This window comes from Nothobranchius furzeri, chromosome 12 (genome assembly GCF_043380555.1).
Source record: "Nothobranchius furzeri strain GRZ-AD chromosome 12, NfurGRZ-RIMD1, whole genome shotgun sequence".
In the NCBI taxonomy this organism is placed as follows: domain Eukaryota; kingdom Metazoa; phylum Chordata; class Actinopteri; order Cyprinodontiformes; family Nothobranchiidae; genus Nothobranchius; species Nothobranchius furzeri.
The window spans coordinates 58,828,607-58,972,785 of record NC_091752.1 but is presented as its reverse complement, the minus strand read 5'-3'; the positions used below and the strand labels follow the sequence as shown (position 1 = coordinate 58,972,785).

The window sequence follows — 144,179 nt, the reverse complement described above, 5'->3', positions numbered from 1 at the left end:
CACATGAGAGTGTACTCTGTTTTGGCTGCTCAAAATGTCACCAATAAAAATGATAATTGTATTTCAAGAAAAAAAAAGAAGAAATATTTTTTTAATCGTCCATCATGTTTGAGTCCAATTGCTTTCCAGATTCAGACGTGGATTCTACACAAAATAATGAATAAATCAGCATCCATCACAGGTAGGATTGTGTAAGTTTAAAGAAACACTTTGATGTTATTCTGAGTTAAAATGCAATATTACAGATGGGCTTGTTTAAATAAACAAAGTCAGTTTAAGTATTCAATAACAACCCTAAAATGTTTTCATTAAGGAACTCCGGGTATCTGCGGGTTTTTGGCAACTCGACCATGGTCATCCTGCTCTTCTCTTGTTCTCCATGTTTTCGTCAATACTGCTTCCTATCCCCTCCTGCTGTGAGCTGCCTCATTAGGGAAGTGATGATGTAACCCCTCTGTTTCATCAAGCACTGCCATTTGTCATTATGACTGACAAGTACCAAACTGGGCCAACTTACAGGAAGAATAAAAAAAACACTCCCATTGACCCAATCACTCAGCTGCTGTTATGAAAACCTTTTCATATTCATTTCTATGTGAGTTTTTATTTTTTTTTAGCAAAAAAAGACTAGCAATCTTACTTCTAGGCGGCCATTGTCAAAGTAGTCAGATGTATTGGTCCTCGAGCACTTTGTTTTGTTATTTTGATTGGGTTTTTGAGTGGGTCCTAAGGAAAAGAAAGAATTAGAAAAACAGGGGTCTGGTGTCTGAAATTTGAGACATTTCTTGACTTGAAGATTAGTCTGCAGAGAACTGGAAAGTCAATCTGAATCACAATCAATCACAGGGAGGGAGATTGGTTAGAAAAGTGTTTTTCACCAAGATTCTGCCATGAGAGCTTGACAAGATAATAAATTGCGAAGCTGTCACACCATTTCACTGAGGTGATGTATTGATTGTTTTTGAGCTTTCCAAACTATTGCCATTAAAGATTGTGTATTGGACTTTATTGTGCAAATATACTATTTTTCATCGAAAGATGGGAAAGTTTAGGCCTTGTTCAGATTTTTTATTTCATTTAAATGGTTGTCTTACTTTTGACATCCATCCATCCATGTTTGTCTGCTTATCTGGAGTTGGGTCTTGGGGCAGTAGTCTAAGCTAAGAGGCCCAGATTCCCTCTCCCCAACCACTTGGGCCAGCTCCTTTGGGGAATCCCAAGGCGTTCCCTGGCCAGCTGGGAAACATAGTCCCTCCAGCGTGTGCTGGGTCTTCCCTTAGGTCTCCTCCCAGTTGGATGTGCCCGGAAAACCTCACTAGGGAGGTTTCCAGGTGGCATCCTAATTAGAGGCCTGAGCCATCTCAACTGGCTCCGCTCGATATAAAGGAGCAGAGAGTCTACTCTGAGCACCTCCTGAATGACCGAGCTTCTCGCCACATCTCTAAGGGAGAGCCCAAACACCCTGCGGAGAAAACTCCGCAATCTCAATCCTTTGGTCACTACCCAAAGCACGTGACCATAGGCGAGGGTTTGAACATAGTCCGGTAAATTGAAAGCTTCACCTTCTTGCTCAGCTCTCCTTTCACTACGAGAGATCGGTACAACGCCCACATTACTGCAGATGCAGCATCAATCCATCTATCGATCTCAGTCCTCATCTTTCCTTCACTCGTGAACAAGACCCTGAGATACTTAAACTCCTCCACTTGAGGAAGGACCTCGTTCCTGACCTAGAGTAGGCATTCTACCTTTTTCCGAATCAAGACCATGGTTCCGGACGTAGAGGAGCTGATTCTCATTACAGCTGCTTCACATTACCCAGTAAAAATGAACCCAAAACTAAAGTTACTGGGTAAAAAAAGAAAAGCAAACAATTAAACCACTTCAAGCAATATAAATTTCAACAGGCACACAGCAAAGGCGAGCAAATGCTAAATGAATACTTCTGACACAACAAAACTATTAAACTAATCAAAAGAGTTTGTCTGTGGCCACAGAAAAAGTGTGTTGACAATGCCTTGACAGAACCCTTGACCTGTGGCTATTTGCTTAGATGGGAACCAGTCAATGGAGAAAGGACAAGGGTGATTGATTGGTGAGCTCAGCTGGACATGCCGAAGAGATCTCTCCATCCATCAGATCACCAAGAGCCAAAAGAAGCTGCTTCCAAATGGGCAGCTGTGTTAATGACCTACCCTGGCAGATTTTTGAAGGATCCTGCGAGGCCCAAACCACAACCCTGAGCATCTGTTTCAGTTTATTAGCATGCTTCAAAGTCACTGCTTGCACTGAACCTAATCACTATTATTGATGAGAATAGACATGCAAAAACAATAGATGTCATTACAATTAGGAGCAAGAATTTTGCAGCCATCTACTGTACAAAGCCAAGAAGTAGCATTGATGCTGAGCTGGCGGTGATCGCCGTGTCTGGTGTCTAGTGAGGCATGACATTGAGTCTTAATTGTGGTGGAAGGCCTAATTGCATGATCAGGATAGGAGGTAATGAGTTAATCCCAAGCCAGTCATCCATGATGAGGAGAAGCAGGTCCTAAGCACAGTAATTACACTGCTGCTCATTAACCTCTAAACTTTGGTGTTCCACTCTACAGTCCAGACTGAAGGAATGTAGATTGGCACACTTAGTTTATTGGTCCAGTTCAGTCAAAGTGCACTGCCACTTCAAGAAAACATCCTGAAGTGGAAAAGAGACATTGTGTGAGACCTGACGTTATACATTTGGTGCTCAATATTAATTTCAAAAGACCAGTCTTCCATTATCTGGCATTTTCCGAATATTCAAACACAGACTGTATTTGCCTGGATACAGTTATTCAAATCTCGGCTGCTGTCCTTTATGGTGTGAAGGACATACTTGTCATGACTCGAGCGAGGTGTATAACCCAAAACATGCAGAATCAACATGGCTTTAATGGGTGAGTAAAAGAAAAGTTCTTTTATTTTTAAAACAAAAGGCGCACTGGAAAGTCCAGTGAGGATGTACCGTTCAGCTTTAGTCCATGTAATAGTCCAATATGTGTGGGAAAGGTGGGTTGCCAAGGTGAGTGCTGGTGGAGCTTCAGCAGGCTGAGGCGGGTGAGGCAGCGGACATGAACAGGCAGGAGTTGTAGAGGAGGATGGGACGAGGTTCAGGAAATCCAGGGTTTGAGTGGCGAGAGAATTGTGCAGAGTGATGTTTCCTGAACAGAGTAACAAACAGGGTTCAGAGGAGAATCTTAATCCAGAAAAAACAGTCCAAGGTTCAGAGCCAAAAAATCCAATATCAAATTCAAACGAGCGAACCGAGCAAGCAAAGTCAAGAGGCTGGGGCTACCTAACAGGTGCAATCATCCGGCGTAGTGTGGTGTCTCCATCCTCCCTTTATACCCGACCTCCAGATTGGAGATTCGGTGCACCTGCAGCTCCCTCCGCTCTTCACCTGTGGAAGATTGCCTCAGAGATGGTTAGTGTGGAAAGAGTGCTCACCTCAGCTCAGGAACATGACAATACTGTGGTTACCATAGAGTTCAGTTCTGCAGTAGCTGCATTGCGGTTTGGGATCATTACTATACAGTTAGCATGTGCATTGCCTATAACTATTAACCTAAAGCTAGTAAAGAAGAAGCATGAAGTGTTTCTACTCAGGGGTTGGCCCACATATTAGTGGCTTAAACAGTTTACTCTGGTCAACATACCTAATAAAATATATTTGTATCTCAGTTCATTAGAGCTCATAAACTTTTATATGATATTATAATATATAATATCAGTGTTGGGGGGTGCTTCTAAACAGTGCCAAACCAAATTAATTACATATTTACATTTAATGTGGTAATCACATCCAGCTTATGTCATGAAATTCAGTTTGTGTAATAGAGCTTGTAGTTTCAAATGCATTTTAAATATACTGTGAAAAACTATGCGAAAAAAGAATAAACAAGATTTTATTGGATTATGTATTTAGCAACTTTCTGGTAGTTTCCAAAAAATATCCAAGAAGTATAAAATACTGAGTCAGTGATGTGGAGAAATACTTGCCTGGCTGCATTTTAAGTGCTTTACAGGTGAAGATGGATGTGTTGATATTTAGAGAAAAAGGTGGGGACTTACATTCAGAAGCTGCTGTATGACTGCCATCACACTACCCTCTGTAAGATGATTCATTCCATATGGATCCAGGAATGGTCATTTTGCATGAACTGATCCCCAAAATGCATTCCTAGATTTTCTTTCTCTGGCACCACAGCCATGAGGAAAGCAGACGATGGGTGCTCGGCCAATCAGGGCACCTCATTCTAAGGATCCATTAAGGCAGGCTGCACAGTGACACCAAGCAGAGCAGCAGCCTTCCAAAAACATGAGCTCAAACAACCACAGAGCTCTGCACCTATCATATTTTCATAATTGCTGAAAGCTCCTTAAGTCAAGGCCATGTCAACACAGTTTGCCTGGCAACTTCTGAAGTGGCTCATTTGTTTGAAATGTATATCAGAAGCCTTTCATTTGTATTTGCTGCAGATAATTGTAGAAAATATCAAGTGCTAGGTTATCAAATGGCATCCTTAGTGATTCTTTGTCAACCTTGAACAGAAGAAGGTGTCAAATAATGTTAATGAGGTGGAAGTGAAATGTCTACCAAGTTTTCTACCAAACTAAATCCTGACTGCTTTTTTAAAGGAGACCACTGATATCAGGCTCAGGGGAAGTGAGATCCAGAGTCTGGGGACCACAGCTATTGGTCTTCAACCAGGCTTTGGTCTCTGGCAGGGTTCCTATGGGTTTCATCAAGTGAAATTCAAGACTTTTTAAGAACTTTTCAGGACCACTTATATAAATGTAACGTGATAAAGGAGCTATTTCCACCAAGGTTATTTAACCTCTCTCCACAGATGCCTCTGACACAGTGCTCGAGCGCATGAGACAGCCTCAAGGTCATGCATTTGCTTCTAAACTGTTTACTTTCCAGCAAGAGAAGAAAGAAGATAAAAAATAACTCTATTTTTAATAAAGCTAATCAAAACAACTGTTAGTCAATAATGTGACCGATCTGTGAAATCACAATGTTATGATTAATATGTTTTAAAAAGTAAATGGCTTAATCTAGTTCCCTAGACACAGTGACACACGTAATGTAAACAATCGCATGACACATTGCTGTTACTGATCCAATCAGAACCTTCCTAGTCTGAAGCGTGGCATAGTCTCTGTGGTGTTTATAAATCTGCCAGCTTTGATTCGACCAGAATTCAAAACATCCAGATTGATAAAACTAGTTCCAACGCAATCTTAGTTCAGTTCTCAAGATCTCACTGGAGTTCACCGCATGCTAAGAGAAGTAACTGGACCCGTGACTCGTCATCGGATTCTACTCCTCCTGATTGGTGCTCCGGCTCGTGGGACCTAGACGTACGTTTATTCCGGCAGGACTGCTGGGATACTTCGCTCGCTGGGATGACCTACCTGCTGCTCTTTCCTGTGCTGGATTACGATAAGTGCTATTACAAAGATCACATATGCTGTTTTGGAGATATTCCAGACCCGTGGAGACATAAAGTTTTGCTCCTGCTTCAAATTATTGCTTCCATGGGGATATCTGATAATCTACTGACTTGTGTGCTTCCCGAGGAGTATGCAAGACTGTTCTTCGGCGTGGGGTTCATACCTCACCACTGTTGGCCTCTTCCTGGGGAATTGCACCCTGCTCTGTCGTCGGAGTCCTTTCTGACTCTGGTTTGTTCAATGTCAGGTGGTCTCTGGACGGACCACCGTGCCCTTGAAAAGGGGGGTATGTAACGTGATGAAGGAACTATTTCCACCAAGGTTATTTAACCTCTCTCCACAGATGCCTCTGACACAGTGCTCAAGTGCATGAGACAGCCTCAAGGTCATGCATTTGCTTCTAAACTGTTTACTTTCCAGCAAGAGAAGAAAGAAGATAAAAAGAACTCTATTTTTAATAAAGCTAATAAAAACAACTGTTAGTCAATAATACAATGTGACGATCTGTGAAATTACAATGTTATTATCAATATGTTTTAATAAGTAAATGGCTTAATCTAGTTCACTAGACACAGTGACACACGTAATGTAAACAATCGCATGACACATTGCTGTTACTGATCCAATCAGAACCTTCCTAGTCTGAAGCGTGGCATAGTCTCTGTGGTGTTTATAAATCTGCCAGCTTTGATTGGACCAGAATTCAAAACATCCAGATTGATAAAACCAGTTCCAATGCCATCTTAGTTCAGTTCTCAAGATCTCACAGGATTTCCCCGTGTGCTAAGCGAAGTAACTGGACCGGCCATCCGTATGTCCCTTTTTAAGCTGAGAACCAACAAGCTGGGAAAATCTGTTGCATTTTACCAACCAAGCAACGGTTCCTTTCAGAAAAAAAGCTGAACTCACTGACCCAAGGAGGGTCCCTTTTGACGCTGTGAACCACCTGTCGCTTTTTACCTGGAGACAATCCAAGGACTAGTTTGTCATGCTGTGACGCCGTACCACTGGCCCCAGTACCGAAAGGAGGGTCCTTGGACCTGACATTCTGGATCCGTGATGGAGGTCTCACTGAGGGTATGTGTGGATGCGACAAATATGGCGTCTCATGTGTTTATGCAACTACTCCGGTCAAACTCTGATCATAGTTAGGCGCAAAACATCATCTCCCACTCAGATTTGCCTCTCCGGATACGAGAGTTCTGATTAACACGACTCACACACACCATCCATCTCACACCTCATTCAAACAGATACATCCATCATTAGAGAAGTCTTGTTTAAATTGTTTAAATTATTTAGTAATAAATCATCTTAAACGTTTGAAGGACTCTCTCTCTTCTCTTGTCTCTCAGTTAATACAAAGTGTTACAAATCTCTACATTAGAAAGTTCCGATCTTCTAGTTAAACAACTCAGTGGTCCATAAGATTGACCCCATACTCAATATGGGATCTTAACGTCTCACGGTCCTTAAATTAGATGTAAATTAACTTTATTACATAAAAATATTTTAATAATTATTTCATGGCCCTACTGCCCCCCCCCCCACAAAACAAACAAACAAACAAAAAAAAAACATTGAACTTGTGTTAATTTATTAATATTTCTTTTTTTATTATATTTTGCCAAAACACCAGGTACAGAACAGTAGCAGAGCAGTTTGAGTGTTTCACAGAAAGGGTAGCTATGGTAACGTAAAACAAATGTTTAAAATCAGTATCAGTAAGGCTGGGTACCAGTAGACATTTCTTGATATTATTACTTTACCAATTCCTGGTTTTTGATGACAGCACCTTAACGAAACTTTTGTTGTAGTCAATCATTTTTATTTTAAGAGAGGATAACAAACTACTATAACTCCTATTTCTGCTTTTATCAGCCTCCATCCTCAGACTCCTCCAGTGTTTTGGAAGGTGATGGACTCGGGTTTACTTTTATGTTTCAACTCTCAGGATAAATGCTCTGCATGACAATGTGCTTTGTTAAATTGCTGCTTTCCTTATTTTTGTGGCACAAATCTTCTTACTGGTGTTGCATTTATCTGTAGCTTACTTTTGTAAAATGCACACAAACGTTTGAAATTTTTAAGCATTTTCATCCACGAACTGCAGAGAAGTATTGTTGAAAGGAGACGCGTCTCCTCCTCTCATAACATGACTCAGGATCAGTTATGTGTCCTGTGGTGGAACATTGGGACAATTTAATACATTTTTTCTGATATTGGCAGAGGTGTGGACTCGAGTCACATGACTTGAACTCAAGTCAGACTGGATTCACTACTTTAATGACTTCTGACTTGACTTCATAAAATCTATTAAGATTTACGACTCGACTCGGACTCAGTGCTCAATTGGAGTCGGATCTTGCCAGAACAAGATCCGGGAACTATCTTATTTTGAAAGGACTGTTCCGGCAACTGTCTGCTAGGATCCGGCAACTCATGTACAAACTTGTGCTATACGCAGGATTCATATTACGGGTGAGCTAGGGAGCACCTGGAAGCCCTCAACACACCCAGGGGGAGCCCGAAAACGATCCTGGTTCTACTTATATTACATTATCTATGAGGACTCTCCAGGGATTATTTAGAGCTGAGTGGCGCAGAGCTCTGATCGTTGATGCACTCCAGACAGATGCGTCCTGAGCATGGCCACAGTAACATTCTCAAAGTGTCGCCACCTCAAAAACAAATTTAACACGCAATCATATTAAATTGGCTCATATCCTTTTATGCTTTCTGTCTTTTATTTGTATCTGATGCGTTTTGCTGCTGCAGAGCGCATTACCTGTTTCGTTCTTCGGTGATTTCACCGCACCGGTGCCGTCAGCGCGCAGCGCACACTCCACTATATTTGCGGTCGGTAGATCTTTTTGAACTGCAGTTCAAAGGTAATTCATGCGGTGAAAATATATGATGCCAGGTAGCAGTTTTTCTTTAGGATTGAGAGGAGATGCAGGAAGATAACAGAGACAGGACAGAAAAAATAGTCAAATAAAAACAAGTTTGTTTTTGTACCTGGTGGTTGCAACAAACAGACACCATTGAAGGTAATCAGAAGTGAGGAACAGAAAATGAAATTATTCTTTCAATGTTTAGATCAGCAGCATCTCTGAGAGGCTGCAGACGCTCCGGTGAGTTTGCGGCCGCTGAGCGGGGGTGGGGGGCAGAAGCATGGGAACAGTAAAGATGCCAAAACTACCGTTGTTGAAAGAAATGTGTGTTAACTTAGAAAATGTGGGTGGCAATTTTAATTACTACTCCAGGGAACCACCCTACCTTCCAGCAGGTTATACAATCTATCTAAGCCTGAACGTGAGAGCATGGCCACCTACATCTCAGAATCATTAGCAGCAGGTATAATCCGTCCATCCACCTCTCCACTGGGTGCTGGACTTTTCTTTGTTTCCAAGAAAGACAGCTCCCTGCACCCCTGCAATGATTATAAAGGATTAAATAAAATAACGGTCAAAATTAAGTTCCCTCTGCCTCTGCTGTCATCTACTTTTGATCCAGTTCAAAACTCTACCATCTTCACCAAGTTGATCCTCCGAAACACCACCACTTTGTCAGGATCCGGGAAGGCGACTAGTGGAAGACGGCCTTCAAGACCCGCCTGGACCACTACGAATATCTCGTCATGCCCTTTGGCCTCACCAATGCCCCCGGCCTGTTCCAGTCATTGGTAAACTCCGTACTCAACGATTACATGAATAAGTTTGTTACCGTTTACCTCGATGACATCTTAATATTCTCCATTACCCTCTCTGAACACCGCCATCACATTCGTGCAATTCTACAGCATCTTCTGGAAAACCACCTCTTCGTAAAGGCAGAGAAATGCGAATTCCACACTTCATCTGTGAAGTTCCTTGGATTCGTCTTGGAGAGCGGTTGAAGACAGATCCCGATAAAGTAGACACAGTCCACAACTGGCCTACCCCAACTACTCACAAGCAGCTACAACGGTTCCTAGGTTTTGCCAACTTTTATAGACGTTTCATTCGTAAATACAGTCAGGTGGCTTCTCCTCTCACACAGTTAACCTCCACAAAGAGACCTTTTGTTTGGACCAACGCCGCCGACCAGACATTTTCGGAAATCCCATTTTTCCCAGGCCCCAGTCCTGCCTCGCCCCCATCACTCCCTTCAATTTACTGTCGAAGTAGACGCCTCGGATTCCGGGGTAGGTGCTGTGCTTTCCCAGATGTCCTCCTCTGATGGCCTGCTCCACCCCTGTGCCTTCTTCTCTAGGAAACTCTCGCCTGCCAAAAAGAACCACGACGTGGGAACCTGAGAGAGTTGCTGGCAGTTAAATTAGCCCTGGAGGAATGGCGCCATTGGCTGGAGGGAGCTGAGCACCTCATCATAATCTGGACCGATCATAAGAATCTCGCCTACCTAAAGGAGGCCAAGAGACTCAACCCCAGGCAGTCCCGCTGGTCTTTACTTTTCACTCATTTCATCTCTTTCAGACCCGGAACCAAAAACATCAAACCTGACACCCTATCTCATCAGTATGCATCCGACAAAGACCAGGAACCAGCCACTATCCTCCCTCCATCCTGTGTGTTGGGGTCCATTACCTGGGACATTCTCGCAAATGGTTCTAGATGCACAACAGACGGACCCCGACCCAGGTAACGGTCCTCCCCGTAAGCTATATGTTTCTCAACAGGTCCGAGGGGCAGTCATACACTGTCACTACTGGCGTCCCCCAAGGCTCTGTTCTCGGTCTACTCCTTTTCATCACTTACCTTCTTCCCCTGGGAAATATTTTCCGTAAATTTGACATCCATTTTCATTGTTACGCGGATGACACCCAGCTCTATGTATCCTCCAAACCCTCCTCTTCACTTCCTCCTTCCTCCCTCACCAATTGTTTATCTGAAATCAAAGACTGGTTCACATCAAACTTTCTCAAACTCAACAGTGATAAAACAGAAATGTTACTTGTCTGCACTAAATCTTTACTATCAAAAATCCACAGCTTTACACTTCCCGTCGACAACTCCTTAGTTTCCCCCTCCCCTCAGGTCAAGAGTCTGGGTGTCATCCTCGACTCCTCACTATCCTTCCAGTCCCACATAAACAATATTACCCGGTCTGCCTACTTCCATCTACGTAACATTAACCGCCTACACCCCTCCCTCACTACTCACTCGGTCGCCATCCTTGTCCACAGCCTCATCACTTCCCGTATTGACTACTGCAACTCTCTTCTCTTCGGTCTTCCTCACAAAACCCTTCGTAAACTCCAACTTCTCCAGAACTCGGCAGCCCGCATCATTTCCAGAACTCCCTCCTTCCACCACATCACCCCTGTTCTTCAGCAGCTCCACTGGCTCCCAGTCACTTCCAGAATCCAATTCAAAATTCTGCTATATACATTCAAAGCCATCCATAACCTAGCCCCACCGTACCTCTCAGACCTCTTTCATCCTTCAACCTCCACCCGTTCCCTCAGGTCCTCCTCCTCCATCCACCTCTCTGTCCCACTTTTCCGTCTGGTCACTCTGGGGAGCAGGGCCTTCACCCGCTCTGCTCTCCAGCTCAGGAACTCACTCCCTCCTGACCTCCGTAACATTGATTCCCTCACTCTCTTTAAAACCAGACTCAAAACTCACCTGTTCTGTCTAGCATTCCAATAGTTACTCTCTTTGCTCCATTCTGTCTGTTTGTTTTATGCTGTTTTATCTTTTATTGTTGTGTATTTTATCTCTGTAAAGTGTCCTTGAGTGTTCAGAAAGGCGCTGTTGAAATAAAATGTATTATTATTATTATACACTGGGCACATATGGCTAAGTTCTCCGTCCATCCAGGAGTTGGTTGCACCCTTGCTCTGGTCTGCAGGTCCTTCTGGTGGCCCTCCATGTTTAAGGACGTCAAGGAATACATCGGTGCCTGTCAGGCCTGTGCTCGCAACAAAACCACAAATCAACCTCCGGCTGGACTCCTTTCCATTCCCTCTCGCCTATGGTCCCCTTGATTTTGTCACTGGTCTGTCTCCCTCAAAAGGGTTCTCTGTTATCCTCACCATCATCGACAGGTTGTCCAAGGCCTGCCATTTCATTCCCCTGAAGTCCCTTCCGTCCTCCGCTGTCACGGCTGACCTACTGGTGAAACACATTTTCAGACTCCATGGCATCCCCACTGAGGTACTGTCCGATCGAGGTCCCCAGTTCCTGTCTAAGGTATGGAAGAAGTTTGCTACCTCATTGGGGGTCAACATCTCCCTAAGCTCTGGTTATCATCCTCAAACTAATGGCCAGTGTGAGCGGCTCAACCAGGACTTGGAGGCCATGCTTCACTGTGTGTGCTCCTCCAATCCAACCAGCTGGAGCACACAACTTTGGATTGAGTACGCTCACAATTCCCACGTCTCGTCTGCTACTGGTCAGTCCCCATTCGAGTCATCTCTGGGTTATCAACCTCCGCTGTTCCCGTCAGATCTCCCTGCCTCAGTTTCAGTCCCACAGTTCATCTGCAGGGCCAAGAGGACTTGGTTCCAGACCCGGGCAGCTCTACAACGCACTGCTGAGCGCAACCGACGGTTGGCTAACCACCACCGCCACCCAGCCCCACCTTATACCCGAGGGCAACAGGTTTGGCTTTCCACCAGAGGCATAAAACGAAAGGATACCAGCAAGAAACTCACCCCCCGGTTCACTGGACCATACACTATCAGTGACGTCATCAGCCCCTGGTCTGTCCGACTCTCATTGTCCGCATCCCTGAAGGTCCACCCTGTTTTTCATGTCTCCCTCTTCAAGCCCATTTCGTCCAGTCCGCTGTGTCCTGCCCCTTCTGCTGCTCCTCCATCTCCTGTTCATCTTGCCGACGGAAGCCTGGGCTACTGAGTGTGGTGTCTGCTGGATGCCAGGCCCCGCGGCCGGGGTCACCAGTTCCTGGTGGACTGGGTGGGTTACAGCCCGGAACATCGACAGTGGATCCCTGGGTCCTGGATTGATGGTCCATCCCTCATCAGGGATTTTGATGCTGCACGCGCTGTTTCTGCCCCTGCCTCCTCCTCCTCTGCCTTGCCGCCAAGGCAGCCTTTTATGGGGGGGGGGGGAGTACTGTCATGGTCTGTGCTGAGTTAACCTCTGTTTGGAGCTGAGTCTTTCTGTCTACAGGTGGGTGTGCCCCAGAGAGCAGCTGCTGCTAATCTCATCAGCATCAGGGGATTTAAGGAGCGGCGTGACAACTCACAAGTGCCGGATGATTACTCAGTATTGGGTAGAATCTAACCTGTGCTCTGCCTGTTTCAGTCTTGTTTGCCTCTGGAGTTTTCCTGCAACCCTGGTACTCACCTGCTTGACTCACCCTCCTCTCCAGCTCCAAGACCTTCTGGAAACCGTAAGCCTCCCCTCTCTGCGCATTATCCTAATTTATCTGCAAACTACTCATCCTTGTTTCTGCTGCAGAACTCTATTGGACCCTCCCGATCTCAGACCTTCAACTGCACCTCAACATATCAAAATAAATCATTTTTACCTTTTGCCTTGAGTGGTGATTCTTCATGTCGTGAGTCAAACAATTACAGCCCAACATGACAGGGTGACATGTGATCTTCTGTTTGCTCTAGTTAGGAGTCTCGCTGAAGTTTTTTTTGGTTAAAACATGTGAAAAGTGTCTTACAGTAATGTAGAGGAGATTAAGGCATGGAGAACCATTTCAAGTTCATGTTTTCACACCAACCAGACGAGCTACTCTTCACCAACAACATTCAGCCTTTGAGATTCTTAAAAAGTATCTTGTTATTAAAAAAGAAAAGAATCAATGACAAGTTTTAAAGTGTAGAAGTGGGAAATGTACTTGCACTGAATATATGCAGCAGTGGAGTATGGGACTGTGTTTTGTGATTGTTTTTCTTTATTAAAGCTTCATGTTTGGATGCAGCTTTCATTCATTGGAGGAAGCTTTTCACCCCTTATACCTGCCCCAATACCCCAGATTTTAAATTCTACTTCCTCCCCTCCTTTTCCAGCCCCATCTTTACCACACATCATTGCCCCACTGAACACTGACAATTACTGACAAATGGACTGCACAACTCACTGAGTGTCAGTTGCCCCAGGGGATAGTGGCAGACATACAGCAGTCTGGAGGAGAGCAAAAGGAGGAAGGGAGCTGGGAGTCCTTGCAGCAGCAAGGCGCCTGGCAAGGTGGCTGAAAGTCAATACTGATCTGGCTCTTGACTGGGCCTGACAGCACAACAGCAGCAGAGTGTGGGAATCCTTTCTATGCCACCCACTGCAATTTTGGATGGTAGAGGAAGAGCAAAAAAAATAAATAAAAGCAGAGGAGACAGCACTTTCATCCAGTTCACATGACATTTGGACAGAGGCGAGTAGACCATCATGTACAATAAACAGATGGCATGTAAACAATTACAGTCCAGATTTGGGATGCTGCAGTAACACATGTCAGTGCAGAGGCAGTTACATCATTCAGGCTTGACAAAGCGGTGATGAAAGTGACACACTGAACTGTAAACTGACCCATGTCTGTGCACACATTAAAGAGCGAGTAACGCCAAAATCTACTTTTTTTTGCTGATAACGTGAATAAATGAATGAATTCATGAATATTAAGTGACAGTGTGACGCAGATCTGTCAGGCTTTTCTAATCCTAGAGTTTCACCATGTATTTTCTATAAGAAGCTAATGAAGGAGGTAGGTGTAGGAGACTATTTTCATGTTCAGTTTGCATGAAACACTCAGAGTGACGATCATAATCAGAAATAATCATAAAAAATAGTTTTTCAGTGAACCACACCTTTAATTATATTTGCCTAACAGCCTCTTTTGAATTTCTGTAAAAAGACAAAAAAGTTTAACTGTTGGCATCTGGTCAGGGTTAGCACTGAAGGATGGAGACACCTTAATGAATTAAGATGCAAAATTCCTCCTAGTGCAGTTGCTATTATGAATATTACTTATTATTTAAATATAATTTATACTTGTTCATGTCTTTTGAAATTTTATCAGTAAGAACATTATTTGGACAGGGATAAATTATATTAATGCTATGACCATTAGAGGTGTTGTTGACTAAATATTAATATGGTTTGCCGTACTGGCAAGCAATCAATTTATTTATAAAGCACTTTAAAACAACACAAAGATTGACCAAAGTGTTAAACACTAAAAGTAAGCAGAACAGATGCCATAACAACAAAAAACAAATACAGGCAAAAAAAAAAAAAAAAAAAAGAACAAGGGGAACGTAGAACAAATTATAAATGACCCGCACTTGTATAGCGCCTCTCAGAGTATTTGGACTATTGGATTTGTGTTTTATTAGAATCAGGAGCAGAAAGATGTATTTAAGTCCTTTATTTAGAAAAAGGATTTATTTTCACCTCCTTCAACAGCAGACCGTCTCGTTTCCCAAAATCCGTTGTAGTGAGTACGTCACATTGTTCATTGCCCTCTAACATGCAGCGACCGAGGGCCAGCAATGGAGCGTTGCCAGACTAAATAATCTATTTATTTAGTCTAAATAGTCTAAATAAATAATATATCTATTCAGTCTGGCTTGCCAGGCTAGATCAGTCCTGGTGGTTGTTGACTAGGGGTGTAAGAAAATATCGATATGGCGATATATCGTGATATTTTTTCCAGCAATATTATATCGATATTCAAAAGCCATGTATTGGAAATATCGATATGGCAACATATCGTGATATTGTTTCCTGCGATTATTACATCGATTTTCAAAAGCCGTGTATCTAATTCTTGAAAAAATTTACATGCAAACATTTGTGTATTTTCTTTTCATTTTGTGCAATTCATTCGCCACCCGCTAGTTGGCAGCAGTGTGCAACGGGTTTTGTGTCCACCATTGAAATGTAAATTCCTCCATCATCGTTCAGATACCTCATGTTAAACATGTTACGTATCAGTTTGGACTGTTTATTGAACATTCTTACAATAAATTCTGTAAAAAAAAATTGCTTGTAACGTCTGACTGAATGTATCGCAATACATCGTGATATATCGTATCGTCTCCCCTGTATCGCCAGAATTTCAAAAATACACATCCCTGTTGTTGACAATGATTCTGCTGCGTGTGTTCGTTCAGTTTCACTTTCGCTTTCACTTTGGTCCTCTAATGTCTTTTTGTTATTTGCATTGTTGGAGAAGTCTTTACATTGGGTTAACCACAGCGTTTCACACCATGGTTAATTGTCAAACCGGTTAATCCATACAACCCTAGCCTGGTACCATACTACTTAGCAGTGCTGTGGCTGTAGGTTATAAAAGCATCGTGGTCTCGACCACGCCTTGTTGTTTGGACTTGGATTAGCCACAAGTGAGTGTTTAAGATGTAGTTTAGCTAGAAGAAGAAGAAGAAGAAGAAAATATCATTTCTATAGCGCCTCTGAAGATAAAAATCACGAGGCGCTTCACAAAAACAAAAAATGTAAAAATATAAAAAAGCATTTAGAAAATAGGCAACTGTGATTAAAAAATGTTAAGAAAGAAAGAAAGTGAACACAAAAAAGGGAAATCAGTGGATCCTGAGGAAAGTGGAATTGGTGGGGAGAGCAGAATAGAGAGAGAGAGGTGAAGAAGGTCATACAAAAGCCAGCTTGAACAAGTGAGTCTTCAGCTGCTTTTTAAAGGAGAACACTGAGTCCACTGATCTCAGGCTCAGGGGGAGAGAGTTCCAGAGTCTGGGGGCCACAGCAGCAAATGATCTGTCACCTTTGGTCTTTAGCCTGGTGCTGCACATCCAGTAGGCTTTGATCACTGGACCTCAGGGACCTGCTGGGGGTGTAGGGACTAAGAAGATCACCAATGTAAGATGGTGCTTGTCCATGTAAGGCCCTATAGACCAGAACCAGGATCTTGAAATGAATCCTGAAGTTGACTGGCAGCCAGTGAAGCTGGAGGAGAAGCGGGGTGACGTGGGTGTGTTTGGAGGACTTGGGCAGAAGCAGAGCACAGGCATTCTGAACCACCTGTAGACGGTTCAGGGAGGTTCTGCTCAGACACGTGAAAAGAGAGTTACAGTAGTCTAAGCGTGAGGAGATGAAGGTGTGGATAACTGTCTCAAGTTCAGAGCGAGACAGAATGGGACTCAGCTTAGCAATGTTCCTGAGATGGAAGAAGAAAAAGCGAACAAGAGAACTGACATGAGAATCCAGGGTGAGCTGGGTCAAAGGTCACGCCAAGATTCCTGCCAGAAGGTTTGGTGTGGGAAGCAAGCTGACCAAGAGAGTCTCTGACTTTGGGAACCAGCTTGTCTGGGGCACAGATGAGGATCTCAGTCTTATCTTCATTCAGCTGAAGAAAGCTCCCAGCCATCAAGGTTTTAATAGAGTCTAAGCAGGTGTGTAACAGCTGCAGCTTAGACATCTCATGGGGCTTAAAGGAGATGTACAGTTGGATGTCATCTGCATAACGATGGTAAGAGATTCCTTTGAAGGAGCTCAGGGTGTGCTGAAGAGGAAGCAGATAGAGGAGGAAGAGCAGAGGCTCCAGCACAGAACCTTGTGGGACACCATGGGTAAGGGAGGTGGTGGAGGACCTAAACTTGGAGATGGCCACAGAAAAGGAGTGCTCAGAGAGATAAGAGGAGAACCACTCCAGAGCAGATCCTGATAGGCCTACCCAGTCTCTGAACCTCTCCAGTAGCAGGTGATGGTCAACAGTGTCAAAGGCTGCAGTCAGGTCCAGCAGGACCAGAACAGAACAGTCCCCTGCATCACTGCGAGTCAGAAGGTCATTAGAGACCCTAAGAAGAGCTGTTTCAGTAGAATGAGCTCTACGAAAACCTGACTGGAAGCTATCATAGTTATGTTCATCAAGAGCAGCTGTGAGTTGTTTAGCCACAACCTCTTCCAAGATCTTGGAGATGAACGGAAGTTTAGAGATGAACCAAGCTATTGTTTAACATTAGCATTGAGTCCCAGCAAAGCTTCTATAATTATAAATATTTAGTTTTAGTAGCTTGGCTGTTATGGCTAGTATTTTAGTGTTTTTTTACATGTGACCCCTTCCCCAACTTGATGGAGTTATTTTTTTCAGGCTAAACCTACTCAAGAAATCTGCTGTCAGACTGATCCAGTCACCTAGATGTCTGCACCAGTACAACCTAATGGGAAGCCTTGCAGATGAGTTATTTTTACTAGTTTTAACATTATGCAATTGTTTTAGCTCATTGTGTGCTGCTGGTTTTAAAAACAACTAAAAATATATTTGCTGTTTATTTGTTTTTTACATAGTCACCCAGCTCAGAGCTCCCAGCAGCAGTGTGTCTGTAACACTGGGACCATGATGTCACAGAGGAGCCTGTCCACCCCATGAACAAATGTGTGACGCGTCATCTTCTGATCCCAGCTTCCCTCTGAATGACAGTGCAAGCTTTATGAAATGTTCTAGGTTAAAAAAAAATTATAAATAATAATTTCAAAAAATAATATCCTTGTACTTTGTCTGTATTCTTATACAGAGTATATTACTTATACTTAGTAAGTGCTGGCTGGCCACTTTCAGTTAGTTTTCTAGTTTTAGTGAGCATTAGTTTTAGCTTGCCACTTTACACCTGCAGCTTAATAATATTAATAATAATGTAATAGTTTGTCACCTTACACCTTAATAAATGTTTTCACTTACTTCTGGCTGGCTAGTTTACTGGCTTAGTTCACTACTCAATTTTAAAATTTCAGTTTAATTGATATTCTGTTAGTCTACCAGCTTTTACTGCAATAGTTCTAGTCACCTTCAGCCTAACCTATGTTTTCAATTGTTTAGTAATTCATGACAGACCACTTTATCTACTCACTGCCTCATTATACTGTTAGTTTTCTGCTCTAGTCTTAGCCACCTTACACTTAGTACGCCCTGATTAGCCTCATACCTGATCTCTGTTAGTTTTAATTATATATTAGTTTTAGTACCAGCTCCACAGCTTTAAATGGTAAATGTCCAGCAGTTGATATAGTTCTTTACTTCTGGTCTGCAGTTCTCCTCAGACCATGTTTCCACCTACTTAGAAATTCCTGGCTAACCACATTTAGTTCTCTTCACAATCTTTAATTGATGTTACTTTTCTAGTTTTAGGCTTCAATGTTTTGTAATCCCATTGTTCATTTTTTGTGTTTGTTTTGTTTGTCTTTATTGATGTAAAGCACATTGAGTTGGCTTGGTGTTGGTATATAAATAAAGCTGTCTTGTCTATTCTGTTTGTTTCTCACATCTCAGCCTGGCTGGTCACCACTGGAGAGCACCAAGGAGTAGCTTACCAGACTCATACTAATATCCCATTTTACAGAAAAACCTGTTGCTCCATTCTTGCTCTGCTCTCCACAGTGTTCCTCATCATCTCTAGAGGCTACCTCCCACAACACTTTGATGTTAGATATAATTTTATTTTCAGGCTAAATAACCCTAGAAATCTGCTATTGACTGATTTTGGCAGCTGTAAATGGTCCACACTGACTGCAGCCTACAGGTGTAGTAAAGGTGACTTATATTTAATTATCATGTAATCTTTACAACCTTCAACTTGTAATGTTTTTGTTTTATAGCTTATTGCTTAACGTGATGCTGCTGTGTGCTTTGAGCTAGATTACATCAAGACATCATGAAGGAGGCTACTGATTCTGACCCTGTGACACTTGGTAGTGAAGTGTGAGCCGATTCACCTGGTAAATAACTTTTAGATTAAATATTTTGTTCTTTGTTGTTAAAAGTAAATTAACTAATAACCTGCATATCTGTAGGACACTCAGCAAAATATGGAGGCCACACATCAAGATCCTATTAGAGCACATAAGGTGATTAATATTATTGTTGTACACTGTCCTGGATTTGTTTTCTTTCTGCATCTAATCATTAGCCTGGCTTATCACCACTCCGGGGTGCCACGGGGAACCTAACAACTCCTGTCATCTGGCCATGAGAGCAGGTGTGTTCTCACACAGGTGTGTGATGAGCTGATAGGTTACAGGTGTAACCTATCAGCTCATCTGGCAGAATAAATAATCTGATAGCCATGGCTCTCCTTTTTCTTTTCTTGAAATGCACATTCTTAATTTCCACAGATCAGATTTCTCTTTGAAGACATCACAAAACCATATCTCCTCTTCCTGGAAAGCCTTCGGCCATCCTTTGTTGACTTAGAACAGGAGTGGGGAACCCTGGTCCATCGAGGGCCGCTATCCATCATATCTTAGTCTCAACCCTGCTTCAACACACCTGATTTCAATCAGCAGGTGATTAACAGGCTTCTGCAGAGCCTGATGAGCTGCTGCACAGGTGAATCAACCACTGAATCAAAAGTGTTGGAGCAAAGACGTGCAGGATACCGGCCTTCGAGTACCAGGGTTCCCCACGCCTGACTTAGAACCACCATCCAGCTCTGTCTGGCCTGACCAGCCAGCCGCATGCTTCTCTTTGGTAAGCAAAGGGTCTCCTATTGAGATAACGCCACTATGAGAATTCTAACCGAGCCAGTCGGAGCTGAGCAGCGTACATCGCACACCACGACCCTCGTGATTTAGATCTTGAGAGGCGCTATAGAATGATATTTTCTTCTTCTTTCTTCTTCCCTTTAAATCAGCCTGCCTCCATCCAACCAGCTGGACCTCAGAGCCTGCAGCTCTAAACACAGATAACGAATTGTCAACAATAATGTTCTCTCCTCAAGGTCCAATCTTTCAGGATTCTTCATGCCTCCATATAAGGAACACTCGCAGCCCGGATTAGTTGCTAAATCAAAGAATGATTTCCTAAATCAGATATGAACATCTACAACTTGTAAGCTAGATAATCATTAAAGAAACGTTTGTTTATTGCTACTTATAATAATTATAATAAAATGAAATGTTTCATTAATCTGTGCTCAATGATTTAAGTTATAAATTAATGTTATGTTATGATTACAGTGATTGAAGTATGTTTCAGCATGTTAATATGACAAGGTCATCACCAGTTGCACTCACACAAGAACAAAGTAAGGTTAAGTTAAACTCATGACACATAAATAGCCCTTTACTCCAGATCAGAGCCTCCGGTATCAAAGAAGGTGTTTTTCTGAGATTCTTGGTAATATTCCTCAAACTTGTCAACCTCTGGTTGGCTACACAAATCATAACATGAGAACATTAAAACCAGATTACTCTGGTTATTCCTCAGTTCTAGAGAAAGCTTCAGACCGACCATCTGAAGCAAGACCCTCTTTAACCCATCAAAGCTTTTGACACGTCGTCAAAACCTTTTTGCACCTACAAAGCTGATGAAGCAAACAGTTCCTGCAGAATGAGCTATTGTTCCGACTCCTTAAAGAGTCCCAGACGCGTGGTTCCATCCATCTGTTGTGACCTGAGACATCTCTGGACTGAAGAGTCGGTGCCACGGTATTCTACAGCCCTTCGGTGCCGAGGTCATCCGACCTCTCTGACCTTCGGATCCACCAAGAGGGTCTCCGAAAACGGGTAATGTGGACACACAGATAGCGTCTGATGTGCTTTTGATAATAATCAACTTCATAGCTTAACGCAAACGAAATTCTTTTACATCCAGAAGTCAGCTCTCCTAGAAAGAGAAGGTCTGACTAACATTGCATTCACACATAGGTTTCATACATCATATCTAGTTCCATCCATCACAGTAAAATGTTAGTTAACTGGTCATGTTTTAATTGTTGGTAAAATAAATTCTTACTTTTATAAACCTGACTCCTTTCTGAATCAAAACAAAGTGTATACAATCCCTTAATAAACAAAGAATCCTAGAATATTATGATAAACACAGTAAAGACCAAGCAGGTTTGATATTCTATATTTAGATAGATTGTCACAGCTTGTTGGTCATAAGTAGAGGTAATATAAATATTGAGCTCTTAAAGCACTCAATTTACCAAACCCTACACTGTAAAAGAGGAGGAAAGAAAAAAAAAACAGCACTTCCGAAAGATTAAATGAGACTAACCCCCAAATTCCACTACCTCCGCTCCGCTCCGGTCCACCCCCGCCTTCCGCAGCCGCTCGCTTCCGAACTCAATTTTTACTGGTACCCGCTCTACAACGGCTCCGCTCCGGTGCGGAGACCTGAGGTGGGCAAACAAGCATGTGCGGGATTTTCGAGATCTTGCGATACAGTCCGAGCAATAAACGAGGAAGTTAGATCCAAACACCCGTTGTGTGGGAGAAGCATCGAAATGAACTGTTTAATCTGCCCATCATTTGTGTTGAGAGATCAGCAGTGTTTGGATCAACAAAGTGTGACTACTTTGAGAGTGGAAACTGTATTTATGGCTTATTTCTGTGCATTTAAACTTCAGCCACCATTGATAGTTGTTAAAAGTTGTTAAATCTGTGCATATGAAACAAAAAACGCCTTTTGTTTATCGATTTATTGTGAAAAACGGAAGATGTGCTTGCTCATTTTCCTGTTGTGCGGTTGTGATTTCTGTCCATTTACTGCGGAGGTGCTCCGGCGTCTGGCAAAAATAGAATCAATCCTATTTTTGCCGGACGCCGGAACAGAGGGTGGCGCACGGCGCCGCACTGCCGGAGCAACCCGCAGTAGTGGAATTGCTCTGATTGACTACAACGGGACCGATTTTGCTCCAGCGTTCGTGTCGGAGCGGAATTTGGGGGTCAGAGGATAGAAATGGATTGGATGGCAAGCCATTTTAACATTTAATTGACAACCGTACCTCTCTGAAATTTCTACTTTTTATAACAATAATTGAATTCATCATAGTACTAATTGTATTCATATTATTCAAAATCCAATTGAAGGTATCGTCAGCCATGTCAGTTACTAGTAGAAATTATAATTAATTATATCTATAATAATAGCTGCACTAATAGGAATTAGATTTATTAGGCAGAATTAAGAATGAACATTTATTAGACAGGATGGATACACATTCCAAATATCTACAATTCTATTGACCTTAGTAGAAATAAACCTTACAGCACTGCATTATAGAACATAAAAATTACATCCGTTACTTTGCTGTGTAACTAATTAGTTTTACAATGTGGTAACTGAGTTATTAACTCATTTACTTTTTGGAAAAAGTAATGTATGAATGCAACAAATTACTTTCGTATGTAGTATGCCCAACACTGCATCGGGAGTGTGTTCGTACATTCATATGGAGGGAAATGTGTTTTTTGTGATGGGTTTGGGGAGCTCAGTGGGAGGTTGTGATCAGCTGTGAGCAGGTTGCCATCTTTTAGCTGTGATCTGTTGGGGGGGATTGGCCCCTGTGTGTGGGAACCTTGTGCTCGTCACTTCTCATACATTGTTCTCTGGCTCCTACAAACCGTTAATGTCACAAAAGATGCTCAGCCTATTGTTGCTTGGGGACAGCTGGGGGGGGACGACTAGGAGAGCCAGGGAGGAGAGGACCAGTCTGACCTAGTCTTGGTCCGGATGCCTTGGTTACAGACCTTATTTTCCTCTCGTCTTCTCTTCTGTCATTTCTCCTCTTCTCTCCTCACTTGGCCCCTCTCAAGATGATTTGGCTGGGTTGGATTTAGGGGGCTGATGCTTATCAAACAAAAGAATGAAACCAACTTCATGTCAAAACTTTCTTTTCAAGACTGCTAAGGCTGAGCTGAGAATTTAAAGTAGAGCTTAGGAGAATCTTGATTTTTTTTTATTATTAAAGCATGAGTGGGAGGAGAGGGGAAAATATTACAGCTGGCACTGACAGAACTCCTTACCCCAGCTTAACTCAACTCAACTCAGCCTTTATTTATAAAGCACCTTACAGGCATGGAGCATGCCACCAAGGCAGGGGCGGCGTTAGGCCCGGCTACTTGGGCTCAAGCCCCGAATGTTTTATGAAAAGCCCCGGATCTAAATCGTGGAAGTAACATGCAGTACCAATGTCCAACAGAGAGGGAGCAGCTGGCAGTAGTTTGTATACAGCCTGCCTGAGCCTCCACCACTGAAGAAGAAGCCCTTCAGCAGCCGGCTTCTTCTACACTCTCTGCCTGAAACGCATCAGTGAAGATGGACGTAAGGACGTTTTTTAGACAAAAAGTAAAGAACCCCAGCTTTGATGAGACTGGTGCTGACTCAGGTTTGTGAGTCTTGTTTGAAAATATTTGTTGTGCTGCTGGTTTGCCTAAAGTTAGCTTACTATCAGGTAAAGTTGATGGGGAAAGAAAGGGAATATTTACTATCATCTCACACTAAACACTAACAGGAACAATACTCTGCCCTGAAAATGCTTATTATGTAGCTTCAGATTAAAAATTATGTGGTACAAGACAAATATATATGATGTTGACTAGTGCGTGTCACGTGTGTGTGTGCGCGCGCGCGTGTGTTAAGCCCCGGATCTTCTTCAGTCCTAAATCTGCCCCTGCACCAAGGTGCTGCATATCAAAAGGATAAAACAGACAAAACCAACAGACACAACTAAAACCAACGAGTTAAAATTACAAGGTAAGAGCATATAAAACATCAGCAATAGCTAACCAGAGTTAAAAGATCATGAAAGTAGGTCTTTAGCCTCATTTTAAAAGCCGCTGCTGATGGAGAGAACCTTAAAGTTAAGGGCAGTGCGTTCCACAGTTTCGGTCCAGCTACAGAGAACACCCTATCCCCTCCTGGCTTCAGCCGAGCCCTGGGCACCACAAGCAGCAGCTGGTTCTCGGAATATAGTGTCTGATCCCATGACTGCACATGACAACTCAATTCAGGTTTATTTACATAACACCAAATTACGACAAGAGTTGTCCCAAGGCACTTCACACATTAAACATTCCAATAAAGGTTAGGGGTCTCATTTATAAAACATTGCATTGTCGCCCTCTGCTGCCCGCTCTCCCCTCACCGATGACACAGTCCCATGCATGATCCAAGGTGTAAACCCCATCGTCTCTGTTTGTTGTCCCGTATCCACGTCTCCTTATCTCTATAGCTTCCTTTTAATCCATCTATTGTATTTCTGTTGTTCAGTGTTTATGGTCCTTGTGTTGTCCCAGTCCATTATATGGTTTTCTCTTGTGCAGTGATCTGTTACAGCTGATGTATTTATTGTGCTTTCTGCTTCTTGTTTTGCTGCTCGTGTGTCTTCAACTTGTTTCTCTCTCGCACTCCTTTCTATGTTCTATTGTTTGTGTGTTGAGTTGGCGTCCGGTTTCTCCTATATATGTTTTATTGCAGAGTTTAAATGGGATTTCGTAAACGAATCCACACTTATGTCTTGCTGATATTTTATCTTTTGTGTGTACTAGTCTGTTTCTAACTGTTGTGTATGGTTTTGATGGTGTGTTTATGTTGTGTTTTTTCATTGTTGCTCTTATTTTTTCTGTTATGCCTTTGATGTATGGTAGGGTTATCACTGGTTTTGGTTCTTGTCTTTCTGGGTTTCTGGTTCTTTGCTTTGGTTGTTCTTTTCTTTCTGCTGTTGTTTGTTGTTTTCCTTTGTTTATCGCCCATGTCTGGTTTCTGCAGGTCTTTAAAGCGTATTGTATGTGTTTGTCCTCTTGTTTATGGTCTCTTTCTTATGTTATCATGTTTGCTTTGTGATATAATGTTCTGATTACTGACATTTTGTGTATGGTGGGGTGTTCTGATGTCCATAATAAATATTGGTCTGTGTGAGTTGGTTTCCTATAGGTGTTTATTTTTAGGGTCATGTCGGTCTGCCTGCTTATTTTCATGTCCATAAATGCTATACTGCCTTCTGTTTCTGAATCATATATGAACTTTATTTAACCTGTGTTGTCAATGTTATTCAAGTGTTGTGTTAGTGTTTCTGTTTGTCCTTTTGGTATGATTTCTAGTATGTCATCTATGTAGCGTTTCCATAATTTTATTTTACAGTTTGGGGGTGCAGTGGCTATGAGAGGCAAAGAGTCTGATGTGCTTGTTATTTTACTGAAGTTTGCACTCCCTAGGGCTTTTCGACCGTAATGGGCATCCATTGGTAAGGTCTCACTCCAACACAAAAATACTGCTTGCTTGCAAAGATTTAGGTATCCACTGCCTCCATCGACAAGAAAAATACACACTGTCACTTTAAGTGATAAAATGAAGATGATACTACAGTATCATTTGCATGCCCATATTGACTGCAGAAGCACCCAGGTAGGAATTCAATTCACCACAGTCTACTCTGGAAAAATCCAAGTGTCCACTCAGTCTAAACAACACTGTCTCTGATGCCTTGACTTTTGCCAAACAATCCATGAAAATATTTATCATGTGGTCTCCAGCGCAGTCCAAAAGTAGATACAATTGGCAGTCGTCAGCATAAAGATAAAGCCAATTCCATACTTTCGTAGGATGTCACCCAGTGGCAGAATGTAAATGCTACATAACAATTCTCACAATCAATCCTAAACTGTAGATCTATGGCTCCAAACAGGATATTTTTATGAAGGTAGTAGGGTTAGGGATTGAGGTTGAGTATTGGATATTGACTTATATCATTTTTGCCAGGGGCATGTGATCTCTGTAAAGCAATCTGTTTGACCTTGTCTTGCTCATTAAAGTTCTGAACAATGTCAAACTGGTACATTATCCATTTAAGGACACCATTTTGTGACCTCACAAAGACAAAACTATTTCTTTTTCATATCAAATTTAATGTTGCAGTATTATGTAATCCCCATTTAGGAGGAAATAGTGGCTGACATACAAGCAGAACAACTGATTTGTGCCATGTTCAGTTTCTGCTGGTTTAACTCTCTCCAGATAAAGTACACCACAAGAGAGGAAGGATAAGAAATCACTGTTGAGTGGATTATAGATCAACCCCCAGGATGTGTACTGTTTGTCTCTGCCATGGCTCTGATATTTATGGGAAAAATCTCTGCCTGTAGACCAGATGTGATCCTGCTGAGAAAGACAGGAACCACTGTAGGCACTCGAGGCTGGAGAAAGAAATGTGTCCATGGCACTTCCAACAACACCTTAGAACTTTTTACTTTAGCTGGTTCAGGACCGTGTGTATGTTGACGTGTGCCATAGTTAGTGGTGGGTGAGGGTGGCTGCTCACGACTGCTAGAGGTGAAAGGATGTTGAGCCCAGGAGAGGAAGGAGTGTGCATGGAAATCATGAAAACTTATTTTCCTCCTTTGGCAAAGTTGTACCACTCTCCAGGACCATAGTGGCTCCCTCCTGTAGTTTAGGCCTCTGTCATGTTTTGTCTCCAGCACAACACTCTGTGGCATTCCATGGCAGCAAATCTGGCTGTGCTGTCACATGGGGGAGATTAGTCTAAGTAAGAACTAAATAGAATGCACACTTTACTCTCCCATTCCAGAAGCCCCCCCCCCCCCCCCCCCCCCCCAATTCTTCCCTAACAGCCCTGCACACCTATGTTGACAATTTTAAGTCCTTACAGAGTGAAAAGCAATAATTATTGGCATAATTAACACTTGTAAGAAACTCTAGGTATTCTCATGATCAAGTTTCCAGCTTTAAAGTGTAATGTTTTGTAAGTGGTTAGTTTTAATAAATTGTCAATAAAATATTAAGGTATTCTATTGTAGCAGAGGCCTGAACTTCATCAAATGGTCCAAAGTTAGCTTTCTACCATGACAGGTTGTGCCAACCTGACACCAGGAAGTGTCGATAATGGCTAACTCATAATGGGATTCTTTGTACCATTTACAGTCAAATATAACACCGCATACATTCGATATATTTCCAACCAAAATAACAATACTCCCAGCCCTCAGAACCAAAGTTGGGAGTATCACAGTACAAATGTAATTATTTACTTTAATGCATTGCTTTTTGCTGTAATGTGGTAATGTAAGGCATTACAGGGAAAGAAAATGGTAATATTTACTCGGTACAATTGTCAGTAATGCAGTAATTACAATGCGTTTTTAAACCCAGAATCAAGATGTGGGTTTCCTAAAAATTTAAATTGCGGGAAGCCTGAAAAAAGTTCCAGTATCCACATGTATTACGTCATTTATGGACTCAGCTTTGAAGGCATTCTATGAGCAGAGAGGACGCAGCGGTAATGGCTCAAATACTCCAGCTGCGTCCTGCGCGCGGCCGCTGTTATATTCACAAAACCATTCCACCTAAACAAAGTCATTTGTTTGCGATCGTTTATATCAGCCCATGTTCTCTGGTACTTCATGTACTTTTCAGCTGACTTCATAATCGGTGGTAATTAAGCTTTTTATTTATTTATTTATTTATTTTTGCATTCGGTAGATCCCTTCGGCTGATTACTTAGAAAGTCGGAAATCTAGGAAACAGTTTTTCTGGAAGACGGAGAAAACATGCAGCATGCAGGAAGGTTAGAGAGAGAAAGGGCAGGGAATTATTCAAATAAAATCGAGAAAACAAAACAGAGTGCTTAATAAGAAAAAAGTAGGTAGATTTATCCCCAATACACATTTTTACCAGTGAAAAGAAATAATATATAAGCATTTAATTTTCATACATGTGATAGTATCAGATCACCCCAGAAGTCAGTCCCACATCAAGGGCCGTATCAAGGCAATTGAGGACCAAGGCAAATATAGGATTGGAGCCCCCACCACCTCACTCCCTGCTCAGATGGCCCTATAGGATGGCAGTATGCTGAGAGTACAGATTGTTGTTGCTTTTATTTAATAAACTATCATTTTAAAGCACTGTTATTATATCTGACTGTTTCTAACAGCCATCCTAGCTCAGACACCACATCACTTTCCACATATTTGTCATGTGCTCACTGAGTGTCAGATTACCAGATTCACATTGAAGTTGTTTTGGTGAAAGTAACTTCAAGTACCGTATTTTCACGACCATAGGGTACACCGTGTTATAGGGCGCAGCATCAGTTACAGGTGTCTTTTTGGTATTCAACACACATGGACGTAATTGTCCAAAGTCAAGTTTTGACCCCTGCACTTTTTACCATCCAAAAACAATATTACTTTATATTAAATTGACACTGGTTGAGCTCTAGGACCAAGCGGAAAACAACCGTTTGTGTTGAAGGCCCCTCCCCGCGCGCATGTCTCATTGAAAATGAATGGAGGAGAGGCGAAGTTGCCTCCCGTGTGTCGAGCCCATTACAAGAGCACAAGCCGTCAGGGCACGCAATGAGGAAGTGCACGTGCGCTCTAAACCAGGTCTGAACCAGGACTAGACCAGTAAAGTGAAGCATGCTTTTGGGTGTTTATAATTTTCACAATGTCTTTTTGCACTGATATGTTCCGAATACCGAGCCTGCACAGATGTTTTACCGGTATGTTTTACCTTGCCCGCGCCCTATATCCTGGTGCACCTTTTGTATGTGTTAAGGATAAATGCCCACCAGGCAGTTCAGATAGTACCGCTGTTTTTTGAACTGGAAGCAGAGGCAGTGGACGGAGACTCACAGCCGGAGTCTGAGGCAAATAGCGAGCATGTTGATGATGATGTGGCAGATCCACAGGTCTGTCTTCGCTCACGTCCGCACGTTCACGCCACGCCCCTTGTCTTCTACTACGTTCCCGTCTCCTCACAACACAATAGGCGCACCGCACCATAGGGCGCGGCGTACATTTTGGAGAAAATTTAAGACTTTTAGGTGCACCTTATGGTTGTGAAAATACGGTAATGCAGTAGTGTAATGCCTTACATTTTAAAATAAGTAATATTGCAATGTAATGAATTACTTTAAAATGAGGGTAACAAGTAATAATTAATGCATTACAGTTTTGAAGTAACTTGCCCAACACTGCTCAGAACACATACTGTAATTAAACACATGAAGCAAGACAGAAATTGTCTTTACCAAACAAACCAGGTCTTCCATGAGTTCTTTTTTTCTCTCAGTGTGAGGGAAAATGCCACTATGTAGGGCACCTACTTGTTGTCAATCTATTAAAAAAAGAGAAACCTGAAAAAAGCAAACATGAGTCACCTGCATCAAACCCTTACCGCTCCTTTATCAAAGGTGATTGCCGTTTCGGGTTCCATCCTGGTCAAGAAGAAGGCCATCAAATCTTATACCATCCTGTATTGGTCAGAAGCCCCGCGCTCCTGCAACTCCGTGGGCCTAAAGTTCATACCTACAGAGAAACGGGGAGGTGGCAGAGGGTGTTCCTCCTTCATACCGGCATCCTCCGTGCCTGGTCGCTGGAATACCTTCAGCTTTTCCCGTGTGCTCCCTCATAGATCAGCTGAATTCCCGACGCGTCACGGCCCAACCACGTTCATCAGCAGCATGCTGTTGATCATCTCCGCCGTGATACCTTTGGACTTTCTTGTGGCCACCAGTCCCACCGTGTATCTGCATCTTTTTAGATCCACTGCAGCCTCCTCCATGCCGTTGTATAGGGCCATTCCTGAGTCAAAGTGAACCCGCATTTTGGTCAGTGGCAACTGTAATCAGATGGCGTTTTCTTTAAGTACATTTTTAACCAGGCCATACTCTTTTTTCTTCATTTGTATGTTTTCTGCATAGTCGTAATCAAAGAATATCCGCTTCTCCTTTATATATACTGGCTTCTTCCATGCAGCGTGTTGGATTTGTTCTTTAGTGCTGAACTTTAAGAAGAGCACCACCGTTGATAGGGTGGGGGAGGGTCCCTGGTGGTGGTTGTACTTCCAGTGCCTGGTGGGCTCTCTCTATCCCTAGGTTCTTCTCGCTACCCAAGTCCACACCATCCTCCAGCTCTGCTATCATCATGCTTTCCATATATCTTAGCATGGAGTTGCCTTCTATGTTCTCAGGGTTGCCATATGTATATTATTACAGCGTGAGCATCCCTCCAGATCTGTAACCTTCTTTTGAAGCCGTCTCTGGTTGTCCAGCAGCTGAAAATCACTCACTCAGGGCCGGCTCTACCCAATTTGGTGCCCCAGGCGAGATTACTCCTTGGAGCTGATCCAGTAAATGTTCCCTCCATAATGCACAGTAGACCACATTACTCTTTTAACTCGTTTGAAACGGATCGCCTCTCTGGTGCTGTTCACCGATGGTTCACTTCCTAACCCACAGACAGGACTTTTATGGTGAGTTTGGATCCCTGTTCCTCTAGGGTTCATGGGATTACATGTGTTGTGCCCAAGGGTTCAGTTTTAGGCCCAGTGCTTTTTAACCTTTATATGCTCCCTCTTGGCAATGTCATCAGGAGACATAGGGTAAATTTCCACAGTTACGCTGATGATACACAGTTGTACATCTCTGACTCCTGATGACACACGGCCATTGGACACACTTTTTAATTGCATTTTAGACATCGAATCCTGGATGGCAGAAAACTTTCTCCAGCTCAACCAGGACAAAACTGAAGTTTTAGTTATCGGCCCTGAGGCCCAGAGAGAGGAACTTTTACCACAATTACAATCACTGTCTCTTAATCCATCTTCACAAGTGAAGAACCTGGGTGTCATCTTTGACACTGAGCTGACTTTTATCCATCATATTAAAAATACCACCAAAATAGGTTTTTATCATCTAAAGAACATCGCCCGTATGTTTCAGAATCGATTTTAAAACACTTTTAATGGTTTTTAAGTGTATTAATGGTCTTGGGCCTTCTTATCTTTCAGAACTGCTTATACAGTATAAACCCAAGCGGTCTCTGCGCTCCTCTGGCAGCTGTCTGCTTGTCATCCCTAAAATCAGGACACATATTCACGGCGAGGCGTCCTTCCAGTTCTACGGTCCTCGTTTCTGGAATGAGCTGCCAGGGGACCACAGGGCCACAGAGAACGCTCATGTTTTTAGAAGCAGGCTCCCCAAATCCAGGTCTAAGAAACTTGCTGCATCTTTACCAAGAAGACTTATAGCTGTATTAGCTCAAAAGGGTGCTTCTAATAAATACTGAGCAAAGGGTTTGAATATTTTGGACAGGCTTGGGTCTTGGGTTGGGGTGACGAGGGGTGGCACATCATTAGTTCCGCTCCTACCTATCCAACTGATCAATCTCTGTCCAAATAGGTGACCGTGCATCCTTCTGTCTCCCACTGCCTTGGGGGGTGCCACAAGGCTCCATTCTTGAGCCACTGCTGTTTCCAATCTATCTTCTGCCTCTAGGCAAAATCCTGAATCAGCATGGCCTGAGCTACCACATCTAAACTGATGACTGCCAAATATATGTAGCAATGAATGAGGATAACACAGGCTCGCAATTTGCTGCATTCTTAGAAGATGTGAAAGGCTGGCTGGCATCCAATTTCTTAAAGTTGAATGAAATGAAGACTGAGTCTATAGTTTTTGACCCCCACAATCACCATGGCTCTCACTCTGTTTATGACCTTTTAACTCTCAACCCCAAACAGTGTGTCACAAGTCTTGGGGTAAACTCTCAATGGCTCCACAGATTAACTCAGTCGTGAGGTCTTGCTTTTACCAACTTCGCCACCTTACTTGCCTCAGACCAATCTCAAAGCGAAGGCACTTGGAGTCAGTCATCCATGCTTTTATTACCTCTCGCCTGGACTATGCAAATGCCCTTCTAGTAGGTGCTCCGGTCTATGCCCGGAATTGGCAGCAGGTCATCCAGAACGCTGCTGCCAGGTTCTTGACAAACACGCACCAACGTAGCCATATTACCCCTGTCCTGGAACATCTTCACTGGCTCCCTGGTATTTTATGAGCACAGTTTAAGCTATTGACTTTTGTCTATAAAGAGCAAGTCACAGCAAAATCAACCTTTTTTTGCTGATAACTTGTATAAATAAGTGTATTATAGTGTTGTAGACATGTGTAATTGGTATTTTGCATCTTGGTGCATTTTCTTTAGAAACTTAAAATTCAGCCTAAAACCTTCAGTCGAGTGCCCTCCTCAGCTCAAAATTATTCTACACAAATTTACAACAGCAGTTTGAAATCTGTCTCGACCAATTGGTTAAAGGTCCCAAGCATCGTAACCAGGTCCGATGTAACGAGTCAGACCTCTGTGGTTGTAGGTTATAAAAGCATCGCCGTCTCAGCCTGGCTCGTAGCAATGGACTTGGATTAGCTGCAAGTGAGTGTTTATGCTGTAGCTTAGCTGTAGTCAGCATTAGCATTGAGTGAGGATCCCAGCAAAGCATCTAGTATTATAATTATTTAGTTCAAGTAACTTGGCTGTTAATGTTGTAGTAACTTGCATTATTGCAGGACACAGCGAAATATGGACGCTACACCATGAGGCAGGCACATCTCAGGATTCTACATGTTTTTGACATGTAACACTTTCACCAACTTGGAGTTTGAACCGGGTTATGCTGGTTTGAAGAGCGTTTCACAAATTAGTCCAAGCCGTTTCAGTAATTAGCCGGATCCCATCGACTGCCGCTTCCCCAAAACGGAGATTTTGGGCCCAGTCTGAGGTGATTAAGCTAAATAATTACTTTTAACAGCGTCTAAAGATCGTTCTCTACCTGTAATTTTGCAACTATATTTGCTATATTTATAAATGCAAAGTAAGAACAACGTGGACGTGGTTCATGTAATTTAGCTACCACAGTCCACACTGCCACAGGCTTGAAGCGAGTAGTGATGTGTCGGTCAAGAACGAACCGGCTCTAAGAGCCGGCTCTTTGAAGTGAACGACGGGAGCCGGCTCGTCATTGGGAGCCGTCCCCTCCCGTCCCCCCTCCCCTCTTGCTTTGGTGAAAGCTACAGGTGATTGGTCAACATGTGTAACTGCGTGTCCAGACTGTCCACACACTGAGCAGTAGGGGCGATGAAGAGGGAGGATCAGACTCAGACACACAGCAGAGCACATGCGGGTGGAGAGAGACGAGAGGGAATGAGGAGGAGGAAAAAGGCGAGAGAGAGAGAGTGCGACAAAGACGGTGAGAAAATGAGCACCACCAGTCGGAAAGTGGAGATTTCTTAAAGTGTTCAGTTATTAAATCCAATGAAATGATAAATATTTGATATATTGCATTTTTTTACATTAGTAAATCATTTTACATATAGTTTTGCATTATTTTGGTTATAAATGAACTCTACGCAACTGAAAATCTGAGGAGCCACTTGGGAGCCGAAAGAGCCGGCTCTTTTTGGTGAGCTGAGCCAAAAGAACCGGCTCTCTAAAAAGAGCCGGAATTCCCATCACTAGAAGCGAGTGTTGTGTGTGAGATGATGTCACAGACGGTTCGGGTTGAGTTTTTGTGACAGTTAGTAATCTCAGCAATGATGCAGAGAAACAAAGGAGGTACACTGAGGAGTAGCTCCTCCTGCAGCAAACCTGACCCGGTTCTGAACTGGTGCTGAGTCCGGTTCTCATTAGAACATGTCTGATTCTGGACACTGAGTTAGCTCTGAGAGCAGTCAGATCACTCACCAACAATGTTATAAAGCACATATATTAGACAGTTGGTTTTGTACATATCTAAGTTACTAAACTTCATCCTCACTCCACCCTCCATATGTTTCTCATCATCTCTGGAAGCTACTGGGGTTGTATCAACTAGTCGACTTCACTGCTCTGTAGTGACTTTTTATGCCTTTCTTCGACTAGTCGCTGTCACGTGAAAATGACCGACGAGATGCAGGCCTCGGAAAAGACAGCAGGTGACGAGCCCCTGCGCATTTTATACTATTTATTCTGTTCTTTTACGTTTGTGAAGCACTTTGAGGGGCATTGATCACCGAGAGATGCAGATGTAATGTAAGCATGGAAAATATGATACAGCATAAATCAAGGACTGGGGATTATTTAGATTTACTTTACAAATTTCTACAGAAAAATACAACAACTGGCATGTGCAACATAAGGGCGTTCTGTTTAATAATTCAGAAAACATTCCTTTAGTCGAAGGGCCGAACTCTGATAAATTTAATGGAGACATGTTTCCTGACTTGTGAAACTTGACAGACAGCAGAGCAAGAGTTATACGTGCTGGCGGGGTGCTGTACCATACGGTCCAGAATGCAGCGTGTATAGAACTGCATCCTACAATGGCACAGCTTAATCAAATCATAAAACACATAACCCCCCAGTACAGTGTTATGTATTGTGCTTACCTGCAAGGGTTTCACGATGGTTTTCACTTGGATCATCCATCACTGGCTCCGGCGGATGTGGAACAACAGGCTGTTGTTTTGATATGGCTCTCCATCTAAACCGGTCAAATCTGGCGGTGGTCGTCGCTTTCACCTCGGTATGACCCATGTGGAGGGACAGAGCCCAGTCCGGATCGCATTCCAGCATGCTGTAGGCCCATTTGCCAGCAAACGACACAAATAGCAGCCCGCAAAGCTAATGTAAACAAAGCATTCCAGCGAAACAAATGGCCAGCGGAGGCCTTATTTGTGACCTGTATCTACAAATTCGCTATGATAAATCACTTCACTGCAATACATAAACTTACCTTTATGGAAATGTCTATAGCAGACCAACATGTGACCTGGGGTGTCCTCGAATGTTAATTTAGGTCTTCTGATAGCAGCAATCCACGCCATCCGTTGTGTCTTTGTAGCTTCAGACACATCGCTGGAACAACCTCTCTTCCACACAGGAATCCGAAAAAAACGCGTACCTTTGGCCATTAGCCTTCCCTGGTGGTCATGCGACCGAGTATGGCAATCAACAACACAACAAGCTCTGACCATGTTTGGGGACAACTGTCCGGAAAAAAAAAGAATGGAATGAGCACGCTCAGAGTGGTTTGGGGTGGAGGGCTGTCCCTCATACCTACAATCCTTTGCGGTTTGAAGCCGGAAATGATGACACGTTTTGGTCCCTTTTTTCTCGACTGTCTGGGTAAGGAGGGGGAGAAACGTCTTCCACTTCTAATGACAGCTCAGAGTGAAAAACAGCTAGCTTCGCCCCGTTACCCATCCGTCTTCGTCACTGCCGTGACTCCGCTCTCTCGGTCCGCCAGGCAACGCCAACTAAGGTTGCATTTTTAAAAATTGATTTGTGGGTGGAAAAGGACTCTGAGGGAGGGTTGACGACCCCTATAAAGCACTCAACAACCTGTCATCTCCCTATCTCTCTGACCTGCTCACGCTCTATCTACCCACATGCACATTGAGGTCGGCTGACCTCCTGCTGCTTTGCACTCCCTGGATGCGTTACAAATCACGTGGTGAACGAGCATTTGTACATGCTGCCCCAAATATGTGGAACTCTACCTATTATAGTTTGACAGGCTCCATCATTTAAATCTTGTTTAACCCTCTGGAGGCAGGCGTTGCAGATTTGCAACGTTAAAACCTACCTGGTTACTCCACATACAAATTTCATGAGCATTTTAAAACTCAGAAGTACCCCTGAAGGACTTAGTTGTTCGTCCTTCTGTCAAAACTTATTTTGAACCTGAGAGGGTTAAAGACTCACTTCTATGACTTGGCTTTTAGACAGTGACTCATTTCATAGTTGAATTGTATTATTGTTTGTATCTGTTCTTAGTATTCCTAATGTTTTGTTTGCTTTTATTGATCAGCATTTTTATCCTCTGTTTTGTAGTTGCTATGATTGTTGTGATGTGGTGCAGCCTGTGCAGCACTTTGGGCAGCTCCCATGTTGCATTTTAAATGTGCTATGTAAATTAATTATGGTATGGTATGGTACTTAGAACCATGTAATATTTCAGTTTTTCTTTTTAATAAATTGGCAAGAATTTCTAAAATTCTGTGTTTTTCTGTCAATATGGGGTGCTGTGTGTACATTAATGAGGAAAAATAATTTCATTGGTTTTAGAGTGAAAAACTGACATGGGTCTGAATACTTTCTGTACCCACCACCGTACGTTTATTTTCAAGTAATGGAATACTGCCCAGTACAGCACCATTGCTTATGCATATGGAAACAAAACAAAACAAAAAAACAAAAATAACCCAACTCTTGTATCACCACCACATTAAAAGATCTTTCTTACTGCCTCTCAAATTGATGTTATTAATAGAGAAGGCCTGGTTGCAAAGAGGTGAAGGTGGAAGAGGGCTTATAGAACTGGGAAGGTTAAATGGGCTTGAGCTGCTCATTCCAAGCCACTAAAGTTTTGCCTCAGTGCCACTTCTTCCCTCACCTGTTTTGCATCACAGGCTAGTGATGGGATTCATGGCTCTTTGACGGGATCTGGATCTTGGCGAACCGTTCCTTTCTTTTTAAATATTTAGTCAGTTTTAAGAAGCCAGCTTGGGGGAATCTCAGTTTATCCTGGAAATAACCACTGGGATGAATGATGAGGTTAGATTTGTAGTCAAATAATTAAAACTCAGACATCACACACAAATATCTGAGTTAGAATTATTCTGAAATATTGAGTATTACCTCATTTATCATGTGAGGACAATAGGGTTGCACTACATCCCTCTGCTTAGTCAGTGACATCACTATTTTGGATTTACCTTTAGTACAAAGTGTGTGTGTGTGTGTGTGTGTGTAAAGCTATGTTGACTTATGCTATTCATACAATACCTACTCACAAATAAACATCACAAGCAAAGCAGGCTGAAATGAATTTTTGTGCAAAACAGCTTTTACTACAAACAATTCCACACAGAACATTTTGATAGAAAACAAAAATATTTAAAGTATTATACATATACTGTAAATAAAATTAGAATAAATAAAATGTAAATGTCTACATACAGTCCACCATTACTACTATAAGTACTGTAAACTTTGCAAATACGAGATACAAGTTTAAAATGAACACAAATGCAATGTAAATAAATACAAAGCAGTTCCTTACATTATGGCTTTTTCTGCATCTCTTTCTTGTCCTTGGGAAAATTTGCATTAAGGAAGTCAGGAGCTCTGACCTTTTTGGGCTCATAGGCATGGGAGATGTGACAATGGGAGATTCCATTTTTATTTTATTAGATTAGATTAAATTCTATTCAACGTTTGTCATTACACAGTGTAAGAGAAAAGAGTAATGAAATGCAGTTTATCATTTAACTAGAAGTGACAATAGTAGATTTGCATATGTACAGTATGTGCTGATTAAATACAGTGATTTACAGCTGGTGGAAGTTTTAGACTGAGATATCAGATTGATTTCATTCTAGAGCTTTTTAGAGGAAAAAATGTGAATTATTGTTGCCACCCTTACTTCCTCATGGAAATAGCTCCAAACTATTGATCCAGCACCACCGCCTGCCCCTTCCAGTCCTTCCACTTCTGGTTGCTGCGGGGTGGGTGTGCCACTGCTAATTCTTGCTGCTGCAGTTGGCAGCCTTCAAAACGTCTCATCTGCTGTTCTGCCATCAAGGAAGGCCATACTCTTAAAATGTGAGTCAAGTGCTGCAGTATCTTCTTCTTTGTGGTTGGCATGAATGCTGTGGAATCATGATGACATACTCGCACACAGACTGTCGACCTTGCGCTGCCGCTGTTGTCATGTTTCGCCGGAAATCAGCGGTGGCTCTTTGAAGTCCACTGGCCAGCATTATGACCTTCGAGGCTGTCAAGTAGCTGGTGAGAAAAAAAAAACTTTAATGTTACAATTTTAAAGCTGAAACAATGATGAATATTACAATGTATTAAACAGATATAGATTGTTTAATCAAATATCCATAATTTTCCCATAATTTTCCATAATTAATTCTTCTTTTGTAGTTGAGTCTCCTTCAGTTTTTGTGCCCATATATACGATGCTGTTGTTCTTGAAGTCCAACAGTCTGTGGTTAAACAGGCAACTGTTACTTTTGACACCCTTCTCTTCAAAGATGCTGTCTCCCTGTCATACATATCTGTGACCTTCTGGGCTAGTGCCTTCCTACTTGGAGGAATGTGGGAGTGGTAGAGTGCACGTGAATATTTTTTGAATCCTGCGTCCTCCACTATTGAGAAAGGCTGGAAGCCAGTGGCTATCATCTTTGCCAGCTCTTCGTCTATCTTCCCTTGTCTTAATGTGGTCAAGACAGGAGGTAAATATTGACTGATGGATGTCTGCTTTCTTTTTGGTCGTGCTTAGCCAGGTGACGTGGTGGGCCCAGTGGGGTCAGAGGCTGCTGTGCCTGCAGTTGCACTTGATATGTAGGCAGTGGAGGCAATGGACACATCAGTGCCACTGTTGTCTGAGTCTGGCTCTGCTCTCAAACCTGAGACATGCAGTGTTGGGTGTCTTCAAATGCCTGTGTAAATTATTTGTAGACCCAGACTTAAATGAAATGACTTTTTGACAAATGTTGCATTTAGCCTTACCGTTTTCTTCACAAGAAAAAAAGCACCTAAATCCATGAATTCACATGGCAGGATTTTTAAAGAATTTATTTGTAAATCAGGGTGGAAAATAAGTATTTGGTCACTTCAAACAAGGAAACTCTCTGGCTCTCACAGACCTGTAATGTCTTCTTTAAGAAGCTTTTCTGTCCTCTACTCGTTACCTGTATTAATGGCACCTGTTTGAACTCAGTATCTGTATAAAAGACACCTGTCCACAGCCTCAAACAGCTAGACTCCAAACTCCACTATGGCCAAGACCAAAGAGCTTTCGAAGGGCACCAGGAAAAGAATTGTAGACCTGCACCAGACTGGGAAGAGTGAATCTACAATAGGCAAGCAGCTTGGTGTGAAAAAATCAACAGTGGGAGCAATTATCAGAAAATGGAAGACATACAAGACCACTGATAATCTCCCTCGATCTGGGGCTCCACGCAAGATCTCATCTCGTGGGGTCAAAATGATCATGAGAACGGTGAGCAAGAATCCCAGAACCACACAGGGGGACCTGGTGAATGACCTGCAGAGAGCTGGGACCACAGTAACAAAGGTCACCATCAGTAACACACTACAACGGCAGGGAATCAAATCCTGCAGTGCCAGACGTGTTCCGCTGCTGAAGCCAGTGCATGTCCAGGCCCGTCTGAAGTTTGCCAGAGAGCACATGGATGATACAGCAGAGGATTGGGAGAATGTCATGTGGTCAGATGAAACCAAAGTAGAACTTTTTGGTATAAATTCAACTCGTCGTGTTTGGAGGAAGAAGAATACTGAGTTGCATCCCAAGAACACCATACCTACTGTGAAGCATGGGGGTGGGTACATCATGCTTTGGGGCTGTTTTTCTGCTAAGGGGACAGGACGACTGATCCGTGTTAAGGAAAGAATGAATGGGACCATGTATCGTGAGATTCTGAGCCAAAACCTCCTTCCATCAGTGAGAGCTTTGAAGATGAAATGTGGCTGGGTCTTCCAACATGACAATGATCCCAAACACACCGCCCAGGCAACAAAGGAGTGGCTTCGTAAGAAGCATTTGAAAGTCCTGGAGTGGCCTAGCCAGTCTCCAGACCTCAACCCCATAGAAAATCTGTGGAGGGAGTTGAAAGTCCGTGTTGCTCGGCGACAGCCCCAAAACATCACTGCTCTCGAGAAGATTTGCATGGAGGAATGGGCCAAAATACCAGCTACTGTGTGTGCAAACCTGGTAAAGACCTATAGTAATCGTTTGACCTCTGTTATTGCCAACAAAGGTTATGTTACAAAGTATTGAGTTGGATTTTTGTTATTGACCAAATACTTATTTTCCACCCTGATTTACAAATAAATTCTTTAAAAATCCTGCCACGTGAATTCATGGATTTTTTTTTCAAATTCTGTCTCTCACAGTTGAAGTGTACCTCTGATGAAAATTACTGACCTCTGTCATCATTTTAAGTGGGAGAACTTGCACAATCGGTGGCTGACTAAATACTTTTTTGCCCCACTGTATGTACTGTGTTCAGCGCCTTGGGCTTCCTGGCAGAGAAGGCACTTTATAAATAAAGGATTGATTGATTGATTGATTGATCTTATGCATATCTGTCATCTTTTCAAACATGACACACTCACAAACAATAATGCAAAAAATTTTTAAATCTTTTTCATGATTTAGCTCATTTTTATGGGGTACAATGTTATTTGTTGTGAAAGATTGTTTTGGACTTTTAATTCTATTTTCTTTCTGTGTTTTTTAATTTTATTATTCTATTTGGTCGAAGCTTAAAGTGTTATTGCACCAAAATATATTACACCATGGTGATACTGAAAAATGGACTGAAAGGCTCAAAAATCATTTTGGACTGAAAATCATTATTTCAGTTTATCTATCTATCCATCTATCTATCTATCTATCTATCTATCTATCTATCTATCTATCTATCTATCTATCTATCTATCTATCTATCCATCTATCCATCCATCCATCCATCCATCCATCCATCCATCCATCCATCCATCCATCCATCCATCCATCCATCCATCCATCCATCCATCCATCCATCCATCCATCCATCCATCCATCCATCCATCCATCCATCCATCCATCCATCCATCCATCCATCCATCCATCCATCCATCTATCTATCTATCTATCTATCTATCTATCTATCTATCTATCTATCTATCTATATATCTATCTATATATATATATATATATATATATATATATATATATATATATATATATATATATAATTTCTTGCTAGTTTTTACAGTAACTTACATTTGTTTAGTCACTGAATGAAATACTGAGGAAGAAAAAACCCCAGTAACTCTGTATTTCATGAAATGAAAGATGTTTATGAGCCTAACAAACATTTTCACAGAAGTTTGCATATGAAGACTGACGGAGAAACAAAACTTTGTATCTCTAGAAGCACATTATTGTTCCAGTGTCTGCAGCCAGACACTTCGCAAGACAGCAAACAATAAGAGTGCTGTGAAAGAAAACGTGAGCATCAGACCAAACTCACCAACACAACTTCCATGGCTCAGTCATTTGTTAGAGAACAGTAGAGTCAGTGTGTCTTACCAAAGTAAGCACTTGACTTCATTGAACAAAGAAAAAACATTTTGAACAAAAAATAATTAAAATGAATGTTAAATGCAATGTCGTAAAACTACACAGTTCACTACCTGAAGGAAAGGTGCAGCTAAGATGGTGAACATAAAGGTGAAGAAGGTTTGATTTTGTCACTACAATAAACAGTGAGAACCTCTCCCTCTAGTCCTATTAAAACCTTCTCACACCTATGCACTCTTTACACATTAATGCTGTGCAACTATAAAAGATCTCTAAGTTCCTATGTAATAGGCATTTTGATGGTATTAGCCATCTCAGGTGCTTGCTGGGATGTTGCAGCCCCGCACTGCCATTTCCATCCAGGACTCCATGACTGACAGAGACAGAACAGGCCACAGAGCCAAGAAGAGCCACACCTACATGGCCAAGCATTCTGGGTAACAGAATCATTTTCATACGAAACAAAGGCATTGAACAACTGGAGATAAAGGCTATAGCAGTTTCACTTTTAATGAGCACCTTCTGTACTCTAACCTAAAAAGCAAACCCACAAGCTATCATCGGTGAGTGAATGCTTCAAGAAACATGAAAAAACATATCTTCTGATTGTGGCTTCTAGTCTTTTCCCAGCCTGCAAGAATTCTAGGGCAGATTTAAACTTTGATAGTGACAGTTCTGTTTAAAGTGATGTCAGTAAAGCATCTTATTCATCTCATCACAGCACAAATCATGACTGCATCAGAAGTGAGGAAACTTCTTCAAAATAAATTTTAAAATTAAAGTATGTTAGATGATTTTAGACCTGTGCCTTTCATCGCTGTAGACATCTGCATGCTACCCAGATTACAGCAATGGGATGTGACTAAACGTCTCTCCCTGCTTCGCATCTCACAGAGTAGCTTCAAAAACAGATCAGATGATTGAGATTGCATCAGATGCAGGTTTCCAAACATCCCTCCATGAAAAATATTGCTTAATTTGTTCCTCTCAGTCTCTACCTCCAAGTTCCACTGAGTGTACATTGTTTTTATCCTCAAGCAGATACGGCAAAAAGACCCATTAAAGTTTCCTTTAATGTTTAGGAGCGTGTGAGTGAGTGAGTGAGTGTGTGTGTGTGTGTGTGTGTGTGTGTGTGCTTGTATTTGAGTGGACAAATTAAAACATTTTTTTTGTAGTGTGTGGACATTTCCAAATTGTGGGGACATCTGGCTGGTCCACATTATGAAAAAAAGACCCTTAAACATGATTTAGGCTAGGGTTAGGAATAGAACAGCATTTGTTATGTTTGGATGACGGGTCTAAATGGATTCCCCCTGCCGCCCGATGGCTCAGCAGAGTTTGGTATGGAAACCAAAGGTGTGCACACTCTCTGAAGATCAGCTCCAATCTTGAGCATCTGGTTTCTAGTTTTAATGGGAAGTGTATCTGCAAGTGGTTGCTCCGAGGGGCTGTCGGCAGTCAACCTATTGAGATGAGATGTGCTGTGCACTAAGGCTTTAGTTACGTCTAATGAAGTCCAGATCTTACTGAAGTGTGTTGTTGTGTGCTGTACATAGTAGGAGGGGGAGAAGTGGGAGATCTTTGAGATGTGTGTGGGTGCAATGAGATATAAGGATATCCCTGTGGGTGCTGGTGCTCTGCTAGAATGCATTCCAGCAATGCTTGTTGTATGAGATGTTCTGTATTTGGTGTAATGAGACATAATTATGTCTCAGTGAGTGTAGTTGCCCAGTTTGGATGCATCCAAACAATGCTTGGGTATCTTGTGTAGTGTTTTTGATATGCAAGAAGGGGGGGGGGCTATGGGGGGTTAGGTTTGGGGCCTAAGGTCAGGTTTATGGGCCTTACGGTTAGGTTAATGGGATTGGGTCAGGTCTGAAGGTCTTAGGTTTAAATTAAGAGCATTGAGCCTTAAGAATCAAGATATACGGACAAGGTAACAAGATAACCATAATACCTAGAAAAAAAGACATAATAAAAACCATAATCAGTCAAAGCTTTAGTTATAAAGCGCCTTCCGCGACCCTGTCGGGAAGCCCAAGGCGCTGAACATGGTACATGAGATAAGTTAAATATGATGAATAAATCGAGAATAACAGCAATTCAAATATTACAAAAAATGTAAAACATTCTAGTAGAAGACAAATGGGTAAAACAAGGGATAGCGAGACCAATGAAAGCAGGGAAATAAAATCAACATAAAAGAGGGCCAAATTCAAACACGTTCAAGGAACGCCAAGCGGAGGAGGTAGGTTTTTAGGTGACTCTTAAAGACGGGCAGAGATGGGGACAGCCTAACTGAGGGTGGCAACTGGTTCCAGAGTGACGGTGCTAGGACTGAGAAAGCCCGGTCCCCACGAGTACGGCACTTAGAACGAGGGACAGCGAGCAGGCCTTGGTCAGAGGAGCGCAGAGCGCGTACCCTAGAAGAAAATAACCTAGGAACAAAGACATGGTAAAAGTAAAGTCAGTCATAGATGTGGAACGGATGTGCTTGGTAGGTGGGGGTTTGATTATCTATTTGAGTCTAAGTCCTAATTGCTTCCCTAGATTACTTGCACTATTAGTACCAGATCAGAGGATCTATTCTGGTACCATTGTGTATCTGAGGCTAATCAGAATTTCAGGACTTATCATCAGTGGTGTCCACTGGCTCAACAAGCATTTCTGCCAGTTAATCACCAGATGCTCTCGCCAGTGGGAGCCCCCCAGGGTGATCAAATCCCAGGGTCAGTCTTGTAACCAATATGGAGGTGATTTTGGTTATTTGTTTTTTTATTTAACCTAATAGGGCAGTCCTGAATGATCTAACTTGCTAAATGTTAAGGTGTTGTGTTAATTATTTAATTAATTTGTTAATGATTTAGTTTGGTTTTGGGCGTAGGAGTAAGTCCTATCTCTCTTTGACACTGAACCAAGTAGGAATAGTCTTGACTTGGTTCAATTGAGGTTAAATCACTTCTATTCTAGAGTTCCTAATGGTGACAGTGTTGATGTGTGTAGGTCAGTCTTTAAGAGTCATATTCACGAGCCAAGGTGAGTGCTCCTCTTCCACTAACCATCTCCGAGTCAATTTCCCACATGTGAGGAGCGGAGGGGGCAGCAGCTGCACAGAATCTCCAATCAGGAAGTCGGGTATAAAAGGAGGATGGAGACACCACTCTATGCCGGATGATTGCTCCAGTTTAGTTAGCCCCAACCACTCGTATTTGTTTGCTCGTTTGACTCGTGTTTGGATTATTGGATTTAGAACCTCGGACTGTCTTGGATTACGTTTTTGGATTACCCTTTTTGAAACTCCTGTTTGTTTGATCTGCTCAGGACAACTCCATTCATCATCCTCGCCGCTCGAACCCCGGATCACCTGAACCACGTCCCATCCTCCTCCGTTGTTCACGATCGCCCAAGACGTACCATCCTGTTTGTTTACCTGAGTGGCGCACTGGCCCGGAGCCAAACTACGGTCTCGAACTGCACAACTCCGGCTATGTTTGTCCGGTCCCGGGAAAACGTCGGAGGAAAACAGATAAACGAGCAGGACTCCAGGTGAGAATAAGACTTCTCTTAAAGCGTGGTTTATCTAGTAAGCATCAGCACGATCTTCTAGCTTCTTGCCCTTTGTTTGGTGACCTGAGCGCCACTTCCACATTCCCGTCAGGCCGCGTTGCGACGCGGTTCATCTGTCCAAGTTTTTAAGGTCGGTTTATCCTCATTCCTCAGTGGTCTCTCCTCCTGTTCCCTCCATAAGTGGTTTTTATAAACACCGTGGATCTAACCCTACTAATTTATGTCCACTAACTCCAGCTGTTTCTGTAGTTTCTGATTCCTCCTCCTCACTCAGCATGGCCCTATTAAAGACCCGCTCTGTTAACAATAAGTCTTTCCTGCTCAATGATTTAATTCTCTCTAAAAACCTGGATTTTCTGTTTCTGACTGAAGTTTGGCAGCAAACATCTGATTATTCTGGTTTGATTGAACTCTGCCCGAGTGGTTATTCTTTTCTTAGCCAGCCCCGGGGTTCTGGTCGTGGTGGAGGCCTAGCTGTTGTTTTCAGAGACCATCTTCCATGTAGCTCTACAACCTCTGGTTACTTTGCTTCCTTTGAACTGCAGCTGATTAAAGTCAGGCGTAAGGACCCGTTCTACTGTGCTGTGGTCTATCGTCCACCTGGTCCAAACAGTTCTTTCCTTCAGGAGTTTAGTGACTTTCTATCCTCCACTGTGAAGCTGTCTGACTGGTGATTGTTGGTGACTTTAACATCCACGTTGATGATCCCTCCGATCAATTTGCCACGAATTTCTCCAGCCTTATGGACTCCTTCGGCTTTACCCAGCATGAGTCTTGCTCCACACACACCAGGGGGCACACTCTAGACCTTGTTTTTACCCTGAGTCTAAATGCTGACAGTGTTTGTCCCTGAGGACGTTTATATTTCAGATCACCATTGCATTTCCTTTAACTTGTCAGTTTCTGCGTCCCAACCTCCTGCTCACCGTATGTTAGTTCTCGTTTTCTTAATGAGAGCACAGCTAGCAATTTTTCTGCTGCTTTTGATCCACCCTGTTCTTCGGATAACAACCCAGATTCCTTAACTTCTCAGTTTAACGAGCTCTGCCTCTCCATTCTGGACAATATCTGTCCTGTCAGAACCAGATCAGTTCCTGCAGTGAACCCTACTCCCTGGTTTATAGACAGCCTTCGCAGCCTGAAGCACCAATGAAGAAAAATTGAGCGTTTGTGGAAGAAAACCCATCTCCATGTCCATCTGCTGCACCTAAAGGATCTTCTGACATCCTTTAACTCTGCAGTCAGAGATGCAAGGATTTCCTATTTCTCCAACCTGGTGTCCCAAGGTGCTGTTTAACACCATCAGCAGCATCATATCTCCTGCCACTCCTACAACCTCCATCCACTCTGTTACAGATTGTGAGAACTTTCTGTCTTTCTTTGTGGACAAAGTCAATAAGGTTAGATCTAGCATCTTTCCTTCAGCCTTATCGCTGCCTCTCCTGACTCCAACCAGGCCCATCATCCTAGATAGCATTGCTCCTGTTTCTTTGCCTGAGTTAACTAAACTAGTTAACTCTATGAAGATCTCTGCATGCCCCCTCGACATCTTACCCTCATCTTTGTTTAAAAGTGCTTTTCAGTCCATCGGTCCCAGCGTGCTCTCTAGAATTAATGCTTCTCTGGTTTCTGGTCAGGTCCCTGCTTAATTTAAGAACGCTGTAATCCACCCGCTTCTTAAAAAAACGAGTCTCAACCCCTCTCTCCATAGCAGCTTCAGACCCATCTCTAAACTTCCGTTCATCTCCAAGATCTTGGAAAAGGTTGTGGCTAAACAACTCACAGCTGCTCTTGATAAACATAACATCTATGATAGCTTCCAGTCAGGTTTGCGTAGAGCTCATTCTACTGAAACAGCTCTTCTTAGGGTCTCTAATGACCTTCTGACTCACAGTGATGCAGGGGACTGTTCTGTTCTGGTCCTGTTAGACCTGACTGCAGCCTTTGACTCTGCTGACCATCACCTGCTGCTGGAGAGGCTGAGAGACTGGGTAGGCCTATCAGGATCTGCTCTGGAGTGGTTCTCCTCTTGTCTCTCTGAGCGCTCCTTTTCTGTGGCCGTCTCCAAGTTTAGGTCCTCCACCACCTCTCTTACCCATGGTGTCCCACAAGGTTCTGTGCTGGGGCCTCTGCTCTTCCTCCTCTATCTGCTTCCTCTTCAGCACACCCTGAGTTCCTTCAAAGGAATCTCCTACCATCTTTATGCAGATGACATCCAACTGTACATCTCCTTTAAGCCCCATGAGATGTCTAAGCTGCAGCTGTTACACACCTGCTTAGATTCTGTCAAAACCTGGATGGCTGGGAGCTTTCTTCAGCTGAATGAAGATAAGACTGAGATCCTCATCTGTGCCCCAGACAAGCTGGTTCCCAAAGTCAGAGACTCTCTTGGTCAGCTTGCTTCCCACACCAAACCTTCTGTCAGGAATCTTGGCGTGACCTTTGACCCAGCTCTCACCCTGGATTCTCATGTCAGTTCTCTTGTTCGCTCTTCCTTCTTCCATCTCAGGAACATTGCTAAGCTGAGTCCCATTCTGTCCTGCTCTGAACTTGAGACAGTTATCCACACCTTCATCTCCTCACGCTTAGACTACTGTAACTCTCTTTTCACGTGTCTGAGCAGAACCTCCCTGAACCGTCTACAGGTGGTTCAGAATGCCTGTGCTCTGCTTCTGCCCAAGCCCTCCAAACACACCGACATCACCCCGCTTCTCCTCCAGCTTCACTGGCTGCCAGTCAACTTCAGGGTTCATTTCAAGATCCTGGTTCTGGTCTATAGGGCCTTACATGGACAAGCACCATCTTACATTGGTGATCTTCTTAGTCCCTATACCCCCAGCAGGTCCCTGAGGTCCAGTGATCAAAGCCTACTGGTTGTGCAACGCACCAGGCTAAAGACCAAAGGTGACAGATCATTTGCTGCTGTGGCCCCCAGACTCTGGAACTCTCTCCCCCTGAGCCTGAGATCAGTGGTCTCCTTCAAAAAGCAGCTGAAGACTTACCTGTTCAAGCTGGCTTTTGTATGACCTTCTTCAACCCCTCTCTCTTTATTCTGCTCTCCCCACCTATGCCACATTCCTCAGGATCCACTGATTTCCCTCTTTCCTATTCACTCTCTCTCTTTCTTAACATTTTTCTTTTAAATCCCAATTGTCTATTTTTGCTCATTTAAAATATATATTTTAAACATTTTCTAAATGCTTTTTTATATTTTTACATTTTTTGTTTTTGTGAAGCGCCTTGTGATTTTTATCTTGAGAGGCACTATAGAAATGATATTTTCTTCTTCTTCTTCTGTCTGGATTCTCTCCGCTGCCTCACCCACCTCGGCTCGCCCATCCTTCCCCGGTGCTCACCTTGGCTCCCTTACCTTCCTCGCACATCACAGACTACTATATGGACAAAAGCCGTACGGCACATTCCCCGCTGGACTTCCCAGTGCGACTTTTGTTCTCGTTTCACAAATAAAGAACTTTTCTTTAACTTACCCAGAAGTGTCGAGTCGATTCTGCATGTCTTGGGTTAAACACCTTCCTCGAGTCATGACATTAAGTCCACTAAGGTCTGTGGTGTGGGGTCCAATAAGAGGGGTGTGATGGAGATCCAAGTGTGAGGTGCGATAAGGCTAATTCTCATAGAAGACTGGGCTGCTATTAAAAATCCTGAGGCCCAAGAGTCACCCTTCCCACGTGCTGTTCCTATAGGCGGAACCTGGGAGGGCAGATACGTACCCTGGCTCTGGTTTCAAAAACACCCTGTCTGTTAACACCGCAATGTGGAACCAGGATACAGCAGTCTCTTTTATAAGACAGACAATGCCGGCAAATCGGCGTAATATTACCGCAATGGAATGTCTATAAACGCGCCATGCCGGCATGGCGTTGTGCAAATTTTGCGGCATTCGTTCCGCCTCGCTTGGTAGTAATATTGCGGTAATGGTCTGTTGTATGCACCCTGGCGCAACTGATGCAGATGTCATGATGACGTGAGGAGTTATTGCTGAGCTCCGGCTGGCAAATTTATTGAAAATGAAAGTAAACACAGGCAATAAGGTTTGCTTTTTGAACAAAATCAGCTGAGATGGCAAACTGGAGTGCCACAGCGCTCCAGGAGCCTCTCTTTTAGAGCTGACACTCAGATCATCAGAGACTGCACAGGTACTGAAGGGGACAGACACCTTCAGGAGCTGCTTGTTAAAAAAACACATAACGATCACGGCTTCAATCGCAATAAAAAGCAAGTTATGTCCAAGATAAACGGAAGTCTGCAGCAGCGCAGAGGCCGCCCCCATATCCCCTTTATGCCACCATCACCTAATCTTTTATAAAATTGCCACGATTGCACCACATTATCGCCATGGTCTGATCTTATAAACGACCTTTATCCTCCTCAGGGAGCCGTGGCAAATCCTGTTTTGCAAATACTATGGTCCTGTAAAAACCGCTCCAGAAAGCTTGAAGGTATTCTCTGTTGGTCCTTCGCGTGGTCTGTGGTTGCTGCTCCCTTGCTCCTGTTAGTTCTTAAGAGCTTTTGTGTAGCATTCAGAATCATCTTGTCTGCTTGTCGAATCATCTGGTTCTACATGGTCCTCAGTTCTTGTGTCTTCTCATTGCAGTTCCATTGACGAACATAAGGGGGTCTTGTCTGGTGAAGATGTTTGTGTCTCTTTGAGGTTCAAGGGTCCTCCTTTAGCTTGGAATCCTTGGTAATGGTGCTGGAAAATTCCATGTTTTGAGGGTCTTTACTTCAAGGGGGGTGGTTAGGGTGTGGCTTACCAATGTAAGGGGTTCTGATTGGTGGAATCTTCATTCAGGTTAATGGGTAGTTTCTGTTTACTAGAAAATGTTAATGCTTTTATTATATAAAATATAAAGAGTAATAAGGTTTGCAAGTAGTAGACGTAGTAGTAGTAGTAGTAGTATGTATGTATGTATGTATGTATGTTTATCTATCGCCACACTAAAATTTGGGCTGATGCCTACAGTTGCTGGTATCGAGCGGCCAAGGCTTATAATTAGTTAGGGTTAGGCTATGGGTTAGGCATAGTGGAGTCATTAAAATAAATGGAAGTCAATGAAGGTCTACACAAGGATACAAAGACAAATGTGTGTGTGAGAGCATAACCTGTGTGTGTGTGAGTGTGTGTGTGTGCGTGTGCGTGTGTGTGTGTGTGTGTGTGTGTGTGTGTGTGTGTGTGTGTGTGTGTGTGTGTGTGTGTGTGTGTGTGTGTGTGTGTCGCTATACCAGACAGGAGTCTGTGTTTTCATTCAGCAGCTGATGAGCTCATCAGACTTAAGCAGAGGTGACCTGTTTGACAGGTGTTTTTGATGTTGGAGTGAGTGTGCATGAGAGGAATCACAGACTTACAATTGACTATTATTAAAGAAAATACACCTCTGTTACCATGGTGACAGAGGTACCATAGCATGGCTGTTGGGAGAGCTGATGCCTATGTCTGAACAGAAGTTTCACATCACACTGATGCTTTTGATGATTTATCAGAATGTCACGGTGCAAAGTATTTAGTCATTTTTTACCACATTGTGGCCTAAATGTTTTCTCAAGAACTAAAGAGGTCAGTTAACAAGAAGAAAGGAGATTCAGTGTCACACACTTCTTGCTTTAGGACAAGTTGCTGCAGCTACAGCCCAGTGTCTCAAGTGTCACAGTAAATAAAAGTGAATAAAGCTTGTGTAAGTCACAAGAGCAAACACCCACACTGCACAGTTTATTGGGCACAAGCTGTCACTGAACATCTTCTACCTGACTCAGATTTGTGTCTATTTTACAGAGAAAATATGTAAAAGCTGAAATATATTTGACTCCTAATTTCAAACCTGACTTTAATTTTTTTAATTTAATGAAATCCCTCCAACATTTATTAAACCAGAGAGTATTAAATCAGCAAGTTTCTTACAAAACCATAGAGAATTATTAAAATGTACAAAAAATGTAGACCAATCCATGAATTGTTAAACTTCAAGTGCAGAAAAATGTGATCTGTTACATTAATTACTCAGAACATAAACACGCCCCCTACGTAATTTTTACAATATATATTTTGCAAAGTCTTCAGAAAAATATATTTTTAAATGATCAGATTGCCACATATTGACCTAATATTTGAGAAAAACTGAATCTATTTTTTTAAAACACAAAATGAATTATTCAACATAAAATCAAGCCATTTTTTATTAATGCACCACATTTAAATACAAACTTTTTTTATGTGTGGTTAAAAGGTTCTAAACCTAAAGTACCATTCTCATACCCATAATTACTCTTTTGGTTATACTTTTTATGTATATTGTGACTTCTCAGGGGGTAGGGAGGAGGGGTAGTCATAGGTAGCTTCAGCTCATTGAGCAACTACAGACAGCTACAGTTTAAAAGCTTGACTCTCACATACTCCAGTCAGGATTGACAAAGCTCCTCAGATGAGAAGCGAAACATCTTCAAGAAACCAAAGAAGTCCAGTTGCCTACATTCGAACCCTCTTGGATTACCATGACCTGGATGACTGACAAACCTTCACCAGCACACATTCCTTTCTGTGGGCTTTTTAGGGTGAAACTGTACACATATTAATCATGCATGAGCACTGTAAAATTATTCCCTACGCAATTTCACAGGCAGGACAATTTTATCAAACTTTGGCACTCTTACACTGTAAACCCAAAAGTTCAAAATAATCAAATATATTGAGTAGATTAAACTCATAATTAAAAAAAAGGTTTTAGAACTCAAATGAGTTGAGCTTGTCCAACCTTTTCCTTGTTTTAAGTACATAGAACTCAAACGTTTTAATTAATCTGAACTATTTGTTTTTTAAGTAAACATAACTTAAATTAATCAATAAGGACAACTTAATTTTAATGAGTAATGTGTTAACCCAAAAAATGATTGATTTATTATTTTATGTTTCTATATTATTCCATTCATCTTTACGTCAACCCTTAAGTGTGTCTGATAAATAGATGTGTATATTATTTTAAATATTTGTGGATTTACAAGAAAAACAACCACAAACTAGCAATTTTGTTGGATTTCAAGAACAATAAACAGCTGGTGGGGGAGGTGCATTGTGGGTAGTCATGTTTTCAGTTATTTTGCTCTATTTGGGGGTGTTTATGAATGTTTATTGTGGGAGATTGTTGTTCTCAGTTATTATTTCATTCAGTGTTGCAGATGTGGTGTTACTTTTTGTATCATGTTGGCCCCATAAGTGAGGAGGTTGGTCAAAGTACTGCTGTACGGCTGTGCTGTCCCATTGTTATCAATACTGTGGTTGTTCACACCAGATGCTCTTGACTTGACTTTGAGTGTGCCACTTTCATTGGTTGTTAGCATTTATGGGTGTGTGAGTCATGATCTGGTGCTAGGTACTGCCTTCACCTGTCTGCCACATTGTCACTTTTGAGTAAATTCAACTTATTTGGGTTAGGGTTTAAAAGGTCCATTTAGAGTTCATATAAGTTATAATATTTAAGTTAGTAAAAACATGTAATAAAGTTCAAATAAAATAAAATATGTAAGTTTAGTTAAATTAAACTTTGTAAGTTGCTTAAGTACCAAGTTATAGGTTGGAGGTAGTTAAATGCTTTGATTTTATTCAGGTCATATTTTTTAAGTTATGGTAAACTTATAGTTTTTAGATAGTTAGCTTAAAAATGATTAGGTAATCAGTTTCCTCATAAATTTTGAGTTCAGTGAACTTATTCGGGGTTACAGTGTAACGGAGTCCTTTCACCTTCTTCTCTTTCCCTTTTAAATTTTGTCTCAATTTCTGAAGCAATGGACTTATAAAGCGGTTTGATTTGGAATTACAGCAATCGGATGACATGGTAACTTTAGAAAGGGGCTTTTTGAGTGACACACACAAAAAAAATGTTACATTTCAATACATGAAAGGCCTTTGAGAAGCTCACTAGATCCAATCTGCTCATCAGCCTCTGTTGTCAAAATACTCTCAGCTAAAAGGAGAATATTGTTATTGTGTTATGCCAACAACCAAAAGCAGAGCAATGCTTTCTCACTCTTTATTTGTTTTAATTGCTCTCCTTTGTTCACCGTTCTCATCCATAACTGACTGTTTGTGCAAGTGTACAAACACAAGCATAACTTCAACAGAGCTGTGGGATAGTGAGCTGTTGACAGTTTAGTACAATTTTATCCAGCTACAGTGACAGGCCAGACAAGCCTGAGCAGTGCTCTGTGTATTCATTTGGTTTTTCATCACCCTTGGCCCAAGGCCTTTGACACAGTAGGCAGCAGAAACAGGGTGGGGCGCAGCTCGCTTATTACTTTGGCACTAGACCTGGCAAAGCTGCACCACACTCCACAAACTTTTGATTTAACTTACAAACCGTGCAGAATTTATCCGGTGATTTTAAACTGAGCACTTTTGCTAAAGTCAGGAAATGAACAAAAGGAGCTATTTGGGTTGTTTTCATTTACTAACAAACATGAAATTCTTTCATTTTTTTCGTTTTCAAGCTGTTGTGCATCTCCAAGACAACATCTATATAAGCCTGTCCTTCCAGTGAACTGTGCTCTGTGCCCTGACGAAGTGAAGGGGAACAACAGCCCTCATGGCTGCGAGACAGGTAAATTACACTGGGAAACAAAGCGCTGTTTATCAGACGGAAACATGACACATTCTAATGCAGGAAGTTTTTTTTTTCTTTTTTTACTCTCTCAATGTAAAATAAAGAAGTAAACCTGGAGCAGAAGAAGAATTATAGGCACAGTACTGGCACCTTTGTGTCTGTGGAGGTGTCAGAAAAAGGTGATGCATGACTGACAAGTAATGTGCTCCCAGGAATTTCATGTCTCATCATGAATAAAAGTTCAACACCTCCTGAAAAACAGGGATATTAACAATCTGCTTCAAGTGGGGCAAGTAAGTTGCACTTGGAGCCTGTTTATTCTATTGTAATGTTTATGCTTCTTTTGATGCATGAGAGAAACTCTTTTCTATCCACCCATACATCCATTTTCGACCGTTTATCCAGAGTCGGGTCACGGGGGCAGCAGCCTAAGCCGAGGCACCTAGACTTCCCTCTCCCCAGCTACTTGGGCCAGCACTTCCGGGGGAATCCCAAGGCGTTTCCCGGCCAGCCGAGAGACATAGTCCCTCCAGCGTGTCCTGGGTCTTCCCTTGGGTCTCCTCCTAGTTGGACGTGCCTGGAAAACCTCACCAGGGAGGCGTCCAGGAGGCATCCTGACCAGATGCCTGAACCACTTCAACTGGCTCCTTATGACGTGGAGGAGCAGCGGATCTACTCCGAGCCCCTCCCAGATCACCAAGCTTCCCACCCTATTTCTAAGGGGGGAGCCCAGCAACCTTGCGAAGAAAACTAATTTTGGCCGCTTGTATTCGCTATCTCATTCTTTTGGTCACTACCCAAAGCTTGTGACCACAGGTGAGGGCAGGAACTTAGATGGATTTATATATCGAGAGCTTTGCCTTCCGGCTCAGCTCTCTCTTCACCACAACAGATCGTTACAGTGCCCACATCACTGCAGATGCAGCATCAATCCGCCTGTTGATCTCCCGCTCAAATGTTTCTTCACTCGTGAAAAAGACCCTGAGATACTTAAACTCCTCCACTTTGAGGCAGGACCTTTTCCCTGACCCGGAGAAGGCATTCTGCCCTTTTCCGATTTAAGACCATGGTCTCAGCTTTAGAGGAGCTGATTCTCATCCCAGCCGTTTCACACTCGACTGCAACCCGCTCTTTTCTATCTATGAGTTAAATTATTTCACAGACAATTCAATGAATTTAGGCATCTAGACATGGAGAAGAAGATGCATACTTAGGTTCAAACTGAACATTGGACTTAAGTGACTTTGAATGTAACACGTTTGTAGAATGGCCAGTTGGAAGTCTTATTTGGGCATGGAACAAGCTTATTTCAAATTCTTGGCTGCTAATTTATGGATAGTTAGAAATATTGTACTATTGTTCATATTGAAGCAGTTTTTATTTTATGTTGTTTTTCCTTCCTAAAGCCATTTTGGGTTAAATTAAAAGGTTTCATTAAATTAGATCTGGAATATCTCAGCAATCCCTGAGCACCATTGTGCAGCTTGAATTGATAGTATCAATGATTAATGCCATCTTAAGGTTGGGATTATGCATGACACGTCCACGAGGTCCGCACTGCGAAATTGCGTCATTTTAACGACCACGCCCCTCCACCGCGCCTCCGCACGGCCCAAAATTTCCACACCACGCACCTAGGAAAATTTCTAACCATGCGGACGGTCGGACACAGAAAAACATGGCGGATTGGCAAGAACTAGTATGGCAGAGGTTTGTAAATACAGACATTTGTATGATTCCGCTCTCAGAGATCGCTGTGATCAACAAGTTGTTAATAATTCTTGGAGAGAAATAGCTCGAGACGAGGAAGCTATTAAAAACTGCTGGAATGCCATGTTGTAAACAGTAATTTCTACTTCTACTATGGTGTAGTGTTGGATGCATGCCGTAGAGCTCCATGCTGCCCCGTTCAGTTTGGGAGAATATTGGCTCACTGCAGAGACAAGCCGCAAGTATATATATATATATATATATATATATATATATATATATATATATATATATATATATATATATATATATATACAGTTGTGGTCAGAAGTTTACATACACTTGTAAAAAATATAATATAATGGCTCTACTGAGTATCCCATTATTTCTAAAACTCTGATTTTTCTCTGATAGAGTGATTGGAACAGATACTTCTTTGTCACAAAAAACATTCATGAAGTTTGGTTCTTTAATGTCTTTATTATGGGTTAACAGAGAAAAGTGATCACATTTGCTGGGTCACAAATATACATACAGCAACATGAACAATTTTGGTGACTTAGAAACGTGTCAGTGAACTGAGCTTCATAGCATGGCCTCTTAACTTCTTGTGAGTGATTATGAGTGACTACAGCTGGTGACTTCTCTTAGGCCAGGTAAATAGGGCTCATTGGATACAAACGCTACAATGGGAAAGTCAAAGGAGCTCAGCATGGATCTGAAAAAGCGAATTATTGACTTGAACAAGTCAGGAAAGTCACTTGGGGCCATTTCAAAGCAGCTGCAGGTCCCAAGAGCAACAGTGCAAACAATTGTTTGTAAGTATAAGGTGCATGGCACTGTTTCATCACTGCCAAGATCAGGAAGAAAATGCAAGCTATCACCTGCTGCTGAGAGAAAATTGGTCAGGAGGGTAAAGAGTGAACCAAGAATCACCAAAAAGCAGATCTGCCAAGAATTAGAAGCTGCTGGAACACAGGTGTCATTGTCCACAGTCAAACGTGTTTTGCATCTCCATGGACTGAGAGGCTGCCGTGCAAGAGGGAAGCCCTTGCTCCAAAAGCGGCACCTTAAGGCTCGACTGAAGTTTGCTGCTGATCACATGGACAAAGATAAGACCTTCTGGAGGAAAGTTCTGTGGTCAGACGAAAGGAAAATCAAGCTTTTTGGCCACAATGCCCAGCAATATGTTTGGAGGAGAAAAGGTGAGGCCTTTAACCCCAAGAACACCATGCCTACAGTCAAGCATGGTGGTGGGAATATTATGCTGTGGGGCTGTTTTGCTGCCAATGGAACTGGTGCTTTACAGAGAGTAAATGGGATAATGAAGAAGGAGGATTACCTTCACATTCTTCAACATAACCTAAAATCATCAGCACGAAGGTTGGGTCTTGGGCGCAGTTGGGTGTTCCAACAGGACAATGACCCCAAACACACATCAAAAGTGGTAAAGGAATGGCTAAATCAGGCTAGAATAAGGGTTTTAGAATGGCCTTCCCAAAGTCCTGACTTAAACCCCATTGAAAACATGTGGACAGTGCTGAAGAAACAAGTCCATGTCAGAAAGCCATCAAATTTAACTGAACTTCACCAATTCTGTCAAGAGGAGTGGTCAAACATTCAACCAGAAGCTTGTGGATGGCTACCAAAAGCGCCTAATTGAAGTGAAAATGGCTAAGGGACATGTAACCAAATATTAGCACTGCTGTATATATATTTGTGACCCAGCAAATGTGATCACTTTTCTATGTTAACCCACATTAAAGACATTAAAGAACCAAACTTCATGAATGTTTTTTGTGACAAAGAAGTATGTGTTCCAATCACTCTATCAGAGAAAAATCAGTTTTAGAAATAATGGGATACTCAGTAGAGCCATTATATTATATTTTTTACAAGTGTATGTAAACTTCTGACCACAACTGTATATATATATATATATATATATATATATATATATATATATAGGAAAAAAAGAAATAGGAGTTATGGTTGATGAGAGGGATTTAAAATCAGTGCACATGCATCATGCCAATTTTCAGGCTAGGGCAAACAGTCTATGACCCCACTGCTCTAGAGAGAGCTGTTTGACAGTCACCCTGCATAAACCCCTCTCCGTTTGTGTTTATGTTTGGAAACGATCAAAAAATTCTAAATGTAGAACAGAACATGGAGATGGAACGGTAGCTCAAAAGGAAAGAGTTTGAGCCAAGAGACTGCTTGTGGTTGTCTCATCTGGAAAGGCAGAAAATTGCCCCACCCTGGCGTTTCACACAGAAACTAGAAACTTTTTTTTCCCTGCAGACTAAATCAAAAGGACCGGCCTGCTGCAGAACTGGTGCAGAATGTGGAGTCAAAATAAGAATCACAGCCAAAAGGCTACTGAGGTGAGATCATGCAGTGTGGTTTCATGGCTGAGAAAGTGGCAGGATTATAACAGCATGAAGGAGGGGTGCCCCCTGCGGAAGTATATTTAAAGAATGCCCTAGACCTGAATCTTGCTTTGCTCAAAACAATGATGGCTGCTGGAGGTGTCTAAAACTATCATTGCATGGGGAAATTGCAAATCTACCTACATAGATATTAAAAATCACAGTTATATTTCTTTCTACCTTCATTGCTTTTGATCTGCACCAGAGGCAAAATACATAATGTAGACAACTGAGACATTAAGTGTAGATTGCATTATAAGTTTGACAAGGGACTTGTGGCAGCATTCCCACAATGCTTACATTAGAAAGTCATCTCTCTGTTTGAACCCTCTCCCACAGAGCTGAACCTTCTCCAGAAGTCTGATCATTCAGCTGTTGCCAAGATGCTAAACAGTACCAGGTGCTGTCAGAGCTAAGCTAACAAAGCAAGCCCACCTAGACAGCAAGACCTTCAATTTTACCTCAAACCATGGCAGCACTCACTCAAGGATAAGCTATGCTTTAGTACTATTCTGTTTAATTGTGCAATAATTTCTTTGGACAGAACCCAACCCTGAAAATAAACTTAACTAAATGTTGATTTTGTGTACATTCTTCCTTGCACAACCAGTAGATTCACTATTTTTCTGCTCTGCACTTCCTGCATTACCCACAATGCTTCCCGATTCGTCATAAAAAAATACTACAGAATGCAAGTATTCCTCTTTAATCTGAGTCACTAGCTCAAAAGTTCCATGAATTTTTAGATTTGTAGTGCAGAGAAGTAAAGCAACATTACTGCTTGTCCACCAGCACTGGTTCAGTTGATGAAGTTTAATAGTGCAGGCTAATGGCCTCCACATACTAATTTGGCCACGCGCCAGCAGCTTCTGAGGGCAGAAAGTATGCAGACCGATGAAGGAGGGGCAAAGTGAGTACGTGCCTGAGTTACAGAGGCCAGCACAATGAGACAAAGCTAAGGCGGAGAAGATGCCATATGATAAATCTATCCCATGCACCTGGCTCTGCCTTCATGCTCTGCGTGTAAAGATGTCATACTGGTCATGCACAACGACATACCAAAAACAAAACAAGACAAAATAACAAGCCCAAAAAAACAAAACAAAACAAAAAACAGTGAAACATCTCATTGTCTTCCTGTATTGATACTCTCACATAAACTCTACACCTTACCTACAATGTCTGAGAACCTCCTAACCTCTATCTTGTGTTTCTTTTGTCCGTATGAGCTAAAACTTCCCTGAAACCAGTGGTGCTAGACACAAGTCCAAATTATGACATCATTGTTTCCACAGCTTCTATCAGCACATCACCTAAACATCTTTGTCATCATCTCATCTGGCATCAGACCCAAGATCTGTTGACAGTGTTCCTTACCCTCCCATCCTCTATTAAGACCTATAAACATAAATGTGCACACACACACACACACACACACACACACACACACACACACACACACACACACACACACACACACACACACACACACACACACACACGCACGCACGCACACACACACACACCAACTGTAACCTCCACTCTAGAGACGGAGCCAAGGTGTGCAGCATGCAGTACTGGTGAAACATGTCACCACATATCCACGGTCTTAGTGGCAGATTTAATGTGCTGAGCTAGTCTAAACCTGAACAAAGGAGACAGCACAAATCAAGCTGTACATCTCTGAGTTTGACACTAATCTTTTTGATATCAGCTTTCATCTGCAATGCCAAGCAAACAAATGAGCAGGAAAGGACTCACATCTCATTGGCTTTATCGTCTTGTGCAGCTGCAAAACTTTTAAAATTGAAAAGAAACCTCACAAAGAGAGAAATAAACCACACTAGCCTCCAAACTGAGTCATCATTTAAAGTTTATCAAGTGTTTGGAATTTTTTTCCCTTTTTTTATGTGCGGGATGTCCCTTTTCCTCATAAATCTTTATTTTTTTCCTTTCAGTCTTTAGATTCCTCACTGCAGGGTCAACATCAGGATAAGTGATTGTCAACTGAACTGCAGGGCTGATTTCTTGTAGCATTTTTATCTGTAGCTACTTCATTCAACTACTGTTTGTTTTTAGTCCTACATGTGGAAAGATGCTTGTCAGAACTAATGGATAGCATCATGATAGAGGAGCAGCTCATTACTGTAGCATAGGGCAACCTCGTAATGTCAGAGGTCACCAGGCATTGATTTTTCTACAGCCTGCTTCATCAGTGTGCTAAAGGTTTACTGTGTGCTTTCCACCCCAAGACACAAGATGTCTATGTCCTTGCACCAGGACGAAGCCATAAAAACATTCCATCCTGAATCCCTAATCTGGCCTGCAACTCACAAGACTTTTCTCTTTTAACAAAATGATTCTTATGTTTGTCATAAAATGGTTGCTTCACTTTACAGACGAATTACAGTTACATTACCTACAATGAATGTTTTATCTAAAGTTATTTAATAATGTCTTGACTGCTTTACAGTAATGAATTAATCAACATAAATGTTTAATCCTGAAATGCCTTATTTCAGATCTTAAATAAACCAAATGGGTCTACTTGATGATTTAATGATAATTTATTATCAGTTATGTCACATATTAATATCAGTATATTAACTAATGACTAGAATAGAATAGACTATTGATCACAAAGTGGGGAAATTCACTTGTTACTGCAGCACCAACATTTAAAAGAATCATTTGACGAAAGATAATAACAAGGTAGATGTATAAACACATAGGCAGTAATGACTTATGCTAGCAAACTGTTTACAACTGGAATGTCTCAGTCTGCCTCTGAAGGAGCTGTCCATGGTCTTCACAGTAGAATGCAGTGGGTGGGATGGTTTTTTAAGATGGTGGTCATCTTCCTCAGCATCTTGCTTTCACACGTCTCCCCAGCTTAACCCAGTGGGCAGCTCAGAACCGAGTTAGCTTCGTGAACATAGATGGAAGATAACAGTTCCAACTATGTATGTATGTCTGATCTCAGAATTGTGTGTACTGAATTCCCTCTGGGATTAATAAAGTATTTTTGAATTGAACAACATAGTGATGAAATGATTTTAGCAGCTGGGAGTTGACTCTGAAAGACCTTTGTCTCATAGATAGATAGACAGACAGACAGACAGACAGACAGACAGACAGACGGACGGACGGACAGACAGATAGATAGATGATAGATAGACGGACGGACAGACAGACAGACAGACAGACAGACAGACAGACAGACAGACAGACAGACAGACAGACAGATAGATAGATAGATAGATAGATAGATAGATAGATAGATAGATAGATAGATAGATGGATAGACATTAAAAGCAGACGCTTTGATGCTCCACCTGAGAGTAAATCTGTAAGGCTTGTCAGCAGCATTCAGACATCAATTCTGTTTGCTTCACAGCCAGACAGGACACTCAGTTTGCCGAGACGGCTTCGCTTGCCGACCGGATCCCTGAGAACTTCCACTACACTGGTGCGTAGGCTCTTCACAATGACATTTGATGGTTCAATATTAATTTGATAACTTGCTAAATCTCAATAAACATTCAGCCACTTTTATTTTATGAACCCAGACAGCACACCTTTCTGAGTCACTTAATTAAGCTCTTAAAACATATAAGATCATGTTTTATCAGTTCCTTCATTGTCTCAGTTGATATCACTTTGAATCATCATTTATAATCATTTGTCCTCCTTCAACATTAGTAGTAGAAATATAGTAATATATTTTTATAAACTTTGTTTGCCTCTGTCTCAAATTATTATGAAATGTTGTTTCCCTGGCATTACCCAAAGTACCTATTTATATTATCGATTGAATATTAAAGGTTAAATAATATTGATAATCCATATTTTTATGAAATTTTACATTGTATTAATTACATTTTTATTTTATTGAAAATGTTACATGACCAACTGAATTTCTGCAACACATGACAGAGCTCATCCAGTGGGCACCTAGTTTAAAGCCCATCAGAATGTAAAGTAGTAAGTGCTTCTCTTTAGCTCCATGCTTTTCATAATAATCAGCACCAAGACAATATAACTAGTATGCCATTAAACCATTGCAGCACAGTTTTTCAAGGTAAATTGACATAGTCCATGAAGATGACTTTTTTCAAATAAAAAAATATAGAAAAATCATCAACAAGATGCTGTAACACCTTAGTCTTGTTTTTTTCTTCACGTCATTATGTCTACTTTCAAATGTTGTCTGAATTCATCAACAAGTGATGACTGTGGGGTGAGTGTGTGGGCGAGTAACCAGGAAGGAATTAGAATGAACATGAAGAACAAGTATTGTTTCCTGTCTCCTTCTTGGGGACAAAATGTAGAACAATGAAGCACGTGTGCTCAAGGACAAAAGGTCATCCAGTATCGTTCTGAAATTCACAGGGTGCTCGTTTGTAGGAGCTGAAGGTTTATTCAGCACTTTAAAAGTGTGTGAAAATGCTGCAAAAGCACAAACTGATCAAATATGTTGATAAAACCAGTGTCCTTATTTTATATTTCACAAAAGAGAGAAGAGGTGAAGAACTGTACGCAGTGGGTGGTGGAGGTGGAAGTGCAGTGGAGATAATCCCTAGCCTTTGCCGTAAGTCCTGTGCACGCCGGCCAGATCAGGGTCTGAGAGAGGAGTGGTGCTAACCCGTGGCAGGATCCCAGCCTTGAGCCTCCCCCCACCTGACCAACCTGGCAGACCTGCAGCCTTGAAAACTCAACCTTCAACCTCATTTAGGGGATGCTAAGCACATCCTGCTAATTCTAGTCAGCTTTTGTGGTGACTGCACCCTAAACTCCCTCAGGCTAATCACATGGAAGAGGTCAGATCTTTGCTCAACATAGGTTTCATCACTTCTAAGTGGGGAAAAAAGAAAGAAAAACATTTTTTATTATTTTACAAGGCCATGGTAGCATATTGTTACCACTTGGTGAAAATGAAGTATCCCATGTATTGGTAAGCAGGATGCAGAGGGTCAGTGGGTTAATGTGTTCAGTATGGCATTAGGTTTGACCCAAGGGAGAGATGAAACTAAAAGGTCTACCCTGGAGATCAAAAGGTCTTTTAACCCCAGTGCACCCCTCCAGGCCAAGCCCCAATTCAGCTGTAGAATCAGACTTTTTCAACCCGTACTGCATTTGGGAAGACCAGCTGTTAATAGGAGCAAAGGGGGAAGGAGAGGTTAAGAACCTTACATGTCAGGATGTACACCAATCCAAAGACGCTCTTGCTCAACTCTGAGTTTATTTTCTTTCATTTAAAGGCTTTTCTTCTATGAGGAATTGTTTTTAATAGATTTAGTTTCAATAAGAGACAGAAAAATGATGCTGGTTTCAGAGCAGCACCTAGTTTTAAGATCAGAAAAGCTAAACCATTCGCCTGGCTCTTCCTCAGCTGATCACAATCTCTTGATAACCTCCACCTTCATCACTACCATCATTGTCTTCATGCTAATCATGTGATACGTTAATCTTGGCTTTAGCTGCAAAGCAGTGGCGGCTGACCAGTAGAGGGCGATAGGGTGCCGCCCTCCCAGTTTCCCCAGTGTTTTAAATTTTTTATTTAAAAAAATAAATAAAATTAACAATAATCACATATTCTAAGTTAATTGTGTGTTTTGTAACAAAAATAAATCATATATATGTATTTCTCTATTGGTCTCTGCTGAGCTCTGTCGAGCGATGGAGGCTGTGGGCTGTGTTTCAATCGCCCAAACGGGACGAGACCAGTCGTCCAATTGCTGACAAGAAAATCAAAGGGTAGGAATGGGAATGTATCCAATCAGCGTCAACGTTGTTTAATAAGCATGATGGGCGATAGAGCTACCGCCAAAGGCTTTCGTTAGTGCTCGGTAGAACTCGGAGATTCTCGACTCCAGCACGTTTTTGGTCGTGACTCGTGACGGTCGTGACGCAGAAGTAATAGACATGGACGCCAGTGCGCCTACAACCAGCAGCAGCATGGATACTGGATCTCAGCAGCCACTGAATTCAGTTCGGTCTCTTCTCCAGTATCCGTTCGAGAGGAGAACTATGGTGGAAAAACTTAATGTCAAAGAGCTTGGACCAGATCAGCCCGACGTAAAGATAAGCCAGCAGGAGGAGGAGAGAGGTAAACTGTACACACGAGGCTTCTGGCAAGGCTTGGCTAGCTGGATGCAATCACGCTAATGCGTTATTTTGCTTTCCAAACGACTGTGACAGATGAGGCATGGATTGAGTCAGGAGTTACGGACATGAAACATTTTTCTGAGAAGGTGAAGAAACATGAGTTATCCCGGGCGCACATGGACAACACGGTGAAGCTAGCTATGCTAGGCAGAGCTAACATTGCCATGCAGCTAGAGACGAGGGATGCAGGCTTGCAGTGAATAAACACAAATAAGAAGTGGATCAGAACCGGCACATTTTGTCCAAGAGAGAGATGTCAACACAGTGTATGAGCACAAGGATGACCTCCTCAGATGTTTCCAGATGATCAGAGACTCAGATGACTTTGATCCAATCACTGAGAGAGAGGCAGGAGGCTTTGTGAGAATGCTGGAGGAAGAAGATTTCAGCTTTCTGCTGGCATTGTGTCACAAGATCATGCCACATGTGGACATGCTGTTCAACCAGCTGCAGAAGAGGAACATTGACTCTGTCTCCATCACAGGGGTCATCCAGAGCTTCACCAACAGTATGCAAAAGATCAGGTACATACTTGTTTATTTAATATTATTCTGATGAAATTCTCCAGTATGTTAGTTTCACAAACAGTAATGTGGATGTGGACCATATATGGTCATGTTATTTTATGTGCAATTTAATGCAGTATTTTTCAACCTTGGTCCGCAAGGCAGTGTGCCAATAGTCAGACACACGTGGATTAATCCCTTTGTCCAATAATGTAAGACAGGAAATAAAAGAGCTGTGCTTAATTCAGGAAATAGTGAAGTTGTGCACAAAGCTCAGAAAGTGCAAGTTTGTTTAAAAAAAAATAGCACAGCCCCACCAAAAATATTTTTCACCAGCCGCCACTGCTGCAAAGCCACAGCTCCACACTGACTTTCAGAGTGACTCCAACTACACCTGACTGTAAACACACAAAAAAGTTTAGTACATATTGTTGTTGAAATTCTTCAATTAGCTAAGTTGTTTGCCTAGCCTACACCACAAAGACTAACACTTCCCTATCTCCAAAAACGCCAAGTAATATCTTGCTATCCCTCAGTCAGGGGGGTTCACAGGTGCTTTGAATGGACACAACGGGTGAACTGGGGATAATCTAGCCATAAGATAAAATATAGTTTGCTGTAAATGGTGATTTTTTTTAGATGTCAAGGAAAAATATTTAAGATGTTAATAAAAATTGATCATGTGTTGATTTTTCTCACAAAACAAAGCAAGACGCATTATAGTAAGTAAGTAAATAGGTACATTTTATTTATATAGCACATAGAATCACAAAGTGCTTTACATAGCTCAAAATGAGGACCACCTCAACTTTTATATCTGGTCTTTGGAACTTCTAGAAGGTTCTGGTGGGTGGACCTGAGGGCTCGGGTTGGAGCAAAAGGCTTTAAAAGTTCAGTAATATAGGGAGGAGCTTGACCATGTCGAGCCCTGAAAGTTCTAGTCAGGATTCTAAAATGAACTCTTAAGTTAATGGGTAACCAGTGCAGAGACACCAGAATAGGAGTGATGTGTGCTCTTCTGTTTGCTCCAGTTAGAAGCTTCGCTGCAGAGTTGTGGACCAATTGAAGGCAGTCAAGTGTTTCTTTTGTTAAAACGTGTGAAGAGTGTGTGTGACTGGGTGTTTCTAGAAGACACGTGGACAAGGTGAAGATGGCGCTTCTTCACTTGGTCAGCATGGCAATCAAAGCTCTCGTACCTACATTCTGTAACGGATGCAAGATCGATCATCCCAGCCAGCGGCAAATTGAATATTTACGTAGCTGAAAAATAATTATTTTACGATTTTCACTTTATGGACATTATTCGCAGGGTTTTAAACCCTAAGCTGATTCCGGCTCTTCAAAGTTTTCTCAGTCAGCATCTCAGAAGACGTGGCTTTCTGAGGGATGTTGGGAAATACTCAAAAAATGTGTCAAGATCTGATTTGCCAAACTTGGCCAAAACTCATAACATTGTGGTTTATTAAAAAAGAATTACTTCCCGATTAATTCAGTTTCCAGCTGACTCCCGATTTGGCTAAATCGGGAAAGAAGCCTCTTTTGAAGCCATCTCCTTTGACCTTAAACCAAAAGCCTTTCTGCGACGCTGTAAGTGATTTTAGACACAACAGCTCTTTTCAGAGCTACTTCACACCTGAGGCACCTAACCTGCTGTCATGATCATGCCCCGATCTCTGTGTTTTCCTGTCTCCCTGCAGCAGCAGTAATCTAGCTGATTAATTCCACCTGTGCTGCTCCCTATTTAAGCACCTGGCTCCTGCTGCTCAGTGCGAGATCGTCTGCTGCCTGTCACAGTCCTTCGAGCGTTTGAACCTGTCTGTCTGTCTGTCTGTCTGCCTGCCTGCCTGCCTGTTTATTACTGACCTCTGCCTGCCTGACCGCAGAACCTGCCTGCCTATTTATTATTGATCTCTGTCTGCCTGTTCGTTACTGACCCCTGCCTGCTTGTCTGCCTGCCTGTTGCCCGACCTCAGTCTGTCTGACCACGGAACCCGTCTATTGCCTCAGTTCCAGCCCGAATCTGAGTACTCACCTTCATCGGCATTCCTCACCGCTGAACACCGCTGCTGTTTTCAGAAGGCCACGCCACCCGGAACTGACTCCAGCTGGTCCCGATCGCTTCAACAAGTCCTTAAATAAACTCTTTAAAACTTTCTCTGTGTTTGGCTGTTGTTGGATATGGCTGATCGTCACTAGGTCTGACCGTAACACCTGCAGACCCCAGGCTGCATCTCATGGCTGGGAAAGCTGAGCTCAGAGGAAGCTACTAATCTCTGAGTATCTTGGTTTCAACATCCAGTGACCTCAGCACTCTGACCGCACCCCTCCGGACCACTGGGAGCAACTCATACCAAGGGTATCATACGCCTGCATACTGGAGTCTGATGAGGTTTTTAAATAAATCTGTAGTTTACTTAATTAACAGCCAATTCACTTTTATAGCACAGACTTCAAAATTTATTTCAGATACAAAGAAAGGTTGTGCCACAACATCTATCTGCATTCACACCACCTCACACATCACATTAAATCACTCCATATCCACCACACCACACCTCATTATTCATATCTTGTCATGTATCATTAGTTTAGGAAAATAATTAAATTCATTTTATAAATTATATGATGTCTGTCTAAATTAATACAAAGTGTGTTTATGGTCACTAAAGAAGCAAAGAGCCCTAAAATCTTCTGATTAAACATTCAAAGATCAATCAGACTGATATTTCATATTTATATGGAATCATCACATCTAGAATGTGATGTGAATTAGAATGTAGTGTCAATCGTTATCAAGTTCACTTGGACGCTACAATACATTAAAAAACATGTTTGTTTGTTTTTTTTGTTTTGTTTTATTGTGTCCTCCCCTAAGTACATATTTGCAGACGACACACTGAAAATGGTTGAAAACTGTGAGTGACTTTGAGCTCAGAGCTTTTGAAGAGTTTTTTAATTCAAAGCATTCTGGGACTTTCTGATAAGATCATGAAATATCAACTACCGGTGTGAGTAATCATCCAGTGTCGAATGAGTTTCTCACTGCAGTTCCTATCCCCCGGCCAGGTTGATGAGAGATCAGCTGTAGCTGAGAGCTCCCAGGCACACCTACCTGCACTCATGAGCACCGGGAGACAGACAACCAGGAAAACATACAGGAAGGCTCACCACAGACGGTGACAGGGGGTGCGGAGTTGTTTCTGTGAAAACTGAGCCTGTCTGCCTGGGTACATGAATTTGATTCCTGTGGGGTGTTACAGTAAGCGAGTTTAGAACATCGGGGCTTTCCTAACAAATTCGTGCTGAACCCAGCTCCCCTTCCCTCCAGGTTTTGCTGGCTCCACGAACGATTCTCAGGTGGATTCAATCCCCTATAATTCAAGCGAGGAGCAGCAAGTGAGGCTCACAGGCATCTATAGGCAGCCCCCGTTAATCAATGCTAGATAAATGAGAATGTAACAAAAAGACAAAGCCTTGTTCTCCATCCAGACGGATAAAGAATTATTAATTCGTGCCTACGAGCACTACAAAGTATTTCCTTTCACATATGTATTATGTTACCAGTTGTGAGGTACGTTAAGGCAATGTCAACATATTCATAAAGAGGATGAGCTTCAAGAGGTAGTCAACTGAAATGGTTTTCCAACAGTCTTGAAGGACTACCTCTTGAAGCTCATCAAGAGAATGCAAAGCAGTAATTAGAGCAAAGGGTGGCTTTTTTGAAGAAAATTGCATTTGAACATGTTTTCAGTTATTTCACTTTTTTTCACCCTTTTTTTGGTTAAGTACATAACTCCACATGTGTTCATTCCTAGTTTTGAGTTTCAGTGAGAATCTCCCAATCCCAATTCCCAGAAATGGTTATGAAAAGAAAGACAAGACACTGAATGAGAAGGTGAGTCCAAACTTTTGGTCTGCACTGTAAATCCAATTATAACTCAATTTTAAAAGTTCAAACTCTGTATTTATTAACCATTTAGTAATCAAAAACAAAGCTGCAGCTGCTGTAACCGCTGTGGGCCAGCCACCAACGAGAAAAAGATCTCATAACATGCCTCGTCGAATCATATTCACCAAACGTCAGCAAGCCTAGCAGAAAGCCTCCCACAGAGCAGGTTTGTTCTCCAACATGTATTACCATAAGGAACTGGTGGGGTTTCAGGCTAGTTCTGTTTGTAAAACTGATTTTGGAGAAGTTAAACAGAAAATTTCTAAAGAAAGCCTGGTATTTGGGATTAGCTCTCTTTATGGTGTGCTGGAGCTGAGGGCCTCACTGGCTTTGTAAAAAACGACTCACTACCCTTAGAGCTGATGGCTATCAACCAGACCAGATACCAGAGTGACAGGCCATATCTGGCTTTTTACTTGACTACCTGAGATCCATGTCTTTTTTTCCTGACAATCAGGGTGTTCGCTGTGCAGAGCAACTATACATTCTAGCACAACAAATTCTGCACCAGCATGTGTTATCAGTATGATGGATAGATACTTGAGTTATTTCTGTTCCTCTGGCAGCTTTACACATCAGGACATGAAATCCAATTGCTAGATGTAAAAAGGAACTCGGTAAGTGTCAGTGTCAAAGGGTCATTGCTTTTCCTGACCAAAGGCATTTTCCAGCGTAGGAGGCATCACACCATTCCGTTTTTCAAAGTTACATTCTGAGATTATGTTGCATGATGAATAAACTTTAACCACAATGACAGGATCAGCTTCTATCCAGTTTCAGGAATTATCTATAAAATGGAATAACTGGGTATACCTGGGAATTCAGTCTTGAGATATAAAATATGACTCCATCTGACAACATTTCAGATGTGCAAACAGATAGTTGAACTTAATTCCAGCTAGAGTACAGCTTTACTGGTTGGGGTGGTTTTAATTATTCAGAGATGAGGTGTGAAAAAGTGCTGCAGAACAAAAACACACTGATCTTATAGAGTGTGAGAAATAGCGTTAGAGTTTCAAGGAAATACTTGGTTATCGTATGAAACTGACACGTTAACTGTTTTAACTTTAGAAATGGGTGGGTTGTGGGTTAATTATAGATACTTAAACTTTTCAAACCAGTTTTCTTCTTCATGTTGTCAGTTTTAAAAAGTAAGGTTTTGACTGTATATCATCTGAACAACATAGATGCTTTGTTGTAAGTCAACTGCTGTTTTTACCCAAAGTAATGTGCAACTTTTCAAGAACATTTTTCCAGATTTTTCATACAAAACGGTGTTCATTTCGTTGACTAAATATGTGATTTTTTTTTTCAGGACGAATGAGTTTTCACCAGTGACATCTCTATACATGGACAGACAATGCTCATTGGCTTGTTTAATATGGTTTTGATATAAACCCTTGTTTTAAGGCACTTTACAAAGTAATCACTCCAATACAGGTCAGTTCATTAAGCCAATGAGTAAAACGTTTCCTATATAAGGAACCCAGCAGATTGCATTGAGTCACTGACTATTGTGTGTCTTTACTGTAATCCTCATACTAAGCAAGCTTGTAGCGACAGTGGAGTGGAAAACTCTTTTAACAGAAAGACATCTCTAGAGTAGGGGTCCTCAATTATAATGGTCCGAGGGCCACTCACAAAAAAGACCCGGAAGCAAGAGGGTCGGATGGGTGGGGGGTGCTGATGCTGCTGTTTGGATCGCTGGCTGTAATGCACATAACACACATAGCAGCAGGACAACACCTGTCTCCCTCCAGTTTGGATGTGTGACTGCACTAACCTGTCCTGTGGGACCCTCACCAAGTAACCCTCATGTCCATGCTGTCTCTGGAGGAGCAGATAGGAGACAAGACCTCCTGTAACTTCAAATGAACCAAATTAAGCTTCCTCCCAGTTTCTCTTTAAGCTGAATTTAACATCAGTTTATCATCAAGAAACAAAAGAATGAAGTGGAAGAAGAACTTCTATCTTTTATTTCTCTCTCCTTTTAACTTCTCCGTGTCCCTAAATAAAAGAGACAGACGATCACGCTGCAGCTGCCGTCACTGACCCCGCTCCCTCCCCAAGACCAGACCTCCCGACATCACAGCACTCGGTCTGACTGAGCGCTTCGAGGAGAAATAATAATGAAATTATGAAAATAATAACGTGTGTTTGGAGGAGCGTCCTCCGATTCTCTCTCTCTCTCTCTCTGAACGAGCGAGCAGAGCACGCCGCACGACAACCCGCTCAATTAACAATTCATGGCCCAAATCCAACAGAACCGATCGGCCTGATTCAGTTTGGGTTCAGTTTCAGATTATAACTCCAGCGCTCAGCCCTGCAGTACCGCATAAAGGTGGACCAAAAGTTCCTACCCGGTAAATGTGGAGAACACTGCTCTGACAGATGTGGATGCTACGCTGGTGCTGCCGTTAAAATAACAAAACCACATTCCACTATAATTGATTATGATACTCTTCTATGATGCAGAATCGTTTATGCCCAAATCTCATGCATTGATGATTTGATTATTTTCCTCAGCTCTATCTATCCTTCACCTCCCGGTCGGCCGTCGGGGGTGGGGGGTGCGCGCGGGGTTTGGGGCCACAAAGAGAGGGCTCGCAGGCCGGACGTGGCTCGCGGGCCGCCATTTGCGGACCACTGCTCTAGAGGATCCTGGCTCAGTAAAAGCAGCCATCCGCCACGACTCACTGGGGATCGAGAACACAGAGAAGACACACGTACACACCAACACCCACCCATATACACAGGATGAATGCACAAAAGAGTACATTATGGTCTGTTTAAATGAAAGCAGAGCCTCAGATTGTTGTGAAGGGAGTCGGGCACCCTGGCCTCTTATGTGAGGTCATGTTCTGTCTCCGTCAGAGTGGGTAGGAGATCAGCAGGAGATTAACTACATGCTAATGTGGTGCATCTAAAAATAGGCTGCCACGTGGTTTTTAGTTAAGATGTAATTTGGAACAGGTCTGAACTATTTAATTTTTCAGCACGTCATGTTATTGTATTAAAGGAGCATGATGGAGTATCATAAGGTACTGAACTGAAGATAGTGGGGACAAAAAGGAGCCAGGAGGAACGTTTGTTTGGGGAGGCGTTGCACCAGGACTTTTGTTGGCGGACTTCCTGTGTCTCCCTCAGATGAGATCTGGAAATGGAAAGCAGCGCTCCGGTGGTTATTGCTCTCCCTCTGAAATTGTTTTTCAGATCACATATTTTGACTGTTATATAAGCCTCAACTTGGGGCCTGTAACAGATCGTGGGGACTCGTCCGGGATCAGCACACCGATCATCCATGGGCTGTTGCGGATCCAGTGATACTGAACGCTAGGACCTCCAGCACAATGCATTCCCAGAGCCAGAGGTGATCTAGTAAGCAGCAGAGAGGCCGGTGACCAGTGAAGAGGGCACGCCAGCCTACAGAGTGCAGCACGGTGAACCAAGCATCTGGGATCAGCAAAATGTTGTCCAGCGGGAAGAAACAGCTCCTTTGGAGCATCAGGAAAAAGCTACACCAGCTAGCTGATGGCTGGCGAAGCTTATGTCATTGCGACCTCTCTCGGAGATGTTGAAGGACTAGATTTGAATCAGCTAAGGCAAGATGATGAAGAGAGTTGAGTTGAGTACCTTACTAACTATCTGACATCCCAAACAGTCATTGGCCAGGAGGACCAGGGACTACCACTACTACAGAGACTGGAGAGCTTTACTGACGGGGCCATAGAAGGTCACAGCCAAGGCCCAGCATCTCCACAGGGTGAGCCAAGCATCAGCAAGCAGGCTGGCCATCCTGTTCAACTACAAAGGGGCACCAGTGACACCAATCTAGAGGTACTACTCACCCATTACGACGACATTCCAGCTCAGCTAGACCAGACTACAGACCCAGAAGGACTATTTTCAACTCAAGCAAGCACCAGTCGTTCCCTTAACCAGTTGGAAGCTCAGCCACAAGTTACACCAACTTTAAAGGGGTCGTGCTTACCAGTTCGTGGACCCATCCAACTGCTGAATTCATCTAAAAAATCTCCAGCACATCCTGAGAGTGCCCAGTCACACTAGTGAGAGTATGATAGCTGTGAAAGACTTAGCACTGCTGTCCCACAAAGAATTTAAAATACATGGGGGAATAAGTGATACTATGGCTGAGTTAAGTTATAACAGTATCTGCAAGCAGATGGATGAAGGTCTTAAAGAGGGACACACAAAAAGTGAGGTGATTAGAGGAGTACTGTGGGCTGTCAAGCCAGGTAGCTTTAGAGACATGCTAAATAGCAAAGATGAGCTCACCGTTACTGAGCTGAAAAGCTTCCTACAATCTCACTTGGGTGAAAAGAGCAGCACCGATCTTTTTCAAGATTTCATGTGTGCAAAACAGCATGAAAGTGAGACACCTCAACAGTTCTTGTATAGGACGATAGGATTAAAACCAAAGATCCGGTTCTCACTCACAGCCAGACTCAGTTGTTAAGTAGGACATGTCCACCATTCAGTGCGTCTTTCTCAACTCTATTTGTTAAGGCATAGGAGAAAAATACGAAAGTGTCCGCCGAGATTTAAAAACCCTCTTAGGCAGTCAGTGATGAAGCACTGCTGCGCCAAGTCATAAAGACAACAACCGAGGAAAGTGAACACAAACGCAGACTGGGCCAAAGTTCGGCACTCAAAGTAAGTCATGCCCATGCACCTGATGCAGAGTCCAAAGAGAGGACCGATGACCAGGGAAAGACAAACCATTAAAAGACTGAGCGCTCAGGTAGAAGCACTGACGCAAGCTGTGGAAAGCCTGAAAGCAGTGGCAGCTCCTGTTCCATCTCCCAAGCAAAGAGACTCAAATCCCCATCCAGACAGAAAACCACGAGAGGGACTGGGGTGTTAAGAATGTGTCTCCTGCTCCAACTCAGACTAACCACTGTTTTGTATGCGGAGAGGAGGGACATCACCTAGTTGGGTGTTTGAAGAGGACCAGGCCCTCAGGAAACGGGAAGCGTTCAGGGCAGAGGAACCACCCCTGATCGACAAAACATGGTGGTCCCTGACAAAGAAAAAGTCCAAATCAAAATCGGACAGAAAGACTGAAACTGACCATTCACAAGAGACTTTTGACAGAAACATTTCACCTGGGTTAATAGCCCCTTTGGGTAGTTGCCAATCCCTACTTAAGTGTGGGTTACCTTGAAACAGTGGTTTGATAAGTACCTACCTCGTCAGCAGACTAAACCTTTGAGTGAGTTGATGGCTGATGAACTTAATGTGAAAGCAATAACAGGGGATTCAGTACCATATGATGGATGGGTAGAGGTAGCTGTTAACCTAGAGGGTAACGACGACCCAGCCTTATATATCCACGCCGCTTTCCTTGTGAGCCGCCTTAAACTGGAAAGACCCATTGTAGGCTTTAATGTGATTAATGAGCTTGTTAATCACAATGGGGGCAACTACAAACTCATTGAGGTAATGGGCAGGGCCATGGGGATTAATGCTACAGGGGCCAGTACCCTGATAAATTTCATTCAGACTCAAAAGAGCACTGGAGATGAGGCAGCTACTGTTAAAATAGGCTTCAAATATGTAACTGTTAGCCCTTGCCAAGTAGCGTACATTAAGTGTAGAGTTCCACAGAACTTTAGCCCCAGAGTTTCTTGTGTTGTTTGAGCCTGTGTCCACCTGGAACCACTCAGTGTTGGGAAGGGATTGTTACAGATAAAGAAGACTGACAGGCCATATGTCAAAATACCTGTGTCAAACTAATCTGACCAAAGTGTGACCCTAGCCAGCACAACAGTTTTGGGTTCTATTGAACCCATTACTAAATAGTTGAAACAGATGATCCCAAAAATATGTGTGAGACAGTTCCACTCTGCGCCCAAGTCCAATCAAGATTAAGGGCTGCAGGACACAGCTCGTTGGCACCCTCCGGTAGATATTAGTCACTTGACACCAGAGCAACAAAGTGAAGTAAAGCAGATGTTGTTTGAGGAACCAGGTGCTTTTGCCAGAGAGGACGGAGACATAGGTGGCATTACAAGTTTACAAATGACTATCAGTTTGAAAGATGACGTTCACGTCCAGCGAACATACGCAGCCATTCTAAAGCCATTATACAAAGAGGTGAATGAATATATCCAAAACTTACTCGCCAAAGGCTGGATTGTGATGTCAAAGTCATCGTTTGCTGCACCTGTTGTATACGTGAGGAAATGGGACGGCACACTGAGGCTCTGTAGTGACTACAGGTTGTTAAACCAGAAAACTGTGCCTGACTGCCATCCACTTCCCCGCATCCAGGACCTCTTGGACACATTGGGTGGGCACAGCTGGTTTAGCATCCTGGACCAAGGGAAGGCGTAGCATCAGGGGTACATGGCTGAGGGTTCCCGCCACATGACCAACTTCATATCACCCTCGGGACTGTACGAGTGGGTGAGGATCCCCTTCAGCCTCAGCAACGCGCCTGCAGCCTTCCAGCACAGTATGGAAGAGATGCTCAACATCCTGCATGACGACTGTTGCATACCCTACCTTGACGACATCCTTTGTTATTCCCAAAGTTTCACTGAACATGTCCAAAGTCATCAGAGCCCTTCAGCAGCACAGAGTCAAGCTTCGTCCCACAAAATGTGAACTGTTCAGAACAGAAGTATGTTATGTGGGCTGCCTAGTCTCAGCAAATGGAGTCAGAGTTGACCCAGCGGACACTGAAGCAGTTAAGTCACTCATCCAAAAGACACCAACAACTGTGAGTGAGTTGAGGAAACTGCTTGGATTCCTGAGCTACTATCGTGCCTATGTTCAAGACTTTTCCAGAATCGCAAAACCATTGTACAAGTCAAGGGAAGTCCTGAAAACAAACAGATTACATCAAAGAAAAGCAAAGGTGTTCAACTACCATCCAGGACTCCTATACAGTGGATGGGTGAGCACGACCACACCTTAACACAACTAAGTGACATTCTAGCTAATCCACCTGTACTAGCATACCCCAACTTTGAACTGCCATTTGTCATCAAGGACCTGAAAGCATTTTCAATGCTACTTCAATATACTCAAGAAAGAATCATGAATACACCACACTATTAGAAAATGTGGCAAAGTTTATAAAGAATGTGTAAAGAACAGAATCATGTGAAATTGATAACTTAAAAGCAGTTCAGATAAGTGACTTTTATCACTATACCTCAGATGATTTAAAGGTGCAATGAAGTAAGAATTACATCCTGTAGTCCATGAGCTTGTAACCCTTATTTGTTGATAGGTGCCAGCTCTCAGGGGTACATGGAAGATGGGCTACAGTTGTGGTTTATAGTCCTCTTTATTTCCGAACAGAAGAACAGAACAAAAACCCCCACACCGCACCTCGCCGCTCCTTCCTCCCCTTTCTGCTTCTCCCCCTCTCTCCCCCCTGTCTTTTTCTAACCCACCAGCAGGTGGTGTAAACAGATCAGTCTCTTCTTTTAATACAGAACTCAAATATACATAAACACAAAAGTTACTGTACTGCCCAAAATAATGAAATGCCCAATACATTAATTATATGAACCTTAAATAAAGATTGCAAGCATAACTGACGCGGGATACGTGTGGGACATGTCCCTCGCACATCCCATGTTAGTGCTATCTGTCCTCAGCACCTTTTTCAGCCATTTAAGCTGGTTTTCTGTACAAAACTTGTTGTTCTATGTACAATGCAATCAACAAACAAAACAAAATTTCTATGTATATAAAAATGTACCGAAATATATAAAAGTGTACTGAGACATTTATACAGGTGTGAGTGAGTGATCCTGGTGAAATATGCACTGTACAACCAAGCTGTAAATGAATAACAGCAGTTCAACAGCTAATATGTCAGCTGTGAAGCATCACAGCTGAGCTCCAGATGGCAGATTTTGGAGTCTTCTGTCCTCTGATTGGATAATGGCAACACGACTCTACCACTGACTTGCACTGTGGATGGTTTATCTCACAAATAACACACGGAGTTCTGCCATGTTTTGGAGTTGCCAGTGCCAGCGGTTTGCTTCTACTGGTCTGTGTAGACGTTCTCCTCTGTTTCCTGGATGCTAAAACAACAACAGCCTTCCTCGTCATGAGTCAAGATGGGTGAGTCTATGAATGCTGAGTGACAGTGTAACGTAGATCTGAGTTTCACCGTCTATTTGCTATCAGAAGCTATTGCAGGAGACAGGTGTAGGAGACTATTTTCATGTTCAGGAAATAACTTCTGGGTTGCTCCTGTTTACTGGCTTTGGTTCTTTAAACAGCTATGGAGCTTTTTGCCTGCCTGTGTTGAATCGCAAATGCCAGCGCTGTAGTTCGACTCAGACTCGGCAACCGCACCAGCTTATTGAGTGTAAATATTAACTATGTCCCTTCTTTGTGTTTTGAAAGGAGACACACTGACAAATCCTAGCCAGTTGAGAAGGAAATCTGTTTCAATGTAACCTTCCTTCCAACATGATTGAGACATTAGGCTGATCTGTGATTATTTCTCTGTACAAATTTTTACATATTGCACCTGTAATTACCTTATCTGATGACAAGTGTTAGACTTATATCTCTATAACTACGTATTTTTTCGTGATTCATTTTCCAGGGACCAGGCAGCGAGAAAAGGAAGCTCATGTCATCTTTTACAATGCCATCTTGGACAGACCCTATTGCCTTTTTCATTAAATCCAGCCCCACCACGAAAAATTCTCCCACACCCCCTTGCCCCCACCCTTTGCCTTGCTTCTGCCTCTATGCATTGATGCTGATAATTACCAATGAATGGATCTGCAGATTCCCATGGATTTCAGTGGAGCCTTTGGCTTGGTTCGTTGCTCCCCTCCTCCTCCTCCTCCTCATCCTCTCCAGCTTTTCGTATTTCCCTTCTTCCTCTCAGTGAGGATTAGGAGAGAGTGACACAGGAAAGGATAGAGAGGGTGAAACAGAAATATGGTTTGCCAGGCTGCTCTCTCATCTCCATGTAAACCAATGCTGTCACCACTAATTGAACTATAACTTTGTCACATGGACATCCTTGTATATTTGATATTGATGCAACATGTATTCCAAAAAAGTCAATTACCTATTGCTCACAAAAAAGAAAACTCGTTGGAAAGCAAAATGCCTTTATTGAGAACAACGGTGGAAAAAAACAAAGTGGTGGATTCTTACTTTTTTTTCTTGTGCATGGACAACAGGGTTGATCTATGTCATGGACATTGGGAGCCCACGAGTCCTCCTCCTGCCAGGAGTAACCAATACCCAGTCAATGCTCATCTAAGGTCAAAAACACTCTAAAGCCATTCTTCTCTGTACACAGTCCAAGAAGGGGCCTGGTCAGAGTTAGTCACATAACACCACAGAGAACTGTATGGAGAGAGCATTAAGACAGAAGAAAAACATACCTTACAGGGTAGACGAAGTGGCACAATGATGAAGCAGACTGGGGGAACAAAAGAAGAACAGAATAAGATGTTGTTCACTTAAATTGCCTGATTATTTATCAGCACAAGCAAGCATCTCACCAGACTTTTTAATGGTAACAGTCATCGTGAAGCATGAACCAACTCCAAAACCGTAAATCTGTCATTTTTTCCCATTTGAGAAAAGCTCCAATTTGAGGAAATGGTTTGGAGTTAGCTCAAAGGCATCTTAGCTGCAGGAGTGTTTGGAACCAACAAGGTTTGGCTCAGAGCTGTATGTCAACCTCGCATCAAATTATCCCTATTACAAAGATATCCAAAAGGAAGTGGCCATTTGAACATGCACCATACGCCTTGTGCACACGGCCCTGCTTAAAGTCTTGGATGAACACCAGGATTAAACGTGGCATTCATTATTCAGGATAGCTGTTTTTTTTTTTCGTGTGAACTGAATTAGACAGCCAGTGATGGTCCTTTTGGTTCTGCTTGCTTTGGAAGAGCATTTGTTACTCTTGAACTTCATAAAGCAGAGGAAGCATATGGAATCATTGGTTGTCCCAAAGCTAATTGTTGACATGAAGTTTATGACTGGACAGTTCCAGCCAGTTTTCCTGCATGCAAAAAAGCTTGATCATTATATCCACAACAGCGTTCCACCTCCCTCCCCTTTTCCCAACCCTCTGTATCATTTCCCAAGACTGTTTACCACAAACACAAGAGCAGCACTGCCTGAGCTCATTATGGATAGACACGCTGTGAGACTCTGCCAAGTCCTGCCCCTCCGTCCGGGTCTAGAGCTGTTGTCTAGGCAACCTAGCATCCAAGAACATAGGGGTGGCATGGGTGGGGGCAATTGTCTGATGGTGCTGGTGGTGTTAATGTGTTGTTGCGGGGGTTGCATGATGTCATCTTGTGGCATGGAGGGGGCCTAATCAAACCCTGAGAAAATTATGTCACCTTTTGTTGAGCCGGTCCATTCAAGGCTATAGAAGTGCAGTGAATTGAGAGCTGCAGAGAGGTCATTTTTTTCTTTGCCCCCAGATTTGTGTATGTGTGTGTGTGAGAAAACGAGGGGAGACAAAAGCGGGGGAGGCAGACAAGAAGAGAAATGCATTGTGTACATGCTAATGCTGTTGACCATAAAGATGTCATGAAGCTCAACTTGCAAATTATTAGCATGGGGTCTTCACTCTCCTTTTTGTTATTTTACGTTGTTTTACCTTTTACCCCCTCTTTGCTTAACACAACTTATTAGACTGATAGAAGAAGAAAGGAAGGATTTTTATATAGCGCCTCTCAAGATTAAAAATTCTAAAGGCACTTCACAAAAACTATAAAAAATAAAGATTTAAAAGAATCTAAATTAAATGATGAAAAATTAAGATTTAAAAAATGCAAACAAAAGTTAAAAATAGTAAACAGCCCAAAAAATACAGAATTGACAGAAACAGAAGCATGAAAGAACAGAAAGAAAGACAACAATCTTTTATATAGCGCCTCTCAAGATAAAAATCACACACACAAAATAAAAATTTAAGTATAAAAAAGATTTGAAAAATGAAAAGAAGCTAATACAGTAGAGAAGGAACATGAATCATGCAAAGCCAGCCTGAACAGGTGAGTTTTCAGCTTGTTTTTAAAGGAGACCACTGAGTCCACTGATCTCAGGCTTAAGGATCGTGAAATGAACCCTGAAGTTGACTGGCCGCTAGTGAAGCTGGAGGAGAAGCGGGGTGATGTGAGTGTGTTTGGAGCACTTGGTCAGAAGCCGAGCACAGGCGTTCCGAACCACCTGTAGACGGCTCAGGGAGGTTCTGCTCAGACACGTGAAAAGAGTTTCAATAATGATTTCAAGTCTGAGATTAAAATCTAGAGAAAAAGCTTTGGGATTAAGTCCCATCAGCTGTGCTTTATTGCCAAAAAGACAACAATTCACAATCTTACCCTTTTAGAAACTTGAAAATTCGCTCTTCCTTAATCCATGTTTGACCACTATATGGACCAAGCATTAAACTGACAGTTAAAGACATTTGAATGGAACAAAAAACATATAGATTTTTTAAATCTTTTTTACTGTTTTAGCATTATCTATTTCGTTGCCTTATGGTCATTTTACTATTTTAAAACTTTTGATTAATTAAAAGGGTTGCATAAAATAGAACCCAAAAAGAACCATCATCTCCAGAGGTATTCTTAAAGAGCAAGTCACCCCCTACCAGATTATTACTCAACTCCCACTTCCTGTTTGAAAAATGCAACAAATGCTGTTGCCTAGCAGACAGAGAGGGTGGAGCCGCTAACAAATACACACACTCACGACATTGTGACATCATAATGTACCATCTAACATCATAGAGTACCTCTTAGCCAATAGCGACGGCAGATTTAAATTCAAATGCTGTGCTGAGGTTTTACCTGACGACGGTGCAACACTGACAGTTCTAGGCAGAATATTTAAATTTTAACTAAGACGCACTAAAGTGCCGAATTATTGACTACACGTGTCTGCAGCACGATCAGACACTCATTTATACAGTTTATCAGCAAAAAAAAAATGTTGATTTGGAGTGACTTGCTCTTTAAATTGATGAAATTCTTAGACTGCTGGAAAAGGCCTGGAATATACTTGCTGTTTGTTTTCATGTTTAAAATGGCTGTCATGCGTAACTTGCATTAATTTAAAATGTCGTTTGTGCACGTCCCCGAAACGAATGCAAAGCGCCAGTACGCTGCAATATACAAGTAACCAGTAGGTGGAATTGACAAACAAGTGAAACTTAGTCACCATGTTGACTCTGTCTCTAGTTTAGAGGTCTTTCATACCATCTACAGTACAGCTGCTCTCTTTATTTCTGCCGTGATCTCAAAATTAACTAGTAATTGAGTTAAATTCAGTTTATTTATATAGCGCAAAATCATGACAAGAGTCGTGTCAAGGCACTCCACAAAGTAAACATTCCAATACAGGTCAGGTCATTAAGCCAATCAGTAAAAAGTTTCCTATATAAGGAACCCAGCAGGTTGCATCGAGTCACTGACTAGTGTCAGAGTCTTTACAGCAATCCTCATACTAAGCAAGCATTCAGCGACAGTGGAGAGGAAAACTCCCTTTTAACAGGAAGAAACCTCCAGAGGATCCTGGCTCAGTATTGTAACATTTTGTAAGTAGTAACTTTTAATAAAATATCAGTAACATATGAAGGTGTTCAATAAAATGTAATATTTCATAAAATAATGGCTTATCAGTATTACCGAGCCTTTAGCATTCGATTGATGATGAAACTACATAATTTGGGCAATGCCAGGGAAACAACACTTTATAATTGACACAGAGACAAAAATATAGTTTATAAAAATCGATTTATTACAATATTTCTATTATAAATGACGATGAAAGGCAAATGATTATAAATGGTGATTTAAAGTGATATTAAAAAAGACAATGAATGAACTCTGATGAAGCATGACCTTGTATGTTTTAAGAGCTTCACTAAGTGACTCAGAAAGTTGTGATGTCTGGGTATAAAAAATAAATTTGGCTATTTGTTTGATCTGATTAAACAAGTTATCAAATTAATATCATCCACTCTGATGCCATTTGATGGCATACACACCATGGATCGTGGAAGTTTTGGGAGATCCTGTCTCCAAGCGAAGCGTGGACTTCTGACGTATCTGAAGGTCATAGGGACCCCCTCAGAAAATGCAAGACTGGTCAAAAGATACTTCCCAGGTGGCTTCTGGTGGATGATTTCATGTTTGATGAGTGATTGGTGGATTGAGCAAATAATAGTTGATTCATTTAAAAAACTCTGGTTCTCTGAGTCGCTAAAATTATTCCACTGAAAAATCTGGTTTGATTCTCCATAGGATGGTCATTTAGCATAGAGCTGTGAGCTTTGGATGAACTCAGAGCTTTGGAGGAACTGGGGAAAATAGGAAGTAAGTTCATTTTTAAGAAGTGATTGTTTATAAACTTTGACCAACCAGATCTGAGAGTTCTCAAACACTCCCCTTTGCTTAGAAAGCTTCTTTTATTTATAAAAAGTAAATCTGTTAAACATTAATTTGTTAATATACTGATATTAATATGTCAATGGAACTGATAATAAATCATTATTAAAATCATCAAGTAGACTCATTTAGTGTATTTAAGATCTGAAATAAGTCATGAAAGAATAAACATTTACCATACCATACCACCTTCATTTATATAGCACTTTAAAAACACAGCCATACTGCTGACCAAAGTGCTGAACAGTCGCACAATAATAGAGATAGAAAACATAAAACAGTACTATGAAATACAGCCAACAATAAAAAAGACATGCCGATAAAAAAGTACCAATAAAAACCTTACAATGGATGATAAAATAAGAGTAGTAAAAACCAAACTAACAGCTAACTATTAAAAGCAAGGGTAAAATAGTGTGTCTTTAGTCTAGACTTAAAATCTGCCAAGGTGGATGCCAGTCGAACTGTGACTGGAAGTTCGTTCCACAGTTTAGGACCGGCAACAGAGAAAGCTCTTTGTCCACATGATTTGTAACACGCTTTCGGGACCTCGAGGAGCAACAGGCTGGAGGACCTGAGTGTGCGACCAGGAGTATAAATTGAAAGAAGATCAGATAAGTACACAGGGGCAAGACCATGGAGGGATTTGAAAACAAAAAGTAGCATTTTGTATTGGACCCTGAAAGTGATGTGCAACCAATGAAGGGATTTGAGAACTGGTGGTATATGCTGGCACCTGTCAGTACGCGTTAAGAATCTAGCAGCTGCGTTTTGAACGAGTTGAAGTCGGGCAAGGGTTGATTTATTGACACCCAGCAAAATTGCATTCGAGTAGTCGAGCCTAGATGTGATGAAGGCATGAACAACTGATTCCAAATTTTTTCTAGATAAAACGGCTCTTAATTTGTACAGATGGCGGAGTTGGAAAAAACAAGATTTTACAGTGGCATTGACCTGGGCGTCCATCCTTAGAGATGAATCCATCTTCACACCCAGGTTTGTCACAACGGTTTTTAGATTTTGCGGAACAGAAGAAAGATCTGGGGTTTGGAATGAGCTAGATCTGACTGGATTAAACAGGATCATTTCAGTCTTGGAATCATTGAGATGCAGAAAACTTGTGGCCAGCCAACATTTCTTATCACGTAGGCAGTCTAGAAGAGGCTGGATGGATTGCTGGGGTTTCACCGACACGTAAATCTGACAGTCGTCAGCATATAAGTGATATTTAACAGTGTTTTTTAAGGATTAAGCTGAGGGGAAGGAGGTAAAGACAAAACAACAAAGGCCCCAGAATAGATCCCTGCGGGACCCCACATGTGAGAGGAGCAGAGCGAGATGAGATGCTGTTCAACACCACCCGTTGGGACCTGTTAGACAAATAAGACCTAAACCAAGTTAGGGCTGGACCACGTATTGCAGCAATCTCCTCTAAGCGTAAAAAAAGGATGTCATGGTTGACGGTGTCAAAGGCGGCAGACAGATCGAGAAGTAATAACACGACATAGGAGTCAGAATCAGTAGCCATAAAAATGTCATTGAAGACACGGAGGAGAGAGGACTCAGTGCTGTGCAGGGGTCAAAAACCTCACTGAAAGACATCCATTATGTTATGATCGGCTACATGAGTTGATAGCTGATCATAGACCACCTTCTCCAGAATTTTTGCCAGAAATGGAAGCTTGGAAATAGGGCGATAATTAGAAAGAACCGAGGCGTCAAGGCCTGTTTTGTTTTTTTAGAAGTGGCTGAACCACAGCATGTTTGAAGACAGGGTACAACCTGGAAATAAGACTGGTATTGATAAAGTGTAGGATATAATGACCTATAGCTGGGAACACCTCTTTCAGGAGGTGCGGAGGAAGGATGTCGTCTTGGGAACCAGATGGTTTCATCGACAGAAGCAAAGATTGCAGGAATGGTAGGGAAATAGGTTCAAAGCTGAGAAAGGGCGCTGTATTAAAGGTTAAGGTAGGAAGGGTGTGCAGAGGGATTGATGAGCTAGCCCTGATAGAGGAAACCTCATCAGAAAGGGAATCTAGAAACTGATCCGGGAGATTTGGTGCAATAACTGAGCTGTTGGACTCATGAGGGACGAGAACCGAATGAATAGTTTTGTAAAGCACTTTTTGATTGGACCGGTTTGCAGAAATAATTTTAGAAAAGTAATAGCTTCTGGCATGCATAACTGTTTGTTGATATTTGGACCAGAGGTCTTGCAAAATCTGATATGAAATCTGGAGGTGGTCTTTTTCCATTTGCGCTCAGCCTGTCTACAAAGTTTTCTCAAACTTTGCGTATGAGAGTTAAGCCAAGGGTCAGATTTATGTTTGGAGTGAGCAGGTTTCAGAGGAGCAACAGAATTTAAGACTGTTAGACATTTATCATTAAAAAAAAAGCGATTTGATCATCCAGGCTAAGCTGACTAGGCAGATCAGACACAGAAAAAGACAAAAGATCCTGCTGTTTCAGAGTTAATGATGCGCCGTAACGAACGTGATGGACAAAGTGAATGATGGTTTACAGGTAAAAAAAATATCAAACGAAATAAGCATATGGTCAGACCAGCAGACTTCTAAAAGAGATAGATAATTTAACAACAGACCAGATGAGAGAGTATGTGAGTGTACATGAGTTGGAGCATTTACAGACTGGGGCAAACCGAAAGCATCAATTAGACTTAAGAAAATCTGTGACAAATGGTTTTTCCAGACAGCAGATGTGAATATGAAAGTCTCCAAGAATGAGAACACGTTGATATCGAGCGAAAATCTCAGCTAAGAGAGCAGAGAAATCAGTTATGAAGTTCTTATTGTATCTGGGGGGGGGGGGGGGGGGGGGGGGGGGGATTAGAGGTAAATGAAGATTTGAAAATAGTTAAAAGGCCTCCTCCACGGCCGCATTGTCTTGGAGAGTTTATGAATGAACATGCAGGGGAGAGAGTCTCCGCTAGAACAGCTGACTCACCCGGGGCGATCCAGGATTCCACGACACAGAGAAAGTCCAGCGCTCATTCACGGAAAAGATCTCTTAGTATAAAAGTTTTATTTCTGATGGATCTTGCGTTTATAAGAGCAAAGCTGATGGAGGTCGAGTCTTGATGTACATTCCGAGCCGTGGAGCAGACTGCCGATGACGTCGGTACTAGGAGAAGGTTGGCTGGGCAAATTCCACGATGGTGCAGCACCATTGGCACAGAGCGGAGCTGTGGGCCCGCCGGATCCCCGGGCAACTCCAACGGGATCAGACATGGAACTGCCGGATCTAGGGATCGCCAAGAGGAACACAGACTGGGCACCACGCCGACAGAAATCCTGAAGGAGGCAGGTGAGTGGGCCAGAAAACCTCTAAGCCTCACCAGTCGCCCAGCTCGACAGCCGCGATGGCGACGCTTCCAACCACGGAAGCGACACGGCATCTGACACAGGTAGAGAGGAGTTCCAGGGAGCAGCGGGCAAGATGGCAGGTGGAGAAAGGCACATTGCCAACCGTATGTCCAAAACAGTAGAGCGATCATACTTAATGATTGCAATTATGGGGGAAAGAAAGTTCAGAAGTATCACCAAAAACAATAGAAGGAGACCACGAGGTGGACGGCCGGCCAAAAACACTGGCACCATCTTGCCACACCCACATTAATCAACATTTAGGTTGATTAATTGATTAATTAGTAAACCACTTTAGATAGAACACTCATTGTAGATAAACATAATATGTACACAACCTGTGAACTGAAAGAAATCTTTTATTTAGACCAAATTAAGAATAATTTTATTCAAAGAATAAAATCTCCCCTTCTGCGGGACCTTAGAGGTGCAGCTTATTGTAAACATGAAAGATTATTTTGGCTTAGGTTCCAGATGGTGCTTCTAAGGATGGTTAAGCGTGGCATTGTTTTGGTACAGGGAAGAACACAACATTCCTAGCAGAGGAAGGCTGCTGGACACCTGACTGTCTATTTGACCTCTGACATTGCTGTGGACAAATAACCTTGTTGTCCTTTCCCAACATTACAGGACCAATATGTCTCCTAGTTGTCGCACCCTGCCAAGAGCCGTTCTTTGTTTCCTGTTTTATTTTGACATCCTTGTCTCTCCTCTGTGCCACTTCCTGTCCTTCGTACACCTGATTCACCCCAGCTGCGTTTACCTGTATTTAACCTCTCTGTGTTCTCCTTTCAATTGCCAGTTCGTTGTTGTCTTCTAGCACTTTGTTCCAGCCGTGATTAGTGTTGGCTCCCAGTGTTTTGACTTAGTTTTGGTTCCCTTGTCTCTGCCTTTGTGCCAGCTTACTTGGATTTGTTTGTTGGCATTTATTACCTGCTTTTGACATCAGCCTTAATAAAGGACTTTTACTTTTAACCTCCTCGTTCTCGAGCTTTGTTTTCGGGTCCAGCTCCTGTTACCTGATATTATGAACCGGCCAATATGGACCCAGCAGACTCGGAACCGGTATTTAATGCTTTGGCATCAGATCACATGGCATGTAGATCTATTGGCGTAAAGTAAAAGGTCATTCCCGTGCACCTGGGCATAGCAAATATATGAACGACCTTAAAGACTCACTAGCTAAACAAAGGTGCTGCTGTTTGCACCTCTTGGTCCTTCAACCCCTTGTGGTTTCCTGATGATGTTCTTCCCCCGTCAGACCCACCCCGTGTGTGTGTCGTGACTCGGGGCCAGGCCACTGTTGCATCCGCCCCTCAACCATCAAATGGGTTCTTGTCTGTTGAACAAGTATTTTCTGACAACAACCTTGTCAGCGTCCAGTCCCAGGATCCTGCTATCAGGAGGGTGATCCTGCAGCTCATTTACCTTCTTCTGCAGAGCTAGATTCATTTTCTGAGCCCCGTGCTCTCTTTCATGTCCGGGTCACACTGAGAATGGTTAAGGGGGTGTTTATGCATGTTTCTAAACCTCCATCATCACCTGTTCTAGTGGCACCTCCGTCTCTGGGGGGGGGGGGGGGGGGGGGGGGGGGATGATTGTACAAGCTCAAGACTCTCCTTCGGCTGGACACAAAGGTGTCAAAGCCAACTTCAGATTACTCAACTAGAATAGATCAGAGTTAAACAATTTTAATGTATAACTTCATGTATAACAGATCAGAGTTAATTGTAGTTTATTGCCTTTATGTGAAGTGTTTTTGAGTGACCTAAAAAGCACTATATAAGTTTGATTTATTATTATTATTATACTAACTTCATGTATAATAAACATATATTTTTGACATTTGTTTTTTCGATCGATCGATATTAACGCATTTGTGATTAAACAAGATGGCAGCAACATTTTTTTAATAATCTGGAGAACAGGCCTGCGGGCATCTTAATTGGTTTCTGGGGGCATAGTGATTCCCGCAGGCACCGGGTTGATGAGCCCTGGTCTAAACATTGTGTGCATTATTTTAATTCAGCAGCAAGGTGTGTTGAAGCAGTCATCAGCTGATTAGAAGGTAAAGGGGTGGATGTTTACTTTGAAGCTCATCAGGGCCAGTAAGGAAGAAGGGAAATGTGATCAGACTGCAGACAATGAGACACGCAGATTTGCTGTTGCAGGTTTAAGTCTGCGGTTCTGCAGCCATCCCCTTTCTAGCCATCCCATGTAAGGATGGTCCACTCACCTGTTCACTGCTCAGACATCAAATTATTAATTTGATCAATGCCTCATCACAAACCTAACCCTGAACTAATCAAGATTAATTAATTACAAAGCCTCTAATTAATATTTTGTCTGAGTCCCACCCCTAGTAACATTATGTTTTGACCCAATTCTTCTAGAATAAAAGGAACATGTACACTGACAAGAATGAAGGTGATGCAGGTTTGAAAACGTCTACAGCAACATTTCCAATTAAAGTATTATGATTCCATATGATTATTTATCAAATAAAAACATATCATTCTATCCTTTCAGGTTTCCCAGTTCATTGTTTTGCTGTTTCCAAAAAGACGGCATCCACACTTCAGTGCAACAACCAATGGTGGACATAATGAAAAGTCTTAGCTTTGTCTTTGTCAATTTGACCATTTTCCAGTCTAACTGAGCTGCGTTGACATCAAATAGCATAAGAGACTGAATCCAACTGGTCTTGTCAGAAAAGAAGAAACATCTTTTTTGTCAATTTTCGGTTCAAATTCAGACGTGCATACAACAGGGTACTGATCTATGGCACATATCTACATCTATATCTATATCCTAACATGTGCTCATGTTAGGGGCAACAGATGTTATATTTTCTTAAAAACATATTTTCTATAATGTGAAAAAAAATCTTTATCTTCTGAAATTGTAGCTTTTATTGTGAAACTGCTACACCTTTATGCACACCATCACCTGTTGTGGAGTGGCAGTGTGTTATTTACTTCTTAATCAGGACTTGGACTTAATGACCCGACTTGTAATGAAACCAGTATAGATCTAACAGAAACAGCAGAAAAACATCTCCGGCCTTGCAACTATGATAATTAAAGAAGTGTATTACTGGTTATCAATTACGTAAATCTCCAGCTGCACAACGTGCAAAAAGACACACTGGATGCACGGCTTTTACATTTTTGAAAAACTGGCTTTTGTAGACACAACAAAGTTCTCAGGGCTATAAATCATCATTAAAACAAACATTGTGCCAGGTTTACCAGCCGACATTTGCACCGGCTGCCAATCTGTCAGAAAGAGTTGAAGTTCAATGCAAGGCAAGTCAAGGCAGCTTTATTTATGTAAAAGAGTTAATTTACATCTAATTAAGGACCCGTGAGACATAAGATTCCATAGTAAATATGAATTCAATCTTACGGACCGTTGGGTTATTTTAACCAGAAGATTGGAACTTTTCATTGCACGGATTATGTAACACTTGTATTAAGTCAGAGACAAGAGAAGAGAGAGTCATTTAAAATGTTTAAGGTTTATTTCTAACAATTTAAACAATTTTAAACAAGACTAACTCTAAGTGATGAATGGATCTGGTGTAATGAGACGTGAGATGGATGGCATATGTGTGAGTGATGTTATAATCAGAACTCTCGTATCCGAAGAAGCAAGTCTGAATGATGTTGTGACGTTTTGCTTTTAGCTATTATCAGAGTTTGATCAGAGTTTCATAAACACATGAGATGCCATTTTGTCGCTCTACACATACCCTTAGAATGAGACCTCCGTACAGATCCAGAATGCCAGGTCCTCGGACCCCCCTTTCGGTACAGGAGCCGGTGAAACAGCGTCAGCAGTACGACAGACTAGTCTTTGGATTGTCTCCAGGTAAAAAGCGGCAGTTGGTTCACAGCGTCAGATGGACCTAGAGGGTCAGTGAGTTCAGCTTTTATTCTGAAAGGAACCATTGCTTGGTGGGTAAAATGCAACAGATTTTATCCAGCTTGTTGGCTCTTTGCTTAAAAAGAAGGAAGTCCGGATGGCCGGTCCGATACTTCGCTTAGCATGCGGTGAACTGCAGTGAACTGTAGAGAACGTTGAGAACTCCAGTGAGATCTTAACTGGACTTAAGATGACGTGGGGACTGGTTTTATTAATCTGGATGTTTTGAATTCTGGTCGAATCAAAGTTGGCAGATTTATAAACACCACAGAGACTATGCCACGCTTCAGAAAGGAAGGTTCTGATTGGATCAGTGAAAGCAATGTGTCCTGCATTTACATTATGTGTAGTCAGCATGTCTAGTGCAGCTAGATTAAGCAGTGTTGGGCAAGTTACTTCAGAATCAGAATCAGAATCAGAAGTTTTTTTTGCCACATGTGTGCCAAGTCACAACATTAGGAAATTGCTGCGGTATTTTGGTGCAGAAGGTAAGATAGAGAAAAAAAATTAATTAAGAGATAAGCAAATATAAGAACTAATAAAACACTCATGATAAAATTATTAACGTAAAAAGTGGCAAGAATAAGAGAAGCAGCTATCTACTCTGTGTAGGTATTTATCTGAGTGTTTGTTGAATGGTTCAAGCACAGCATCGGGTCACGTGACTGGGACCAATCAACTTGAGTGGGCTGCCCTAGGATTTTCATTCAAAAGTCCAACTGCAGAGGGGAAGAAACTGTTTTTGTGGCGAGAGGTTCTGGTCCGAATAGATCTGAGCCTTCTGCCAGATGGGAGCGAGTCGAAGAGACTGTGTCCATGGTGAGACGAGTCAGCTATTATCCGACCTGCACGCCTCAGTGTCCTAGAGGTGTACAGATCTTGAATGGAGGGGAGTTTGCAGCCAATGACCTTCTCTGCAGAGCGCACGACACGCTGCAGCCTCTTCTTGTCCCTGGTGGTAGCTCCAGCGTACCACACGGTGATGGAGGAGGTGAGGATGGACTCGATGATAGCGGTGTAGAAATGCCTCATCGACTGTGGTGATAGGTTGAATTTCTTCAACTGCCTCAGGAAGTACATCCTCTGCTGGGCCTTTTTTCTGATGGTGGTGTTGGTGGGCTCCCATTTGAGGTCCTGGGTGATGGTGGTGCCCAGGAAGCGACATGAGTCCACCATCGTGATGGGAGTGTCAGACAGGTTTAAGGGGGCGATGGGGTGTGTGTGTTTCCTAAAGTCCACAACAACCTCCGCTGTCTTCTGGGTGTTTAGCACCAGGTTGTTGTGGCTGCAGCAGGACACCAGCCGTTCAGCCTCCATTCTGTAAGCGGACTCATCCCCATTAGAGATGAGTCCGATGATGGTGGTGTCATCAGCAAACTTAATTAGTTTGACAGACTCATGCTTGGAGGTGCAGCTGTTGGTGTACAGGAAGAAGAGCAGAGGGGAAAGAACACAGCCCTGTGGTGAACCGGTGCTGATGGTCCGTTGGTCCGAGACATTCTTCCCCAGCATGACTTGTTGTTTCCTGTCCGTCAGGAAGTCAGTGATCCACCTGCAGATGGGGTCAGGCACGTTCATCTGGGACATTTTGTCTTGGAGGAGGTCTGGCAGGATTGTGTTGAATGCAGAGCTGAAGTCCACTAACAATATCCTGGCATAGGTACCTGGGGAGTCCAGATGCTGCAGGATGAATTGTAGAGCCATGTTGATTGCATCATCTACAGACCTGTTTGTCATTACAATATTACTGATTTGAAAATGTAAGGCATTACACTTCTTTTGCATTACTTGAAGTAACTTTCACCAAAACAACTTCAATATGAATCTGGTAATCTGACGCTCAGTGAGTTCATGACATATATGTGGAAAGTGATGTGGTGTCTGAGCTAGGGTTGCTGTTAAAAACAGTCAGATATAATAACAGTGCTTTAAAATGAATGTTTATTAAATAAAAGCAACAACAATCTGTACTCTCAGCACGCTGCCATCTTAGATTAACTGATCAGGGAGTGAGGTGGTGGGGGCTCCAAGCCTATATTTGCCTTGGTCCCCAAATGCCTTGATACGGCCCTGGATGTGGGACTGACTTAGGGGGTGATCTGATACTATCACATGTATAAATATTAAATGCTTATGTATATTATTGCTTTTCACTGGTAAAAATGTGTATTGGGGATAAATCTACCTACTTTTTTCTTTTCAAGCACTTTTGTTTTGTTTTCTTGATTTTATTTGAATAATTTCCTGCCCTTTCTCTCTCTAACCTTCCTGCATGCTGCATGTTTTCTCTGTCTTCCAGAAAAACTGTTTCCTAGATTTCCTACTTTCTAACTAATCAGCCAAAGGGATCTACCGAATGCAAAAAAATAAAAAATAAATAAATAAAAAAGCTTCATATGCGCTGCGCTCCAGCAGCAATGAGTTGAAATCACCGGGGCACAGATTATGAACTCAGCTGAAAATTACATGAAGTACCAGAGAACATGGGCTGATATAAACGATCGCAAACGAATTACTTTGTTTTAGTGGAGCGGTTTTGTGAATATAACAGCGGCCGCGTGCAGGACGCAGCTGGAGTATTTGAGCCATTACCGCTGTGTCCTCTCTGCTCATAGAATGCCCGCAAAGCTGAGTCCATAAATGACGTAATATATGTGGATACTAGATCTTTTTTCAGGCTTCCCGCAATTTGAATTTTTAGGAAACCCACATCTTGATTCTGGGTTTAAAAAGGCGTTGTAATTACTGCATTACTGACAATTGTACCGAGTAAATATTACCATTTTCTTTCCCTGTAATGCCTTACATTACCACATTACAGCAAAAAGCAATGCATTACAGTAGTTAATTACTTTTGTACTGCGTTACTCCCAACACTGAGATTAAGTCATATTACTTATTAAAGCATATTAAAAGACATATATATATATATATATATATATATATATATATATATATATATATATATATATATATATATATATACATATATATATATATATATATATATATATATATATATATATATATATATATATATATATATATATATGTGTGTGTGTTAGGGCTGGGCGATATTTTGATACCCTTAGGCACTCCCCATTGCAAAATAAGGATATCTCTCCCACACACATCTACCATTTGCAGCTATGGGTCCACCTGGATCTGACCACTAGTTAGTCAGGTGCTGTGTGCTATTATTGCGGGAATGTGCACGATGACGGACAACTCGTCTCTTTTTTCTCTCCTCTTGTCTGAGCTGATGGTGCTGTGTGAACGGTGCACTTCACGGCAGTGGTGCGCCTTTTGCGCATTAGAGAGAGTGTGTCTATAGCGGTGTCCGGGATGGAGCAGAGGGCAGGTGTGGCAGCGGAAGTGTGCGCAACAGCGGTTGAAGCACATCAATAATCAGACATCCCCCTCTACATATACAGGTGGCAGATTCAGAAGAGATGTCTTTTTCCACATGAAGGAAAGTCAAACAACTTTGAAAAGAACTACTCCTGTCCTGTCACAGGACTTCAGACAGAGGCATTTACTTCCTCTCCCTCCTTCATGTTCATCACGTGAGAGCCGTACACGCTGCTGCATGGACTCGGAGTAAGCGGCAGTGCACCCCTATTCATCTCACTGCATGAGAGGTGGATGGAGTGTTTGAAAAACTAGTGAGGGAAGCTTGCAAAAAGATTCAAACAAATGCACGGCTGAGCATTCCAGCACTTTAGCCCTCCCACTGTCTTCATGGGTGATCCCGCCAGGAAAGTTGACCATTGAGCTGGGTTGATGGTTAGGTCAAGGTTAAGGTTTATCCTATGAGGTCCACGTGGCAGGGGTGAGGAGTGAGCCCTACCTCACCCCTACCACGTGGACCTCAAGGGATAAACCATCAATCCTGCTCAATGGTCAACTTTCCTGGCGGGGTCACCCATGAAGACAGTGGGAGGGATAGGAGAACATTCTCAGCCCTTTGAGAAGTGGTGGTACTCTAAAGAGATATATTCCGAAGGGCTGGTACTGAGTACCGCTGCATACCGGCCCACTTAAAGCACTGCTTATCTCTGCATCCAGCACCTGCTTAAATGTTCTGATGGTGCAGAGGAATTCTGATCGCTCTGTCTGAATCCCCGCGGCGCAGCTCGGTGAAAGGCTGAGCGGAGGATGCTTTTGTCACTGCATCTCATTAGGTGCTATTCCAGCATGTGCTCTTCTGCACCCGTTGGCTGTGGTTCTGCTGGATTATGCCTGTGACATATGACAGACTCGCTATCACAGCCATTACACTTTTCACCTCGTGCACCCCCTAGCGGCAGCTCGCGCACCCTTAGAGAATCCCTGCTTTAGAAGAAAGGCTTTAAGCGCTTCTACTTGTTGTGGTTTCAAAAACATGTTCAAGTCATTTAGAACAGAGCCGCAGTGAACTCTGCTTCAGTTGCCATGTTTATGACAAACAGCAGAGTTCCCAGACCCTTTCTCTCCGTGCAGAATTAAACAGAGGAGGAGTCTGGCAGGCCTGGCTACACCTCTCCAGGACAGGGGGTGGTTAAACTTGATTGATAGGTTATCCCTTGGAAAGGGTTAAGTGGTGCACTCCCAAAATATAAAAAAATAAAAAAAGCAACTAGGGCCCACCTGACCCCACACACTCAGATCCAAATGGTCAGTGATGGAGCTCAGCCATGTAAGGAGCAAACATCTGCTGCCGGAGGCACTGGTCCAGACTCCTGATCAGTATTTGGTGAGATCCTAGAAATATAATATAGATACTAATGATTAGCAGTAGGGATACGTGTTTCCCAAAATTTCCTTAACCGGTATGTAACACCCCTTAACGGTTAATAGCAGAATAACCGGAAACCGGGTTGATGTAAATTTCAGTCTCATACTCATTACAGTTAGTTGTATATTCATGTGCCCTGCATGTGTACTCTTCAAGTGCTCTTCAAGTTTGGGAGTACCATTGACTATTCTCTGGTGTGGGGGTTTATTTTTCCTCACTCCTGATGCCTTTGCCTGGGAACTAAACTTTCCTTCCTCGACTGAGTCCCTAGGGCCTCTGGGATTGTTCAACGACCCGTGGTTTCCGCCAGGAACCCGTGCCCTTGAAAAGGAGGGTTATGTAATGTCCAGTAATGGTCAATTTTTAAGTACAGTTTGACCCTTCAATATCTGGTTGAAATGGAGACACGAGTCTGCATGTGTTTCCTTTAATCTGCCGGATCCTGCATCCATGGATGTAATTTTCACTTTAGAAGTGTGTGTGTGTGTGTGTGTGTGTGTGGGGGGGGGGGGGGGGGGGTCTTTACAGTATGTTCTAATGGGAAACAGGCTTCAACACAAATGGTTATTTTCTGCTTGGTCCTAGAGCTCAACCAGTGTCAATTTAAAATAGCGTAATATTGTTTTTGGATGGTAAAAAGTGCAGGGGTCAAAGCTTGACTTTGGAAAAAGTGTGTGTGGGGGGGGGGGGGGGGGACATGTCCCCCCTGTCCCCCCCCAAAATTACGTCCATGCCTTTATCCCATCAGCTGTTTTAGAGTCTTTCTGCAGCTCTGAACACATGATAACATATTGTCAACAATCATGTTCCCTCCTCAAGGCCCAAGCTTCCCTTATCGTTCAACAGGACTCTTCATGCCTGTGAATAAAGTGAACACTCTCAGCTCGGATTAGTTGCTTAATCAAAGAATGAACTCTTAAATACAATGTGAACATTTGAAACTTATAGGTTAATTAGTCATTAAAGAATAATTGGTTCCGTCTATCTGTCGTGACCCGAGACATCTCTGGACTGAAGAGTCGGTGCTACGGTATTCTACAGCCCTCGTGCCAGAGGTCATCCAACCTCTCTGACCTTCGGATCCACGAAGAGGGTCTCCGAGAAAGGGTGAAGTAGACACACAGATAGCGTCTATTGCCTTTTGATAAGAATCAACTTCATAGCTTAACGCAAACCAAATTCTTTTAACACCCAGAACTCAGCTTTCCTAGATATGAAAGATCTGATAACATCACATTCACACAAAGGCACCATATACCACATCTCCTCCATCTAGATTCATCCATCACAGTAAATATTAGTTAACTTGTCAAGTTTTAATTGCTTGGGAAATAAATTCTTATTTTTACAAACCTGACTCTTTCATGAATCAAAACGAAGTGTTTACAATCCCTGAATAAACAAAGAATCCCAGAATCTTCTGATTAAACATACAAAGACCAAGCAGGTTGATATGCTACATTTATATAGAGTGTCACAGCTTAGTGGTCATAAGTAGAGGTAATATATTAAGCTCTTAAAGCACTCAATTTACAAATCCCTCATATTTAAAATGCTGTGAACAAAAAAAGAGTTCTGGGGGGACTTTTATGTTTATGTTTATGTTTATTTATTTGGCAGATGCTTTTATCCAAAGCGACTTACAATTTATAACCTATAGGGCATGCTGTGATCTGTGGGGGAAATCGGAGTACCCGGAGGAAACCCACGCATGCATGTGGAGAACACGCAACTCCACACAGAAAGGCTGCAGCCGAGTTTTGAACCTGCAACCTTTGTACTGCGAGGCAACAGTGCTAACCACTCCACCACCATGCAGACTTTACTACCATCAACACATCCTATCCTGTTGTAAGGTGCTATACAAATAAAGTTGGCTTGGCTAACATTTGGTAATGCAGGTAGGTGTTTTCCTGACAACCAAGACTTGCTCAAGTGATCTCCCACTAAATGACATCATGCTGTCAACTCCCATAAACCAACCACTCAAGCCTGTAGTTGTCACATGCAAACAAGTGGTGTGACCAGCCCAGGGATGGAAATGGAGACCAGTGAAGACTTCACCCCAGACTCAGTTGCCTGTGTCTCCTCTCCAGCACCTCACAACATCATCATCCCATCCTCTGGCACAAGTTTACACTTTTTAGACTTGGCATCGAACACATTTCCTCTAGCTTGTTTTTCTAAATCTTGCCTTTGGCCTTCATTCTTGTTTCGTTCCCTTCCCACGTTTGTTTTTTGTGCCTCAACTTGCCATTAAGGGCAGCATCAGAACACAGAACCAGGCCCCAACCTGCCTCAGAATCTCATCCTGCCTTTCAGTGCCTGCAGCTGAAACTGCAGCCTATCGCCCTCCCACATCGGCACTATCTACTGTACCTGTCTGCTGGCACCCTGCCATCCACACAGTTCTCCTCCCTTTATTATTGGCAGGCCCAGGTAGGCAGGAAGAAGAAGGAAGATGAAATGAGCTTAAAATCTGCAGAGAATGACTGCTCATGTTGAGGTCAAGTATCTTTGACCTGTCCAGGACCCAAGGCCACCCTGAGAGGCATACACACACAGTACCTCTCGTTCAGCCTGCTAGGTTGCCCTGCACAATCCCATCAACAGTCTCTTTGAAGGCCACCGACTCTGTGGTGGGCCATCAAAGCATGTCTTCTCAGTTCCACTGACAGGATCTGAGGCTCCTGTCAGAGGTTTTGTTTGAAATTATATCTATGTACCACAGCATTCTTTACCATTTTATCACAACTTGGGTTACACAATTGAAAAAAAGCCAAACCTAAATCCAGTCACCCAGAACACATATTTTATATATCTGGGACTTACACCCTGTTCTATTGGTTACTGTAACATACTTTGGTTGTTTAAAGTGGATGTTTATAATAACCCACATCACCAAGTTATTTATGGTAAAACACAAGCTAGAAACATCCCAAACCATTAAAACTGCTGAGACAGTGTTTCCATTACTCAGCCTCCTTCTCAATGAATCACCTGGGATCTTCTAAAAAAAAAAAAGAGAGTGAAAATTTTAAATTAAATTCAAATTCAAAAATTCTTTATTAATCCCAGAGGGAAACTGATTGCTGTAGTAGCTCAGAATAATAATAATAATCAAGTTGTCAAAGAGTTATTGTATATTACAATGGCTGTTGGCAAGAAGGATCTCCAGTAGCGGTCAGTGTTGCAGTGAAACTGAAGAAGCCTCTGACTGAAGACACTCTTCTGTTGTCGGACAGTCTTATGAAGAGAATGCTCAGGGTTGTCCATCATTTTCTTGATTCTCTGGAGAATCCTCAACAAAAGATTGGAAGAAATAAGGTGATTCAACGAGATATTTTTTTCATTACAAAGTAACACACACACAAACACACACACACACACACAAACACACACACACACACACACACACACACACACACACACACACACACACACACACACAGACAAAAAATAAACCCTGAATAATAGATCATTGTACATCTCAGGTGTGTTCTTGCTGTGTCGTGGTTCTAATGACGCCGTCGTCAGCCTGAAGAAGCCGGCAGCCATTGGCGAAACTGTAGCTACAAAACAGGTAAACAAAACTGTTTCTGTGTTTAAAAAGAACGAAAGCATGGAAATAGATCATTGTGTTCTTTCCAAGTAAGAATAGGTGCAGACAACAGCAAATCAGTGAAACATTAGGTAGTAGTAAAAAGTAAACATTCATCAATTTAGGATAGCTCCTTTAGACACAACTTAGTTTCAGATAAGTCAAGAATTCATGCTATTACTCTATTTTTACAAACTCATTCCTCTGTAAACAGCCAGTGTGCAATGCTTATGACCCTGTTGAGTGTTTTTGTTTGGAAGTTAAAGGTGCGCCCAAGATACTGGTGTTAGTGATCTACAGACCTCCGGGGTCTTGCACTCTTTTACTAGAAAACTTCACTGAGCTTCGTTCTGTTATCGCAACAGACTTAGCACAGCTTCTCATTACTGGAAACTTTAATATTCACATTGATGATGCTAATGACAAATCTGCAGAAAAAGGCCTTGGGGTCCTTGAATTATTTAATCTTCAACAAAATGTCCAAAATCAATCCCACGATCTGGGACAAACTCTCGACTTATAACCAAAAGTGTGGAAGTGCCGAACACTGTTGTTAAGGATGTGGGTCTATCTGACCATTTAGGTTTGTTCGGAGATATCTGTTTCACCTGCTACACATCACACCTCAGTATCTGGGTAATCACACTGCATCAGTTTTATAGAACACATGAATACATCAAGTCTGACAACCAGTTGTGCTAATTCACTTTTAAATCACTTCAATTGCAAAACTCTCGAAGTCCTCAACACCATTTCTTCCAAAAAGGTCAAACTTATCTCTAGCAAACAAAAAGCTGCATAGAGGTTCACTAAATCAGTTAGAAATCAGAACGGAAAATGCAGGAAAGCTGAGCGTCAATTCAGAAAAAGTACGAAACCTTTAGAATGCAGCTGCACACTTCACTCTAGAGCTGAAACGATTCCTCGAGTACCTCGAATAATTCGAGTACAAAAAATCCTCGAGTCAAATTCTCTGCCTCGAGGATTCGTTTAATTCATATTTAATTAATTCATGGCTTTGCAATCGCCCGGGGTCATGTTTCACCCGGACCGAAATAAGTGACGCACATGGCCACTGGACTGAATGCACACGCGAGTAGCGAATATAACTTAACTTTCTCTTAACAACGTGGACCCCGGTGGAGTGCGAAAAAGACAGAAAAAGTCAAAGTTGTGGAACCATTTTTCACGTCGTAAGGCGGAAAACGTAGTCCAGTGTAAATACTGTAAAATGGATTTAACCTACCACAACACCACATCCTCCGTGCTGCAGCACCTGTAAATGTCACTTCTGCAAGCGGACTCGGAGCCTCTACAAGATAATGCATTTTAGCCTGTTTTTCTATATATTCTGCGGACACTGCGACTTTTTCGTTTGTAGCACTCAGTTTCAGCTCACACCGTACATCTGGTAGCAACACGTCGGACTTAAAATGTGCTAAAAATAGCAGTTTTTACACAATATGTCGGACTTTCTATTGTGTTATTGATGTCTGTTGTCCCTCGGGGTTTCTGCAGGAGGACACGGGTCTTTATGAGTGGCGGAGGAAAACGAAAGAAAGTAAATAAATGTTTTGTGATCAGTATAATTTGACAAAACCACAGCAAACATGCTTTTGGCAATCCTTGTTAGTGTGAGAAAAAAAAGTGTAGAAATTAAAACGGACGTGTGTTAATAGGGAAACAGCCGGCGAGCTGTTTGCGCCATGAGCGGTTCTGGTTCTGTTTGGGCCGCAGCCGCTCGCAGCGTTATCCTCCTAGTTTTTGTCTGGCTTGTAGGCTAGCAGATTCTCACACGAGGGGAAAATCGGCTCAGGTTGTTTACTTATTTTTTGCACAGGCATTTGTTTACTGTGAAGTAAAGTTGAAGTGCTGAAGTTATGCAAACTAATTTTGAATAAAACTTGAAGAATAACTGGCAATTGCTTGCTCATTTTAAGAGGTCTTTCATAATTATAACATGCTATTTGATATCAAATCACTTTTATTGTCACGTCACATGTGCAGGTACACTGGTACAGTACATGCGAGTGAAATTCTTGTGTGCGAGCTTCACAGCAACAGAGTTGTGCAAAAATACAGTAATGTAAAAACAAGTAAAATATAAAAATGGCTAATCTAAGTATACAAATGAATAAAGTAAACAACAAGATAAGAGATATAAAATGTACAGAGGTTGGTATGTGCAAAACAGTGGCATTAATGTACAGTATGGAGCGTGTAATGTTGGAACTCGGTGGAGCTCGCGACGAGGCAGCCATACTCGACGCCATCTTGGCTCATCAATATTTGATATAATGGTTTTCAAACACAAAAGGGTAATTTATTAGAGTACTCGATTAATCGAAAAAAATATTCGATAGAGTACTCGATTACAAAAATATTCGATAGCTGCAGCCCTACTTCACTCTCAATGAAATAAGGCGAGAAAAGCCTTTTTCTTCAAAGTCATAAGTGATAATAATAACAACTCCCATGTCCTGTTTGCTATTACTGAGAGGTTAACTAATCTCCCAACGTATAGTTAAACCCTGATTTCGGATCCTAAACTGAGTTTGCATCTTTTTTCAATGAGAAAATCATAAACATCAGATTAACCATTTATTCCTCCACGTCAATCAACACAACCAGACCACTGCTACAGCCAGACAGCAACAATCTAGCTAGAATACAGGGCTGTACTTTAACATTTTTAGCTTATAGCACTGGTGCCACGAAGGTTGCAGGTTTTGTAGCACAGAACAAAAAGTTGTAGCACCAGCATGAAACATTTGTTACAATCTCTAAAAACCAAAACTAGTTCTTACAATTACATAAACACACAGACAAACACCAGTGCATATAATTAAAACACAATAACAACCACCAAAGTAAATTCCCGGTAACGTGAGTCTAACTTGACAATAAAGCTGATTCTGAAATATCTTTAGACATTGAAAGCAAGTCAACGGGGCTAAAAAGAGTCAGTGTAACTTCAAAAAGAACATTTTCTTTTATTCAAATTAGTGCAGATTTTTTCGGTCCGTCCTCAATAGCATAGACATAGAGGACTAGACACCACGCTGATCGCTACTGTGTATGATAGTCGCATTTTCATGTTCTACTTTTTACAAACGGAATGGTTAACAGGATGTTTTAGCTCCGTGGAGATATGGAGATCTCTAACTGTGGTAGTGTGCCGTTCATAAACACATTCACACACGCCAGAATGAGAGCTCACTTCAATACTCATCAGGCAAAATATGTGTGAGTTTTGCTTACGTTCCCAAAAAAAACCCATCAAGTTCACGAATGATCGTTCAATGCACTTTTTCAAGTACAACACCACCGTGTCGTATTTATAAACTTTACCCTTCTCTGACGTACTTTGGTTTGGTGCAGGTTGTGTTTTTGTGTCTTCTTGTGTGTTTGTTTTTCTGTTCTGTTAAAGGTTTGAAACAGGACTGCAGCTATTGGATATTTTAGTATTTGGATGTTCTATTGAATCTTCTGATTACTAGAATATTTCATTTGACAATGTTTCAAATGAAACAAGGCCGTGATCTACTGCTAAAAATTTGAAATAAAACAACGAAATTATGAGGCTGAAATGTCAGACTCTTGTTAAAAACGGCTCCATATGACATCACCAGAGAATCTCCTCGCCTCTAGCGTAGCCGCGACTTACCAAATGTCCAGATGTATGTCGATTCTTTCCTCCTGAAGAAAGGATTTGAAGTTCGCAGAACTTACAACCATTTCCCCTCTGTTTCTCTGTCTGGTTCGATTACATCACTCCCGTGAAGCGCATTTCAAGTCCTGGACTTATTTTCACACAAAACCTAAAATAAAGTCTCCCCCCCATTCGAAAATAAGCACGTTCTTGGTATCAAAATACATCTTTAAAATTCACAGACATCATATGTGAAATCCATGGCGCATAACAATTGAAATTAGAAAATATTTTTTTAGCCCCGTTGACTTGCATTCATTTTTTCGTTCTTCTTGAGACCCATGGTCCAGACGTAGATGGACATGACTTAAGCTCCCTATAATATGTATTAAATTCATGTTGTGTAGTTCCCTCTTTCCCGTCTGATATTTATAGTTAGATCATTGCTACATTGCTCATCTTCTTGGTGTTCACTGGGTTGTGAGGGGACACCTGCTGACATATCATCAGCTGCTGATTCTGGTAGGGACAAGGGCAACAACCCATTTACCATAATTAGATGAAACATAGTTCCTCTCACTCTGGATATCAAAGCTAGCAAACAGGTTGAATTTAACCAATCATTAACTAAACCCACCTTTCTTTGAGAAAAACTGTGTGACATACATACTCTCTTCTGCCTGTCCTCTTTCTTTCCTTTTCTGTGACCCAGATGTTGCAGCCTTGGCGCTCTCTGGCTGTCTGACTGCTGCCATGAGCTGGCCTTGGCTGCTACGCTCCCCTCGGCCAGGTGGACTGTACCATTTTATGTTGGGGGGGGGGGGGGGGGGTCAAATTAATTAGTCAAAATAAAGTAGGGACCTCTGAATAAATATACACTTCATAAATACTAAAAGACTGTTTAATGTTTTAAATGAGAAAAAATACTGCAAAGTAAAGTACTTGTGATTATTAAACTTAATTTTTTTATTCAACTTTGAAACTTTTTTGGGCCCCTGACAGCTGTGGGCCTTTAGAATCTTCCTAATCTTTCACCGCTTTATGGCGCCCCTGGTGGTGTATGAAGCAGCCTCGAAGCAGCAACCTGGCGGCTGCAGTTCTGCAGCATAGCGCTGCAGACAGCTAAGAATAAACAGGATGATGGGGACTTTTTTCCGCTTGTCGAGTTTAGAAATTCTTAGTTTCACAACCATCGTTTTTTCTAAACCCGCTTGATCATGAGCCTGCTACCCGCTAGCGTTAGCTAATCTGCCCCTAGTCGCACCGTACAGCCCTGAAAACCAGCTTTAAGTGTGATTAGTGCCACAACACAGGAGGACATACAGGTCCTTCTAAAAAAATTAGCATATTGTGATAAAGTTCATTATTGTCTGTAATGTACTGATAAACATTGGTCTTTCATATATATTAGATTCATTACACACAACTGAAGTAGTTCAATTATTTTATTGTTTCTAATATTGATGAATTTGGCATACAGCTCAGCAAAACCCAAAATTTCTATCTAAAAAAATTTGCATATCATGAAAAGGTTCTCTAAACGAGCTATTAACCTAATCATCTGAATCAACTAATTAACTCTAAACACCTGCAAAAGATTCCTGAGGCTTTTAAAAACTCCCAGCCTGGTTCATTACTCAAAACCGCAATCATGGGTAAGACTGCCGACCTGGCTGCTGTCCAGAAGGCCATCATTGACACCCTCAAGCAAGAGGGTAAGACACAGAAAGAAACCCTGTCCCCAGAGTTCAAGGCACCTCAGTGGGAAGTCTGTGGGAAGGAAAAAGTGTGGCAGAAAACGCTGCACAACGAGAAGAGGTGACCGGTGTCATGGGTGATTCTGCAGGTTGAGTGCTTTGCAGTCTTGTTTCTGGTTTTATTGTATTTCTGGTACTTCCTGTTTTATTTTGTGCATTCACTTCCTGTCTCATTACAGGCAGCTTCACAACATGAAGCTCCTCACTAATCTGCCTCATGTCTTGCACCTGGGTCCTGGCTTCTCCATTTAAGCGTCTTTGCAACAGTTTCCTTTGCCAGTTTGTCTTCTCCTGTTGTGTGATGTGAACCTGTTCTCAGAAACACTTGGTAAAAGTGTATTCAGTTAGATTTGGACTTTTCAGTTGTGTTGTACTCCAGGAATCCCTTCTGCTTATTAAAACTGTGTGAGCTCTGCATTTGAGTCCTCTTTGTGCTTGGATAACCGGACCCTGAGGAAGATTGTGGAGAAGGACCGATTCCAGACCTTGGGGGACCTGCAGAAGCAGTGGACTGAGTCTGGAGTAGAAACATCCAGAGCCACCGTGTACAGGCGTGTGCAGGAAATGGGCTACAGGTGCCACATTCCCCAGGTCAAGCCACTTTTGAACCAGAAACAGCAGCAGCAGCGCCTGACCTGGGTTACAGAGAAGCAGCACTAGACTGTTGCTCAGTGGTCCAAAGTACTTTTTTCAGATGAAAGCAAATTTTGCATGTCATTCGGAAATCACGGTGCCAGAGTCTGGAGGAAGACTGGGCAGAGGGAAATGCGAAAATGCCTGAAGTCTAGTGTCAAGTACCCACAGTCAGTGATGGTCTGGGGTACCATGTCAGCTGCTGGTGTTGGTCCACTGTGTTTTATCAAGGGCAGGGTCAATGCAGCTAGCTATCAGGAGATTTTGGAGCACTTCATGCTTCCATCTGCTGAAAAGCTTTATGGAGATGAAGATTTCATTTTTCAGCACACCTGCTCACAGTGCCAAAACCACTGGTAAATGGTTTACTGACCATGGTATTACTGTGCTCAATTGGCCTGCCAACTCTCCTGACCTGAACCCCATAGAGAGTCTGTGGGATATTGTGAAGAGAAAGTTGAGAGACGCAAGACCCAACACTCTGGATGGGCTTAAGGCCTAATTTTTTGAGATAGGAATTTTGGGTTTTCATGAGCTGTATGCCAAAATCATCAATATTAGAAACAATACAAGAATTGAACTACTTCAGTTGTGTGTAATGAATCTAATATATATGAAAGTCTAATGTTTATCAGTACATTACAGACAATAATGAACTTTATCACAATATGCTCATTTTTTTTAGAAGAACCTGTAGTTACGGCCTTAAACTCATCTAGTTTGCTGTCTGGATGACATTCCAATTAACTTCTTCAAAAATGTTTTTAGCTGCTTAAAAGCCGATGAACTGAAATATGTTGACTGTTCCCTAATGTTGGGTATTTTTCCTAAATAACTGAAAACTGCTGCTGTTAAACCTCTTCTAAAGAAAAGCAAATTATATCCATTAGTGATGAATAACTACAGACCAATCTCTAATCTCCCTTTCACTGCAAAATAATTTGAAAAAGCTGTTATGATCCAGCTGAACAACTTTTTTAGAGACATACAATCTGCTAGAAAGTTTTCAGTCAGGGTTTAGACAACACCACATCACTGAGACTTCACTCGTTAAAGTATTAAATGATATTCGTCTAAATACAGATTCAGGCAAAACATCTGTCCTGATGATGCTCGATCTCACTGCAGCTTTTGCAGTAGATTTTTTTTGTAGATACTGTAGACCACAACATCTTTCTTGAAAGGATCATAACCTGGGTGGGACTTTCAGACACAGTCCACAGTTGGTTCCAATCTTATCTTGAAGACAGGGGTTATGTTGTCTCTATTGGTGATCACAAATCAAAGCTGATCACTAAGACGCATGGGGTCCTCCAAGGCTCAATTCTTGCACCACTGCCCTGCAATCTATAAATGTTCCCCCTGGGTCAGGTCATACGCAATAACAACATTACCTATCATAGTTATGCAGATGACACCCAGATCTACTCAGCTCTATCACCTAGTGATTGTGGTCCTGGAGCATGTCAATGACTGGATGCAATCAAACTTCCTCCAGTTAAACAAAAACAAGACTGAAGTTATTGTCTTTGGAAATAAGGATAGGCTGGAGGTTACTGCTCAACTTGGCTCCAGAGGAATAAAGATAAAGACTAGGGTTAGAAATCTTGGTATCATAACTGATTCAGACCTGAGCTTCACTGGTCACATTCAGGCTATAACTAGATCAGCGTTGTATCATTTGCATCAACTAGCACGACTCAGAGGTCTCATGTCAAGACAAGACCTAGAGAAACTCATTCATGTATTCATCTCTAGCAGGCTGGACTATTGCAGTGGTCTTTTGACTGGTCTTCCCAAAAAATCTGTGAAGAAACTGCAGCTTGTTCAAAATGCTGCTGCTAGAGTCTTACCAAGAACCAAGAGAGCTGAACACATTCACCCCTGTTCTTAAATTTCTACACTGGTTACCAGTAAACTATTTTCTCTCAGAAGGATTGGTGGACTTCAGCCGGGCAAGGTCATCAACTGTAGGAGTCAATGTACTCTTTGCTTCTCCCAAGATCTCCTTCCCACCTGTGACTGTTCAGTAGATGAGCACCGTAGATGGCTGCTGGGGAAAACAGGATCCCAGACCCCCCCCCCCGCCTTCCTATTGGAGTCTCATGTTATGTTGTGTTGTCTGAAGTCTGTTGCATATCTGTTGAGGTGTTTTTTTGCAGAGCAAAGCTGCCCTCCCGGTGGAGGGTAACTCTGAAGTGCCTTTTTTCCCTCCACCTGAACCAATCCTCATGTAACCCTCTTATCTCTATTAAGGTAGTGCGACTCGGGTTGCGAAGGACCACAGTCACCAATTCTTGTATGTCTGATCTCTGAATTGTGTATACTGAAACTCTAATTTCCCTCTGGGATTAATAAAGTATTGGTTGATTGATTGACTGATTGAAGCTAATGCAGGAGATAGGTGCAGGAGACCATTTTCATGTTCAGCCTGCATGAGGAACTCAAGAGTGACCGATTATAATCACAAAAAACACACTACACCTCTAAAGCTGATTTTCTCAGGTGTTCAGATACTTATATGCAGCAATGCAATAATAAATAAATTCTTCAAAATTTACTTCCGTAATTTGTTTTTAATGCTATTTCACAATAGGAATGCTTCCACAATGTGAATGTCAGACCCTTCCATATTTTCTAACTGAGAGAATTTGCAAAATCACAGAGTTCCTCACTGTATTGTTCCATCGTAGATGCTGTACTCTGAACTAATGACAGCTCAGGTTGCTTTTCGTTCAGTTCCAGACAAAGGTGCTCCCTTCTTCAAAGTTTGTCTGTCCCAGACCCCGTTGCCTTGGCAACAAATGCACTGTTTCCAAGTGACACTAAGCCTGATATAAAAAGAAAAAACTTCTTTCAGGTTGAAGGCTCCAAGGGTTTTGTGGGGAAAACAGCAATAACAAGACAGTGGGGAGAGAAACTGAATACTGGGAAATTGCTTGACAGAGCTCCTGGAGGACATGGTAAAATGATTCTTTCTTTTCTCTCCTTTAAAAAAAAAACCTTTTCCCTGGCACCAGACACCACAGGTAACTTTGTGCACTGGTCTCACCTCTTTTATATCCTTTCTTGTGCTTCCGTATTTTTTCTTCGAGCTAACCCACTGCTAAGTGAGTTATCATGTACGACAGAAAGCTGGAGTTGCATGTGGTTAGGGTAAACCTCAAGATGAGGTAATGTTTAGAAAGCCGGCCAGCAAGAAGACAAGTTGGTCAGGTCCTGATTAGCTCAGAGGTCAAGACTCTCTCTAAAACTAGACAACCCCTTTGTGTGGTGAGATTACTACCTTATGAAAAAACTGCCCCTGCTCACCCTCTTGATGAGATCAGAGCTTCCAGGTTGCTGTTTATAGAACTCTGCTCATTCACAGGAGAAAACACACAAAACACAATAAAAAAGCATTTACTTATCCCACACTGACAACCTGACTCCAGTCAGTATTACATAAAGGTCGATAACCTGAAGACGGAAGGAAAACTGCATTTCTTAATAGACCAGCAGACACACTCTCCAGCACACTGTGATTGATTCCTCTGGCTTTCTCTGAATGAGAATCACATGACGAAAAAAAAAAACCTGCAAAAAATCTAAAAGACGTGAGACAGAAATATTTCAGGACACTTGATCGTAGATGTCCTCGAGAGCATTGTGGCTATTGGATGATTTCAATTCTTTTACATATATTCTGAGAGTCCATTAGCTCAAAATAAAGCTCTGATTATAACAAATATGTAAACAGAAAACACACCCTGCATCAGAGTCTCAGGTGGAGCCTCGCTTTCTTCCAGATGGTAAGTTTACCGTTAATTAACAGTGAACTTTTTTGCATCACCTTTCCCAAACCATTTTATTCACAGCCAAAATTGCAACAGAATAAATGCAGCAGCCTGTTTTCCTTAGTTCCACTGCAAACCTCACAGACACACTACACTGGGGGCTTAGAGAAAACAAATAAATGGTGTATGTCCACAAGTGTACAAGAGCTCCTGAGTATAAACACATGCATGCATGCACACACACACTGATCAGGGATACACTGGCACAAGCTTGCACCAGTGGTCTTTTAAACCAGTCATGTGAAACGAACCATTCCCTTCTGCAAATCAGATTACATTTTTGAGCTGAGCTGAGGTCTGGAAGTACACAGACACGTTTTAAAGCTGAAGGCTCATGTCCATGAAAACACACACACACACACACACACACACACACACACACACACACACACAAATGCATACATACACACCACAGACAAACACTAGCAAACACAAGCACAAGCACACGCACACACACCACAGTGCCCAATCAGATTTTCCCCAATTAACCCTCCTGAATTTGTGTGGACTAAAGCTGCCAGAACCAGCAAAGAGAAGAAACATTGACTTAGAAATGTACTAAAAATCACAGGATTCAGCAAATATTGACTGTATATAAGCAACATACTGCACACTACAATACATTTAGTTCTTGTTAAAGGTCTCATGTGTGAAATCCATTGAAATCATGAGGAAAAATGTGACTCTTTATAGCACTGTGCAGTTCAGAGAAATTATTGCAGCTACGGTAGCTCACTCATGAGTTTGACTGTATAATCACTTTCCAACCTGGGTAGCCTAACCCACACAAAGCTTAAAACAAGCTACTCGACCTGTTTAAAAAAGCTTTTATAATTATGACCGAAGGAAGCAAGCTAGTTCTGTTCTTGAAGCTGTCACAATTCACACACGGATGAAGGGTGACGTCAACCAGGAGGTCAGGTGTTGTGCTAAATTGTGTTCCCCTGAAATATTCTGTCCCCCGGTGTTGGGAGATTGCATTTCAGGCTATTTTCACAACATTTGTGATAAACTTTTACGGGAAAAGGATGTAATGTAATGTATTAATGCTATACTTGGGATTTTTTATCTGAATTTCCTCCTAAAAACAATAAAAAGATACTGTAAAAACATTCTTGTTCACTCTTTTGCAGCAAGCTTATTTATCATTTAGAGAGTTATGTAAAAAGATGTAATCTCACTCAGTTTAACCATCTTTTATTTGAGGTAGTTTAGTCCTCATAATGGGCAATAAGTTCTGTGGATTTGGAAAAATTTGCTCTAGACTGCCTAAGGGAAACAGAATATTTCAGGGGAACATAATTTCCCACAACACCCATTTCACGTGGATCATGGCGCCTTGATGTAAACAAACTAGCTGCCGCTACCAGATTATATGGATATGGAGTGATCATTGGCTGATCATAAACTACGGCTGGTGAAGGAGGGTTGGTGAGCTGGGGACATGCTGGACATCAAGTAAACAATGCAGCCACCAGCTAATCGTGGCTCACGGCTGGCGTGGTGGAGATGGACGTCACGAGCTACAGAGCTACTAGTTATCCATGGCTAGAGCCGGGGAGACGCTGTGCGTAAACTCCCACGGATTACCAGCAAAAGGAGACCCAAGTCTAAAGGCAACGTTTGAGAAGCAGACCTCTGTGTCAGAGCGTCTCAGTAACGCGTGGAGAACTACATTGCCGTTAGTAAAGTGTTGTGGAGAAAAAGTAAACAACGCTGATTTAGCCACTGGCAAGTGCATGGGCGTTGGAGTGTGTTGGGCGAGACAGCAGGCTTCAGGAAGAGAGGAGACTTGAGTAGAAGGACTTTGGAACGGACACGTTGGGACTGGATCGGGAGTTCTGGTACTGACACGTTGGGACTGGATCGGGAGTTCTGGTACAGACACTGTAACGTCACGAAATGGACTGATTTTAAAGATCCCACAGGTCATATGCAGCTAGAGCAAATAACCCTGGCTACTGCATGTCCTGCTGTATCTTCCCTTGTCAGGAGTCTGTGAGTCTGCACAACTCAGAATTTTAATCAGATGACTTCATCAGCTTAGCGCAGCTTCATCAGATAATAAAGATGAACAGTAGCATTCCTTTCCACAACGCCCTACACAAGAGAACTGTTTTAGATAAATCTTTATTCCCAGAAGAAAGATTTCATAATTAAAGTAATCATTTTATAATTCAAAATAATCATTGAAGAAAGAAGATTTTATGATTAACCCTTTGATGCATAATGGTCACTACAGTGGACAGGTACTCAAAATTGTTATTTATTTGTTTTTGCTATCAAGCACAGCTGTTGAAGACTTTATTGCATTTGAGCCCCTCCATTTGGACTTTGGTAAGCCAAGCCAACATATTTCATGCTCAGAATGCATGCTGTCCACTGAGGTGGACATGTAATAAATTATTTGTAAATTATAAAATTTTACAAAAAATATTTGTTGAAATTTGTTTCATTCACACCTAAAGATGAATGAAAAAAATTGTTACAAAAATCATGGTTGAAGATTTCCTAATTCATGCATCAAAGGGTTAAAAATCACTACATATTGCCATGTATAATTATGCAATGAAATGTTCAGGAATCTGTATTCAATGATGGTTTAGTAAGGTTACAGGATGAGGTCATCATTACACCAGACAGAGAGTAAGGTTAAGATTAAGAATGCATGACACATAACTAAGCTTGTGCCTAGACTCAGAGACTCTGCTTCTCAGAGCGTGTGTTTCTGAGATTCTTGGTAAGTTTGGTCATAGATAACAGCGGGTATATAAACCAGACACTCTGCTTTCTCGGCAGTTGAGAGAGAACGCTAGAGACTGGCCATCTCTTAGCAGATCTCTAGCTCAGAAAGATTTTGACACGCTGTAAAAACCTTGAAGCTTTTTGCACCTGCAAAGCTGAACAACAGGATCGTTTTCCTGCAGAACAAAGCTGATTTTGCAAAACTCCTTCAGAGTTACTTTAAGACGCGTGGTTTCCGGTTGGGACTGGATCGGGAGTTCTGGTACTAGGAAAAGATGGATGAACAACTTGAGGTGAGTTTGGGAGTCAGAGACACTTACCGGAGGCTGGTGTCCAGCCAATAGCGGGCGGTGGTCTGAACATATGCGGCTTCCTTATGTTTATTATGTTTATTTATTCAGCAGACGCTTTTATCCAAAGCGACTTACAATTTATAACCTACAGGGCATGTTGTGATCTGTGGGGGAAACCGGAGTACCCGGAGGAAACCCACGCATGCACGGGGAGAACATGCAACTCCACGCAGAAAGGCCGCAGCCGAGCCGAGTTTCGAACCTGCAATCTTCGTGCTGCGAGGCAACAGTGCTAACCACTGCGTCACCATGCAGCCTTGTGTTGGACATGATGACGAACTGACAAATTTTATGTGTCTTTTGATTTAATTGTTTATTATTCAAACTAAAAAGTACAGCAATGGTATAGCTATTCTTTTCTATTCCTTAGTTGAATTAGCAGACTCCATGCGTCCAGGGTGCACTGCTGCCCTCTGCTGGTTATTTCAGGTTACAGTCATAGTCCGGCATACACGGAGCTCGTATGTCCCTAAACAGCTACTGTATTTTAAGATGGTGGATAACCATGGAGCCTCGACCACAGTTTATGTATTTTAAAATGTAAAATTTCAGGTTGAGTGGAATATTTAGAATTGATGTTGGTGAGAAATATTAGTGAAAAAGGACAAATTTGGGAACTGGAAACACAGGATTTGATAGTAAGGTAAAAAATAACTGGGCCTTTAAACATTCTCAAGATGCAAAACCATTTTTTGAGTAAAAATAACCATACAGGATTATCAATAATAGGGAACGAACACTGTTTGGCAACTCTGCCATGGAATGAGTGCACGTGGTAACATGTTTAAAAAGCCTTTGGTTTTAACGCAGTTGATGAATGATTCCCAAATTACTCAAATTCTCTTCGGGTTATTGAAAAGAAACCTTCTGTCAAAAAAGTTTGTTTGCAGCCTGTTGGTTAACTGCGGTAACACTTTAGGGAACACAAATCAAGCGCGTTGCAAGATTTTCAAAAGTGTGGGGGATGTTGTCTGTGCCTAACATAATTCCATGTTACTCATCTTGTTAGTTTAATTTCCATAATTATCGGAGCAGGTGCGAATTTTAGACGCATCACACATGTCTCAGTTTTAAACATGTTTAAACTGTTCAGAATACAAATCCAGGCTCTGTCTCGTTAGACTGGTGTAACTAAAGTTTGTACTGAATGAAACTTTACATTAAACCATGTTGAAAAGAAAAGGATCTGATTAAATCGTTTCCCCGCATTTACAGTCACGAAGTACAGCGCAGTGCGCATGGCTCTGGGGTTAATCAAGTTTAATTGTTTCCCTTTGCAACAATCTTCACAAGAAGGCAACACAGTTAAATGGCAGGTTACAGATATTTCCATTTGACTGTTTATTTTGAGGGATAAACTCAAGGATGCTGTTTTTTTTGAAAGAATTACCCCGACACACACTGAGCGCGGATCCCAGCGCACACGGTGGACAGTAAGCTGAAGATCTGTAGAGGGGTTTGCAGCGCAGTGCAGAACCACGGCGGTAAGATTTCCTCCCACTGAAGCGGTCTGGAAAGCCGGTCTCTCTGAGGGATGTGTCACTTGGAAAAATGTTCTCTGATTATGAAACTTTGGCTGAATAGCGCTTGTTCCCATCTCCAATATGGAGACGCATGACGCATCCAGTCTGAGGCAGAATAGCCTCTTCAGCTCAGAAAGCACCTGTAGAGACATTTGATCACGCACAAAGTTTATGTGGAGCAGAAGCGGTCGGGCCACGGCAGGTGAAATGTTCCTAGCCTACATGAAGTGAAACTGTTTAATTGTAACATTAATATGTTACTGGACACGCTGGTCTGGTTGGTTAGACCAGTGTTGGAAGTGGAAAAAACACACACACACACACACACACACACACACACACACACACACACACACACACACACACACACACCAATTAAAATAATGCTGATAGCATGGACTAGAAGACAGGTGATGGTTTACGTATTTAAATGATGATCAGGCTGCTGTAAAATGTAATCTCCATCCACATCCAGATAGAATTATCCTCTATTCTTTCTCTATTTGCTCTGCTCTTGTCTGGGCTGACGTAGCTGACGGTGTGCGTGGCACGCCTAGCGGCTGTGGTGCACATTTTACGTATTTGGAGAGGTGGGCTGGATGCTTTGCTTTTACTGGAAGATGGATTTTTTTTTCCAAAATGTCGGAGATTTTGCCCCATGAATAACCGTAAAAACTACAGGTGTGCATGTACCCTTATGAAAGAGTCCTATGTTGAGAGGTAAATATTAGAAGCGCAGGTAATGCATTCTGGTGCCTATAAATGAAAAATGAATGAAAATTAAATTGGGAGTTTTTACTTCATATTTTAGAAATAAAAATGGCGGGGAAAAATTTTTGACGTCTTTTAAAACGAAATTTTCTAGCGCGACCTTCCTGCTTCACTTTAGTCACTGCTTATTAAGGTCTGTCCAAAATTACCGTGGCCCACCCAAAAATGAAAACCTGGCACTGCGCCTGTTATAAACCTCTACAAATTGTTATTCTTCACTTTTTCAAACTGAGAGTTTGTACAGCTAATGTCAAGGTGTAAAATTATGAATTCAGTCGAGCTCTTCCCTCCCTCTCCAGATTCTCATTGAAACCCGACATCGGCTGTCGGGTTTCAATGAGAAACGAGGGGAAGAAGGAGATGAGGCAAACAGAGTGAGTGCGAGAAACCAGACTGGTGTGGAGGTGAGCAAAATGGCTGGAAAAATGTGGGTGTTGAACGATCTCAATAAGTAAAGTGTGGGTGTTGAATCCCCCACATCCTCCACGGATGCGACGCCCATGACACAAATTAGCCATTAATTTGCTACAAATTAATGGACTACTAAGTCTGAACTAGTCATTATACTGAGACTACTTGATGGATAGTTTAAATTTACTCTTATTTTGTCTTTTAATGGTTAATTCAAGGACACCTAATTTTGTTCCATGATTTATATATTTAACCCTCCCACTGTCCTAATGGGTGTGACCTTGCGAGGAAAGTTGACCATTGAGCAGGGTTGATGGTTTAGCCCTTGAGGTCAGATAAGGTGGTGCTCACTCCTTACCCCTGCCACGTGGACCTCAAGGGATAAACCATCAACCCTGCTCAATGGTCAGCTTTCCTCGCAAGGTCACACCCATTAGGACAGTGGGAGGGTTAAACCGTCTCAACTGTATACTCATTTGGCAGAATAAAGGTTTGACAAATATTAATTTGTTCTTTATTGTCAGATTACAGTAGGATTTTAAACTAAGCTAGCTGCAATTTAACTAATTAAATTAATTACCACATCATTTCCACCTGATAAGTGCAGTAAACTGAAATGAATAGCTTTATTTGAAAATATAACATAAATTTTATATGGATATTTATTACATATTTCTTCAACATAGACCTTACTAATTAACGGATTAGGTTCTTATTTGATAAGAACAGAGAAAAAGCAAGAAGGCAGGGAAAGAAAAGAAAAAGATAAAATAACTCTTTAATGTTTTTCAAATAATCAATTCATTGACAAAGTCTTTGCAGGGTTGAAAAACTGTTCAACGTGAAGCTCCTGGAGCTAAGCCCCCCTCTCAATCCTAGTAACATCCCTGTGTGTCGACTTCCTCTTCAGTGCTGTAGAGGTCAGGGGGTGGGAAATTATGAGTGGCTGGAAGCTGAGATGCTTTTCACCACAATGGGGTGTCAGGGCTCTGTCAGTCAGTCTTACTCAAGTCTGGATCAAGTGGGAGGTTACTCACTCCGCACAGTGACATCTGAGAAGGCCAGAAGCAGTGATGGGCTGTGTGGAGAATGGAGCAGCAGAGGTACCGCACCCTGGGTCGGATTGCTCTGGATGTTCAGATAAGATGACAGCAAGGCCGGATTAACCATATGGGCAACTGGGCAATTGCCCAGGGGCCCACGAACTATAAAGGGCCCAGGCCCAGGGCAGCAAGAACACGAGCAAAATACTCTATCTGTAATCTCCTGCTTTATATTAAACTAGGGTGACCGTACATCCTCTTTGCCCCGGACATGTCCACTTTTCACTCTCTGTCCGGGGCATCCGGGGGGGTGGGGGTTCTTGTATTGATAAAAATGTCCAGTTCTTCATCCAGGAGCAGGGATCGAATTATGGGGGAGCTGGATATCCTACACATCCAGGGAGAGCCGAAAAAACATTTTCTACCTATATTACATCATTCATGGACTCTTTTGAGTGGAGAGCACAGAGCGGCAGAGCAATGATCGTTGGTGCTCTCCAGGCTGCTGCGTCTAGCGCATGGTCCATTCTCAAAGTGGCGCAACCAAAAAACTATAATTAACACACGATCGTTCATGTCCGCACATGTTCTCTACTTTCTGTCTTATTTGTGCCTGAAGCGCTCTGCTACTGCGGAGCTCATCACCAAGTAAATATTAGATTTTTTTTTTTACAATTTAATTTTAATTTAACGTGTGGATGTGATAATATTTAACATACAAAAGAAAAATAATCAGTAAATTATCATATAGATAGTAAAAACTTAAACCAAAACAGGAAATTGATGTTAACCTTTGACCTCGTTTTCCACCTGCGAACGAGTGAAAGGTAGAGCTAGTGGTAAAATGGATCGGTTTTTGTTGCCCAAATTTCCACGGGTTCAGTCAGAAATGAATGAATCTTTGGAAGTGATCTCAGACCCACAAAAACCTACGGATCTGGATGAAGAGTCAACCCTCAACAGCCGCAGCAGTCGAGAGTTTTGCCGCTGGAAATGCTAACACTAACGTTAGCTAACCTTGCAACACTATAGATGGTTTTCTGTGTGGCTGTATGCGTTTATGATTTCATGGAAAAGTCAGCGATTGTTCATATGTTTATGATGTATATTGATGATTGTTTCAGGTGTTGTTGAGGTTTTGTGCACACATGTGTATCTGCTAGTGTTGAAGGTTTTTTAGAGAACAACAGGTACGCATGACCACTTCCTTCATAGCACCCTCAATAAAGACTAGCTCCTTCATAGCACCTGCAGAAAAAAATTATGGAGCCACCACTGATCCAGGCAGCAGTTTTTTTGGAGAGTTTAGAGGAGATGCAGGAAGATGAGGGACAGACAGGACTGGAAAATACTTAAATAAAAACAAGAAAACAAAACAAAGTGTTGAAAAGTCAAATGGAGGTAGATTTATCTCCACTACACATTTTAACTTGTATAAAACAATAAGTTATACACGTCATATTTATACATCTGATACAATTCAGATCACCTTCAAAACTCTGTCACACACCCAGGGCCGTTTCAAGGCATTCTGGGGGCCAAGGCTAAACAGAACCCCCCCTAGGCAGGGGTCAGGCGTGAAAACGAGGTCCAGAGGCCGTGATCAGGCAAGGTGAAAGGCTGGAATATCTACTGGCAAAGAGCGTTCAATAATCTGGCAGGGAACTGGTGGCTGGCTGGTGAATATATAGCAGGGGGAGCAGGTGAGTGCGATGAGCTGATGACAAGGTGCAGGTGATGGCAATTGAGTGGCTGATGGCTTGACTGAGGAGGCAGCTGAGGCAGAGGAGGGTGTCAGCCTGGGAGTCATGACAGCCCTTTAATATTGTTGCCCAGGGTACAACAAAGTGTTAATCTGGCCCTGGATGACAGGAAAGGGCAGAATGGGGCAGGAAGTTGTCTAGGGTTACTGTTACCATTGGAAGATAGAAGTTCACTCAACCCTCAGATCACCTGCCCCACCTGCAGAGGCCAAGATCTGATTTAGTCACAAAGCATCTTTTATAGCAAATTAATGGTTTTCTCGAAAACAGTAGGTTTTTTTGTCAGCTTCGACATGTCTTTGTTTTTGCTAAGGTATTAAGGTTTTTGTGCAATGATCCTCAGAAGCCCAAAGCCATTGTTTATATGTGCCAAGCCTCAAAATGAACCACGGGAACATCAGAGGGGTTTCTAATCCAATGGGTGCCCTGACTTTGTCCACCTGGAAGCGGCATCGAGCACACTCCCTGAAGCAGAAACGTTTCCCTGCCTTCACCTAGCACCTATTTATGCATGATTTTGTGATTTGGTGAGCTAAGTAGGAGGGATTTTGTGATTGGGTGACTGGGTTCATATCTCAGCCTACAGGATGAGCTTGGTCTTGACTCCCGAGTCCTAGCTTACAGTGAAAAGCAGCAAGAGAGCTGACGGAACCGACAGGGAGCTCCGTTGGCAGGATTTCGTTCTGCATCGGCCACGGATATAATGCGCAAAAGCTCCTTTATCTTGCCATGAATTATTTACCTTAAATGTCTTACTTTTACTTGGATAAACATGTGAAATCAAAACTTGTATTCAGTTCTATGTCCCCTTTGTCAAAACAAGCTGTAATCATAATGCTAAGTGGTTTTCCGTTTGCACAATAGCGGAAGTAATGCCACCAGCGCACCATCATGCGCCAGCACGTGGATTGACTCCAGAGCATGGCCGTCTCTTCCTATGTGCAACCTACGTTGTTGCATAGGGGCCCCCAAAGCTGCTGCGGTTGTGTCGATGGCGACACAAAATGGCTTTCATACTTTACCGTAGCTCTTCGACAGTTTGTGCAATCAACAGATTCTGAAAGCTGAGACGATGTACTTTCCAGTGGTATACAATACATAACGGTAATATTAAGCGAGTCCCTGTCCGAGAACCAGCAAATAAACAGTCTGCCATGTGTCGTGCTCATAGGAGAGCGGAGGAATTGTTTTGGATGCGTATTTTCAACTTCTATCTCTTCTACTAGTGTAAATAATAATTATTTTCAGTAAATTTCCTACTTTGTTTTTATTTAGTAATTTTAGATTATATTTAGTAGGGATGTGAATCTTAGAGCAACTCACGATTTGATTAGATTCCGATTCTCTGGGTGTCGATTCGATATCGATTCTCGATTTAAATCGATTCACAATCAATGTTAACAAAGAGTGTCAGTTCTAGGATTAACTACTTTGTTGTACAAGTTAGTTAAAGCTATGGGACATTTTTATTTGACTTTAAACTGGTCATGCTCAAAAAATGCTAATTTACAAGGTAAACTAAAGTGATTCTAAAACTTTAAACAGAAGCAATCTTTTGACCAAAAGGCAACATTTATTTTTGCTTACCATGTAAAATATAACAAATCTTTAGTTACCTAACAGTAGCTTTGAAAGTAATACGGTCAAATACTTTTCAAGTACGTGTAGAAACAAGTTTAACATTTGAGTCCTCAACCTGTTTAAAAAAAGTGCCTTAGATTACTTACAAAGGAAAATGTGTTCTCTCATTTATCAATAACTTAAAATAAATACATGCGTAATCCTGAGTACTCACTTATCAACTTAGAAAATAAACATGAAAATATCTCAAATTAATGAGTATGGAAAAAAATACATTCAACTGCCCACTTATCAGCAGATTCAAAAATAAATCATCTCAATTTATGGGACCACAAAAGTAAACGGAGTACTAACTCTCCTAACAAAGATTAAAAAAAAAACAGACAGAAGTGCATCTCGAACCTGTAACATGCCAAACGTTTGAGTTCTTGGGATCGATTCTGAACCTTTGTGAATCGATTCTGAATCTTTATAAATCAGAATCCCGATTCAGACGAATCGATTTTTTTCAGCACCTCTAATATTTGTCATATTTGACATTGCCTTGCTGTTTTTTGTACTTCTTCGGTCACCTGTAGTTTTGTCTTTTTTCAGCTGCGTTTTTCACGGAGGCTTTTTAATTATTTTATTCATTAGATTTATTTTTGTAAATAAACCAGAAACCAGGAAACCTTCTAGAAAGAGGAAACTTCCCTCAAAAGTTGTTGATGAGGAGCAAGATGTGCCCACATTGTTTTCCATCCCAAATGCAGTAAGTATCTCTGCACTAAACCCATTCCAGTTTCTATTGTCTAGTATTTCTGCTAATACTATTACTATACTATTATATACTATTACTGCGACTTCCAGGAAAACAAAAGGTCCGTATACATCTGTGGTGAAGGATTCAGGTGTGGATGAAGATGATTTTCCATCACAGCTGCAGTAAGTTTATCAACAGTTGAAATTTATTTCTAGCTTTAGTTCTGTTTTTTTTTACCGTTTTTATTTTCTAGTATTTACCACTTGAGTATGTTTTATAAAATCTGATGTATTTATAATTTTAGAGATTCTTCTGATGAAGAGCCATCCACCATAACCAGCAATAGACAATGTCAGAGACAGGATGCTGCTGGAGATGTTCCATATCTTCTGGGCTCATGGACAACAAAGTCAGACCCAGCTACCGTCGACCCACGACACCCAGATTTATCTCCAGAAGAACACCTGGCTATCAGCTACCTCTCACCACCAGCTCCACAAACAAATCAGCAACAAGTAGCAGAAGCAGACCATGAAACATCAACAATTTCAGGAGCAGCAGTGTGCACAGGATGAAAACCCTCCAGTGACCTCCGCTCAAGGTCACATCCCTGTCCCCTGGACCAGTGGAGAAGGAATGGACAAAGCACAGAGGGCAAGTCAGGGGTGAAACAGATACACTCTGTGTAAAAAACCAAAACAAAACAAAAATAAATAAATAAAAAAACACTCCCTTGATGTGCAAAGAGTGCAAGAAATAGTTTAGCGTGCAGCAGGACAAGAACTGCTCTGCAGAATACCACAACAGCTAAAAACACCTGAACACAGACAATATCTACAGAAACTCAGACACTGAAAGTTGTATATATAAATAAATCGATACAAGGTTGTAATACGTGTTATGCTTGATTTCTGCTCTTTCAGATTTTTTGTTCATGTACATTTTCTAATCAGAAATTTCTGAAGAAAAATCAAATGCTTTTTAAATTACATTTATAACACACTGTTTTGGTTTAAAATCCCAATTATAAACTACACGCCAGCTTTAAATGTTAATAGCCCAATAAAACCAGAATTATACTGTTGTTGCTGTTTACCTCAGAAAACGGACTCTGCAGAGGACAATCAGTGCATTGCCTCCTCCTCCTACCTGCACAGGTCTTTTGTCCAACAAGAATTCCCTCTAGCTAATTGAAGGAGTACTAGCTGATCTCCACCCTAGTATTCATGGGGCGTAGAGCACAAACGGACCAGCGGACAGGAGAGCCCATCCCTCCAAATCCCTGGGGTGCTCCCGAGATGGTAGAATTTCTACCAACGCTAACCTCCATAACCCCAACTCTAGAAAAACAAAAACCAGAACGCATCCAAAAGATGGTGCGCTCCTATAGCCTATAGGGAATTCACTCTGTTCACTTTAAAATTTAACAAGCACAACAGAATAAAACTAAAAGTACATACTCACAATACCTGAGAGGACACAGCTGACCACACATCTTAAAATCATATGAATAAAACCTGTTTGCAAAAAGCACATGCCATTAAAAGTCCTTTGTGGGATGGTTGATATCCCGGACGAGCCCCCATTGATGTTACGTCCTCTATTGGTGGATATGGAGAAGGACGGGGAGTAACACAGAGGCATGTGTTTCAGTTGTGGAAATTGTAAACATTGATTTTATTAAAAGGATTTTAAAATGACAAAAAGCTCCAAATCTAAAAGTACTTAAACACATTGTTAAAATGGCCAAGGGTTTACGTCTAAAACAGACATCCGAATGCTCCCAAACATTCACAAAACAAAGTCCACTGACTTAAACACAAGTTTGGGAGCCAAGAGGTGACCAGCACTCTGGTCCCTCGTCTGTTAAAACCCTCTAAAAGCTCTTAAGCTTCTCTAAACGTAAAGAACTAAAACCCATTTAAAAGCCATTAAAACACCAACAAATGGAGCACATGAGAGAACTGGCACGGATCCAGTCTCTCCCTTCCTCCTGGCAGCTCTCCCTTTTATACTGCTCAGGAGGTGATCAACTCAAGTGAGTGCAGCTGTGCAGGTAGGAGGAGGAGTCAATGCACTGATTGTCCTCTGCAGAGTCCGTTTTCTGAGGTAAACAGCAACAGCTGTAACATATACTTAAAATAATTACATCTCAGACCATCAGAACGATTGTGATCTTGACCACTGTCTTGATATAGGAATCTTTAATAAATTGTTGTCGTACTTGTTCACATTCACTTAACCCTTTTATTATGGTATGTGTGATGTGAACACCCCTCCCAGGGTGGAGGTCTGCACTCTGACTGCTTTCTAGTTTTTATTAGTTAGTTATATTACTTGAGTGAGTGTTTTGCTTGCAATTTGTGACAATTAATGGTGGGTTTACAGATCATCAATTGCAGTTTGTCAAAATAGAGGGGCCCAGAACATTACCTTGCATAGGGCCCCCACAATGCTAGAAACTACCCTGCTCCAGAGGGGCTTTGGATGCCGTAGGGCTGTGTTGGCTGATGCAGCTCTGCAATATTGCATGGACATTGGGGCGGTTCCACTGAATTGGCAGACAGTGGTGGCTGTCCCCCTATTTAAAATGGGGGACCACAGGGTATGTTCCAACTACAGGGGGATCACACTTCTGAGCCTCTTTGGTAAGGTATATTCAGGGGTTCTAGAGAGGAGGATCCATCGGATTTTTGAACCGCAGATTTAGTGGGAGCAATGTGGTTTTTGTCCTGGCCGTGGAACACTGGACCAGCTCTATACTCTTAGGGGGGTCATGGAGGGTGCGTGGGAGTTCAACCAACCAATCTACATGCATATTTTGAATTTGGAGAAGGCGTTTGACCGCATTTATCAGGGGGCCCTGTGGGGTACTCTGGGGTGGCTGGGCTCTCCCTTAGAGATAGGGTGAGAAGCTCTGTCATCCGGGAGGGGCTCGGAATAGACCCGCTGCTCCTCCACATTGAAAGGAGCCAGTTGCGGTGGCTCAGGCATCTGGTTAGGATGTCTCTTGGACATCTCCCTGGTGAGATTTACTGGGCACATCCAACCAGGAGGAGACCTAAAGGGAGACCCAGTACATGTTAGAGGGACCATGTCACTTGCTTGGCCAGGAAATACCTCGGGATTCCCCCGGAAAAGCTGGCCAAAGTGGCTAGGGAGAGGGAAGTCTTGACTTAGGCTGCTGCCCCTGCGACCCAACTCTGAATAAGCGGAAGAAAGTGGATGGATGGATGTTCTGCTCCAGTCACAGCTGAAATCTTCTTGTGATATCTTCAACAAAATTCATGGTAAGCACACAAAAAATCACACAAATGACCAACAAAGCATTGTTCCACTAAAACATTTGGAAGTTTTTGATGTGAAGTTTCAGACCTCCGAAATGACATCTGACACTGCAGATTATTGTAACCAACATGCAGTTGGGCCATTAACTAAATGTAAACAATTAAAAGCCCAAAGAATCAAAGGTCTCTTTTATCAGTCAAGAGTTATCCGTCTGTCTCTCTCTGGGCCCTCCCTCATTTATCTTTCCCTCTGTCTCCCTCATCCATTTTCCTTCATCTGTGTCTTGCTCTGTCTGTATTTCTGTTTCTCTCTCTGACTTCCTCCCTCTTTCTTTTTCCTGTCAGTCTTTTGGTCTGTCTGACAGCCATACATGTGTTTTTCTCACAATTTTTCTACCATGTCATTACAAATTGTTTTGTTCATTATGAATATTTGATATGAGCTATTTAATGATTTCTATTTTTACATTTTTTGTTTTTGTGAAGCGCGTCATCTTGAGACACTATATAAAAGATTGTTTTCTTTCTTTCTTTCTTTCTTTCTTTCTTTCTTTCTTTCTTTCTTTCTTTCTTTCTTTCTTTCTTTCTTTCTTTCTTTCTTTCTTTCTTTCTTTCTTTCTTTCTTTCTTTCTTTCTTTCTTTCTTTCTTTCTTTCTTTCTTTCTTTCTTTCTTTCTTTCTTTCTGCTCTGATCAGTATGACCTGACAGACTGTACAAAGGTTAGGCGGCTGAGCCAGTTTGAGCGCTGAGGCTAACAACAATGTTTGAGGACCATGGCATTGTGACTCTGCTGGAAAACCTGGAAGGAATTATCTCAGGAGGTCCAGACAAGCAGTGGCCAGCTCAATTAAAAGCTACCAGAAGCTGTTCAGCTTTAAAATGTCACCAAAGACATGGGCAAATGCTATGGAGAAGGAAATAAAGGAAATCCAAAAATCCCTGAACTTTATGTCCGGAGAGCTGAGCAACTTAGCTGAACAACGAGCGAAGCTGCTCGTATTGCTCATGGAAGTGGCTGCACTTGAAATTACTATCCAGGAAAAGGGTATTACTATTAAAGGTCTAGAGCTCAGAATCAATGATTTGGAGCAACAAATACAAATGGAAGACATGATTGTGAGTGGACTTTAAACCAAACATTGTAGCTATGCATGAGTTACAGCTACAGCTACGGCAATGGAATGATGGGAAGATGCACCAATGGGGGAGCTTGAAACCTTGCAGGGGCAAGTTGTACATTTCTTGCACAGTAAAACATAGAAATTGCCCCTAATCACATAGCTGCACACAACATATATTACCAAAAATGAATTAAAATGCAAAGCCAGTCATCCTACTGTGCCTTGTTAGTGGAAAACGTAAAGGTGAATTAAAAATCCAGGCCAACATGCTTAAGATAACTGGAGTGTACTTAAATGGACATCTGACTAAAAAGAATGCAGATATAACCAGGTTTGCTTAACAGCTGAGATGCTATTGAATGGTACAAGTTCATCTGCATGTAATGAAAGTGCTTCCAAAAATGAAAACTGATCCTGAGTGAGTTGTGAACATTAAGATTATCAATTACCAGTTTTTTTGAAGGTGGGATTGGTGCCCCAATGTCAGACGTCATAAAAGTCAAAGGAAGCTTTCCATTTCGATCCATGAAATTCATCCAAGTCCTCATATTGAAAATATATCAAGTAGGACAAGCAGTAGACAGCCCAGTAATAATAACAAAGGTTGGGTAGAACATGGGTCATGTGACACATCAAACTTATTGGTAATTTCACAAGAAAAACAATGGTGTGCTTGGTGTTAACATAACTTTATTCTTTCATGAGTTATTTACTCACCTCTTGATTTTTATCCTAAGAAGCGCTATATAAAAAATAATTTTCTTACTTTCTTTTGTTTTATAATCAAAGCTTACTTAAATAACATTGAAATATGGGCAGTAGAGATTTCTTGAGGGTTGTCCACTCTTGTTTTGGTAAAAATCATGTGCTTATACAATTTACACTTTAATTAAATTATTTAATTAAAAAAGTGAGACAAGCCTTTTTCTCCAAAGTCATTAGTGATAATATTAACATTTCCCATTTTCTATTTGCTACTATTGAGAGGTTAACTAATCTCCCAACACAGTTAAGCCCTGATTTCATTTCCCAAACCAAGTCTAATGAGTTTGCATCCTATTTCAATGAGAAAATCCTAAACATCAGATTAACCATTTATTCTCCCACATCAACCCTGTCAACATCAGGGTTCATTTCAAGATCCTGGTTCTGGTCTATAGGGCCGTACATGGACAAGCACCACCATACATTGGTGATCTTCTTAGTCCCTACACCCCCAGCAGGTCCCTGAGGTCCAGTGACCAAAGCCTACTGGTTTTGCAGCACCAGACTAAAGACCAAAGGTGACAGATCATTTGCTGCTGTGGCCCCCAGACTCTGGAACTCTCTCCCCCTGAGCCTGAGATCAGTGGACTCAGTGGACTCCTTTAAAAAGCAGCTGAAAACTCACTTGTTCAAGCTGGTTTTGGTGTGACCTTCATCACCTTCTCCTTGTTCTGCTCTCCCTACCTATTCTACCTTACTTAGAATCTACTGATTTCCCTCTTTCCTATTCACTCTCTCTTTCTTTACATTTTTTAATCACAATTGTCTATTTTTTGCTCATTTTAAATATATTTGTAATCATTTTTTATATTTTTACATTTTTTGTTTTTGTGAAGCACCTTGTGATCTTGAGAAGCGCTATAGAAAAGATATCTTCTTCTTCTTCTTCTTCTTCTTCTTCTTCTTCTTCTTCACACCCTAACCCTTCACTGCTATAGCCACACAACAACAATCTGGCTAGCTTTCAGTGTGATTAATGCTAAAACACTGAAGAACATAGTTAAGGCCTTAAACTCACCTGCTGTCTGTGTCTTGCCAAATAACTTCTTCAGAAATATTTTTAGCTGTTTAAAAGCTGATGTACTGAAAATTAACAGTTCCTTAAGGTCATGTATTTTTTCTAAATAATTGAAAACTGCTGCTGTTAAACCTCTTCTAAAGAAAGGGACATTAGATGAATGACTACAAACCAATCTCTAATGACCCTTTTATTGGGAAAACGATTGAAAAGGCTGTTATGATCCAGCTGAATAACTTTTTTTAGAGACAATCTGTTAGATAGTTTCCAGTCAGGCTTTAGACAACACCACAGCACTGAGACTTCACTTATTAAAGTATTAAACGATATTCGTCTAAATACAGATTCAGGCAACACATCTGTCCTGATGATGCTCGATCTCACTGTAGCTTATGATGCTGTGGACCACAACAACCTTCTTGATAGTGCGGCGTGATGAATTGTCCATTTCTGACCCTGACCTAAAAGGCCCTGCTCTGTTTTGCTCTGCTCAAAGCAAAACCAGAAGTTTCTGACACAAACCCAATATGCTGAAGCTGACATCTGTCACATGCAATTCCAAGCACTTAAATTCACGGTTTCCAACAGTGATCTTGCCTGTACCAGCATTTGGCCGAAGAGTTTCCTAGACAGACTTTTCTCAGTCTCTAATACATTTGGCAATCTTTTAAATTTCGGATTCTTTTCAGTCAACTCAATTGAGATTAACACAGTTCGTTGACACGTCGATGAGTTTAACAGTAGGCTCATAATCTGGGTGGGACTTTCAGGCGCAGTCCATAGTTGGTTCCAATCTTATCTGTCATAGTTATGCAGATGACACCCATATCTACTCAGCTCTATCACCTAGTGACTGTGGTCCTCTAGACTCACTCTATCAGTGTTTGGAGCAAGTTAAGGACTGGATGCAATCAAACTTCCTCCAGTTAAACAAAAACAAGACTGAAGTTATTGTCTTTGGAAATAAGAAGGATAGGCTGGAGGTTACTGCTCAACTTGGCTCCAGAGGAATAAAGAACACTAGGGTTAGAAATCTTGGTGTCATAATTGATTCAGACCTGAGCTTCACTGGTCACATTCAGGCTATAACTAGATCAGTGATGTATCATTTGCATCAACTAGCACGACTCAGAGGTCTCATATCAAGACAAGACCTAGAGAAACTCATTCATGTATTCATCTCTAGCAGGCTGGACTATTGCAATGGTCTTTTGACTGGTCTTCCCAAAAAATCTGTGAAGAAACTGCAGCTTGTTCAGAATGCTGCTGCTAGAGTCTTATCAAGAACCAAGAGAGCTGAACACATTCACTCCTGTTCTTAAATCTCTACACTGGTGACCAGTAGCAGGAGATAACTGTGCCAATACTTTTGAATTGGTGTGGGAGGGATGGGAATGAGGGTTATGAAGGGTAATTTTAATCTGTAAAGCACTTCGAGTTGCATTCTTTGTAGTAAAAGAGCTTTATAAAGTTTGATTGATCGATTGAACGTCCATGAGTGGTCACAGGAGCTGGTTTTAGAGCAAACATAAACAGCCTCTCTGATGGTGGGCCTGTGCCCTACACGGAGAAAGCACATGTTTCCCATTATGGTTAAATGAGATGAGGATTAAAGTGCAGCACAGCCTGAGCCACAGCTTTGCACCCCATGGTGTGATCACTGTGCTCTCTAGTCTTTGAGCAGTGCTGATGCAGCCGAGTTGGAAGTGGCTGGTGTAGAAGTAAAATGCATGATGTCCCAGTTCACTGAAGCTCAAGTCTTTCTTTAGGCCTATGGAGCATGGAATAGTGTTTTGTTGAAACAAAACGTGTGGCTTTCCATGGACCAAAGCTTATATCGAGCACAAGAAGCAAGAATAACAACAACAAAAAAGTGGGTACGTTAAGCAAAAACAAACATTACTGAGTTGTGCCTGTCATTTTTTTTTACTTTTACCTTTGGGCCAAGGGGTCAAATAGGCAGCATTCAGGTACCACAGGGGACAGTTAAATCAAGAGACTGTGACCATGCTGCCAATTAAAGGACACTTTACAAAATAAGCCAAACAGGGCAAGAAATGCAGAGAAAGATATGCATAGTGAAGCATATCTGCAACCCTCACCTCAAAAAAGGACAATTACTGAGACCACATGAAGTTTAGCTGTGAGTGTATTGGCTGGAGAGCTTACATGTGCAGCAGCAAGTGAAGACTTTGCAGTTGTGGGGGGTACCTTTCATTCTGTCAGTCACACCCAACAACAGTATCCACTGCTGGACACTTTGAGGGACGTCAAGCATTTGAAACATGACTGAACTTAATATGAGCTGAAAAAATTCAAATGTTAAGTTAGTTTCATCAAAAGGAACGAGAAGCATCAGATTTTATAGCATTGACTTTTATACCTTGACATGAGACAAATCAGTCTATCACTGTATGGTTAAGAAGTGAAAAATGTATTAAAGGTGTGGTTCACTGAAAAAAACATTTTAATGAGTATTCCTGATTATAATTAGTCACTGAGAGTTTTTCATGAAGGTTGAACATGAAAATAGTCTCCTAGTGCCTTCCTTAGCTTCTGATAGAAAACAGACGGTGAAACTCTAGGATTTCAAAAGCCTGACAGATCTACGTCACACCAGTCCTTTTTAGAAGACACACCATGTCTGCTAATCAGCGTAATACTGCCGCCACGGTGTGTCTTACAAACGCGCCGTGGTGGCATGGCGTTGCGGGAATTTTGTGGCATTCGTGCCGCCGCGCTTGGTAATAATATTACTGCAAGGACGTACTTGTGAATGCATATTACACATTGGCGCAACAGAGGGAGGTGCCATGATCATGTGGGGAGTTACTGCTGAGCTCAGGCAGTAAACTATATTGAAAATGAAAGTAAACAGGGGCAAATGTTTAGTTTTTGTAAACAGTATCAGTGATGCGGAGCGTCTGTCTGTTACAGCTGGAGGTCAGATCACCTGAGACTGCACAGGGACTATGTGGAGGACTTTAGGTGCAACTTGTTAAAGAAAACTTTAAAAGGCAGCTTTAAATGCAATAAAATGCAAGTTATGCCCAAGATAAACAGAAGTCTGCAGCAGCCAAGAGACGGCCCCCATTACCCCTTTACAGTGATCCCTTGTTTATCGCGGTAGATGCGTTCCAGACCTGGCCGCGATAGTTGAAAATCCGCGAAGTAGGGACACCATATTTAGAGTACAGTACTATATTGAATTATCGTATGATTACATTCACTTTTTGTGGGTAAAACTCAAGAAACATTTTTTTTTACTTGTTTTTTTTATAGTTTTATTACAAAAAGTGTATTTTATGATGAAATAGATGAAAAAAACAGGAATTTTTTGATATTTCGCATAGAAAAATACCGCGAATCGGTGAAAAATACAGCAAATCGGCGAATTTCCCTTGAATAAGGCTCCAAAGAAAAAATCCGCAAAGTCGTGAATCCGTGATAAACGAACCGCGAAGTAGCGAGGGATCACTGTATACCGCCATTGTACAATCTTTTGTAAAAAGGACATGACTGCGCCACATTATCACCAAAGTCTGACCACTTATGAACGAACGAAGGCCCCTGGTGCCGCCACGGCATTGCAGCAAAATGGCGGTATTGTTTTATAAAAGAGGCTACTGTCACGTAACGTTCATGGATTATGACTCAATACTGGGAAGACAGTTGTTGGTTTGGCATCCAGCAGAGAACATCTCGTCTTTTAAAAGCTAAGCGTTAGCATTAACAACACCACCACACACACTTACTCCTCCAGGCTAATGTTATTTGTGGAGAAAACCTTCAAATTGCAAGTCTTGGCAGAGTTATCCAATCAGAGGTAAAATCTCCAAATATCAGTAAATAAGACTCCAAATCCTGTTGTCTGCTTCCCCCCAGAGTACATCTAGCAAGGCATTCATTCCTACCAGAGGCCACAGCAAACGTATAGATTAAACGAGTTTCCCACTCTTTTAAAGTTTTAAAGTTGAAATTGCAGCCTTGGTTGCGCTTAAATGCAACTAAGAGACCACAATTCAATCCAAGTATTCCAGAAGTTTGGGAACCATCATTCCTAACCTTTGGCTTCACATAAGACTGTATTACAAGTTATTTTCCTGTCAGTCTTGGTGTATGTGCTTCTGTGTAAGGTGGGCCTTTGTGCACGTTCATCAGGCTTCCTCATCCACAGTATGTGTGTGTGTGTGTGTGTTGGGGAGGGGGGGGGGGCATCAATAATGAAATGGTTGTTTTTTTAACCCTTATTCTAATAAGGTTTATATTGTGATTGTAGTCAGCTCTAAAAAGGTCACGCTGAAAGAGGTTGCTTTGCTCTTTAAAACCCATTCCACCTCCGATCCAGGTGACTGAGCCAATATCTTCACGACAGACAAAGCAGACGCAGCACTTTCTTCTCTGTCGTGACATCAGTCATTTCCGAATCCTGTGACGCCATGCCGACATTCAGCCTCTTTGATTAGTAGGTTCCAACAGGGCTCTTGTACTGTTTCCACGTCAGGAGAGGGGATTTGCTAGATCTTAACACTCCTTTAGCCCTACGCACAACCACAAGTCAAATCAACCCATCATGAAATCGGTCCTTTTCAGGTGACGTATCGGGCGCTGTAGCGCGTTGCATGATGGGTAGCTAGGTGTATAAACAAACGAAGCACCGGTTGCTTTGTACACTCTTGTTGTGTGAAGGGTTGCCGTGCTATCTTCACAAGAAGGCAAAAAAAGTTAAATGTAGGCAGTGATCGCGTTAACTGGATATTTTTGACTGTTTATTTGGACAGAGAATCAAAGCTGTTGATCATTCTGACAGGACGCATACAGGTGTGCAGGCCTTTTAAACGTTTCACACAGAAAACATCACAGAGGTAAATTACATCAAAAAAAGATTCCCATCTTCCCATTATCTCAGACCTGGACACCATGAGCAGCGCAGGCTGCTATTAACGCGTTGAGGCGCTGTAGAGCAGCTTGGAGCACATCTGGGTCACAGCCCAGCAGCAGAACCAGAACGCAGCAGGTAATATGTTCCTACTTTAGGTGAAGTTGTTTAATTGTAATATGTTGCTGGACACGCTGGTCAGCTTGTTTAGACTAAATATTCATGAAAAACTAATAAAAATGTCATGGTGATGTTTTATTTATTATTATTTGAGAAATTAAAATGACGGGAGGAAACGGTCATGACGGTTGTTGTAAACTCTGTCAAAACAAAAACAAACACGTGTAGCGCGACCTCAGCACGTAGGTATTGTTTCTGTACCTGCTTGTAATTTATATTGATAACAACTTGTTTAATTAAGGCCCGTTCAGAAAATAAAACATAGCGCCTGTGTTCGTGGTCAAGTTTGTGGGCGGCTACTTTTTACTTTTACTTAATTTCAAATATGTTGAAGGAGTGCTACACTTCCTCATGTGATGTATTTTCAGCAGTAATGACACGTCTGAGCTCTGTTTGTTTTCGTTGAGGTTGTAGGGATCTACAATGTCGACTGTAGGCAATTGCTAAAAACACTGATCTCTAGCCTCCTTCGGAAGCTTACTCCTGCAGGAGATGTGTTCATCCTTGTGGTTTTAGTCTATGCTTTTGACCCGTCTTCTGCTTTGACTTCAGCTGCGGCTTCCCCTAGCAGTGTGAGTCAAACACCTAAAATGGCGCCAGGTGTGTGGTTGACATGCAGGTCATGTGTCTCACAAGGACCGATAAAAAATGTAGTCACTGTATCTAGAGTTTTCATACCAACCCCAATCAATCTATAAAACACACACACACACACACACACACACACACACACACACACACACACACACACACACACACACACACACACACACACACACACACACACACACTTGAGTCTCAAATCTGAAGTAAATCAGGACCTGCAAAAGTGGAAAAAGGTAGGATGAGGAAAATATCAATCCAGATAATCCTTAACAGGATTAGGATGAGGCAAATGTTGGCAGCGATAAACAAATGACTAACATTCTCAGTCTGTGTGGTTACAAGCCCAAGGGCTCCAGCTAGAAGCCAGCTGGGTCTGGATCCAATCCCTGCTGTTTATCAGTGCAGGGAGAAGTGGCCACTTGTGAAACCTCCATGATAAACACTTGGGGGGCAAACAGAAAATGACTAACAGAGTAGTCTAACCAAATCACGTCTCCTGACTTGATTTACAGATCGGACCTCTGATACCGCAGCCTGACATTCTGACCATGTTGTTGCCACTCCATCATTCACCGTTTTTTGTTGCTCTCTCTTGAGCCTTAGCCTGCAAGGTGCCAGTTTAGCCTTAATCAGGTGTTGTGACAGACACAGTTTACATTTTCAGGCTGAATCAATCAGCTGTTAAAGCAAAACTGAGCAAATAAACAGACAGTAGAAGTTTTAAGAGCACATGTTTGTTCCCGAGGAAATGTACTGGAACTCTTGGGTGACATCACACCTCTTTTTCTCTTCATTCTTTGTAAACATGTCTCAAATGTAAACAGTCATTTCTCGTCATTTTAATTTTACTTTTTTTTTATTAGCTGACTGACAGGGAACTTTTCTCCTCCCTGGCATTTAAATATGAAATGTATTGCTGCTGTTTACAAAATGTTGATTGTTTGGTTGTCACCATGGAGTCATTGCAAAGGAATGCTGGACAGATCTAATCTAATGAGTCATAAAAGCCCTGAAGGTACAACATGGATGCAAACCTTTGATCTAAGGTGAAACAGCGACACCAGATCAGACTATTTTTCTATCAGAGATACCTCCACCTATGAGCAGGATTTTTTTTCTAATCAAGCATCAAATTTAAATGCTATGACTTTATTAAAATAACTTTTATTTTGAAAGCTTCAACATTATACATTTAACATAAAACATACCCTGACATTTATCTCATACAAAAGCAGAAGCTTCTCCTAAAATAGCAAACAAAAACCAAATCAAAGGTAGATACAGGATTATTTGCCTGAAAGGAATTCCACATTATTGTGGATAATAATAATAATAATTGGCATCATTGGCACATTATTCAATCAATCAAACTTTAATCAATCAAACTTTAGTTGTATAGCACTTTTCATACAAAAGAAAATGCAGCTCAAAGTGCTTAACAGATTAAAATGACCCAATATAACACACATTCCCATCTCTTCCACACAAATATAAAAATAATTGTGACAGTTACACCCCCATCCCACAACCCATTGCCCCCCCCCCCCCCCCCCCCACACACACACACACACAACCTAAAGAACAGCATAAGTAAACCCTAGGCTGAGTTCAGATGGGTTAGGTATTGAATGAAGCACCAACAGGTGAGCCATCTGCCTCGGCAGCAGTTGATCGACGGCAGCAGCCGAAGCACCAACCCATGGCGCCCAGGCCGCCACAGTCAACCACCACCCCTGAGGCAGAGGGCCCCACAGAGGAAACACTGGTATGATTAAAATAATTAAAATGAAAATAAATAAATATATACAGTAAATAAATAAATAATAACAATAATAATAATAATAATAATAATAATAATAATAATAATATGGATTGTAAAATAACTAATAAAAACATATTCAACAGATAGTAAAACACTACAACTAATACCACTAAAATAAAAATATTAAAATAAATCAATTAATTAATAAAACAGGAAATGCAGCTAAAAACAATTATCGGTTAAAAGCTAAGCTAAAAAGGTGAGTCTTGAGCCTGCTCTTAAAAACATGAACATTCTCTACGACCCTGAGGTCCTCTGGCAGCTCGTTCCAGAGACGAGGGCCATAAAATCTGAAGGGCGCCTCGCCATGGGTATGTGCCCTGACTTTTGGAATCACAAGGAGACGGCTGCCAGAGGAGCGAAGAGGCCGCGAGGGTTCATACGGTAAAAGCAGTTCCCAAAGATAAGAAGTCCCAAGACCATTAAGACACTTAAAAACCCTTAAGAGGACCTTAAAATCAATCCTGAAACATACGGGGAGCCAATGAGGCGATTCTAAAACTAGTGTAATGTGCTCCCGCCTCCTGGTCTTCATCAGGACACGTGCTGCAGAGTTTTGTAAACGTTGTATGCCTGAAATGCTCTTTTTGGGAAGACCAGAAAGCAGGGCATTACAGTGGTCTATTCTACTGGTGATAAGAGCATGCATCAGTGTCTCCGTATTGGCTGAGAGAGAATGGGGCGGACTCTGGCAGTTATTGGCAGCCGAATGTGAAGCAGCTGGGATGAGAATGGATTTAAGTAAGCTTCAAGCCAAAAAGCTGAAAAACTTCAAGTTTGTAGGTATGATACTCATTTTCTATTTTCAGGTTGTTAGAGACAGTTTTGGCTTGCCATTAGCACTTTCTAGTGTCCATTTGTAGAACCAAAAGCAAATCCTTAGTGTCTACAGGAGTGATTTTTATCACTAAAGCTAACAAATCAGTAGTGTTTATGATCTAAAACATGCAGGAAATGTGTTGGAACCAGACTGCAGCACCAGGTATGTCAGCTCAATTTATTCTAAGTCCAACAGACTGAACCAGCAACTATACGTTAACTATAAGTTGCAAGTTGAGTATTCTGGCCACAGAGGGATATAGGTGGCCTTCCATTAACCTTGTAAAGCAGCAGTGGGCAATCCTGGTCATCAAGGGCCGCTAGCCAGCAGGTTTTAGTTGTTCCCTTGAGGACCAGGATTGCCCACCTCTGTTGTAAAGGTTAATTTTAGCAAATACTAGTACGCCTTTAATGACTTTTGGGTCCCGATATGGTAGGGTTGGTGGCATTATACCTTGGTTTTACCTTGTTCTATCTGATTCCACTCTCACTTCCTCACCTCTAGCCAAGTAACTGTAGCTGGTTAGTAAGCCACCCAGTAAGAATATTTTAAATGGGTAAAGCCAATACTTCTTGTTCCTTTTGGCATATAAAGTGTTTGGAGCTTTACTCTCAGTTTTTTTATGTTGCCGCATAAATTGAGAAATTAATTTGTTTAGCATGTTGAAAATGGAGACGATTGAAACAGAAAATTAAAGCAGGGGAACAAATACAATTCTGCCGAGAAGGGTCAGTGGTAGAATATCCCAGTGGGTCAGATCTGTCTTACTAGCTTAGAATAATTGGCATCAAACAACGCTGTAGAACAAGGTGTCAGCATAATTCCTAAGTACTTGAAACCTTTTTTGGATCAGTGAAAGGACGACGTTTTGTTCAGCTCCATAGACCAATTAAATGCTATGATTTTTAGGTCATTTTTTTCTAATGAATAAACTCAACATGTTCATAAGGTCTTGTCTGCATGAAACAATGAATTGCTAAATGAACTGCTGACTACCAAAAAATAGGGACACCGTGGTTTTTCTGAGATTTAAAGTTTAATTTGCATCACTCCAGTGATGTCAGAGGGGATTTTAGTGAAACTACCATACTGCAAAATGCAAACGTTGCACCACAGCAGAGTTTCTGAGTGGATATCCCTAATTATAATTTCTACTTGTAACAACATAGCAGTTCTGACTAAGAAGAATAAAATTAGTAATAGGACAAATTAAATTATTTCTATATAAAATAGGAATTACAGAGCTCTCTAACTGTTGATTAAATGTTAAAACGGTTTGCCACACAGATTTGTCCCCACCAATATTTAAAGATCCCATCATGTTAATGTTGAAAGCACCAACTCCCTCACTGCCAGCTCCTTCTTGCAGGAGCTGTGTGCGACCGACACATTACTGGTGTGGCCGTCACAAATCCTGACAGCACTGCTGGGCTCCATTCTACCACTTTGTAATAATAAGCAACTTTACATGCCCAGTAATGTAAATGCTAGGAAAAGTAATGAATTACATTACTCTGTTACCTAAAAAAAATAAATTAAACACAGTTGGTGATGTTGTTATACTTAAACACTGTTACTCCTAACACTGATGATTAGGGATGTAAGAAAATATCACGATGGCAATATATTGTGATATTTTTCCCAGCAATATTGTATCGATATTCAAAAGCTGTGTATCGGAAATATCGATATGGCAATATATCGTGATATTTTTTCCTGAGATTATAACATCGATATTCAAAAGCTGTGTATCTAATTCCTGAAAGAATTTACATGCAAACATTTGTGTATTTTCTTTTCGTTTTGCGCAATTCAATCGCCACCTGCTAGTTGGCAGCAGTGTGCAGCGGGTTTTGTTTCCACCACTGAAATGTAAATCCCTCCATCGTGGTTCAGATACCTCATGTTAAACATGTTACGTATCAGTTTGGACTGTTTATTGAACATTCTTACAATAAATTCAGTAAAAAAAAATTGCTTGTAACATCTGACTGAATGTATCGCAATGTATCGTGATATATCGTATCATCTCCCCTGTATCGTGATATGTATCGTATCGCCAGAATTTCAAAAATACACATCCCTACTGATGATCATGCACCTATGTTCATCTCCTGGTCTGCAGCTTACGATCACTCCTGATTGCATGAGATAAACATTGTTCATAGGCTTCAAGACCAAGTCAACTTGTAAGACTTTGATTTTGTAACGTAAGTGTGACATGAGTCCAGCTCTCAGACACGAATCCTCATCTTTGACCTAAACTGCACATTTCATTTAGGTTTGAGGTGTGGATATACAAGGCTCAGCAAAGTGCTTTGCTTTCCCATTCTATCTTTCTTATTGAGCTTTACCTGCAGGAGTCCAGAGACTTAAGAGTCTGAAAGACTTTTACCCTAGTCCCATCCCTAAGCACGTCTGTGGCTGGCAACAAAAGCCATCTGGGATACGGTTGAAAGCTTAAGAAACAGAATAACTCTTTTAAGCAGAACTCTGCATGGTTCTGACTGCAGGGTGTTACAGTCGCTTCTAACCAAGACTCCAACTGGACCTCCTCCTCCTGTTCCGCCGCTCTAATCCTGGCCTACATGACTGGCTCCAACCGAAAGCTCCCGCATGTAAGACGTGAAACCAAAAGTACTGACAGTTTTTTTTAAAGACCACCTGCCTTATCAAACTAAAATGCACTCACAGAATGCAACAGAGGATAGAGGGGAAAATCAGCAAAACATGAGGGCAAAAAAGAGAAAAATAAAAGGCAGGACAAGTCACTCGTCTCCTTGTGATCTCAGCAAACAAAAGAACAAATTGCATGTCTGCGTCATGACTCCGAGGGTCATAATTGGAATATGGACCCACTCAGCAGTGTTTGTATGTCTACATGTTGATATAGTTTCCATCAGTTCCCACATGAGAGCCAGAGAGGTGCACGGACCCACCTTTCAGCCTTTCATCTTGGTTTCTTTTGTGTTCTGCCACACTTGTGTCTCTTGGATGGAAGTGACTGTTATTATTCCAAACAGCATTATCTTTATTAATGCCACAGGTCTCAGGACTGTGCACTCGTAGGTAGTCAGGTCTGGATGGACATGTGGCCGGTCTCCAAAGATAAAAGCCCAGCAGTGTTGTTTGTGAGTCGGATGGTGAGAATGGACCTTCATCCTCTCTCCTCGAGCTCAGAGATGTAGAGGACCTACAAAGACAAAGGTGTGACTTTTATCTTTGTGCTCTAGATCTTGTGGGAACATTTGAAGTAAAAACATATTTGTAGGAACCATTTTGCTGCTTTAGTCACAAATTTTCGAATAAAAGTTTGGAAAACACAGAAATCGGGACTCTATGAATGAACATCTTCTCTTATATGTCTTGTGTTGCCTGTGGCTGGTGTGAACCTGGAGCTGAGGCCATTTCCCAAAGGCAGCCATGCGTGGCAAGTTATTTTAGAGTTGGTGTGGAGAGCTGACGTGTGGCCAGTTCAATGCGAGGCAGTGGCTGGGGTGCTCAATGCTTCAAGCCCCTCGCTCCAGTGAGGCACACAGATTCAGCCAGAGCCTGGACACTGATTTATGATACAGGGCGATCAAACCTACCATAAGGACCACCCAGATGGTGGTACAATATGGTAGACACACAAACACACACACAAAAGCAAGCCGCAGCCTCCCACCCCCAAGCCGGCCGAGCCCGGAACCCAGCGACCCGGGACCCAGGGACGACCAGCCCCACCGGGGACCCAACAGAGCCCAGGGACTCAGATCCCACCAGGCAGCCACCAGGATCAATCAGAGAGATACCAAAAATCTTAAGCCCCTGATCCATGAGCCGCGACCACTCGGGCAGACCGAGGCACCACAGTCTGCATCAAATATGGCAGGGGGAGGGAAGTGAAGATGTGTAGCAGCACAAGAAGTCACAGGAGAGGGGAGGAGTCCAAGACCCCACCTGACATATACAGTCATACACAGACACAGTCACACACTCCCTCCCTCATGCTCACACATGCACATACAACCTAAGACTTACAAAAATGAACGCTAGACACCCACTCGCGCTCCCCATACACACCCTATTCACTCTGGTCCCGGTACTGCTGCACAAAGGTTACAACCATCACCAGTTACCAGAGTTAGCCCCTTTCTGATGGGGAACAACATAACTAAAGCTAGTGGCACCAGCTGGATGAGCTGAACAATAACAGTAAATGACAAATCGGACGTGGCTCATTCCTTGAGTAAACACTGATCTCATATGGAGACAGGCAAGCAAACACGCACCTGCCCTGAGCAAATACAACACTGGGCACACACACAAACGCACGTGCGCACACACACACACATGCACAAGCATGTTGGTATTTCTATATGTTACACCCTAGCCTCAACTAAAAGTTCAGTCACACCGTACCACTGAAACTAATTATTAGGGTTATTCTCACTGGGAGGACCTGGCAATGTCCTCACAGTTGCAAATTGTCCCCATGTTAGAGGTGAAGAGTCAAAATGTGTTCTCACAGCGGATGTAAGACATGCACACTTGTGTGTGTGTGTATGTGTCACCCACGCACATACACACACACACAAGCACAAAAGTGAACTTTGAATGAAAGCTGAAATTGGGTTGTTTGCCACAGCAGGCAATTGTGAGATCTGTAGAGGAGTTTAGTGGGTGCACGAGTGTGTGTGTGTGTGTCTGTGCATGCGTATGTGTGTGTAGCTCGTATGCACGAGTCCCTCTGTAGAAAACAGGCCTGTACCATCTTGGTTCAATCTGACCACTTCTGTAGTGCACGCACACACACACATACACACACACACACACACACACACACACACATGTCTGTCTTTCTATCATAGTGAGAACCCTCCATTGACTTCCATTCATTTTTGTGATTCCACTATGCTAAACCCATACCCCAACCCTAACCATAACCAATGCTGATCTATAACTTACCCTAACTTTAACTAGAACTTAATTCACACCATACATCTGAAACTAACTGGTAAGCTTTAAAAAAAAGTGAGGACCATAAAATGTCCTCACTTTGTAGGGAAAATAGTGAAAATGGTCCTCAGTAAGTAATAAGTACAAGGACACACACACACACACACACACACACACACACACACACACACACACACACACACACACACACACACACACACACACACACACAGCCTTCCATGGCCATATTTCCCACAAAGCCCAGTATACAGCTTCACTCTGTTCAGAAGGATGCACCGTCATCACTTCCTGTCCCTGTGACTCCCCCCAGCTTCTTTTTGATTGGAAGCTTACACAAAATGAAGAGAAGAGGAAGTTGTGGTGGCAAAGAGTGGCGGTGGAGCTGCGATCACAAGGAGAAAAAAGAATTCTTGCTCGATTTCCATGGAAATGTGTCAACAGGTTGAAGGAGAGCAGTGGAAGGCGGGGGCAGAGCAGGGGGCACTGGCTAACCTGCTCTGGTTAACAATTCATCCCTGTATCTGGATCCTGAATGATTGGGCAAATATAGAGTGCTGCAAAGGCAAAAGGGCCCCAAGTGGCTGAGAGACTGGCATCGTCTGAGGGTGACAAGACAAGCTCAAACTAGTTTGTGGTGATAGCAGTGGCATGTGTGTGTGTTTTGGCGGCGGGGGGGTGGGGGGGGGGTGGGGGGTCATGATGGGAGCTGGGAGAATAGCTAAGCAAACAGACCACTGGAGGCACAAAACACAACTGATGGCTGCAGCCTTGAAAAGAAGAGTAATTACATGATTTGTGTAAAGACGCCATTTTGAGGATAAAAATTGTCTTTAAAGATTACCACAACAAACACCAGCCAATAAATCCTGCTCCAGTTCCTCGTGTGAAGTTGAATAGTTAACAGCATTTGGCTACCAGTTGTGCCAACAGTGAAAGCACAAGTTGCATCAGTTTTATAAACTTAAACCACAGTAACAGCGTATGTTTCTGGCATGTATCCACTCTGTTACACATCATTTTGCACCTCTGAGTGAGCCACGAAAATTGCAATGGGAAAAAAAGTCTACTGACTGAAGATAAACCTTTTAGAAGGCTGTATATCAACCAAAACAGCTCCCTGCATTTTGGAATGTTTACAGGATGCAGCCACAACTGTTAAACTCCACAAGCACACTGAGATGATCTGCAGATTTTAGAAACACATAAACGTACCAGAAAAGTCCTTGGAAGTGATTTAAAACTGACTTCTCATTCCAAGGTTGTAAAACAACAGACAAGCATAAGATCACATGTTGTAATATTTCTATGTTATTCAAGCCAACTTTGTTTTATTCAGTGTTACAACCCCTATCCGCCACTTTTACACCTTAAATAATGTTTTGGGGAAACGTTCTGGTGTCACACTATCATCTATTATGTTCATTTTCGTAGCTGTGATAGAGTTATGGGGTCCCACGACCCGTGGTCCGCCGTCGGAACTACTGACTGTGTATTGCTTTACAGATGGGTCTCCAAAGCAGTGACTGTAAAACTGGGCTGGGCATCGAAAACCGGTTCTAGTTGAGAACCGGTTCCCGTTATTTAAATTCCTAGGAATCGTTCGGAACTGTTGCAAATGATTCCCCTTATCAATTCCAGTCGGCGCGGATGACGTCGCCGCGCACGTTGCATAGCTTATGGAAACAGGAAACGTGGTGTCTAAGTGGCACAAATGCTCAAAAGTTTGGTTATACTTTACAAGAAAGCATGACAACAGGGTACCTTGCAATAATTGCAAAGTATATATTACATCAAGGGAGGAAGCGTTATGAATATACAAACGCCTCTGGGCACTAAATACGAGATAACTTAGAGTTATTGGTGTGTTTGGACCCACTCTAGACTAGTGAAGTTAAGCGTAGCAGCAGCGGTGACGTTCGCACATCCTTTCCTGTTAATACTGCAGGTAACTAATCAACTAACACTGCCTGTCATGTCGGGATAGTCCCAACCCACCACCCCACCTAGTGGACACTCGATCAGATTTAAATTCCATTTCGATTGAGAGAGGTGGTTTCGTCCATCATCATTCCGACTGACATCCATGTAAACATCCATTTGTATTGTTGGAGTAAAATAATAACCACTGCGCATGTGTACAATTTCAGAGAGGCACCTTTCTGCCTTTGCAGAAGCACAGGACAAATCTAAGGAGCTGGAGGATGGTATGAGCGGGCGATCATTAGTACACAATCGTGCTCTCTTCTCTTGTGGCCGAGGAGCAGTAGCATTACGTACCGCTAAATCTGTAGCTTAGTTCAAGTGATCAGTAAAAACAAAAGCATACAGGTAAAAATCCGAAGAAGGTATATACCGGGGAATAAATGTAAGTTAACAAACAAAGCTAGAGAATAAGGCCTAGTCCACACGTAGCCGGGGTTTTTTGAAAACGAATATCCGCCCCTCCAAAAATTTGCATCCACACCACCGCGTTTTAAAAGAAACTCTGTCCACACGTACCCGGATAAATACATTGTTAAGGACATGCCAGACCTGTAGGCGGCAGTACTTCCCCCGTTCTTAACCTCGTCCTTCGTCTGTGGTCTTCCGCAAGGAGCAGTAATTCCTCTTGCAAAAACAAACAAGCAGAAAGCGCTTGGACAATTGATGGATCGGGTAGTGACAGAGCGCAGCTCTGAAGGCTTCCATGATGCCGGCTAGTGTAAACACAGGTCGCACACGTGATGTCAGCATTTTTTGTCGTGGAAAGTGACGTTGCGGACCTTAAAACTCCGGTTTTGTCTGTCCACACGCAGACACCCAAAACGGAGAAAACGCAGATCTTCACTTTGGTCGGAGTTTTTAAAAAGATCCGTTTTCGTGTGAAAAAACTCCGTTTTCGTGTGGATGACAGGCCAAAACGTAGAAAAATATCTACGTTTTGGCAGATTCCCGGCTACGTGTGGACAGGGCCTAAGAAAATAAAATGTGAGGGGCAAGACGTGCAGACAAGAATGTGTTTGCTTACAATTTTTTTCCAGGAAAGACAACTACGTCCATGCTCAACCTATCTAATCTGACTGAATGCCTGGTGTATGTATACTTACAGCACGATGGGAACATTTTGGTTAGTGTCCATGTAAACAGAGATTTGGGATTTCCGATCAACCAAAATTTTTATGGGATAGGGGAAATTTGGTGCGTGTAAATGTAGCTCATGCCACTTTAACAAATACTTGGGCTGACTTTGGGAGGTTGAAAATCACCTTTACAACAAATCAGACTCAAGACAGAAGAGTATGTTCACTGGTTCCTCACCTCTAAAAGCAGAGTGCTATCAGAGACGTGGCCAAAACATGTCCTTCCTTTAATGGGAATCTCAATTATAATCCACCCAGCCATCTACTTGCTTTCCTTATTTGAAAAATGAGAAACAGCCCATGTACTGTGTCAGATAAGTGGGAGTGAAGAATTGTGATAACAACAGCAGTTGTTACAAGTCATTTCTCAAAAGCTGTGTCACTCAAGGAGTTTGGAACAAACTTTTTGACAGTAGGTGAATTTTAATGTACCACAAAACAAAAGAAAAATTAGTTCATCATCTGGCATCGAAGGTTTCTCCTCCCAATTCGTGACCTCAGTGGGGAAGCCCACGTCATTGGTAAATAAGCATTAATCATGAACACTAACCAAAGACGACCTCCCCAAATACTCAGATAAGGAAACTGTCTCAATTTCATGTTTCCTGTAAAATATGGAGCTCAGAGTTCAATAAAAGTGAAGAAAAATGAACCATGCTTTCCAAATTTAAAACAGTCTACACAAACTCAAAGAAAATGTATTTTCTATTAAAGGGTTAATTACATGAGAATCAATAAGTGCCTTTTGGTGTTATTTTCATGCTTGAAGGTGTGGGTAAAAATAAAAAAGATTAAATTCATACATGTGACACATGAGCCAGTTGGTGGTGGGACAAGGAGAGTGCCCCTGGGCCATGCTGAGGAGCAAGTGAAACAACGATCTAGACTAAGCTCCAGCCTTCAGGAGTCAAGGCCTGTAACTAAAACACAGGTGTAAACACAGGTGATGTTGGGGATTACACACTGCAGCACTGCCGCAGGAAATCAGACTTCACAGGTGCAACCGTTGCTGCAGACGCATTCTTCCTCACCTACTTTGGGCCAACTGACAGACAGCTCATCATCTGCTCTGGTTGGCTGTGTGAAAGCTGTGTAAACATCTGTGTGCTTCTGTCAGTGCTGGTGTAGACACACGAGTGAGGATGACACCCGGTGGGATTAGAGTGGCTAATGACAAGTCAAAGAAGCCTTAAAGCACCATACCACACAAGTTTTTTTCTTTCTGATTTTCATTGTTTTTTGGCCATTTGAAGTTTGACGTGAAAATCCTCCACGGCAGCAGAAGCAAAAGTATAATTTTCTGATCATGAAACTTTTAATTTCATTATTTTTAAATGAGTAAATGGAGAATCAAGGGAAGGGTTTTTACATTTAGTGAAAGCTTCTGGGGGAAAGCTGATTCTCTCAGTAAACAGCACCCTCTAGAGCAACATAACATCAGCCCTACAGCCCAACAAACTGCAAATGCTGCAAAAAAAAATAAAAAATAAAAGTATTCTCATGTCTTAAAAATTAAAACATCTACCAAGCACCATAAAAAAGAGGGAGAATAAGCAGTTGTCTTATTCTCTGGCCTCCACATGAGTCACACTTTAGTGCTCAGGCTAAACTACTTACTTTCCACAATGTGAGCTGATAATGAAGCAGGCTGTTATTAAGATGTTTGCTTTAATCGTGTGCAGGGGTATTAAGTGCGGTTTGTGGTACATGGGAGGGATTAGGGCAGGCCATGAGTGACAAAAACAACCAAGGCGACCAATGATAAGCTAAAATATCCATCGCTGTGAGAACGGGCTGAGAAAAATGAGCGTGCACTAGGACTCAATGGGCTGTAAGACAAACCATTTCCCCCAATCGCTCCCTTTCACTCCAGCTCTGTTTACCTCAAGTTGTGTTACACAACTGCAAAGGAATGCCCAAGTATATTAGAGACTGATTTAAGACTAGAGAGGAAGAAGAGAGGTTCATAAAGAGTCCATAGAAGAGGTAGGTGTTGTTTGGTTACTGTATGGTTCCTTTTAGAAAAGAAAAGCATGGCAGGGTGCTTGGAAGCATTGTGGAGACTCAGCAGCAACACACAAGCCCAGACACATATGCACCTACAAACTTCACACATCTTACATAAACTAAATCAAACCAAGTCGCATGCACACAGCCAGGGGAGGCCTACACAAATAGACGTTGAACTGTTTCATTTAGGAGGAATTAGGGTAGCACTTGGAAATCCATAATTTTATCAGTGTAGATTTTCCTATAGTTTTCCCACCAGTTTTTTCCCAGCGTATGACACATAAACATTAAAGTAGCTCTTACTAAGGTTAGCATATGGAGCTAAACTTTTGCAGCCATAATGTGTTCAAACATGACATATAGCACCCACCCCCTTCATGTTTAAGAGAGCTGTGGTATGCTAAAACACAATGGGATTACTTCACATGAAGGCAATGAAAAATTGTTCATAACGAGCATGAAAAGATTCTGATATTTTGAGCTCAGATTATATACACAAATTTTAGATAAAAATGACCATTTCTCACACCTTTTTGAGCTGCATTAGGTAATAGGCGTGTGTATTTGTCTATTTGTGTGTATCCAGTTAGCAGAAGGTCAGATTGGTAAAGTATTAGAGTGCTGTTTGCTCTTTTTCATGTACTCTCAGGGATCAGCCTATTTGAGTTTGAACAGTGATGTGAGAAACTCATAAAAACACGACATAGCACTGCTCTATTTGCTTAAGAACAACAAAAGAATGGGCTGTTGACACTAAACAAATCTTTCAGGCTGCATTCCTGCTGTCCATCAAACCCGCCAAACAAGAAACAGCACCAAACAGAAAAAGCATGTGAGAAGATCTTCATCTTGAAGTAATTTGCAACACCAATCCGCCGATCGATCTCCTGCTCTGTTTTTCTCTCACTCATGAACAAGACCCTTTGACTTTGATCCAGAGAAGGCATTCAACTCTTTTCTGAATCAAGATCATGGTCTCTAGAGGAACCGATTCTCATCCCAGGTGCTTCACAATCGGCTGTGAATAGCTCCAGTGACAGTTGGACATCACAGTCTAATGAAGCCAACAGGACTGCTTCATCTGCAAAAGCAGAGATCTGGTGGGAGGGTAACTCTGAAGTGCCTTTTTCTCCCTCCACCTGAACCAATCCTCATGTAACCCCTCTTATCTCTATTAAGGTAGCGCGACTCAGGGTTGCAAATGGCCACTGTCACCAATTCTTGTCATGTGTCTTGCCCATGTATGTCTGATCTCTGAATTGTGTGTACTGAAACTCTAATTTCCCTCTGGGATTAATAAAGTATCTTTGATTTGATGTAATGTGACACACATGTTTCAACAAGTTCTAATTTTGTCTTGTCTAAAAAATCTAAACAATCTTGGGGGTCGTAAAGATGTTTGCTGGCAAATGTGAGCCAGAACTTTCTTTTTGGTCAGCAGTTTTTTGTGGTTCCCAGTTTTGGCCTTGGAACTCTTTCATTTATGCTCTTTTACATGCCTTATCTCTTTTTTTAATTGTGATTCATGACCTCTGACCCTAGCCATAACCAAGTGAGGCCTGTTGAGTTTAGCTGTTCAGGGTTCTTTTATTTTCACATT

General features: G+C 42.0%; 1 protein-coding gene across 1 annotated transcript; it reads right to left on the bottom strand.

Moving 5' to 3' along the window:
• Window positions 1-37,606: 37,606 nt before the first annotated feature.
• On the bottom strand, window positions 37,607-136,967 carry LOC139062263 (uncharacterized). The gene is made up of 7 exons (XM_070543132.1): window positions 136,924-136,967; window positions 136,222-136,344; window positions 135,428-135,681; window positions 77,458-77,495; window positions 77,225-77,294; window positions 76,829-76,944; window positions 37,607-37,802 (listed from the first exon to the last, which is right to left on the bottom strand). Exons 1-7 carry the CDS (start codon window positions 136,965-136,967, stop codon window positions 37,743-37,745), a joined length of 705 nt encoding a protein of 234 aa, XP_070399233.1. The 3' UTR covers window positions 37,607-37,742.
• Window positions 136,968-144,179: the final 7,212 nt, after the last annotated feature.

Excerpts from the sequence above, each read along its gene's own strand:
- LOC139062263 (XM_070543132.1), bottom strand. The coding sequence starts at position 136,967 with ATGGGGACAATTTGCAACTGTGAGGACATTGCCAGGTCCTCCCA. Across the intron at positions 135,682-136,221 it reads GAGTCCCTGGGCTCTGTTGG|GTCCTCTACATCTCTGAGCT; the intron begins GTCCCCGGTGGG and ends TTGTCTTTGTAG. Across the intron at positions 76,945-77,224 it reads TCCATGCACAAGAAAAAAAA|AGGAAGAAGGGAAATACGAA; the intron begins GTAAGAATCCAC and ends ATCCTCACTGAG.